General features: G+C 46.4%; 1 protein-coding gene across 1 annotated transcript; it reads left to right on the top strand.

The window, feature by feature from the left end:
* The first annotated feature begins 27528 nt into the window (after window positions 1-27528).
* LOC8025636 (SEC14-like protein 2) lies at window positions 27529-108165 on the top strand. Its single transcript, XM_040207657.2, has 12 exons — window positions 27529-27914; window positions 43004-43073; window positions 62730-62773; window positions 67658-67720; window positions 68999-69092; window positions 69168-69262; window positions 71748-71826; window positions 71885-71965; window positions 72402-72488; window positions 99849-99955; window positions 106833-107133; window positions 107375-108165. Exons 1-12 carry the CDS (start codon window positions 27855-27857, stop codon window positions 107491-107493), a joined length of 1200 nt encoding a protein of 399 aa, XP_040063591.1. The 5' UTR covers window positions 27529-27854; the 3' UTR covers window positions 107494-108165.
* Window positions 108166-118671: the final 10506 nt, after the last annotated feature.

Below are 118671 nucleotides of genomic sequence, written 5' to 3'. Positions count from 1 at the left end.
CGTATCATGGTAGTCCTTGTAAAAATAAAATATTGTATTTAAGAGAAAGAGTGTAGGTGCACTCCGTTCAACTGTAAGCTGACAAGACACCGAAATGTGCAACCACACCCGCCATCCCGCTAGCTTACGGCCTCCGGAAATGATCCCTGGAATTGTGCAGACAAAGCTAGCGGTGCGCATGCTCAGTAGCATTGTCTACCTCCGCTGCGAGATTCGGCGCTATAGAAGCGATCTACGAGAGCCCCCTTTTGACTCGGGTGTTTGACCTGTTATTCACGAGAAAAGAAAAACTTGGTTCTAACGTTACGATGCTCTTAGCCAGTGCAGAATGCAGGCGTCCCAGCTTACCTTGATGTGTTTTCGTAGATTAGAGTTTGTTGTTCTTGCAGAGGACAATGTGTGTGTTTCTTGGCAAGCAAAGTATGCACTGAAGCTCTAGGTTTCCGTTCTCATGATTGCTTTGAATTTCGAACACCTCATTAAGAGATGGCCATGGAGACGACGGACACTTCATGACCTAAAACTCGACCAGTCAGAGAAAAAGTGGCCATTATAGTTTATTGATAGTTCATCGGTTCTCACATTCATACCAATATTTGTGGAGGCCAGGGGAGCGGAGGGCATACAGGACAAGAGAAGCGGTGGCCATCGCTTTCACAAAACAATACAGGATCACACAACTTTTATGCGTTTTCTCTCTTTTTGTCAGCACTCCTTAGATGGCCTAACCCCCCCCCCCCCCCCCCCCCCTTTTATGTTGACAATGGACTGTAAAGTAAGGAGTCGACTCTACCACCATGCTCAGACAATTAAACCAAAAGAAGTATCGTCCGTACCCTCGAAGACGATGCTCTTAGCCTCACGCCGGGCGCTTTTCAGCCGTGCCTCAAGAGCGTGCTAGAATAAAGTAGCGCACATCAAAGACAAAGAGAATTCGACCCCCTCGCGCGAATTTACATCGTCTGTTACGCAAGTTGTGAACACGCGTGTCGACGGGCTACGGACCAGCGTTTGGTGTCTGTGCAGGTGGCAGGAGACGTCGAAAAGGGCGAAACGGAGTTGAAAAGGGTGAAACGGTGTAAAAGACAAAAAAAAAAAAAATAAACACGAAGAGTTTTTTTTAGCCTGAGAGAAGAAAAAAAACACGATGGATGGTGACGGAGAGCCTACTCAGCGTTTTTTTCTTTATCTTTGTCTTTTCGTATATTTGTACATGCATTGCCCGTTTTTTCAGTGGTTCTGGTAACCGGTCATACAAAAAAAAAAAAAAAAAAAAAGGATCCTTGTTTTTTTTTCGGCTATTCTCCTCTTGTTTATGTTTTCTATTTGTTGAACTTGCTCTCTTTATGCTGCTGAGTGTTCTGCTCGTTTTGCTTTAGCTACTGTATTATGCTCATATTTCTAAAACGTAACAAGTAATAAAGTAATTAGTTACCAATATTTTGCAACGAAGTTACATTACAAATTACTTTCGAAAAAAGTAACGTCGCAATCACAAAAGTACTTGCAAAAGTAACGGATTACAAGTACTAATCCGTTTCTTGTAACGGATTACTTCCGAAGTCTGGCTGCAACCGAGCACCAGCCGATTTCCGGAGCGCTCTTTGATGTGCTCCACGGTGCTCGCGCTGCCGCATATCTGCGAGCTTAAGATGGCCAACTTGATCCTAATCCGCGAGGTGAAGATGCGCGCCCCAAAAGGAGCGGGTTCTTAGTGCGCCAGGTCTACCAGCTGAATTCACCATCAGTTAAAGCTGCGTTTAGAGCACGAGCCGCAGCATTTGATCACATTCTCTGGCCGGTGTTTCGCACGAGGGTGCCTTTTCGATAAGCGTAAAAAATTTAATCGGTGTCTTCAATGCTCTGCAAGAAGTTACAAGATGCAAGAAAGCACTTTGGGCTCTGGGCCGCGCCATTTTGGAAGAAAGGCAACGTGACTGCACACGCCCTGGCGAGCAAGATTGTTTCCAACTGGTTTCAAGATACCATTACCACTCCGACCACAGCCGCACCACAAGGCTTAGAGGTGCCAGTGCGAGCAGGAGCAGCACTGATGTAGGAACTGCTCCTTCTGCGATACCAGCACACGAAGCTTCCAACGCCGTTCCTGCTTACAACGGAGCCCCATAGGGACTGTCTCCGATGCGCCAGTCGCTATTTGCAAGGCCACGTCGGTGGCCACCCTGACCGAGCAGCTCGGCTATATTCAGATCATTTACGATGGCAAGAAAAGCTCCCGTTTTTTCTCGCGAAGAAATTGCGGAAGGACGCCTGGGACCGTGCCCGTTGTCTGGCGCCGGCAACGAGATTGGCCGCCGCCTTGTTCTGAGCTGTTCATCCACTTCTGCAGCAAGCTCTATCTCATAATCCTCCCTTTTTCAACATGCGACGCGAGCTTCGTTTACATGGGCTGTATGAACGCGCATTCGCCAAAATCACTCAACCTCCGTCTAGGATTTGAATGCGACGCATTTCCTTAGAGCATTATGCCATTAACGAGACCGCATTGGATGCAACAACTGGAGTCCGATACGGCCGAGTCAAATTTATGTAAATGTGGCCATTGTTTTGCTCGGCATGTCCGAACGTGCACACATTTTGCTTCTCTAAAACCCTCTTTGTGTAGCCAGCTGCGTCGGCGTCCTCTCACAGTCTTCCCCATCTGCCCTCGCAGCCCGAGACTGCCCGAAGATGGTAAACCAGCGTGCATTTACTCAGTACGTGAGCACGCGGATTATTCCAATTCATGTATCCCGCTTTCGGACCATGTAGGTCATAATTCAGAAGCCTTGATTATGCGGCTATGGTCGGAATGGTAATTATGACCATCGGGCTGAATCCCGATGGTCATAATTCAGAACCCTTGACCATGTTGTCCGTACAGCATGGGTGTTCCTTTGAGATGTAAAATACCACATGTCCATTAATTAGACTGTGCTGTAGTCCTCTTCTCTTGTGCATCCTGTTTATGGAAAAATCCACTTTAATAATTTGGCATCGCGAAAATTCACGTTTAAATCCTTTTTTTTTTATCTTGTGAGCAGATTGCCTCGTACATAATAGAATAAAACGGTGCAAAAAATTCAAAAAGGAAGAGACGTACCTGATAGGACAGAGCGCTGACTCGCAACGAAACTTCTTTATTAAAAGAAAATGGGAAAGAGAAACACACGTTGTTTCACGAAATCTCACGAGCACCTTTCACCCAAGTAGCCCAAGGTAGCTGACTACGGCACGCGCTGAACCCTCATTGTCAACTGCAGGAATTCCAGCTCCTTGCCAGACAACGCCACTGATGCCCTGCTGATACATTTTTCTTCTCTACTCTGGATGTGGAAGGCCTCCAGCACCGCGCGTGTCACTTTTTCGCTGTGTCGCTCCAAGATGGTGGTGGCACCAAAAAAGGGCTCGCACAGGCACCCTTTGCAGTGAACTGATAGGTTTCCTCCCACTGTCGCTCCGAGGGAGTTCTTATGTTCGCGGAGCCTTTCATTCAGGCAACGTACCGTTTATCCCACGTAGGTGCGACCGCACGAGAGGGGGATACTGCAAACTACTCCCGTAACACATGAAACGAACGACCTGACGTGCTTCTTACTACACTTATTCCTCGACACTTCAAGAGTGTGGGGGACAGCTTTAAGCTGCAGACTAACAGACTTCTGTTGTGTTCTCTTTCTGCCCCAGTCTCAGGTTTACAATCATGTTCAACTTACACCAGCTCGCCTGCACTCTGACTATTTTTTGCTTTCAGACGTGGCCAGCTCGCCGCTGAAGAAAGTAAATGGTAGCCAGTCCACACAACGGGTTGTGGAACGCACTCGACCTGTGGTTATCCCGTACTTACACAGGGCTTCTCACAATTAGAAAAAAATGTTGGAAACCGGTATGGAATCCCAGTGTTTTTTTGGCACCACAAAAAAATAAGCCAGATCTGCCCCAGAGTCAATCCGAAGACAGAGGGAATCGCAAGGACCAAGTGTAGTAAGAAGCACGTCAAGCCGTTCACTCCATGTGTTAAAGGGGTTCTGAAACCCCAAAGGTCGTATTTTCTTTTATTGTCTAAAACGATGCACGGTTGTCGTCATAAACAGGCAAAACAAAACAAAACAAAAACGCATCGCGAAAAAAACATTTTCCCAAGCGCGCGCGCCTTTTTATTTTTGGCGTTCTCCTCTCCCGTTCCTGAAGTTGACAATGAGGGTCCAACGCCTGCCATAGTCAGCTACCATGGGTGAAAGTTGCGCGTGCGATTGCTTGGAGCAACGAGTGTTTTTCTTTCTCCTTTTCTTTGAGCAAAAAAGCTTTAGTTGCGAGTCTGCACTCTTTCCTATTCGGCTTGTCTCTTCCTTTTTGTATCTTTTGCGCTGTTTTATTCCATTATGTACAACGATTACCAACTAGCCCAGCTCTGAACCTTATTATAGATTGTCTCGATTTCAAGCATTGTTTGTTGAAGAGCCAAAACTTCATTTATGGACAACTATATGTACAGGGACATAATGGATACTCCCATTATCGCATTCAGTGCCTTCAAGTAAACAGCGTACAGCAATAAGGCAATGCATCGCATTCGAGTCTCTAGACCAAAAGTGTCAAACACACGACCCGCGGGCCGCATGAGGCCCGGGACTCTGGGATGCGGCGCACCAGCCTCCCGCAGCTGCGAGCCCTCGTTCCTTTGCCTCGAGCGGCACATTCCATAAATAATAACTCTATATTGTCGATTTAATTCCGCTCGAAAAAGAACTCTGATCGGTTCGCACATTTTGCACTATTCTGTATTGTTTTGTGTAAATATTTGCTTCTCAGCCCTTTCTCATGCAAAGCAATCGGAATGGCAATACCATAAGTGGGGCATACAAGTGCGAGCTCTTTTATCAAGGAAGCACCTCGGCTGCATTAACTCCTGCACAGCAAGAGCAAGGGCCAAAGATAAAGCTACGAGCTGGGGCTTCTGGCTGTCAGACCATACCTTTAAAATGAAAGTATTTTCTTATAATGCTTCTATGAAAGCTGTCATAAAAACAAAAATGGCTACATGAATATATTTCTTTTTTACCTGTTGAGCCTAGTGAATTGTGCGACAGCGCAAGGATAGTGTGCTTGCTTTCGTTCTATGGAAAACGCCCATTACTCTGGTATGGTGGTATTTGTAATTTTTTTATACTATAGGTCGTGGGCGTCAAAGTAGTCATAAATGCAAACAAAATCAAAGTGGGCGAAATGATGAGCTTGTCAAAAGTACTAAGCACAAGCTTTCTTGTCTATAAAATCCCTAGGGTATCGCTAAGACAGTCAGCTGCTTTGCAGCGTAGAACACGAATGCTGTTTGTTTCTTTTTCTTTTGTCCCAAGATAGCAAACTATGCCCCCCCCCCTCCTTCCCACCCCCGCCTCCGCTTCCGTTGGGCCTCATTCTTTCGGGGGTGGGCTATCTGACAAAGCGGTGGATGAAGACGGCGAATGCGCACTCATACAGATAATTATGGGAAGGTAACATTGAGAGAGCGGGTCAACTGCTTTGATCCCGAGTTATCAGGCTGTAACCCAGACCGAGGTACCCGCAATTAGACTGAGGCTTACTGTGCTGCAAGGTCCGTCTACCTTCACAATACCTGGGTGGTGCAGATGAACCTTCAAAGGTGTGCTATAATTATTGTATGATTTTATTATGTATAGAGCGCAGCTCTTAGGCGCCCGTTTCCGCGTTTCGCGGTGTCGCCGTCGTCGTCGGCGTAATCGCCCTGCTAAATTTGGCGGGAAGTTGAATATGCGTTAAGGTCACGTGACGTTACTTTTGCCGCTAAAGCTTGTGGAAAAACTGAATTTGTTCATGGGTGATGCGACACGAAGTCATGTGACGTCATTTTCCCCGCTAAATTTAGCGGGGAAAATATTGGTGTTAAGGTCACGTAACGTTGATTTTCCCGCTAAATTTAGAGGGGGAAGTCGATTTCACGTGACGTCGACACCAATTCTGTTTCCCCGCTAAATTTAATAGGGAAAATGACGTCTCATGACTTCGTGTCACGTCACCCATGAACAAACTCAGGAGAGGAGGAGAGGAGGAGGAAAGCAGAAGGAGGGGGGAAGAAGAGGGGAGGGGGAGGAGGAGGGCATGATACGGAGGAGGAGAAGGGGAATATTCTCCCCTCCCCCTCCTCAGGAGCTGCGCTCTGGTTTCGCTTAACAGAGATTTTTAATCGTTTTGCATTTTGTATTAGCTGTGTTGCTAAGTGGTGGTCTCTTTCATGCTTTGTATTTTCAGAAATTGGCTTTCATCTACTTCAGCTGGTGATGCAAGAGTGCTAGCATAACTTGTGTCCCAAGTACCAGAATGAAAAGCTGAAAACAAGGTTTCGAGGGAGAAAATTCGCGGCCCTCGCGGAGCTAAAGAACTGGACCAGGCAGCCATTATAGCTATTGTTGCTCCACTTCTAGAGTACACGTTGCTGTTAGAAACTGCCAATACTTAAGTAAGCTGTTGATAGCATCCTGTTCGTATGTTTAATTTTGATCTTTAGGGGAATTACGACTCTAAGAAGTGAAATTATTTCTATGAGTAAGGCAATTCCTTGTTGCAGTATCTGCCGGATATAATGGTTAGATATACATCCTGATATTGATTATGCTTGAAGGCCTGTTCACACGTACACTACAGCTCCGATGTGGGGCCCTGAATCTAGATGGAGTTTTTAAAGTGAACGCCTAAATCGGTTTGGTTATTGACACGTGACGATTTACCACAGGTGCCTGAATCTGGTGGAATCATTATATAAAAATTAAAAAAAAAAACTTACTTGAGTAAAAAGTCAAAACAAACAAACGAAAGAAATACACAAGAGGACAAAACAGACGACACAGCTTCCGTGTCGTCTGTTTTGTCCTCTAGTGTGTTTCTTTCGTTTTAAGTCAATGTAGATTACCAACACGCTCAAGTCTTTAAAAACAAACGATAACTGCGTTTTTTTTCTAGCTACAGTGCCCGTCTGCTAACTGTGCACCCTCTGACTGGTGCAAAAATCGACAGATGACGACATCGGCCTCGGCGGCTTACAGCAGATGACCGACCACCCGGTTGCGCCATAAGGAAACAACCTTTCCGAATCATAAATGGCGCACACTTTTTCGGTGCTATGATGGTCAGTTTAATATTTTATTTTCGCTCACAATAAAACTTATGAAATGAATAAAACCAGTAAAACCGATGGTTCATCGAGTACTTTTATCTACATGTCTGCCTTTGGCGCGACGGGTGGCTATTGAGATGCCGTAAGCCGCTGCTGCCAACTGTCAGTCGTTGTGCCAGTCAGAGGTTGCGTATTTAGCACTCAGGCACCATATGCAGACAAAAACAAGTTATTGTTTGTTTGTTTTTTCTGTTTTTTTATGTGGGTAAGTTTCCTGTTTGAAATTTTGTATTCGATGCTTCCACCACCTTCGGGCACTTTTGTGGTAAATCCAAGCCCAATACATTATGAAGCCGATTTATGCGGTGATCCTGAAATCTTAACCCAGATCCGGGAGCCCGCAGTACATCACTACTATTAGTAAGTCCTGGGAACAGTGCTGTATTTCCGCTTCGTTAATGATATGACACTGACACCTTGCTTTCTCTCTAAGTTAAGTTCACGTCAGTGCTGTTTTAGTGCTGATTTAGCCCTGTGCCGTAAATGTGAACAACCTTTTATGAACATTTCTCAAAAAGATGTAAACTCCCATATACGTATCCAGCTTCATTTTGATCTTAGCATATTTGCAGTGCACACGATTATGATGAAAATAAAATTGTGTTTTCTTCTTCCACTTTGTGATTGTCCGAGGGTGAAGAACATGATAGTTTGTAGAATAGATTGCTAGAGATGGTACATAAATTTTAATTTCTTAAGTAAACATGCAGCTATTCGTATATATTATAGTTTTTTTTTTTTCACGGGTCTGTTTATGTGGTCTGAATTTTCAAAAGCTTGTAAGAAGCTGTGTATTTTTTTAGCCATTAAAGGTTCAGGCATGCTTGGTCACATACATTTTTGCGGGACTGGCTCTCACCTATAGAGTTACTAGTATCGCAAAACGTTATTGTTTGATGTTTCCAGCTACATGTCATTCAGCAAACGGAAAGGAAACTAGCACAGAAGTATAGGGAGTTATAAACATGTTTGTGCTCTGTTCTTTCTTATCTCTTTTAAAGGAGCACTGCAACGACATCCAAGCATCTATTTTATTGTATAAATGTCAATGGCCACATCTCGGAGACACCAGTTTTTTTTTTTGTTTTTTTTTTTGCTCGAGAATCCACCAAAACATAATCTGAACCTAATAAACCAAATATCGGTATATCACACTCTACATAAAAGCAGCACAGCTCCACGGAAACATGGCGGTAACCTGCGTGCACACGAGCGCTGCCTGACTTTACCGGACCATAATTTCCTTCCCTTACGCGCCCACTAAACTCTTATGGAGTGTGCGGAGGGGAAACTCCAACGGCCAGGTTGTAACACATTGATGCCACCAAGTGGCAAAGCTCGCAACTACGCCCACCCCATGTAGCCTTGGCCCCGAACGAGTGTCAGGCGTCACGAACGCAAAGCGTCCCAGGAAATCTAAAAAAGCATTCGTTAAAAGAAATGTTTTCGTATCTTTTCGAGCAAGAAATTTGCGTCTCCGTGGTGTGGACAGAACGTGGTTGAAATTTAGACAATATTATAGACCTTAGTACTTCGTTGCAGTATTTATTTAAGAAGCATTCTGCCCTTTTACCATATTCAATATATCAATATTGGTATTGCAGTCTAAGAATTGCCTGCACGTCTACTTAAGTCTAATGAAGTCTGCACTGTGGCACTACGCAATGCAAGCATAACGCTTTGCATTGCGCAACGCCACAACTCAAACTTCATTTTTAGGTCTAAACAGATCTTCCGCCTGATCATTCGATGAGCTGATTTCGTAAATAGCAGACATCGTCTCTTTGAGTGTTTTTTAGGTAAGTAGACTCGCAAGCATTTCATAGAGTGAACTGACATTTCAGTCCGTTACAGCCGTCTCTTGTTGCTAATTATAAAATTTGGATACTTTGGTAGCACTGAACAATGTTGTCATTTTATAAACGGTGACCGACATAGTTCCATGTTTTTTTTAAATCAAGCCGTTGATAAATCGGTTTCCTAGAAACAAATTTAAAAAATAGAAAAGTTGTATAATAGTTACCAGATGTGGCCTAATTGTCGTAGCTACCCGTAGGAGGCATTCCAAAATCAATATGCTTCAGACTTGGGCAGACAAAAATAATCCATGATAATTTGTTTTCATGAAATTACAGCATGATGTTTTCCAACAATACATTTAAAAATAATTACCACAGATAAGAATTGACTCCGTAAGTGTGACGTCATGGGTCCAAACAAACCGTTGCTAGGGTCGTTGTTATGAACAAATGCATGTGGCTTGGTTTCTCTACGAAAACCCGACCGTTCAAAAACCAGGAGTAGGATTTAAACTTCTAAAAATCACAGATATAGAAAGCTTGAATGTCATATGTTTTGCGACAGAAGTGTGCCGGTAATCGCTTGTTTCTGAAATATTTACGACTGCAACTTCCGGTCCTCAAGATGCCTGCAGCAGACGACGAATGCAAGAAGAATGCCGTCTGCCACACGCCGGCAGGCCAAGCCGGCGCCGTCGTTTGAATCGTGTGAATAAGGACGATATTCTGATATTGCATTTGTTATAAATATAATGATTTCCAGTAACTTAAAATAATTCATAGTGGGGTTCGATGCAAAATATGGTGTATCGAAAGTCCGGGCGTCGATCGAGATTATCATCTGCTAAAAGATCGCATTGGATCCGTGAGGAAAGCGCTTCAGGCGATCGGTCGAGATCCCAAATTTTGTTTGTGGACTCGCGCTATGTGAGGGTGAGTCGTACCTGGTTGTAACCATCGCTGCATTGGTTACTGAAAAATCCCGATAGACATGGAATTCTTTAATAACCTGACAACCTCAATAAAAATTATAATAATAATATTAATAATAATAAACAAATTACCTTGACGGCGTATGATTTGTTTCTGATACTGTCCTGCACTACGCCGGTAATGCACTTCAGGTCCTCGTCGTAAATGATCTGCACGACGTGGTTTAATTTTACGGCATGTTCACCTGGGTTCTTCACAGAAAAAAACGCGCATTGCAGAGGCCTCTACGGCGACGGCAATGCACTTGTTTTTGTCGCTTGTTTACCGGCCCGCTGCAACAGAGGCCAGCAAATCTATCATGTCGTCTGCTACCAAAGCAAAGCGAAGTGTAATACTTCAGAAATGGCTTTCATTGTTGCAATACGACACTGAGACGACAAGAACATCTTTATAATTAGATATAAAGAAGTTAGGTTGCTTACAAAAAATTATTTACTTACTTGTAAGCAAAAATCTAGCCTCATGTGGAGTCTCCATGCATTAGTTCATAGCAACGTCCCTAGCAACGGTTTGTTCGGACCCAGACGCCAGGTTGTGACGTCATCACTTACGGGGTCAATTATTAAAGTCATAAATCAGTTACACCAATGTTTAACTTTTTAGAATAATTATCTCGTTATTGTGTAAACTGCAGGTGCGTGGTTACTGCCGTTTGATTTCGCGCTATGCTAGTTAAAGGGGCACTGAAGTCGATTCAGAGATCGTCCGTTTGTGGTGAGAACTCTATCTAGACGCTATAAGCATCCCAACCAAACCGAAACCACAACCGCGCGTAGCTTATTTCTTCGTTAAAAGCGTGTTCAAAGATTGCGACACGTCCTTTTTGGGAAAAATTTTCTTCCGAGTGAAGTGGTCGACAAAGTGCGCTTGTCGGCGAGTTGCAAGCGATGGCTTCGACCGCGGTGAAAACGAAGAGTTTTATCTGAATGTGTCTCTATCAGACTCTCTTCGAAACGAGTTATAACAAAATCATTCGGAATCTTGCGCGTGTTGTAGGGCTTTCATTGGTCCACAATGCAGTCCGCGAGAAAAAAGAGTTTACATGTTTTTCTATTGATAGGCAGTTTTGAAATGTAGGACTTGGCATATGTGGGAACAAACACATATTAAACAATATAAGATCAAAAAAGACGTTTTTCAAAAATGACTTCAGTGCCCCTTTAATTCTAACAAAGACTATACTTTCTACACGCCAGAAGATAATATACTACTCCCTGCGTGCCAGCAGACCCAAGTTAGGGCGTACAAGAATCGGGAGGTGTGTCGTCCAGCGGCCGTGAGTGTGTCGCGATGTGGAAGCACGCCGGCGAGGGCGTTGTGGGGCAGAGCGTGGCCACCCGACGGCTGACAGAGGCCTGGCGGTCGCAGCAGAGATGCTTTATTCGACGTGGAAATGGTCGAACTTTTCGTTTATGTTTTTGTCTGCTCGGTTGTGAACAAGATTAAGTTCCACCCTATCTCGCATTCTTGTGAAAAAACGTGCCTTGGGCGAGTGGCAGAAGCTAATAGTCAAAGCGTATAAGCCGTTTAAAAGCGTTCAGTTACTTACATATTGTCACTTCTTTAAATAATGTATCGCCATTTTGTTGTTGTAGAGTAATAATTGTATATCTAACCTTTCATACCAGCATTAAGAAAGCAAAGTTCGAACATGATATGATATGCGATGCTTTCCTCTTCATTTTAGTTTCAAAGCTCTTCTAGTTATTTTTTCGGCAGCTGTGCATTTTGCAGAACTTTAATATGTTCACGACTTTACAGAGGCGCACTGGTCCTTGTCTGGCCCAAGTAAGCTGGCACGGACCGCCACTAATTCAGAAACTTCTCGATCACGACGAAATTTAGAGGACAAAAGTGAACTATATCTTTCAATCTTGCCTTTGCAAAGATTGATCATGTAATTCTGGGATCGAAACCACCCGCCTGACGCCAGTCGAGCGCGGCTCATGGATTGGGCACGAGAACTGCGTGAGCAGTCGACCTCGGCTCGAACAATCAATAACTCGGCGGACACTCCGGTAAACGCTCGTGTCCAACCACTGCGGTGATGAGAATAGCCGAACTCTAATAATACCTGAAGCCCAGCACGCGTTGTCGACTCTGCCAACCCTAGCGTGTGGCTATGATTAACGTTGCCGGCAGGGGATACGCACCAGGGCGCGTGGCCACTTGTTCTGGCTCCGCGTTGAGGGTTACAAACAATGCTCATATTGCTCGATATTATTTTTCGACTGCTATTTCTCATAAAGAAAAACTAAGGCAAGTTTATTCGGTTAGAAACGTTAGGGAGTGATTCTGTGTAGTATTTACCGAAAGTAGAAAAATACTTTTACGGCCCCATTATGTACCTAATTTTGTTTTCTGGTGTGAATACATCTTTTTCTGTAGCAAGGATTATAAAGCCGAGCTTTTCTTGACTTCTGCATTTTCAGAAAAAGCTTATAATCTATAGGGTTCCGTGTTTTCCAATAATCCAAAAAACTTTGAAAAACACCCGTGGGTAAAGGTTTGGTCATTTCGGATTTATCTGATAAACTCCTAATTTCGATGTGCCATCCCCCCCCCCCCCCACACACACACACATAAACACACTCAAAAGTATTTTACACTTAATTGTTTGATCAGCGCATAGAGTCAATGGTACTGGGAAAATGTCATACATAACATTTTTGCATCAAATTTTGGTCAGGACAACAGGGTCTTGTACTTCGGGCCACGACAAAAGTGTTTATGTTTCCAGTTTGGATCATACTCTTTGTACTTTAGAGGAAAGATAGGTCGTGTCTTTTGTAATGGTGAAAGCCATTGAACCTAGAGATTGTATAAGGTGGGGAAGAGGGACAGTTGAAACTTCTCTTTTACATCTTTTACCAGTCTACTTCGCGCAGCGGCGGGGTAGATTGATGGAATAGTATGAAATGAATACAAGCTTTCAAACGCCTACCTTTAGAAGTTTGTTGATTTTAAGGCATCGACATTTATGGAAGCAACACTTGTGTGCAACTTTTGTCGTAACACAAGTTGGTATTGCCAGTAGTAATGGCACTAACACCAAATACAACCGAAGATAATATTAATTGATGCAATCGCGTTTGTTTTTTTGTTTTTTTCAGCATACGTTTACTACAGGATATTATTTATTTACTTTTAATAAGAAACAATGCGAAAGTAAACTCCGAATTTCGGATAACTAAGAATGAAACAAAAATATACTCTAACAAAATCCAAATATTTGGCGAAAAATAGACTACGAAAATCACCCTACGAATATGACGTAAAGTAAACTCCGAAAACACGGAACCCTACTTATAGACCAGGATATGTCTGAAACGACAAAATGTTGTGCCCTTGTATTTAGAACCCTGGGAGTAAGTGTTGCGCCCTTGCATTTAGACTCATGGGACTAAAAGATAGTCCTTTACATTTGGTCCCGAGCCTCAAAATATTGAACCCTTGCTGTTAGTCCTTTTGACTCAAAGTTGCTCTCCACAAATTGCGCAGAATTGAAGAAACAAGCCTGACGCAAATTTTATTAGTTGCCTAGTGTACTACGATCTCGAAAACAACATTGTGCAGTTCAAGTTAAACGTAGCTTTAATGCCTCGTATATACACATCCCATCGGAGGTGTCTGAGGTCGAAGTTTCTAAGCAGTAGAATCCACGCTAAGGCCAAATTCCAAAGAGTGCACTTCCGTCGATGATGACTTGGACACTGGGACGTCTGTCCCGACCGGTCTTGCTTCATGCACCGTTTATTGGGGCACCGGCAGTTTCTTGCCTGTTCGCGAGGGTTTTGAATTATTAGTAGCAGTGGCAGCATAATATACCATTGGCTCGACAAATCTACAAAACAGCACACTCATAATAAAATAACAAGCATAGGCTGCGTAATTGCCGCAACGGTTTACATAGAACATGGGATATATTTACAGTAGACCAGCGCATAACTAGATTTTTTGTAGACCGTTCGCTGTGAATTACAAACCCAGCGTGCACATGTTCAGCCTATGATTCAAAGTGACGGCACGAGCTCCCACTAGCAATGCGAAAGTAGCGAAAATCTAGTGTACGGCCGAATAAAAGTCTCGATTATGGTCAAGCAGCCCCTGCCAGAGACTGCCAAACACACACACACACACACACACAAAAAAAAAAAAAGAGCCATCGGTAGTATTGACGCTTCGCTCTTTTTTATAAGGTAACCACATACGATTGAATATCAGGTTTCTGCGCTAAATAACGAAAACAGCACCCCTGGTGCCAAGACGCGCTCTTTGGAAGCTCGAGAACGCGATCAAACAAAAAAACACTTTCTGAAGCCGCTGCTTATGAATACACCATAAACAGAAGTACTCCAACTTACCTTTATATGGTTTTTTTGACTTGTGACTTCAGTACAAATCAAGTGCAGTGATAGATCACCATGAACCCAAACCGAATCCTGCAATAATCGGAGGCGACGCGGGGTGACAAGACAGGGCGACCAGCTTCTGCTGAAGGATAAATTTAAACTTACTAAAACAGGCAGTGTTGCCAGATGGTACAACCAAAAAAACCGCCGAACGGATAGATGGATAGCCCAATAATATCCGAAGCCGCAAAAAACAATATAGCCAAAATAGCATAAAAATAATAATTTTTAAGTCTTTTATTGACAATTTTCGACGCACACACAAAACACGTTACATACGCCCTTTCAACCCTCAGCGGGGCCGCATTTTGTGTACATTACGTTACTCGTGAATTTTTCGAAAAATTCTTCGGAAGGATGAGTATCCGTAAAACACTAACCCTTCCTTTGTAGGTTTTCAAAAGTAAGTAAAAAAAAAAGCCAGAGAGATATGATCATAAAGTAAAAGAACACAAGAGAGACGCAGAACAGTTAGAGCATGGGAATTCAAACGAGAGCCCATAATATCAGGTGCGTTTTCTTTGTGTGAAGTATGGGAGTTCCCCATCCGGTTCACGCTCTTTCTGGTTGTGTTGTTCTTTCTTGGGTTGGTGATGCCGCGGACTTCTCATTTTTACGAACCTGGGTGCCTTAGGATTTTCAGAATGTGCACCCGAGCAGCGTTTAGAGAGTTCGGTCCACGTCCGGGTAGAAGACTCGCTGCCGGATTTGTGGTAACAGTGCAGTCTGTTTGGTTTCTTCCACTGAGCGGTGGGGGAAGGGGGGGGGGGGCGCTTGAACTCCTCAAGCATTGCTTCTCTGCGCATTGTGAAAAACCCGAAGTTTGAGGAAGCAAAAACTTTACTAGTAAAGTATTTGGTAAACGTGTGAAGCCTTTCCCATTTTTCCCTTCTTCCCCTCAGCTAGCCAAAATAACTTTTTTTAACTGATTAGAAGGTTCAATATTAGTTTGTCAAATTTCTAAGTTCGACGTCGAACCTGAGGTTTGAGAAAAGTTCGCTGCATTCTTAGAAATAGCCCAGAAATAGTCACATAGCAACCACCAAAGTTCGACGCAGACTAAAGAAGAAGTAGCCCAATTAGTCTATTTATAGCCCAATCTGGAAACACATAAAGCAAGTTCTCTTCAGACAAAAAAAGACCCTTCCCCCCTTCCATTTTCCCGACGCACCCTAACAGCCCTAAGTGCTACATGAGCGAGGAGCATAACAAAGACAGTGCGGGGGATGGGACTGGGAGAGGGGAGGGCGCTCACGAGGAAAGCCGTTGTGGAAAGGTTGTCCCTCTTGTCCACTGCAGCTTTCTTTCTGCCCTTTTCCTCCTCACACTACACATAACACACGGACACAGAAATCGGGCCGAAGGCACCCCGAAGACGGGAGAGGGTTTCTATTACCAACACGACGGTCGAGCAACGTAAACGCTTCCACATGATTGTTTTTCTTAGTTTTTGTTACTTCTTGTGTTTTTTTTTTTTTGCAAAGTCCTAAATTTGTTTGTTACGGGCACGGTGTTGTAATGCTGACGTTGCGGGCGCGGTTCGTCTTTCGTTGTTCATCTGGAATGTTATGTGAAACAGCGACAACGATAGCATGAAGGCGTCTGAATACTGCCCCTGAATATGTTTTTTGTGTGTAACGTGCCGTACATCGAGTGTGCCGTTGCGGATTTTGAGTTCGACACAGGACTACCAAGAAAGGCTTTTCACGGGAGGACACGGAGAAGAGTCACGACTTGTTCTCACTAACTCAGTTTTAGCGGTTGAGGTGACCATTTACTGGGACTGCGATACTCCGGTGTTGAAAGCGCGTCTCTTACAAACTCTGTTGTTTCATTTGAAAAAAAAAAATGAAAAAAAAGAATGTGTTAGTATGTGTAGGTGTTACGTTTGGATAGATGCTCATGGTTTGCACGAGGGAAAATTACGATAAGGGGACTTGTCAAATGTCAACACACCATTGTTCACGATATAGTGGGTGAATGAGAGTGAAACATTCGTTAACTCGCATTCACAGCATGCACGAAGCTCTACCATGTCACGCCTGAGCGATCGCTGCACATAAAAAAAAAAGCATCGGCAGTTTAGTTCGAGTTTATTTAACACTTTCACACATGCTGGGCTGAGGCACGCCGATCCCCTGACTAGCGAATTATCAGCTGTTTTTTTTTTGTTTTTTTTTTACGCGCATTCCGCTTGCCTTTGGCGACTAACACATACAGATGCACCCTGTCTGAGGAGGACTAACGGCTGCTTTTGCTCGCGCACGCCTGGGTTTGTCCCAGTCAAGCACACTTAGTCCCCAGTTTTTGCGTACGGTACCCAGCTTAAACCAGATGGTCGCATCGGGGAGCAACTGAGAGTTCAGAGGATCAAATGTTGCCATTAGTCCTTAGATACAATTTCTTTTTTCTTAAAGCGTATGTAGGGATTTCAAGCTTTTCCCCCCACCCCTGCCCGTTTCAATGTGAATGAGCATCGTACCGGCTTGCGGTCGTTTATCACTACTGCGTGGGGCATGTTAAAGACTCCAGGCTGGCGGTTGTACTGCACGGGCCAAATTGCTCATCTACAGCTGAGAGACAAGTCTCCCGTTAAGGCAGACAAACTTCAGGCTTACACCCATAGACCCACCAATTCGTTTTTCAAGCTTTTCATTTATAACTTTTCACCCAGGCAAGTTTGTCTTGTGAAAGCTTTATGTCCTTTCTGTATGTTTCTTCGGCCTATTATTTGACAGATATTAGCTCGATACGTTCAGGAATGGATTTATCTCATCCATACCAACAGCCATCGGTCTCTTCACTCACCCTGTAGTTTTAGTAAAGAGTATTGAAGACATTTCAACCGACTCTTTGCATTTTTTGTGTCGAACCTATACAAACCGGTCTTGAGAAGCGCCGATCTGTGAGTTTATATTTTAAAAACCGAAAGCCATTAAACGCCCCTCAAACCCGATCTTATATTATGATGATTATGTAACCGTTACCCAGGGCTCTTGATACTGAGAAAGTTTGGCCAATGGGCGGAGCCTGTCACCCGCTAGAAAGAGCGGACTTCGTGATGTTACAATGAGGATGTTTTTTGCTTTCGATCACACTACTCGCACTTGCCAAAGACTATGCTCTACTTATAAGTAGTTTATTATTGAGATTTAAATCCTATATAATCGTATCGTCTTCAGCGAAGTATTTATCTAGTAGTCATTTCTTACATCGTGAGTCTTTTGTCTACAGCTTGTTCGCGGATGTTCTTACACAAAACCTAGAAAATAACAAGTCTCGAGGGCCAAGAAGAACGTTCGGAAACAACTAATACATTGGTTAATGAAGGGTGCTTCTAGCATACTTCTTTAGGTTGCTTTTAAAAAGTGATTAGTTACAGTTACAGATAGTTCGTCAAAAGTGATTTTAAGTTAAAGTTGCAGTTACCTAAAAAAAAGTAACTTGTTACAGTTTGTCACTTCGTCAGTTACTTAGTTACTTTCAAGATACTTTAGTTTTTTTAGTTTTTTATTTAACTATGCTGACATTGACGACACCTCGCACTGAATACGATTTATATTTGGAACTCTCAAGAAGCTCTTATTTCACTTTTTGAGCTATGCATTAATACCGTCGCACGATCTTATTGTATCAAAGGGTTTGCTGCTTCAATACAAGGTGGGCTACGTAATAAATTAATTAGTTAATTTTGTAACACAGCAGCAACTTCTTTTGAAAGGTCAGTCTTCTTTCTTTTTTGATGCTGAACACATCTTTGCTAAACAAGCGGTCAACGGCTGTGCAAAACGGCGATGCAATATTCAAACGTAAAAAAAAAAAATAATAGTTTTAAAGTTGTTGAGGTTGGAGAGCGCTGTCGAGGTTTCAGCCTTCCATCGGTCTGTCTCCATGCGTAGTGGTAGTGTCCAGAAATTGAAGTCGCGACTCACACGGAGGTGCTTTTGAAGGTTGGAGCCAAAGGACCTCCATGCTACGTATACTTTTGGCAGTGTTTGCATTAAGCAGTGAAGATATCGCCACTATATTCGACAAGGTCAAATTGCAGTTCATAGCCGGACCACGGTAGCACCTGCTGTTCGTCACTCATGAGAGTCTCTTGTTAGAGCAATAACGGCTAACTATCATCCAACTATTTTCCTTCTTTGTTTTGACGTTCTCTTTCCGTTTATCTTTCTCTAGGAGCTCTTTTACTCTATTCCCCTTTGTTAGCGGACAGGAGAGGGAGATGAAAAGACTGGTTCATTACAATAATAGGGAGGGGAACAGAAGGCTAAACCATTTGGAACTGAATAAAGTGGACAAGACAGTTAGCGTCAGACAAGGTAAAGAAAGGAGGGAGCGAAAACAACACAAAGTCGTCTCAAAGTGCCTTACCCTTTTTTTCTTTTCTAGGATGCAACGCAGAACAAAAGACTGGACCGTGGATAACGTGCTCACGAACCCTGGGAAAGGGCAAGTCGATCAGTAAAGAGACATCGTCTGTTGCCTCGGTCAGACCAGTGTCTGCTGGCACCGACTCGCTTTTGCAAAGAAATCTATCGCCGCGACTGCTGCGGCACTGACGGCAGAGGCACTCGTACAGCGCTTAATGTTCATCGTTAAGGCCCGTTCACACTCTTGCGACCGACTTCGACCGAGAGAGACCAGACCGGTTTTTAACCCTTTTGCGACTTCTTAGGACCGGATGCGATGCCGCGGAGCTGGTCCTAAGAAGTCGCAAGAGGCTTAAAACCCGGTCTGGTCTTTCTCGGTCTAACTCGGTCGCAAGGGTGTGAACGGCGCTTTAGGGATTAAAAGCAGCGCGAAAGACGGAGGACCATACCAAAAAGTAACACGGTTAGGCCGCGTTCAGACTTGAGGAAAACATTGTTGTCAGAGGCCGAATTTACTGGGCGGAAAAAGACGGCACCGTTCACATTTGTTGTTATCCGCCGCGTTCGCGGTGCTCCGGTCTCTCGGGGATATCAGAGCATACTGCACCCGGCTCCAGTGGTGTTCGCAAAAAATGCTCTCGCATATATTTTTTTCTTGCAGTTAGCGCTAACCCATAATGACAAGAAAATGTCCAACAGTGTCGCGGCGATACTGGAAGGCAATAATAAAAGAAGGGGCAAATGGAGACAACGTGTGTACGTACCACTCACCACAAGTTTATTCCACGGATCTTCTTCGAGGGTACTGTCTACGTTGCTAAGATGCCTCTTGTCGAACAGGGTTTAATAATTTCGTCTCGATCAGCATTTCAGCCTGTATAACGATGCCAGCGAGACGACGCCACTTGCAAAACTTGGGAACTCCGACAACTCCGACGGAAAACCCAACAACTCGAGCGACTCGGCCAGGACGGGCCGCAGTCGAATATTCCGTTGCTGGCGAAGGGTTTCCCCCTCCCGGCGCCGATTTTCTTGCAGATTTGTCTGCGAATCGGCAAGTGTGAACGAGCCATTAAGCAAGAAACACATGAGCGACAAAAACGGGAACCGAATGACAGTGTCCATAGCAACCTGCGCGGACGCTGTGACCTGGCGGCTTGGCATGGGTCTATGTCACAGCCAGGCACGTAGCCAGGATTTTGTTTCGGGGGGGAGGGGGGGGGGGTGGCCGCCCATTACAAAATGCTCTATGAGGGGGAGGGGGGAGAGGAGGTCCCAGCAAAATGGACGATTTCGGGGGGGGGGGGGGCCGGGCCCCATGAGCCCCCCCCCCCCCCCCCCCCCCGCCTTCCCCTGGCTACGTGCCTGGTCACAGCGTGGAGTCACCGCGCGGCGCCCGCTTTTGGCGCTCATGTTTTCCCTGCTTTGAGTTTCTACGCGTCGTGTGTTTCCGCGAGGTGGCTCATTTGCTTGGTTGAAAAGCGGGGGTGTTCGATGAAACTAGAAAGGGGGAAGGCGGCACGTGAGAGCCACAAACAAAGAGGTTGAAATAACGCAACGTCTAGATGCGCTTTTCCGCGCGATGAAAAATGAGAAACACTAGTAGAGAAACGTCTTTCTTTTGCACCGGCACGAAACTAAGGGGGGGCCCAACCTCCGTGCATGGACGAACCCTCTGTAGTGTTCACAAAATAGGGTCATTTGTTTCGCGAACAGTATCTGTATTTTTTTCAGATAATTTTTAGTTACTTTCTCGGAAATGTAATTAACTTAAGTAACCTTACGGTTACTTAAGAAAAATGTATCGAGTTACAGCTGAGAGTTACAAAAAAAACAAAAAAAAAACAGTAACCAGTTACATTATCGCGATACTGCCCAAAACTGATTTCTAGGGTCTACCCTACCCGATACGTTTCTTGCTCTCTGTTTTGTGGAAATAATCTTTCAAAGGCTAAGGATGTTAAAGTTTGATTATCCACACGCGTTGCATATTCGAGCATTGTTCCTCGGCTGCGAGGCCGAAACTTGAGATTCACCGGACGAACAGCCGCGAGTTGCTCCTTTCGTTGTTCATTTATGCGCATCTGACAAGATGCGACAACGATTTACCGTTCTTTTTCCCTCTTCGATTCGAGCTAGCATCTGCGGAGCAAGAGAACGGTATCACTGTACAGTTACACTGCATGGCTTTCCTCGAAGGTCGTTGAACGAGAGAAGCCTATCACTCTCTACTCATGCTTCGACCGCGGAATGCTTGTAGTAACACGTACGCCCCTCTTGGCTGAAGCCCCTCGATCTGTGTGCGTTTGCTTGTAGGCGTAAATTTTATACAGGGATTTTACTCCCGGCAACTCTCGGCTCGCCGCTGTTTGTATGAATGCTTAAGTGGGGGTGGGATTCCCGCTGGGGGGGGGGGGGGGGGGGGGGTTCCGTTGATCACTTACGTCATGTTTATCCTTCCCCGAAAGGCATCCCTTGTGTAAATACCCCCCTATGGACAGAAACAGGTCAGCAGCGCAGCCCCGGCAAACTGCAAACAAACACTATGAAAACATTCAGAACAGGACTTAAACTAGCGTTAGCTACTTAAAGGGCAACTCCACTCCATTTTTACTATTTTTGGGTTATGATCTGTTTACTCGAAGCCGGCGACCCTGAATCACGAGATATAATTTGTTTTTCGGTAGTGTGTATAGTTTTGTAGATATCGCGAATGCAACAATCGGTCCGGTGGCACGGCGAAACCGAAACTACCGGTTGAAGCAGCTTGGCAACACTGATACTAGTGGCGCGTCGTCGGCATGACCTAGTTCTAGTCCCGCGCTTCTGAGCCGACGCGCCGACAAGGTCGGTTCAGTCGCACGTGGAGTTTCAAAACAGAAGGTTAGATGCACATTTTCTTTTTTCACCGCTTCACTTTGTTGATATGCATCAAATGTAGTAAGTTTTAGTGTGTATTTATAAATTTGCCGGCCGAAAAGCGAATCCGACTGCTATAAATATGACGCGGTCGGTGCCGACGCAGCGTGACTGTATTTGTTTCTTGCGCGCGGACCGAGAAAACGAAATAATGGGAGATAGATGGACAGATCTATCCACAAGTGGTCTAAGTTGTTAAAGCCAAGGTGCCTTTATGTGCACGCTAGTTAGATCAGCCGCGACCTGCTGCGTCCGGCCGATCGTGCTGGAGCAGCCGGCGGACGGTATGCGAACAGCGACGGCACCGCATCGTTCTTCAAAGACGCCTGTTTCGCGGTGAAACCCGCAACCGTCAGCAGCCGCAGATCCCGTGTGTAGGTGTCTGACGTAAAGTGCTGGGAGCAGAGCTTCGCGTTGGAGCTCGGAGTCAACGGTCTTCCGAAGTCTATCCGGCGAACGGCACCGACCCACACCTTGTGCCTCTTCCGGTCTCTTGGGAACTGGTGGAACCGCAGCTCCGGGTTGCGCACCCGGTTGTTGGTGCAACCCACAGCACTACAAATCCTGCTCGACATTGCCCAACGCGAGACCGGCGAATCTCTCCGGCTCCACGACGCGCGCGTGAGCGAGCAGCACCGCTTTGCTCTCTTCCGCGCTGTCGCGGAAGCAATGCTGGAATTAAAGCAACTGCCTGGACGCTAATAAAAATAGGAGAACACAGGATAATGTGGTAAACACCTCGTGCCGTCAGCAGAATCGCAGAATGCCACGGGAAACGAAGCGTTCGCGGCGTCCGTACGAGAGCGTAGGACTAGACCTACGTCATTGCCCAGTGTTGCTTCACTAGCTCACCCGGTGCCAGCGTTGCTCACCCGCTTTCGGGCCGCTAACCGAGCCGGGAGAACATTTCTAATATTGGTATTAATCGGTAACGCGGCGTCGGTTTGACGTGATATTTTGGGTATGACCGTATTTTGACCTCCTAAAGCGATATCAGTCATTTCGATAGGGTCGACTTTTTGAGTGGAGTTGCCCTTTAACTGCTTTTTGAACCACGGCGTGGCTGCCCTCCGGCAATGGCGACAGCGCACTGGCAGCGAGAAGAGGCCCATGCGCAGGCGGCTGCTGGAAAAAGGTGCAGTACCGCAAACAAGTGTTGCGGGAATGCGCCAGGTGCATGTCAAGAGCCAGTAGTCCGCCGCCTTTCGTTTCCTAGTGCCGCTCATTTTAGTGCATTGCAGCTATCTGCTTCCACGAGGCGCGGCACGAAACCAGTGGATCATTTGCCGCTACTACTTGCGAACAAAAACACAATAAGGAGCCTTAAAAAAAAGGCTAGTACTTTGGACATACATTACCGGTGAAAGAACTTACAATCTAGATTTCATCGCATGTTTTTTTTTCCGCCGATAAATACGATTATCAGCGTCCTGCATATGGTCGCGGGAAGGAGCGCATACAACGTGCCCTTGGCTCGTTTCTCCTTGTTTCAAAATCAGTCGTAGGAACGCCGTCATTATCTAGTAAATGGTTGTTCACCCAAGTTCTGGAGATACCCCCGAAAAACTCCCTTCCAGAGCATTGCTCGCAATGGGGCAGGTTTGCCTCTCAGCCATTTACAACGGCGATTTATGTCAAAACTCCTTTGAACCGCCGGATTCCTACTCGCAAGATTCTTGGGCGAACACCGCACTATAGTCCGCTCACTGCTAAGCTGAGAGTGTAGTGGGAGCTGCGCGCTCGCCGGATCAGCCGACCGCCTCCCGTTCGTCACCCGATCCTCTGCCGTGCGTGTGGGTGGGAGCCCGATCACGCGGCGAAAGATGAACGTATGAGAAGGGGTGCAGCGACCACGTGGCTTTCGCCGCACTGTCAGCTTAGGGTTGAACGGCGCGTTAGCCAAGCGACTGACCTTCGACGAAAGGTAGGCATCACGGAAAATAAAAAGGCGGGCGTCCTTGAGCTCTCTGTGTGCGTAAACAATAAAATGTAAAGACACGATACGACGAGAAGACGTGTTGTTATGCGGCTTTATCGAGGGAGAGTGTCGCTTCACCGGGAATACCAAGATTTCTGACAGCGGTAGACTCCAGGTGTCGAAGTCCTCTCTTTCCTCGCTGCCGTACGTGCTCCTGAGACCGCAACTCTATACCACCGTTGATCCATCCGCTGAGAGATACAAGTTAAACAGTCACTTAGAGAAAACCACGAGGCGTGACGAGTCTCGATCCTGTTGTTACAACTTCGAAGCCAACGAGATTGCACCATCAGCCTACAAAAAACGCCTTAACACGACATACGAAGCAAGAAGTGTGAATACAATAAACCATGCCCTGCGTTTTTCAAAGGGACCACGAAATTAATTTTCCACTTTATCCTCCTTATATTTGATCCTCGACTAAAGCGAAATGAGAAATTGCATGTTTACGACATAGTATTTTACCGGACGCGGCGTTTCCGAGCTTCCAAAGTGTTTTTTTTTTTAAGCCAACCGCGGAAAATATCATTGGTAAGTGATGAGAAGTGCCGCCATGGTACTCGTTAGCCACGAACGCGAATCCAAAGATTCGTCGGCGGATTGATTGTTGACGAGCGCATACGCCAGAGTGACGCATTTGCTAGTGTCCAGTGTGTGAGCTGGGTTTAGGCTGACGGGCTTGGGCATCGCGGATTTATCTCATTGAAAAAGGTGGACAGCTTTGGAAGGAAAGGAGGTAAGAAGCAGTCCGCAATATTTTCAAATGTTCGTACCGAAAAGCAGGTTATTTGGCTTTCTACTCTCGTACACTAGTTTTCATTTGGACCGCTAAACGATATGCGATTAGTAAAATCCCAATCTAAAATCACTTATCTCCACCCAAATCTCATGAAAAAAAAAACAACAATTGGACCGGGTGTATGTTTATACAGCTTAAATTGGTCTGCCTCAACGAGCGACTTGTCTCCCAGCTGTAGATGAGAAATTGAACCAGTGCGGTACAACTGCTAGCCTGGGGGCTTTAACGTGCGCTACGCAGAGTGATACACGACCGCACGCCGCTACGATGCTCATCCAGATCGAAACGAGCAGGGGTGGGGACTGAACCCAGGATCCCTGGTTTCTGCAGCGCGAGCTTTCGCTCCACATGCTCCGAGATGGTGTGCGCTAGCCTACTCGGGCGCCGATTCCCCCAAAGTTCATTTCATGGTCCCTTTAAGCTGTCAAGGCCTATTCGCGTCTCCAGCTCATTGCTCGCCCTCCCGCGGAGGAAACGGGAAGCACTCTAGTGAGCTAGGGTCCCCCGCTTCTCCTCCTCAGCGGGCACGGAGGAACTGCTCGCGATCATGGCACGCGAAATGTCCTTTTTGAATGGAAACAACGCTCTTCACTGTCCCAATGTAGTGCTGCAGCCGGTATGAGATTGTAGCTTAATAGAGAGTTCTAATATTGCGTATAGAAGCAAAAGCCAGCGCTGCGTGTTTGCTTTAGAGTTGCGTGCTCTACGCTGCGCGTGCGCGTCGTCACCATGCGGCAATCCAAGACCTCAATTTTTGGCTCTGCGCAGGCGCAGTGTGGTTCACACGACGCTAACGGAAACACACAGTGCTTGTGTTCTCAAGTATTCGCAATACGAAAGCTCACTGCCGTTTCATCGGTTTCCAACTTCAACGAAACGTGCTGCAGTGAGCAGACGTGCAAGCGGGTAGGCGTGCCTTTAAACTGAAAAGCATGAAATCGGCAAAACGACGGCGCGTAAAAAAAACAAAAAATAAACGTTCTGGAAAGATTGGTATTTGAAAACTTCGCTTTTTTGATTTTTTGTTTCGTTTTGGGGGCATTTGTTCCGGACGTTTTGCCGATTGTGAGAAGTCCACTTTGGAAATTTCGCCGATTGTCAAAAGTCACGACTTTGATATCACCTTATGCTTTACCCATAATTATTATAATTTTACATGAATTTCTCAATTTAGCTAGAAGGTTTTCATTGATTTTGCACTATTTTTATTTTATAACTTGTTTATTAAAGTGCTGGGATTGGCCCAAGTGATGATAATTTGCACACTTTGATTGCCATATTTGGTCGAGTGTTTGAAATTAGATCGTAAGCAACAAAGTATATTAGAGCTTAAAAGAGCTACTTATTCTTAATTGCAGCGTTAATATTAATATAAATTGCGGCAATGTAGGCAATCAATAAACAGTACGATCACAAAAATACGCCATTTAACCATATTAGTCTTTCCATTTTGTTTTATTTTTCGTATATGAAAAACCCTGACATCGTTGTCAAGATAGACAAACATCAAACATTAAATGTAGCATAGAGTCCTATGCGTCACGCATTGCTTTAAAAAAACACACACACTTCTGCTGTCTGACTCGCGTTCCGTCTTTGATTTTTGTAGTGAAAACAGCGTTTCTTAATCTACATAGGTTTTGTTAAGATATTCTACACCCATCAGCCGTGTGGTTTGAGTTAGTTATTCTTGTGCTTAACAATAATGTTAAAGCAATTATCATCGAAATACCGCAAACCCATAAAAAGGCCCGCAGTTCATTATTTCACTTGACAATTTTCTGGGTCAAAAAAGGCAGCAATAACACACAAACGTCAGGGCTGCTTTTTCAAGAAACACAAAATTCTGTTACCTCTAATGTGTATGAGCGACCCGGCCTTCAAAGGGGCACTGAACTTTCCAAAATATTTTGAAGTGCCTGGATCGAACACGTATGTCACCAAATAAAGTTTCGGCGAGCAACTTCTTCAGCTCAATAATGAGGCTATGAGAAACATCTTGACTTGTGAAAGAATCCGAAATGAACACCGATACCAAGAAATTACATCCAAAATAAAGGTTAGTTTCGGTTTCGTTCCAGAATTAAAACGTGCCTCCTGGCGTAAATATTACGTTCATCACCGCTTTTGTTTTCTGAATAAAAAGGTATTCTGCGCTCATTACACCCTAACTTCCTGGTATAAATAGAAATGATTTGTGTCGCTCAGTGAACCCAGCATAGTAGGCAGGATCAGCAAGTGGTTCACGAGCACGCATCTCCGACCATCACTATAACCGCCATTTTGGAAGACGAGTAGCGCCACCTATAGTTAGAGTCGGAAATAGCACTCATTTCTGGTCGTTTAGGGGTGTTAACAACGATAGTGTTTTCTTTATTGTGGCACCAGGACTTGGCATCGTGACGTCGCGTGACCTAACGGTGACAAATCAGGGCGTCACTTGATGTCGTGGTAACATGTGATGTCGATTCTGCGCTAAATTTATCGGGAAAAGTGACATTACGCAACATTAGGTCTCATGACGTCACGTCGTCATGTTACCTGACGTTAGTTCACGTGATATTGGTTCCTCCGCTAAATCAAGTTGGAACATTTACATCACGGTGTGGAATTGTAGTGTCACGTGACCAGGTGCCGTGTCGTCACAATATCGCGTGACATGTCGTCACATAAGCTCAGGTCACTTCACATAAATTCTCCCGGAAATTTAGCAGGTATTGACGTCACGTTGTGCTGTCACGTGCTGTCAATTTTCTCGCAAAATGTAGCGGGAAACTTTGACGAACGGGCGGATTCTGGAATGAGAGGGTTCCGCTAAAAAGTATTCGATGATTTAATGAAACCCCAAGAAACGAAAACATTCAGGTAAAACGCGCCCCATACCATACGCGGCATCTATGGCAACCACTATGCTCACAGCCGGCGGGCTGCATCTAACCGAATCTGTTACTGGCCCGTAGACAAGATCTCGGAAGAAGCGGGGTTCCGCGCGAAGGGCAGGACCCGATAAGGTCGACGACGCGCTTCGCTGACCTTCCATTGATACGCGGGCACTCGCCGGCGCTCTCGCCCCGTAAACATGCCTGGAACGCACCTGATTGCGGTGGAGGCATCTAGATTCAAAAATAAATAGATTTCCACCATGGATAATAAGTATACGGTTCTTCGATTAGCTCTCGCCCGTTTATGAATCGGGGTGTAGCGACCTATCGCTGCGAGGGACGGCGATACCAGTGACGGTCGCTAGGGGAGGGAGCTCCGACGTGCCGGCCTTCGACGAGCGTCCTTGTTGACTGTCGCCGACCGGTTTGGTGCCGTGCAGTGCGGCTAAGTGCTACTTCGGTGCGCGGGACGGCAGCAGTCACGCGGAGTGGGCAGCAGAAGCCATGGACAGCAGTGGATATCCTGGACACTTGAACGAGAAACAGCAGTTGGCGCTCGATGAGGTGGGTGATGTGCGACTAGAGCCACCGAGAGTTTCAGAAACTAAGGATGTGACTATTATGTTTACGCTCTTATTACGTTCACGCGATATGTGGTAAGAAAATGAAAACGCCGGGCAAGTAAAGGGAGAGTGTGTGGCAAAAACAGCGCGCAAAGAGAAACGAATGTGTAAGAGAAGGCCGCTTGGCCCTGTCTCTTCTTTTTTTTTTTTTTTGCCTTCGCTTTTGTTTTTGCAGTGCTTACTGCAGTAGTTATTGCATATTATATTTCCTACCGCAAAACATAGTTTACAGCGCCTGGGTATATGTGGAAAACAAATTAACGTTTTATCAAGTAAGGACGATGTTGATAGGTTAAAGTGAGGGCGCTGAAACTCCGCTGTCAGCATGCCTTTCATCACAACGTGAAAAGCTGTAGCGACTCATAAATAACCCGTTTTGTTTGGGAGGTCTGTCTGCTTGTTTGAGTGGTCACATTGTTTACTGAGGTCCAAGCTTGGAAAAACGCAGTTTCAATGTCGAGACGTTTACTTTTTCATGACCATAGCTGTTAGTAAGGGACAGAGGAGATATAGAAATCTTCATTTTTTCTTCTTTTGGACACAAGGGTCGTTATATTCGAAATAAATAAATAAGTATAAAAAAAGTCCCACTTACGGTTTCAGCGGCAAATATTTTCATAAACTAGTGAGAACAACAAAGACAACGAAGGCGGCTGTGGTGAACGCCGTGACATGGGTATATTAGAAACATGTCAGCACCAAACACAACATCCTTCAATTTAAAAAGAAATTAATGACAAAAGAATCATTTAATTTGGTGATATTTAATGGTGCTAACATAACCTAAATAATTTGATTCCGATCAAGCTGAGATGTGCAACAAGAAACGACACTGAGATTTCTAGTGTCCCAACAGCGCTTAGGCAGTATACCGGATGACTGCGGCGCTACGCTAAGGGTCCTTGAAGCGTGGCTGCAAGGGCTGTTTATTGGGCAACCTCGGTACCCAGGGATCTTGAGTAGGTAGCCTTGTGTCCTTTTCTTGATTCGAAATGTATCTCAGCAAGCGGACGTACTGCCACACGAACTGCTTTTTACACCGCGCGAACTGCGAAATCGGCTCGATTGGCAAACGCTTTCAACCCACTTTGTAATGTAAGGCAATAGACGTTTACGTCTTTCCGGCTTCATCGCGACAACTTTTATACGCATGCACCCAATCGTAAGCTTTATTTAATGATCTGTAGGAGCAGTTCTAAATAATATATATATATATATATATATATATATATATATATATATATATATATTCGTCGCGTATATCGTTGTAGCGAACATTTTATGAATGACGCACTGGGAATTCCATTGAATTAATGCATTTTTATAAAAAAATACAACATTGGCCAATACTTCAGCCTAAAAAACGTCCGTGTTTTCGCTTTTCTGGAGAACACGGAGGCAGCCATTTGTGATCAACAATGGAAGGATGTCAGCAAACAACGAAGCTCAGAACACGATTACATTAAAACAAAATAAGACGAGTGCAAAGGAAATGAACATCACGTTTCCAATTCAATAATTTTCCCCACACACGTAGCATTTTGTTTTATAATCGTGTTCTAGGTTTGCTACTTGCCGAAATTCTATTGTTTCTGGCTATTGGCAGTTTACTTTTTTTTTCTGGGAAAGTGAACTATGTGCTATCAATGTAAGTTTGAAACTAAATGCACCGCCTTGTCTCGAGTAGAAAGCCTCGTATACTGAACGCTTGCAGACTTGGGACGCGCTGGAACACGAAGGAGACGTCTCGTTGAGGAAGACCCACACTGCAAAGTTCTACGAACCAAGCGCGACGCTTTCGCAACAAACATATTTCAAATCGTAACAGGAGTAGTTATTTGTCTTTAATAATTAACAGTTCGATCAGAAGTACGTGATTTGTTAGCCAAATATTATAACATCCTTGGACGTGGATAAAAATCCCGGAAAGATATATCTGATGTTAATTTGCCCCGATCCGTCTCGATCTGTTTCGTATGCGGGTGAAGTGACCTCCGACTCGCGCCGCTATCGGCGGAGATTAAGATAGTGAAGATCTAGCTCAGGACTCAGCAGTCTCCAGTGTCGTCGCGTTTCCCATTTCTGACTTGCTTATCAAGGTTGACCACGTGCAAGGAGAGAAGGGGGGAGGGAAGGAAGGGAGCCAGACGTTGCTGTGTTGATGTTTTAGTTTGCAACGCTCTTTTAAGACGGTCTGTGCAAAGAGAGGCGGCAGTACAAAACTCTAGTTCAAATAAACTGTAGGTAACCATGTCGCAAAGTAGAAGCTAGAGCCACTAAATGAGCTGCGCTTAGAGTATCGGCACTCCGTTCCCATACATTGTTGTGGTCGCCGCCATTTTGGCTCGTATGCAGAGCAGACGTAACTGCCAATCGTCATGATTCAAAACTGCGACTTCCTCAGCATCAGATTCGGTGTTAGGAAGCTCATGTAATATTGCCTTGCTCGGTCGCGAACTGTTTAAACATTTTTGGAGGGCGGAAAATCGTATCCTTTGATTTCAGATAAAGCTTCAGATAACTGGCAATCATGATTTTAAGACACAATACGGCCAAGTGTCGTTACTCTGAAGCGTAGCTTATTTAGTGGCACTAGTAGAAGCCAGTCTGCTACACGTTTCTGCCGTAACCCCGTCCAACAGTCTCTTGTTTATAAAATCCAATCCACCACCTAAAAAAGTGCACGCTACCAACGATGTTGTTGTTCCTTTACACTTTGTGACAAATGCATGCCGAATAGATAGAAAAAGAAAGAGAGAGAGAGAGGAAAACATATTGGAATGAGTTTCCAGTTTTAAAAACGACCCCGGCTTTTCAATAACTTCAAAATGTGAAGATATAAGGCAAAGAGTTTTTAAATAAAAGGTGCGAATAGAAAGAAATGAAAGGGATTCAAACTTAGAGCGACATGGCAGATATTACAGTCACAACAGCACAGGCACCGCAGTGTTGGCGGTAATATGTTGCAAGTAATGGCGTTACCATTACTTGTATTACGTTACGTTAATGTCGTAACGCATTCGTTACATTTTCAAAACTGCAACGGGTAACGTAGCTACGCTACTTATTTGAAGTAACAGGTACCGTATTTACATAGTCTCGCCAAACCTAAAAAAAAAGTATCTATAAATTTGTTCTGTGTTTCTATGCTTAGTTTTACCTTAAGTCCAGGCGCAACCAATGCTACGAGCTGATGGAGTTAATCAGACAGCGTTGAAACGCCTGCATTATCTAGTTCGTCAAATTTCTGTTCGTGTTTTATTATCTCTGAACCAACCTTAAACAAAAAAGGCCCAGTGATTTGCGCTTTTGTCGCTGTTTAATTGGTCCGGTTATCTCGTAGCGTTGGCTGCGTTTGAAGATAAGCTGAAACGGAGTATAGGCGACAAGTCATTAATTATTGCACTCGTTCCAGATACCTTCAAAACTTCGCATGCCTTTTCCCGACGCAAAAAGTTCCACTTTAGAAAAGACACAACGCACCCGCCCTTTGTCCCAATGTCTAAAAACGTTGTCGCAAAAAAAAAAAAGAAAAAAGAAAAACGCTGTTATTTTTAATTTAAAAACCAAAAGTAACGTCCGGTACTTTTAGTCGGTAACGGGATCGGTAACGCGTTCCTTTATTTTGCGAGTAACGAGTAACGTATTTGGGTATTTCTTTTTCGGTATAACGCCTACAACACTGCTGGCACGCAATAGAATGATATGCAGTATCGAAAATCCCTTCACAAGGAGTTCATCGGAGTGCAAGTAATTGACTGTAATAATTCTTTCACATAATCTCAATCTCATGCTTTCACGATGTCAAAGCACAATGGCAGGTGTCACGTGCCTTTGTGGTATCACGTTCCGTGACATCACGATGTCATACCCTGCTGTCTCGTGACGTCACATTGTCATTGTGTCACGGGGTGCCTCATGATGTCGCTTGAAGCCCTGGTTTCACGTGACGTGAAACTGTCAATTGACGTCATGGTAGCAGTTGACGGCCATCACGCTAATAACGCCACGCGAATACCTTTGCGCTAAATTTAACTGGGTATGAGCCTACTAAATTGGGACCTATATGTACAGTGCTAATCACACTTGTCTATAACGCGCGAGCGTGCGGCTTTTTCTGGGGAGCGCTAGACTGGAGGCATTCACGGAAAGTAAGCTAGTCACGTGGTGCAACATGGAACGGCCCGCTCGAGGGGTGTCCTGCCCACTCTATCAGCTTGATAAGCGATAAAAGTGAAGTGCTTTGTGATATAATTTTGTTTTTGTTTTTTGATGACGACATCGTTGATACGCCTTCATGCTTCAGTTTGTTTATTGTTCGAACAATGACGTTTGTAAAAAGCGTGCAAGCCGCCTTCCGCGTTCGCCGCCAGCTGATAGAGTGGGCAGGACACCCCTCGAGCGGGCCGTTCCATGTTGCGCCACGTGACTAGCTTAGTTTCCGCGAATGCCACCAGTCATGCGCTCCCCGGAGAAAGCCGCTCGCTCGCGCGTTATAGACAAGTGTGATTAGCACTGCACGTGCTTTGGCTACATGATCACATAGCCAGTATTCTTTTTTTCGCTAAACTTAACGAGGAAAGTGCAATTCACTTGTTGCATTCCCGTTATACTTGCGCGTTATGTTTCCGTTACTAGACGTCCGTTGCAAATTTTTGTTTTAGATTTCAATACGAAACCCGAACCTAAACTTGTCCTCATTATAATCGTTTTGAAAATGTAGACCCGCCGGCAATACGAAGGTGAACATCTTATCTGGTTTCTTGCCTGTTTTACGGCTTCCTAAAGCTATATTGCTATATTAACTCTCAACGTCTCAAACCGTACGTGGCTTGGGTTCTGAACTTTGCGTTCTGGCCCTCTTCTGGAACAGAGCTTGTTCCAAAACTTGCAGGAGCGTCAAAAACAAGAAGAGGGCTATTCACCTTCTTATCGCTCATGGGTGTACAGTACCGTAACATGCTGCGCGCGGACTAGATATGAATCAAACCCTTTCCAGAATTAAGTGTGATTTACAGTCTCATATAGAAGTTTGATGTTCGCCATGCCAATGGCGTTAATGAAATTATATTTTTGTCGGGCGCTCTGACATTCCTAAGTCAACGGAAGGTGACGAATGTTCAGTGTGCAGCTGTTTTACGATGACTTACAGTTTCGGTGCTGACAAAGATACGACCGGTCAGAATGAAGCTCCAGCCATATAGCTGCCCTTCCCTGGTTTTTTACCGAGATGCTGAGCCACTGAAATGGTCGTTGACGATCCTCCAGAAAGGCCAATGCTGGAGAGGACACAGTAGAATCTTAAGTGGCAATAACCTGGCGTGATATGGTAATGATGAACTGAAGTAAACGAAATAAGAGGTAAACAAACTGAAGGTCGGTAGTGGTGACGCCCATGCACAGCTCCTACAAAATTTCTATGCACCAAAAGGATTTACAACGTATTATCTGCCGCTCACAGATGGGCTGAATCTGAGTGAGGAATAGACGCTTACAAAGCTCTTGTTTTCGATTCTTAGGTCGTATAGTACTAACCCCTCGTATGTATCGGCATCGCGTCATCCACTCAAGAGCAGCTTCAATGTCTTTCTTCATCAGTCACTAGAAGACCGCCATTAGCAGGGCACATATGCCATTTCTCAAATGATGATAGTGATCAAAATGCACAGATTGAATTTAGAAGAGGCTGTATTGCAGCACGTTTGCGTGCGTCGTCCTGAAAGGAACATTCAAGGTCCCGCAAAATTTTTGCAAGGCCGGAGCACGACTGGCTTTGAGTTCGAAGGCCCTCGGCAGTCCGCCGGCAGTGGCATCTTGATCATTTTGATATGAAGTTTTAATAGCACTGCTCCTTTCTCAAAGCTTGTGGGAGAAATCAGCGATTAGTAGATTTATATGGCTGTATTTTCAATATACAGTGCTGATCCAAAAGGTTATGTAAATTTAACTATTGAGTCTCTTCCTTGGGCGAAAAGTTTTCTACAGTATGTATGTCTGTCTCTTAATCTCCCGGTTGCTTTTTTCCTTCTTTGTTATGACTGGTCAGCAAATTTTGTTTTTTTGGCGATTGGAACTCTTTTATAATTTATTCGGGTGTTAAGAAAAATTTCGCGTGACACATTTTTGGGTTATATATATCATCCATGAGATCATTTGCGTGTTGGCCGGCACCGCACCAAGCATGGCGGAATGTTTTACAATTCATTCGCCGTACTTTTGAAGCGCTTTTCTGCCGCCGTCAACTGTTTCATTATATCTGAACCAATCATAAGAAGAAAAGACCCAGTGACTTTGACTTTTGACGCTTTTGACGCTGCTTGATTGGTATCATTTCCTCGTAGCGCTGGTTGCGTCTGAAATAAAGCTGAAATGAAGGACAAAGACAGGTTTGTTTTATACACTTATTATGTGCGCAACGTCCATTTTGTTGTACATACAGTTTGACTAAATATGAATGATGGAATGAAGTGTTCATGTATAAGTGTTCAAAAATCTCAAAGCGAATACGCGCTAAAAAATATTCAGATTTAACGTACATTAGCAATTTTCGTATTCCAGTAGTGATTGAAGTTCTACGAAACCTACACTATCAGCTGAGTAAGAGCGGTCAAAGTTTAATAGGCGGCAGCAGCTCTGTGCGAAGCAATGTGACTCAGTATTGATCGTCCACAAAATTGAATCACTGAGTGCTCCCGTGATGGACACCAGAAATGAGGACAACACAAACACACGCGTCTCGAATGGTTTCCTGCCAGAGTTCACGAACCGTTGCAGCGAAAATCGGCGGTGGCTGTGACCAGCGAAAATCACGGACGCTTAACGTCAAACACCTACTTATGTCAAAGCCCCTGTTGAAATTCATACGACGACTGGGCAAGTCTGAAGTTTTGAAACTCGTGCGTAACTACGATGCTCAATATGCAACCGATATTTGGATATTCAACTTTTATCCAGCAAGGAAGAACGTTTTCACTCGCTTAGATGGATTCTATGACCACACTGTCAGCAACGCAGAAGGTTCACGTGTAAGAATGAGTAAGAAAGAGAATGAGTGTGAGTGGTAAAGTTCATTTAAAGCAGATGGTAGTGTTTTAGAGCTTGACTAAAAATTACATCAACATCTAAGATGATCAGGATGTGTCTTTCATATTTTTGTGCCGCAGATATGAATCAGTCTTTCCCTGTGTATGTTAATACATAGTAGAAGATTGAACTGACCAAATAGATTACCTTTAGTGAAACAGGTACCTTTTAAAAAGTATTGTTATTGGAAGGCCGTTGTTAGTGGTTGCAATTCTTTGGAACATCATAGCCATTTTTTGTTTTATTATTTCCCTGAATGTGAGAATGTGAAGTTCATTAAATAAATAAAGCATCATTTTAAGGCTGGAGCATACTCGAATAATTCTAAACTAGAGCCAAAACAGGCTTGATTATATTATTGAGGTAATACTTAAGTACCTTTCTTTATTCTCGGAATTTCTTATTTGAAATTAGTCAAGATGTCCGACTCCCAGACCATGATTTCTTCAGCTCTCGAAAAGAGACACTTCTAAGCTTGACACTGCTTGGCTTTGAATAAAAAAAACTCACAAATGTCCTGTGGTTTGGGTCGTCAAATCAAAAATAGCAATTTACATACGCACCAGGAAAGAAGAAAAAGTTTTAAAGATATCGTGTATTTTTTTATAGCCTTAAAATGAAGTGACAAAGACAGTGCCTAGAAAGCATTCACCGCATACTTCGATGCCCCATGTTCTGACGGGCGACTCAAACGATCATACCCATCAGGGGGAAGTAAAATCATGAATTCTGGAGAAATAAACTGTCTGCTATTGTGTCGTGGAACGTCCTGACAATACCCAATAATGGAGGGTTAACATAATATCTATAATATTCGATTAGTAGCGCACTAAGCATTTGGCTGGCTACTTCAAGCCTCGCAAAATACAACAGTACATTAGGGTGATATGGAAACTATGTAGTGCGTATGTTAAGTCCGTGACAATCATGCAACGTATACTGCTAAAAGACTGCAACCATTACAGTTCTTTAAAATAGCAGGTTAGTCTTTAGAGATGAATAGAATATGGATGGAATGCGGAAAAAGTGTCAAAAAACAGGTACAAGACAAGTTGAGCCGTGTTACGGCAGAAGGTATCGTGTTTATTTAGGAACATCTACAAGATCTGACTCGAATATACTTAAGAACGTCATGAATATGCATCAGTCGATGAGGAGTACCAGTGGCCTAATTCTATTGTACGGAGAGGGGAAAAAAACTGAATACGTTTAAGATATGAGGAGTGATCGGTGAGCTAAAGAGACAAAAACATCCAGCTACATCTACATAAAGCTTAGAGGAAGCGCTGGAGGAAAACGAACGAAGATATCGATCCCGACACACCAATCACTGAAGCCTGACACGTCGAACCAAGTCTGCACGAAGGACGATAATAAGCACATTCCTTCCGCGCAATCACTCTTACTATAAACCTTCCCGAATCTACATTTGCCAACGCATTTTATTTAAGATAACCCGTGCACCTTTCAGTACAAATTTCGCTGTTTATTTCCTTATTTTTCATGCGTCTCAAAAAGTATGCGATGATATAAAGTTTTGTTTTTTAAACTTCCCGATTGAATTTACGATATATCAAGTTTGCGTCAACCCCGGATCATTGCAGATACCACAATGCTCTTAGCGACATTAATTGCCTCATGGGAATCTGCCGGAGACGTTTTTCTGCGTTTCCTTGACGTCTCGTGCGAAACAGACGCCAGAGCAATAAAAAAAAAAAAGAAACGTAGTATGTTTTTTTTGTTATATTGTCGAATGAGCCAAGTTACTTTATGGTGTTGCTTTCGTACCAACGGCTCTATTGGCAAATTAATAATGAAGCTGACACTGCTTTTGCGCGCAAAGTATACATTAAATAAATAGGAATCTGGAGCGACTACGTTACCGCAAACTATTCCTTGGGGAAGCCAACGGCTGGCTATCTACGGGGCGAGATCTGCGAATGACGAGGTTGGAAACATGTTTGTGCAGCTTAAAAAAAATACTGTCTGCAACGTGACACTCGGCATGACGCCTCTTCATGATCAATACCACAGCGCAGACTGTTTTTTTTTAGTTCTCAATAAATGGTGTTCAGTAGTCTAATAATTATTCGGTAAAGAGCTCTAATTAACATAATAATTAAAGTAACAACAAATGAAGAAAAAATATTGTAAATGCCATAATTGAGACACGTAATTTATTTAATAAATTTGCCACAAAAATAACAAACAAATATCGCGCTATATTTACACCGTTAGACGCAATTAAAGTGGAGGACAAGGCACTCTTTAAGCCCCGCCCACATATTAATGACCCCCCCCCTCTTTATTACTACTGGATTGGCTTGGCTGCTCGGTTGAACAGGCTAAGAAGCCCAGTATCTTCCTTTCGCGAAACCTGGTGTGTCTAGTATGGTGTATGACACCGCCTGCTAGTTGTGCGAGCAGACGCGCATCAGCAACTAAAATGGTCTGCTATTTCACCACCGCCTATCGTCTTCTGCAGTGCCCGTGAGACGCAGAGACAAAAACTGCATGTCGGCGTCCGTTTTCGCCTCCGTCCGTCAGCTATTCCGCCCCCCGTCTAAAAACTTCTTCAACGCTCAGAATACGAGACCATAAAGCTGCGTTCTAGCGTTCTATCATGCTCGAGCCACGGTTCAATACAAGCATTGGTCAGCCTCTATCGATGTGCGGTAATAAACGGCCGAGAGGACTAAAAAATATATATATATATATATGCAGTCCTTCCAGCTTTACTGCTCTTGTTAATTTTTAACGCGAGAGCGTTAAGAAGCTTCGGACGCGCCGGCCTCGGTGGCGTGCCAGAAAAGCCGGCGTGACGCGAATAACCCGATAGCGTTAAGGAGCTCGTGTTGCGCCAACCTCGGTGCCGTGAAAGGAAAGCTGGCGTGTAGTGAAAAACCTGATTGGTCGATAGGGTCACGACATCACAGCCACAAGACCTAGGCTCGACTGTCTGGAGGAGCGTGCTGTTTCCATCCGTCGCCGATTCCGCCCAGTGGCGCTGCGATCCTGCCGTCATCGTTCGTCCGTGGAGGATGCGTACCCCGCAGCTAGGCCGCCGCTAGGCTGCCAGGAGAGGACACGTGTGCGATGGATGCGGCGCCATGTACCAATGCGGGGCGCTTTTCTCAGCTGTCATCTGCCACGAGTGCGGATGTCACATCTACGTCCGCTCCTGCTCGGCGACGGAGTCGGTCACGTGAGACTAAAGCAGAGAAGGCGGAGACAAAGGCTAGGCTTGAAGAGGTGGTGCGCCATAAGCGGGCCGAGGATTCGATAACGCTCTCACGTTCTACTTTTAAAGGGATGCTGAACCGAAATTCGGATTTCACGAAATAAGCTTGCAGACTTGTTCAACACGGCACCATAAGCCACAAAACACCACTCATATAGCCATATCTCGAGCGGATGGCCGTATTTCTGGAAAATAAAGGAGCGAGCAATGGACAATGTTGACGTCATCTTATCGCAGCAGAGTTGAGAAGGAGGACAAATTGCCTCGCTCCCTTTCCTCTCCGCGCCCTCGCGGTGTCAAACCGAAAAGAGGAGGAAATGAGCATCGCATGAGCAACTGATCGTCTTTCGGCCCTCGTGCGAGCGCGCTGTTCTTTTAAAAAATACGACGATCAGTTGGAGATACCACTTTACGAGTGACGTTTTAGGATTTGTAGCATCCCGCCTATCGATCCTGCGTTGTTTTCTGAAATTCGATTTTTGGTTCAGCATCCCTTTAAAGGAGAAGCTTAAGCGTCCACCGACCTTTTTACACATGACATCCGCGAGGAAGGTAGGTGAGCGTCATGGAGACACAATTAAACTGCGACGAGAAAATATTACTTTTGTTAGGCTAGGTGCACTGCAAAACTTAAGAGCGACTTGCTTTCTGAACGGAAATGACGGCAACATAAACAAAGAAACGCCCGATTGCCTCCAGTCAAATAGCTCGTAAATTCTTACCGGAGTAGGTAGATATATATTCTCGGTATTAAACCGTGGTTGTAATCACAACGGTTGCGCATTTCACAGAGCAGCAGGGCCGCTTTTACGCGAACAAACATCTTTATTTAGCACAAACTCGCGCGAAGGAACACATCAAGCGAGATCAAGCAGCGTAGTCACGTGGCACCCTAGGATTGGGCCAGTCCCGCTACTAATCCAATCACCCACCGGCACAGCGCTTCTGAAGGCGTGTGACGATAAGCTTAGGCCAGTACCACCACGAACCCAAGCACCCTCACGGCGCTTCCAAAGGCACGTAATTGCGACAGTTGTTTGCTACAAACAAGATCGGTTGAAGAAATGTTCCTATATAACCTCGGTGAAGTCTGAACGACTCGCAGTCATAAAAAGCAACTATCTCAACTATATATGCTCCTTGAGCACGCCGTATATGCGCCGGCAGCCATGGTCGTTATCGGTTGGAGACGAACCGGAAAGGCAATCTCGGATTTTTTTTTAAAACAATAATGACTCTATCTATATCGTCTTGATTCTCAAACATAAAAAAATAACGTCGATAAAAGTACTATTACGCCACGGAGAGACAGGTTTACAGCATATATTTCACACGTCTATCATTTCTCCAACCAATGAGAACAGAAACAAGGTGTTTAGTTTTGTAAGCACCGGGCGGTGCCTAGAGCAGGGCTACCCCCGCCTAAATGGCGCCTGAGCGCAAAAAACAAATCTCCAAAGAAACACTTTCAAAAAAAAAGACAAACTCCTTTAAATTTGCTCTGTTCACATTAGTGCATTTTTAAGAGACCGATAATTATGGATACATGGTTATATAAGTGGTGAACCGCAATAATTGAGCTCATATTGTTTAGGCGATAAAAGAAGAGCAATTTTGAATTTATTGTTTAATTTAATTCATTCGTTTGTTTCGCGTATACCTAGAAATAAAGTGTTAAAGTGAAGAGACGACAAGAAAAAATGTTTGCACCTTTTCACTGACGCCAAGTTGACAGTTTTTAAGTATTGTTGAAGTAATAGCGAACAATGCTATGCGGGATTTTCCTAGAAACGCTTGTATTATTTAAAAACATAATAGAGTGGATTTTCACACAAAAAATGCTACAGCTTTACTGATCCTTTGCCTCCCTTTACCATGGGCAGCAGCAACGTGTGAAACGAAACGCAACGAAGGAAAATTCTCTAACACGATGCTGTGGCTTAAAGGAGCTGTGCAACGATATTCAATTGGAATGTATCTCTCTATACACGAGCTTACTGGCACACCTGGGACTCAAGGATACTCACACGCAACGCCATTGGCCAAGAAACTCCTTTGTTGCGGTGTAATTTCAAGGACAAAAGCGATCCTTTTCATTCAATCTCTCCTTTGCAAAATTTGATGACGTAACTCGGGGGTCCCAGTACACCCAAGTGACGATATTTGAATGCGGTTCATAGATTGGACCCGAGCATTGCGTGGGCACTCGACTTGGGCTCGTGACAATTGCTAGCTCGAGAAGCATTCGGGTTTTGACCCGTGTCCAATCGCTGCAACGACGACAACAGCCGAGCCATAACAATGCCTGGAACTCAGCGCGTGTCCTGCGCTTTGCCAACCCCAGCGCGTGGCTATGATCAACACTGGCGGCATATAATCGGCTCCAGATCACGTGGCCGCTTGTTCTGGCTGCGAGTTGAGGGGGTGAACGCTGCTCGTTTTTCTTAAATTTTTTTCTGGAACTTCTATTGCGTGGGGTTAAAAACGAACGCGTGTTTCATAGGTCATTAACGTTAAGGATCCGTTTTAAGCGGTATTTGCGCAAAGTACAAATATTGTTGCATTGGTCCTTTAAGAATATGATAAAACTTTTACAAAAAAAAATATTTTTAGTGCATGTTTTCAAGTTTTACATGTGTCCGGTTAATCGGGAAAAGTATAAATCGACGATAAATACATAACTTGAATAATCACTGGATTGCCAAAGCAATTTACATGTAATATTGTTAATTGTACCAAAACATAATATTAAAAGATCAACTTCTGGTGAAGTACGAGCTTATACATAAATTCTCAATTACCGCGAAATGCAAAGTATTACATTCAAACCATATATAGAAAGGCGCGACGTACTTTAAATGCCATTTGGCATATCTGTCGTTGAACTCTTCAAAGTTCGAAGTTTTTCAATGAACCTGTCGCCAGCCGACCACCTGCTGCTAGGAGAGCAATCCGTGAATAAAATCGCACGGCGGTTAAGTTTTATCGCGATCCTATGTAAAGAAATGAAGCACTTGGACATACCGGAGATGGTTCAGAAATGCCTAATATATTGCACTGGGGAGGCTGTTGGCCAACAACACAGTGTGGATAACCGCACTGATATCGGAACGTGTTACCTATTGATTTACACCTTGCCCTACTTCTACGATGGGTGCAGCTAGTAACGACTTATATGTCATTTGCAGCTTAAAAAATGCCGTACGAGGCCAGTTCGGAGCATCTTATTATCGCTGGATGGACGGATGGATGGATGGATGCTAGCGGCTTTACCCTCCACAATGGGCTGTAGCTTGCGCCATCTAGCCACCGCTCTGCAGCCAAGGAGCCGTGTTGCGAATTCAGCGGTTTTCCCTCTAAATTTAGCAGTATTCTGAGTTGTCTAGAAGAATAATTTGTCGTTTTTTTGGAAGGCGGGATTTTTCGTGGTGTTGAATTTATGTTAACATGTGTATCTTTTCTGATGGTCTAAATAGCTTAATTTATTTTATAAGACACAGTCAGGGTCATCATCTTTGCTTACTCTCACAAAAAAAAAAAACAACAATTGTGGTTAGTGAGAGTAGCTTTCGTGACGCCATCCAGATATTACTGTGTGAAGCCTTGAAATATCCTCTTACCTTATTTATGCGCGAATGTAGGAACTCGTTTTCCAAGCCTGCCAGATGAAATGAGCCCAGTGAACTTTGCACAATAGTTCAGGAAACATGGGGGCTGTAGGAATCGAAACTTCGAGACTGGTTACTGGAAATTCCGTGCGACGTTAGACGATTTGAACTGCCACCAGATACTGCGCTAAAGATTGGAATGATGGTGGTGTACATCGGCAGGTATGGCAAATATAGCACACTTGGTAATACCTGGTAGCAATAAGTTCATGCAGTAGACATCATTCTGTGCAAGGAAGCAAGATGAGTCAAAACCCATAACTCCCTTATAAGGGTTCTTTATTTATCATGCTGTTTCTAAACAAACTACAGCGGTAAATTCTGTTCAAAAGTCATTCTTGCCTTGCCCCTAAAACTCAGCGGTTTTTAGTTGTTTTTCTTCGGATTCCAATTGCGGGTTTTCAAAGTTTGAGTTGGCAACAATAGATTACTGCATTAGCCGATAAGACCGACAAAAAACGATTCAAGAAGCAAGACTCTTTAACATATTAATTCACACCCCGTCTTTCTTAAACTGTTAATGGCTATAGTTACCATTGGAGCGAGTAACAAGTGGCAGTGCTGCACTCTAAGAAAAGCCTGCGAGTTTACTATCCCGCATAGCTCAGACACATCCGATCACCTCGCTCAATAGAAGAATTCAAGGGAATTAATACGCGATCTATTCGTGCTAAGAGTAGCACGATTATATTTGAGACCATTAGATGCATGTACGCAGGGACACTGGGCAAGTTAAACGTATGATCATTGTTCCTGCTCACTTTGCTTTTTTTGTTGTTGTCTACGTGTATTTTAAGTTTTTTCGCTCCTTGTGATCATTCTCTCGTGCGCTGCGATTGACTGTCTCCATGCTTTCCAGGAAAGTGAACATACAGATTTATTTTTAATTAAAGCGTCAGTTACGTTCTTATGTAACCTGTGTACATAATGTGCTGAATTTCCTGGTATTGAAGCATGCGTCTTCAACCACTAGTCGAAATGTCCCGGTCTCCCATAATATTCGAAAAGTCAGAGACACTCAGTTCCTTCTCAATGCAGCTCAAGAGCCGCCTGGTGGACATAAGATCTGACGAGCACACAGACTCATTCCTGCTTCGCTGGCTCCGAGGTGAGACAAGGCCCTGGCTTTGTTAAAATTTTTGCCTTACGCTGCCATTGCGTCTGCTATCTGCAACAACACTCCCCCCCCCCCCCCCTAAAAAAAAAAAAAAGAAGTTGGGGGGGGGGTCTTATTGTGCTATGTTTGGCACGGAGGATACACAGTCCTTTGCAGTGAGCCTGGTTAACACCATGCCAGTGCACTAGAATTTTGACGTCATCACACTGCGATCGAGCGCACGCCTGTAAATTTGAGAAGTGTGCTGCCTCTACCTTCAGCTGGTTCTCGTGTCAAGGCATTGCGTTGAAGGATACTCGACCTCGAGCTCGAACCCCATTGCTGAGTAGCCGTTATCCGACTGTGCCAAATAACTCATTCATTCAATCATCTCATAAAATTCTGTGCTCACGAAGAGCTGATGCCTTAGTCATGATGCACAAATAATGAGATTCATCGGAAACAAAATAAAATGATGAAACAATTGCATTTCATATTTATAGGGATAGAGGAAACTGCTCAGAGGCCTTAGGTATTACACGTGGTGTTGACCTGGCCAGTGTAAAGCCACACGTGCTCTGCTGCTGAGGTGTTTCGTTGCATTGCTTTGATGGGCGCTCCTGCTAAGGCAACCTGCGAGGGCAACTCATGTTATAAATGACATGTAGGAAGATCGCAATCTGTTTCTTTTAGGTGTAATTTCGCGGTGGATTTCTTAGACTCCCATTAAAGTAATCAGCTATATACATTTTCTGCGTTCAGAGGTAATAATCATTAAATAATATAATAATCATTACTAGCGAAGTCACCTAGTTCGTACGCCATGGTTACATGAACTAGAATGATTATGTAACGTTACACTAATTACTTGAGCTAATACCGAAGAAAATAGAGGACGACTTGGCATAAGAAGCAGTTATCCAGCGTCCACACCTCTCAGTTGTTCCATTATAAAACAGACAGATATAAAAACATTACCACGAGCAGGAAGGATCACGTGACCTACTGAAGTAAACAAAAGTATTCGAAAAAAAGACAATTAATTTGGTAATTCTTCTATTACTTTTCAGACCGTGTAAAATAGTGAATCTAAAATTTTCTCATATGTAGCTCTAGCCGTACCCTAATTGATGTTACTATATTGGGTCAGGTGTCAGTATTATCCAGCTTTAATGAATATGGCTTTCGGTACATTACCCAAGTACCAAGGAGCATACTGCGAGCTTAGGTACACGCATTGCACCTGCAGCTTTCTGGAGCAGTAAAACGCCTAAAAAAAACGGCATTTTCATGTGCGATTTTCAAAACCTTATATTCATCGTTTACTTCATATTACTTATAATCATAAGACGAAAGCGTCCAGCGCCTGTATACGTACGGGCTCAGTATTCGCCTTGGTGCTTGGCCAATTTGGCAAAAGGTATTCGCGGTGTCATATGTTTGCTTCGCCGACAGCTGTGAAGGGTCCATAAAGTTTTCCTGGTATAGCATACCGCTGCAGTGTCTGGGCAGCGTATTTGAAAACAACTGTGTGCAATCGGAGCACGGGTCGACTTTTATTTACCGACTCTGAGCACGTAAAGCTCGACCATTTCACGACTGTCGCATAGCAGTGAGAAGACCTACAAACGCAACGAAAACGCTCTCGCTGGTCACGGTCTGTTTTTAAACGGTTTTGACTCGATGGCTATCGCCCCTGTGTTCGGGAAAAATCAGTAAACAGGATAGTCAGGGCGTTTTAGTATAAAAAAATGTGTTATTGATCCGCGTTTTTCTCAGAATTAAAGGAAGGACGCGTTCAAAAATGTTTTCAGGGTCAATTAATGTCTTTATTTCAGACGAAAAGAAGTCTAGGGGGCTGGCATAAAAGAAGACAAAGTTGTGTCCTAAATAAGTAGAATGATAGTGTTTATATATTTATAAACATTTTTACATACCTATGAACTATAACTATTTAGTACGATATTGTTTATATATATATATATATATATAGAGAGAGAGAGAGAGAGAAAAATACTGTTGCATAGGACGACGAAAAGTGCATAGGAAAGTAAACGTACCTCGAAGCTTTTCGTGGAGTTTTATTACATATAGGTCGATGTTTCGGCCTGAGTCAGACCTTTTTCGAAAAAGGTCTGGCTCAGGCCGAAACGTCGACCTATATGTAATAAAACTCCATGAAAAGCTTCGAGGTACGTTTACTTTCCTCTCTCTCTCTCTCTCTCTCTCTATATATATATATATATGTGTTTACTTTCCTCTCTCTCTCTATATATATATATATATATATAACGGGCATGGTGGCGGGAGGCCGAAGGCGTGGGTATAAAACTGAGAAGAAAAAAACCCTTAGTGAAAAACAGCAACAACGGACGATTTAATCTTCGACGTTTCGGCCGGAGTCCGGCCTTCGTCAGGAAGAACTTTTACAGATGAACGCGGGTGGTATTTATACAATGCTACGGTCGAGACCAAATTTCGGAGGGGTGACGGTTGAAGCTTTCGAGAGAGGGAAGCGCAGGGCAGTTCTTATCCGGGTGAAGAAGCTTGACGGTCGGTGCTAAGTTTCAAGGACGGCGGGATGACGGTTGTAGCTTCTTGAGAGGGGGTGCAGGGTGACTTTGTGTTCGGGCCGGCAGCGGTGACCTATATTCGCAACTCCAGCGACCTATACACGTTTGCAAGTCCGGCTTCAGGGCGCTGCCATCTTGCCTGTCTGGGGTGCGCTTGGACCAGTCATAATCCGATTACGAAGCCTTGCTAAGGCGTCGTAATCGGATTATGGCCGCTCCCTCCCGAGAGCGCACCCCACTGAGGAAGATGGCGGCGCCCTGAGACCGGACTTGCAAACGTGTATAGGGGGCGCCACCACCAAACAAACATGGCGGCTGAGTCCAGGTCGCGTCGGCTCGGCCGGGCCGCCTGAACAGGTGGCGCGTTCAATTTAACAGATTTTCTTTTGTTTAATGCCCAATTTTAATGGTATTTGAACTGAGACGGTTAAGTGCAGCCGGTGCACATAAACTTTCAAAGCATGGTTTTGTTTTCCCGGTGTTTTTTGTTATTTTCGTGTCAAACTTTCTTTTCGGAGATTTCGTCCAAAACCGAAGCTATGGGCTCCGGAGAGACGGTAATACACTAATCAGTTTTGATCATATAAGGAAAGCGGCAATGACTACAGAATTCTTCCACCGAGAGTAATATTCAGCTAACTCGCATGCCTCGACCATGTGACTTCTCTGTCCGCGAAATCGAGCTTTTGTGCGTATCCGCGTTTAAGAAACAGCTCCAGTCGTCTGCTCGGTCAAGAACACAGGCTGCAGGAAAATTACGAAAATTAAGCAAGCGCTTCTTGAGCCAAGGAGCATGTTAACCCGCCGGCACCCCACTAAGCAGCTGATACTCGTATTTCAATTCAGGTTTTAGTAGCAATCGAGAAGTCATTTTGACGAGCGGGTTATGTATTATATTACGTACTATGGTCCCACTAAAGCAATATTAGTATATTCTTCGGGTTGAAATATGAGCTTAGTTGACTAGATATTAGGTGAACTGCCGAATAAAAGTCTATTTGACAGACGGAGAGATACTACTTAAACTTAGCCAAATGGTTCTAGCCGGCAGCACGGAGACAAACTGAAGAGAGTCTTCATTGGAGTTCACGCAGAACCTCTCTGCACTGAACTTTGCTTCGAATCCCGAACGGAGAAAATAAGTATTTTTTTGTGGCCGGTCAACCTGAGCAATGCAGATATATATTGCTGCTGGCTTCGACGGGAGTATAATATAAATATTGAAGGCGCGATAGATCAAAATGCCGTGACAGCATCTAACGTTTCGAGACGCGTCCCTCACCTTTTGAAAACGGATAATTTCCCTCATTCATCATTTGCAGCGAGCAGGTTTTCCTGAATCAAGTAATTGCGAAATCAGCCCAACTCCTTCAGAGTGGTCCAGAGGCTTTTTCGGCGAAAAGCAGCCAAGATGAATAGCCAACGCACCGACCGGCGTGGGTGGCTCAAACTTGAAGCTAATCGAACACAACCAAACTCAAGAAAAGCAGCTATCGAACCTTCCCATGCACTTGACTGCAACAATGGTGTTCCCTCCAGTGAAATGCCTCGTCTGTCGTCCTCAGTCCACTGTTCTACATCCTTATAAAGAAACCCCTTATCAGTTACCAAGGGGTCGTCACTTTGAATGTGATTCGAGACAGACAAGAAATCAACGTTTTTCCGTGATTTCTCCCCATCCAAAAAATCGAAAGCACGAGACCGTGTGGTGTGGAGTAAACGGGCTTTCAAACACGTGATGGAAGGAAACAATCTACTGAGGCTTCACCACACTAATGAACACTCAGGTTGAACTTAAGAAATTTTCGGACCTTCGTGAAATTACACTGTTCGCCGTCGCGCCGGCAATACGTGTCTGCGAAAGCCACCAGAGACGCGGAGGGGCGCGGAGCGACCTGGACCGGCTGGTTCCCGGTTTTCCCGCTTGGCGGCGTCCGTTTTGCTGCAGTCGCGAATAGACGATAGCGTACAATAAACGAGAGTTACACGCGCAAACTAAAGTGCTGTCTCAAAAAAAAAAAAGAAAAGGGCGGCACGGTTACTTGTGTGCATGCAGGCATGCATGAGTCAAACCTGGAAGGGAACAATGTTAAACCTAGAAGTAAAAAGAAATACAATGGATATCAGAACCTAGAAATAAAAGAAAAGTTGATGGTCCAGTTCCGGCCCCAAACACAGTACCACTGTTAACAACAAAATCTAAAAAAAAAAAAAAAGTGCTTTTTGATTGCTGTTGCTATTCGTCTGTTAGCATTTTAATCGATGCCAGAGTACCGGGGCTTTCATTTATTCCTTGTTTAATAGTGTTAAATCGGTAAATTAGGTAGGATTCACACTGTTCACGTTCGCGATTTGATTTAAATCCAGATTCTAGGAGCGTCACTGACAATTTATCAAACGAATGTTTTGGGAGAGCGAGATGTTTGGATAAAGGCAGTGCCGGAAGATTTATGGCGTGAGATTTGTGATTATTAAAGCGCAGTCTAAATGCCGTTCTAGTCTACCCTATGTATTGCATTTTGCATACCGTACACTCGAATAAGTAAATGACATTCGACGAGGCACATGTTAAGTTCCCTTTAATTTTGATCGAGAACTGCGAGTGCGTGCTGCTGGCCGTGGTAACCGGACAAAAGCTCACCGGGCAAAAGCTCACCGGACAGAAGCTCACCGGACAAAAGCTCACTCGTTTTTTCACAGACCCGGACAAAAGCTCACCTCATTTTTTTTCGCTACCCGGGCGAAACACGGGCTGAAATCAAATGCGGACGCGATGTACATTGCACCATTTTTAGCTGAAATTGTAACCCATCCCACGCAAGGGTTTACTACGGTTGATCGAATGCTATTTCGTCGAAACATGTTTTAGAGAACGGGCACGTTTTATTGAAGCACGTATAGAGAAAGCAGAGCCTCAGTTTAGAGATATGCCGTTTATCGAAAATGGAACGCTATTCAAAAAAGGCGTTTGTACTTCGCGCGTGTATCACTGGTGCGCGTGTTAACCCAAGCCCCTTCTGCGTTCCCGCTGCTTTGTGGCGGCAGTCTGCGGCGGCTCACTACAAAAATTTAACTCACCCGACTTATCCGTACACGCCGCTTCGCGGTGGCCGAATTCGCCAAAAGGAGACTCATCGCCTTTTTCTCTAAACTTTGTTTCTCTATAAGACCAACATGAAATTTTCTCCTGGCGAGCATTTGTCCGGGTCTGTTAAAAAATGGGTGAGCTTTTGTCCGGTGAGCTTCTGTCCGGTGAGCTTCTGTCCGGTGAGCTTTTGTCCGGGATTCACTGGCCGTGCTTGTGTGCTGCAACTGTTTACAGATTAGACATCCTGGGTGCCTGCAAGGCCTACATTCGTTAGGTGGTGGCGATGAATTTATCCGAGAGTTTACTAGCGCGTCTTTGAGGTTACGCGATCGTCTGTGGACTACCCCCGGGGCGGATGGAAACACGCGTTTAAGGCGCTCGCTTTGTTCGAGAATGTTATAATGTCGTCTCAAGACATTATTTACATCAGGATGGTTTATGCTATAAGTTAGACATAGATTTGTGCGTTGTGTGTCGCTTTGCGTGGGGCGCGGGCTGATGAGGTCTGCGCGGTTCAATTGTTTGGCTTTTCTGATTGCATCGTCGATTATACGGGGTGGATACTTTTATTTCCCTAGCACTGACTTTAAATTTTGACTGCTCGCATCAAAATCTGTCTCTTTTGAACAAATTCGTTCGAAACGATGAGCTTGGCTATAGGGAATGCTGTTCTTGCAATGGTGTGGGTGGTCGCTTTGATAATGAAGGTATTGCTGCCGATCTGTTGGCTTACGGTACAGGCTCGTGGCGAGTTTACTTTCGTCTATCTTAACGTTGACGTCTAGGAAGTTTATATATATATAAACAATATCGTTCTAGATAGTCATAGTTTATAGGTATGTAAAAATGCACAAATGCATAATAACGAAAGTTGAGGAGTTCCAAGAGAGGCCTTTACTCCACCAACGTTTCAAACAACAGGACCGCTTTTCTTCAGGGTGGGATGGTGTGTCAAATCCTTTACTCCACCAACGTTTCAAGCGGGGACCGCTTTTCTTCAGGGTGAGATGGTGTGTCTAAAAGAGAGGATATTTTGACACACCATCACACCCTGAAGAAAAGCGGTCCCCACTTGAAACGTTGGTGGAGTAAAGGCCTTTCCTGGAACTCCTCAACTTTCGTTTCACGTCCAACCGGCCCATTGCACCTTCTCACCGTGTGTGTGAATATATATATATATATATATATATATATATATATATATATATATAGATATAACTGGAAAAAAAATCTTGGTGAAAACAGCAACAACGGACGATTTATTCTTCGACATTTCGGCCGGAGACCGGTCTTCGTCAGGAAGAACTTTTACGGATGAACGCGCGTCCAAGTTTCAAAAGCGGCGGGATGACGGTTAGAGTTTCCAAAGAAGCGTAGGAAGAGTTCCAGATGGGCAAACGTTTACACTAGGGTGCCTACATGTTTCCGCCGCTCCGCTGTTTAGGGTGGCGACAACGTTTGTGATACCTGTTGCCGACAAACCAGTGTTGCCTACCTCGTTACCATGGCAGCCTCCGCTGTTTCGTCGACCATTTTGTCACACTCGCCAGTCGTGCGCTGGCGCTACCCCGCTAATCCTCGTTAGGGCTAGGGAGCGCCCACCGCTCTCGTTCCGACGGCGAGGTTTCGGCGTGCGATGCCGGTCTGTTGCGTTCCATTTTGTCGAGGGGACTCACGTTTCGATAAACGCAACGCATACTTCCTGCTCGCAACTTCAAAGTACGAAACACCCGAATAAAGAGAGCGACAGCCACGACGACCGCCATCCCGCTGAGCCTCCGACTCGTCCGACTCCTCTTATGAACGGAAACGGAAGTTGACTCACAGTGTTGCCGGTGTGTCGAAACTACGAAAACTCAACGTTGTGTACGTTTAGCCAAATAAGAAGTGGGTCAAAATGGCGGTGGGAGAGGATCTGGGAAAGGGTAACAAGAAGTTGGCGCCACCCTAAAGCGGAGCGGAAACATGTAGGCACCCTAGTTTACACAGTGCTACGGTCGGGTCCTACTTTCGGCGGGGTGACGGTTGAAGCTTTCGCGAGAGGGAAGCGTAGGGCAGTTCGTATCCAGGTGAAGAAGGTTGACGGTCGGGGCCAAGTTTCAAGGACAGTGGTTTGACGGTTGTTATATATACAGGGTGTCACAAAAGAAAATTTACACGGTCTTTTTGACCGCAAAAATAAACTAGGCACCGCCGAACGCTCATTCTCCGCCCAAAGGTAGAGGTAGAGGTCACAACAAGATGCCAAAGTTTCAGCCCGATCCGATAACTTAATCAAAAGTTATAAGTGGTTTTCTGAAAAGTTCAATGGGAAAATGGAGCCCATTTTTGCCTGTTTTCGGTTTCTGGCGCCATAGAGCCCCATGTGTTAGAAAACTCCGTCGGCCGCCATTTTCCCATTGAAATTTTCAGAAAATTCCTTATAACTTTTGATTAAGTTATCGGATCGGGCTGAAACTTTGGCATCTGGTTGTGACCTCTAGCGCTACCTTTGGGCGGAAAATGAGCATTCGGCGATGCCTAGCATATTTTTGCGGTAAAAAAGACCGTGTAAATTTTCTTTTGTGACACCCTGTATATCTATATTTACATCTGTCACGGTTCGCCCGAGACGGGTCGCACATGGAATGAAGAGAACGTCAAGCGGCAGAGAAGTTGCTACACTATATTTACAAAATACAAACACAATTCAAAGACCAAGTCAGGAAAACAATTACAACAAAAAAATACAAAAAAGAAGTAGGTTTAACTATGTAACTCATTGACGGGCAAAGAGGCGTCCGTCCCTCAGTCCCTCAGATCGAATGTCCCTGATAGTTCGTTGCGTGGACGAACCGCGAAGAAGTGCATCTCACCGTAGTCACCTCGAATCCTGGGCTTGGGAAGTAAAGAGTTGTAGTTGGAGCTTGGGCGTAGCAAGAGTCGGGCAAGTCCTGAACCACAGCCATAGACCTCCTTCCGGAGCTCCTCCTCCGACCGAACCTCAGGTTTCGCTGGCCATCCTCTCTTCCTTAACTTCTTTCTCTTGTACCCTCCAGCTGTCTTTTGCAGTCTACTTCTCTCTTCTCATTATGGCATGGAGCCGCGAAACCTAGACATTGCCCCCCAAACACGAAAATTTAACTTGGTTAAATTTTTTCTTGGAGTTTACTTCTACGTGGAACAGCTATGTGGTCGTCGGCAACGCAGCGCAATTTCAATCTTCCACAACTACACTTCCACATCACACTTTTCTTAACAACTTCGCTACTAACATATCACTGAGTCCAAGCACAGGCGTTCGATATAGACGAGACAAATCTATCAATCGAAACAAAAATACCAAAGCACACGCAACGATAAGCATTCTACAAAACTCTGTAAATATTTCTCAATATTTTGCCCATTCCAGAACTGTCTTATTTGATTCGGTGACACCGATCCGTTTCCTTCTTTTCCCAAACTTCAAAGCCAAAAAGAAAACGAAGAAATCATACTGCTAGCAGTAGCACGACACTGTACTTCACGAATGCAGACTGTGTTCTTAACTGCCAGCTTCCCCCCCCCCCCCCCCCCCCCCCGTATTCTTTCAGGTGTCATTACATGCACAACTCACAAAACCCACGATGTTAGTCACCCTCAGAAGAAAAAAACCTTAGTCCACATAAGAAGAAACAGTTTGAACTCGGCTAAAGAACTAACTTCCTCTACAGATTTCTCAATAGACACTAATTCTACACCAAACAGAAGGCACTTCAAATAGGCACACACTGATTCGAATTTATCGAAAATCACTTCGTGAACCAGCTATCGAGAAAAGCAGATTCGATTTTCAAATGTCTTCGCGTAACACATTAGCAATTCCAAAGTTTAACAAGCAAAGATAGCACTCAGTTTTCCAATACCATAACAAAAATTCACGAACATACGAAGACGAAAACAAAGATATATTTCGAGTAATTGGCACAACCCGTTACGAGAGAACCCAGTCTTAATCTTTCGATGAGATATGCAAGTTACTGATTACTCATCTAACCTTCAAGCCTTCGCCTTCTGGCTTCCCAGCTTACTGTGACTCTCAACCAGACCTCAGGATTAAAGATACATTTCGCATGATCTCTCCCACCCCCAGATGATCCAGATTTTCACGTTAGCGTAGCACGTGCTCTGTCTTTTGGATGAACTTTACACAGCATGGGGGTCTTTGACCCGCGAGCGGTCTCGTCGCCTGAAGGCCTTTCCTTTGCGCTGCCTGAGCAACATTCTGTGCGCGTTTGACCTGCATTTCAAACAAAGCTCGCGCTTCATTTTTTCACCCGTAGATTCATGCTTCGCTCTCTTATGGCGAATTCCACTGGTCGTTTTGGAGCGCGCCGGGATCGACTTTTCTGGAGCGAACCTATTTCACTTGGCGATCGGGATTGAGACCGACATGTTTCACTGGTCGTTTTGGATTAGCTCCCGCTCCAGACCTTGATCTGGATCCGATGGCGAATTCCACTGGGCGTTTTGGAGCGCGCCGGGATCAGTTGACCAGATCCGGAATGGAGCTCACAATCCGAACGGGGTCGCGCCGGCGATGGATCCCCCGTGGAACATGACCACTGCTCCGGGATCGGCATTTGCCTTCATGTCATTCGACTGCCGGGGAATCCCCTTTCCGCGGCCGCCGCGGTCGTTTTGAAGACGTTTTCGCAATCGCGGTGCTAACACGTGTTCAGCAACAGTCGGGCAACATGTTGCTGCCGCCCGGCAACAGCGTTGCCCGATTTGTTGTCCGACAACCCTGTCACACCGTGCTGACGGCGAGGACAACACGGGGAACACTCCGCCATCTTGATTGTTTACCTTCGTTCGTGTGCGGCGCGGAATCGCTGGAAATGTGACTCTACAAAGCGCTAGTGCGCCCGAAGGGCCGGGAATTACCACGGTACGACATCAACCAGTGGCTGTAATAAGAAAACTTGACACGGAGAGTATTTTCTGCTCTTTATTTTATCAAGATGTTCTTCATTCGCTGACAAAGCAGATAGCCCTAACCGAGGAAAGTGACATCGCTGATATATGTTCGGCATTTACGCCACCGTATGAAGTGTTTCTGTCCGGTTCTTTCGTGCAATTCCTATTTCTACAGTGAAATTGCGTTAGCACCGGCAGTACCCCAAACCGTCTTTTTTAACGTGGTGTTGAGCTGAACTGACAGTGCTTCAAAACTGCGACACCGACACCATCGGCCTTCATAACAATCGGTGGAATAAATATTTTTCAACGCTCTCTACTTGTCTACCGCCTGCTATGTGATCGATTCATTCCCCCAAAACGTCCTGGGTATTTTAGAAACAAATTAGGCGTCTGGTAGCGGCTGGTTCCAAGTTCCAAGCATCAACGTTTTCGAGATCGCGGCGCTAACACATGTTCGACGCACGAGTGGCAGGAATGGCTCAGGAGTGCCTAGCAAAGATTGCCGGAATGCCCGTAGCGCGGCAAAACCCTTGTCTTCTCTTCTCCTTCCTGGAAAACGAACCGGCTGTCGAGCCAAGGGGTAAGCAAGCGGCCATTACCATTTCTTCTGAGGCAAGATCAGGCGAGATGCCCGCGAGAAAGGAAGTCACGTGTGTGCGCCGAGGGCTGACCCGGCTGGCTTCCGGTTGAATCCGCCAAAATCGGGGGAGCGACTTTTCTCGGATCCAGATCGAGATCTGGAGCGGGAGCTAATCCAAAACGACCAGTGGAATAAGTTCGTCTCGATCCCGATCGCCCCGTGAAATAGGCTCGCTCCGGAAAAATCGATCCCGGCGCGCTCCAAAACGACCCGTGGAATTCGCCACGAGAAAAGTCACTCCAACGATTTCGGAGCCCTCGGCGCACACACGTGACTTCCTTTCTCGTGGGGCATCTCGCCTGATTTCGCCTACTGTGATTTCGCCCATCTCGCCTCAGAAGAAGAAGAAGCACGTCGCGGGCTGGGCTCCTAGATTGTCTCGACATCAGAAGAATTCGTAATGGCCGCTTGCTTACCCATTGGCTCGACAGCCGGTTCGTTTTCCAGGAAGGAGAAGAGAAGGTATTTGCCGCGCTACGGGCATTCCGGCAATCGTTGCTAGAAGCGCCTGAGTCATTCCTGCCACTCGTGCGTCGAACACGTGTTAGCGCCGCGTAGCGAAAACGTCTTCGAAACGACCGCGGCGGCCGCGAAAAGGGGATTCCCGGGCAGTTGAATGACGGGAAGGCATCCGCCGATCCCGGAGCAGTGGTCATGTTCCACTGAGGATCCGTAGGCGGCGCGACCCCGTTCGGATCTTGTGCTCCAATCCGGATCTGGTCAACTGATCCCGGCGCGCTCCAAAACGCCCAGTGGAATTCGCCATTAGCACTCGTTGTGCTTTTCTTAGCATCTCTACCTACAACCACGGGGTGCACCTCAGTGTCCCCTGGGTTCGACAGGCCTGAAGCTTCAGCTTCCCTACTCGCTCTGGAATATAGTTCTGAATCTCCAGAGGACGCATCCGCGCCTCTCATGTGGCCGCCCATTTTTACCAATGGATTGAAACCGTTGACACTTGTCGGCTCTAAAGCTTCCCTCCTTTGAAAGCTTTCACTCTGTATTGAGAAATCCTCAAATTCCCTATCAGAACTTTCTTATGCATCCTCCTCAGCTTCCAGGAGTGTTATCATCTCGTCCAGGCGATTGCACTCCGCCTGAAGACAAGCCGATTCCATCGCACTTTCCTCCCTCCACTGATGTGCCGACGCAGATGTAAGAAATCACTGCTCGTTGTCCTGGCGTTCCCACTGTTGGGTTACCTGCTCCCACTTTCGCTCCTCTTTTAACTCTGCAGCTGCTGACTCAAGTAGCGTCCTCAGCCATTCCTTCAGAGCCACACCTTCGAGCCCAACCGCCTGTTCGATTTCTAACACTCGAATAAATATCATTTTGCCACAGTAAGATAGTAGTGTAGTTACTATGCCCGTGAGGAATGAGACTGGGTGCTCACAACAAACGCCGCCATCCTGAGATTTATGCATTTTCACAACACAACGTTTGTCTGTAGACCATTCTCTACATTGCCACCAGCGCGCTTCGGACTTTATAGCATCAGGATGTCAGAAGCATCCTGGCAGGCTCGCCATTGCCACGGTTCGCCCGAGGCGGGTCGCAAGTGGAATGAAGAGAACGTCAAGTGGCAGAGAAGTTGCTACACTATATATACAAAATAAAAATACAAACAAAAACCAAGCAAGAAAAACAATTACAACAAAAAAATACAAAAAGAAGTAGGTTTAACTATGTGGTTCAATAACGGGCAAAGAGGTGTCCCTCAGTCCCTCACATTGAATGCCCCTGATAGTTCGTTGCGTGGACGAACCGCGAAGAGGTGCATCTCACAGTAGTAACCTGGAATCCTGGGCTTGGAGAGTAAAGAGTTGCCGTTGGAGCTTGGGCGTAGCAAGAGATGGGCAAGTCCTGGACCATAGCCATAGACCTCTTTGCGGAGCTCCTCCTCCGACCGTACCTCAGGTTTCATTGGCCATCCTCTCTTCCTTCTCTTCTTTCTCTTCCACCCTCCAGCTGTCTTTTGCGATCTACTTCTTTCTTCTCATTTTTGCATGGAGCCGCGGAACCATGACAACATCTGTACGAAGTGCGCCGTTAGGACTTATGCAGTATGGTGTGTTAAAGTCTGAAAATATATCTCCAACCAAAAAATGAAAGGCAACCCGACGTTTCAAAACCAACACGGTTTCTTCTTCAGGGGTGACTGGAGGCACGCGGACACAGCAGCAGCTCCCAACCTCTTCGTCTTCAAAAAGGCGAAGACGAAGAGGTTGGGAGCTGCTGCTGTGTCCGCGTGCCTTCAGTCACCCCTGAAGAAGAAACCGTGTTGGTTTTGAAACGTCGGGTTGCCTTTCATTTTTTGGTTGGAGATATATTTTCAGACTTTAGCTCTCACCCAACCAGGCAGATATCTGTCGAATATGTTTACTTTCAAGTCTTTACGCCTTGACTTCGGACCGGAAACAGCACAGCTTGCGAAGCGGTTTGTCAACGTAACCCGCAGCATTTCAGCCTACAATCTCATCTCGACTTCACGAGGTCCTGCCGGGATATGAACCTTGTTCCCCGAAGCCTCCGTCTCAAGCGCCTTGTCCACACCGAGGAAGGGCACAAGATCGTGGCGCAGGCAGAGAAACGATTGGTAAGCGCCAGAATTCACGATTGCCAGGCCACGCTAAGAAGAAAAGAACTGGACCTCTTCTTCGCACGCCGGCAACTCGAGCACCGCATCCCGGACGTGTTCCCGGCTTTGCAGGCTTTTGCCACAAGTGTTGCATCTACTGCTTTGGATAAACGACAGACTTCTCAGAAAGAGAAGATTTCAAGGCTATCAAGATCGGACCGTTCAAGTCGAGGCACCAATGGCACAAACTTTGTCAAGAACCTTTCCTCTCGACAGCTCTCGCCATGCGAGATTGCAGTCTTGGCAAAAGGCCACGGATTCAACATGACCACGCAACGGCCGCCTCTTCCAAAAATGGTCGCGGCTGTGGAGGACGGAATTATGCGCTTAGACCCTAGCATCCGGGATGGAGTGCGGCTTAAAGCGGTGGGCATCCTTTCCAAGCTCCCACAACGGCAACGACTCAACCTGCCGGCCGAAGAAGTTACAGCACTTCGGAAACTTCGCGAAGATACGGAGATTGTGCTCCTGCCGGCTGACAAAGGGAAGTCGACCGTCGTCCTGGACCGAGAGGTATACGAGGAAAAGGTACGGGATCTTCTTAGAAGCCATGCTTATGCAAAGCTCAAGAAAGATCCGACGCCACAGGTTCAGAGGAACTTGAACAAAATCCTGGCAGAGATATTCAAGAAATACCCTAAGTCAAAGAGCCTTTACTTGCAACTTATTTGCAGGGATGGCTCCGCTCCAGGTTTTTACGGCCTTCCAAAGATCCACAAACCCAACGTGCCTCTACGACCTATTGTGGACTTTACAACCTCACCGCTTCGGGCGCTATCCAGTTATCTTCACCGGACTTTGGCTCCCCTCGTCGGAAACACGTCGACCCATGTAGAAAATGCTGGCCACTTCGTGGAACGCGCCTCGCAAATACATCTCAACGATGGTGACACCATGGTGTCTTTCGACGTGGTGTCCCTCTTCAAAAGTGTCCCAGTTCCCCTTGCAGTTGCTGCAGCCCGCGAAGCCCTCGAAAAAGACAGCTCCTTGACCACAAGAACCAACCTCACTGTGGAGGAGCTGTGCCGTCTGCTCGAGGTTTGTCTCGGCAGCACATACTTCACCTTCAAAGGGGAGCTTTTCAAACAGGTCAGTGGCACTGCAATGGGTGCGGCCATCTCGGTCACAACGGCGAACCTCACGATGGAGGCAATCGAGCAAAAAGCGCTGAGGTCTTTTCCCAACAACCCCAAAGTATTCATGCGCTATGTAGATGATTGCTTCTGCATTCTCAAGGAACGGGACGTTAATAATTTTTTGGCACACCTCAACTCTATCGAGCCGGCCATTAAATTTACCGTAGAATATGAGAAGGATGGCACCTTGCCGTTCCTTGATGTGCTGGTGAACCGACGAGGACAAGATCTGACGTTTGCGGTGTACCGAAAACCAACACACACCGGACGCTACCTCGATTTTGTCTCCAACCATCCAACGAGTCATAAGGTCTCAGTGGTTTCGACCCTGCTGCGTAGGGCAACGACTATCTGCTCGTCGGAAACCGATAGAAAGAAGGAGAAGACCATAATTGAAGACCTAAAGAAAAATTGTTACTCTAGTAGCTTTATTGGGCGCATCGCCCGACGGCAAGGTCTCGCCAGACAAAACCAGATGCCAGTAGAAGAACGACAGCCCCATCGAGTCGCGCGCATAAGCGTTCCCTTCGTAAAAGGAACCAGCGAAGCGCTCGCACGAGTACTGGGAAAGCAAGGTATTCTGGTGGCCCACAAGCCCACGTCCACACTGGGAAGGTTTATGCCAAGACTGAAAGACCGTCCACCAAAGGAAAAAGCACAGGGCGTGGTTTACACCATTCCTTGCGCAGAGTGCCCAGCAACCTACATCGGCGAGACGAAGAACTTTCCCGAGCGTATCCGCCAACACAAGAACGACGTGCGGAAGTTTGACAGTGAGCGCAGCGCCATCGCCGAACATTGCGATACCCTAGACCATCGCATTGACTTCGCGAACGCGCACGTGGTGGACACAGAGCCCAATTTTCGAAGAAGGCTTTTCTTGGAATCGTGGCACATCCAGCACACGCCAGGAAACCTAAACAGGTCGCTGGGCGCTCTGCCCTCTGTGTACGCACATGGCCTCCGTGACCTGACGGAAAAGCTGAAGAGATGACCATCTTCATAACTAACAAGTTATTTTACAATTTTTCCAATTTCCTAACTTCTCTTTTTGATTTTTCCTTTTTCTTTCTTTCCTTTTTTGAAGACGAAGAGGTTGGGAGCTGCTGCTGTGTCCGCGTGCCTTCAGTCACCCCTGAAGAAGAAACCGTGTTGGTTTTGAAACGTCGGGTTGCCTTTCATTTTTTGGTTGGAGATATATTTTCAGACTTTAGCTCTCACCCAACCAGGCAGATATCTGTCGAATATGTTTACTTTCAAGTATGGTGTGTGTGTGTGTGTAGGGGGGGGGGGGGTGAAAATATAAAAAAAAATAAATAAGCGCAAACATGGTTCACGATATAATTAAAGCAGCTGTGCAACAATTTCAGGGCTTTGCTTAAAATATTGTGGAAGTTGATGCCAAGCACTTCTGTAGTAAACTACAAAAAAAAAAAAAAACATATTTTGCCTGGATACCCTAGCTTTTATTTAAAAAAAAAAAGAAAAATATCCAGGTTTTTGTCGCCTCTCAGCTCGTACGTCGTCTTTCGGGTCACGAGCGCAGCGACGTTGAAGGGGTAGGCGCGGGGTTCCGGAACAGTTCTCTCTTTAGAACCATCAGTGAGCAGCGAGAACTCATCCGCTCTCGACCGGGTGACCACGTGCTGGCGGGCGCCGCGCGAACAATATGGTGAAAGGAGGAAATTCTCATCCGGGTCCGGCCATAGCCGTCCGGCCCTGTCCCCCTCCCACTTTGGCTTCTGGCGGCTGTTTGCGGTAGCAGAGAGAGCTGACGGTTTTGTGAACCTAGGATAGATGGCGCCACTAAAACTCCGTATAATAAAAGTTTTGTCGATGATACCAGATTTTTGACGCATTTATCAATATGTTGGAACGACAAGATTTATAGAAAAGGTACCTTTTATCGAGCAGGTATTCGCACAACTTGCTATCTTTCTACAAGATTTCCCATTGACGTCACGCCGCGTGTTTCTGATAACCGCCGCTTGCGGCTGCAGGTCGGGGAATATTCTAAGTTTTGCCTCGCTATTACGCGGCGGAATCGCAACATTTCGATCAAACGAGGTGTGTTTTTTGTCATTTGTGACAATTTAAACACTATTAAAAGCAGAAGATGCCAATTCTTTCAACGTTTAAATCGTTGCACAGCTCCTTTAATCTCCGCAATATATTGTAAACAACAGTCAGAATAGGCAATATACACAACTTTTTCCGGTGGCATATCACAATCAACGATAGTTTGAACCCGAATAAAAACAAAGAAACAAGAGAGGCAGTTTGTATAATACCGACATTGCCCCACGTCTTTAGAGTCATTAAAACTTAACGAAAGCTCATGTGGTGGCATGATGAATATGCCTTTTTGTAAACCTGTATGTACGTGACATACACGGTGCAAAATGTTTCGTCTTAAGCACACAGTCCTACGACATGTTTGAACCGTGTGTTTGCACTTTGCGAAGAATGTCTAAATTTCGGTATGGCGCATTTGTTGTCTTATTTTCCCACGGCAGAAAATATTTGATCTGCGGTCATTGAATGCATAAATATCACGCGTTTAGACGCAACTTTGATCTCGCGACGACGTGCATAGTTTTCAACATTTTAACGTCTCCGAATTTGTTTTGTGCGTATGACTATTTCGAAGCACAAACAGATATTTTAACAAAAGCATTGCACTGTCGTTTCCAAACAATTTAACCCGCGGGAGCACTTTTAGTAACGTGCGTAGATGACAAAGCCAAATATGTGAAGAACATGTGGGCGTTCAGGTGGCGTGCCAATACTAAATTCCGTGGTTACAAAACGAAAGACGCCTGAAATTAATGTGTAGGCGCGAGAAAATAATTTAATGAGACAGTTAAAGCCCATCTAGCTTCAGCGTTCGGCTCGAGACTCGAGCTCAACCGATGCATCTTCGTTTTTACCACCTCCATGGCGCCAAGTCTGTGTTCAGCCTCAGGAGCCCAGAGATTGAAGAGATATTGCCACGCGCGTGGGCGAGCAAGCGCGCGCGTCGCACAGTGGTTACCGCGCTTGACTTTCACGTGGAAGGTATAGGTTCGATTCTAGTCAGGCGGACTGTCCTTTTATTTATTCTTTCAACTTGGGCTTACCGTAAGTTCGAGAACATTCTCGCCTGGTCGGGTTCCGATTGCTATACGCACCGAAAGTTCTACGCCGAATAATCCAGAAACCAACGAGGGTACATAAGGGGCTCCGCAAGGACAGCGGAGTCAGTTTCGCCCCAGCGTTCGACTGTGCTGCTACGCCGACTTCGGCACCCGCGACGCTCTGTTATTATCTTTGTACTCTTTTATTTTCGGCACAAGTTCGCCACATTAAACATTTATTTCGTCCTGTTCGTTTCCTGTTTTTTTGGTCACCACCCGTGACAATATCGTCAAGACCACAGCTTTTTATTTCGTTGTCTAAATGCAAAGCCCTGTCCAGAACACCTCGATCAGACACAGCTGAATTCCCAAGTAAGCGGTGTTCACACGGAAGAGAAATTCGCTGAGGAATTTGCGGGACGTCCTCAGCGGGAGCAACTCGTTCCTTCCGCTCGATCGTTCACCCGGACAACGGCGTCGATGGCCGGGACGCGAGCGCCATACAGTCATGGACATTTCAAGAAATGGGGGGCGTGGCGAATATCCATCTTCTCAATATCGCTCTACAACCAATGAGATTCCCTTCTAAGCCGATTAGAAGGCCGAAGAACCAATCACGAAGCGAGAAGCCTGAACATAATAGTCCACTCCCTTCGTTTCAGCGACTCCATGGCGAGAAAGTACTACAAAAGTTTGTCTTTGGCGCAGCGGAGTGCAAGTGGAGCACGCCAATTGAAGGGCAACATAAAAAAAAGGAGCAGGGAACGCGCGATGCAAGGCAGCCACGTGCGTGCCGTTATAGGTTGAGGGCGTGAAGGTAGGGGGGGGGGGGGGGGGCTACAAAAGCGCGTGGGCGCGTTTAGAGGCTAAACAAACACACACGAGGTGCCCACGAAGCAGTCGACGTTTCGCGCCGTAGAGCAGTTGGATGTAGGTGTTGCCACTCCAGACACCACAGCATGTATACGAGTTTGGCGGTTCCCGCAGTAAGAAAACTGGTGCGCCGTCGAAAAGCGGATTGTTTGTCCTTGCCGAGTATCCCCCCCACCCCCTCCTCCGTACTTCAGCCGCGGAGGTGACATTGAATCACACCGCATCTAAGATGCCTGATATTTTGCTGGCAACGATTTCTCACTCGTCTGAATAGCACTCTGAGGACATATTTGATAGCGGATTTAGCAAACCTCCGTCTTTCCTCTCAGACTTATCACGCGCATACTGCGTTGGGCTAGCTCAAGAGTCCTCTTGGGGATCGGGTCCGCGGTTCGGGGGTCGCCGATGCTTGCCCTATGACAACTAATTGTCACCTAACAACTCCCTGCCATAAGTGACCGCATGAGATATATTAAAAACGGTTACGATGAAACCGCTAGTCATTATCAAAGAAGTCCATATAAACTATAACCCACGAATATTTTATGTGCTAACTTATCTAGAGCTACATCGTGAGTTTCGCGCACAGACGATCTACGACAGCACAATTTAGCTAAACGGCGGGACTCTTCTTTTGTTCATATTTATTTTATTTTTTTGCAGCTCGAGATTTCGATGTTGCCAAGGCTGAGAACTTGCTGCGAGAGGTGCGTATTTGTGGTTTGTATCCGCACTATTCTAACTCTCTCGTCACCTACAAGAAAACGCTTCATAATTGCTCACCAAAAATACTTGCCGGAGACACGTGCTTTTGGCCAAGAAGCAGTAACCTGTGAAAAGAGCAGGTTCGATTTTTTTTTAATACTACTTTTGCTGTATATGAACAGATACGAACAAACAATCTCTAGCTCAAACACTAATGGTGGTATTCGGTATCATTGTGCCGTAAACAAATCAGAATGACTAAATTGAAGAGACGGCTAGTCGGTGCCGGGTGTACGTCTTTATGAATCACGGAAAGTCGAAAAGAATGGACGGGACACGCGCTTATGCACAACAAATAAAATAAGTTTTACGTGACCAAAGCTAGCGAATTGCGCTGACAACCTCACAACGCGATGTCAATGAGCTGGTTCGGCTGGTGCAACATGACGATGATATCGTGTCGTGATTGCGTGGATATTCCGGTGATGTTGCGTCGCGCGGTAATGTAACATTTCGTTATTATTTTTTTATACGTCACACGGTGATTGTTACGCCTGTGCTACGCGCCGGAACTAACACTGCATAGGCACGTAACACGCACCTTGCAATCAGTCAGTTAATTGTACGGGTACCACGACTGAAGAACCTCGTGCCAGGCCCCCGGCAAAGGCACCAGTTGTCGCGCGGAAGCTGCATTTCAAGACGCACGTTTTGATATATTTGGCGACGTTTTGCATAACGGTGCTTCTTTATAAAAAAATAGTGAACTTTTCTCTAAAACGTGTTTTAATTTTCGTGTTTCGGATTTTCTTTCTTTTTTTTGCTTAGTAATATATAATAGTAATTTTTATATTTGGTGTGCATGTTATAAATTGTCTATCAAATAAATGAGAAAAGAAATAACTCCTTGCCTGCTTTGGTGTGACGTTGGCGGCTGTGCAAATTACCATAGTGAAATCTCGGCAACGTCGACGCCTTCTGCTTTTCAATTTTATATCTCTAGAAAAACGTCTGCTACGGTGTTCACATATAGCTTGTTGTTCCTCCCAAGAACGTGGCTTTCACAAATATTTGTTACACAAATATAAAAAAAAATATGACCCGGACAGTTATTGTACGATCTGTCGTGTAAACACACAGCTGTGAATTTCAAATATAGTTATACTAGGTTGAAAAAACCTCCCTGCCTCTATCCGAGACTGGGACTTGGATGAGCATCGTACCGGCGTGCGGTCGTGTATCACTACTTCGTGAGCACGTTAAAAGACTCCAGGTTAGCAGTCGTACTGCACTAGCCAAATTGCTCATCTACAGTGTAAACCAGCGTCGCCTCATCCTGGCAGACCGACCTTACGCTGTATGAATCACTAAAACATTCAATTTGACTTGAACCGAACAAAATTAACCTTGAGAGAAGCAATGTTTGACGGAGAAAGTAATATGTCTTTACTTTTTCTGGTAGAAAGACGTCAAACAGGTTACCAGTCCGTCTGATTTGTTTTAAAAGGATTAGACTCGTCATCTCGATTGATGGCGGGCAGCTTTGGAGGAATGTCGATACAGCTTTCTGCAAAGTTCCATTTTGATTTCAAACTACCCCGAGTCGCAACAAGGGCCTGCGGTCTTTTTGAAACAAGTTGACAGACAACGATTCCCTCGTAATCTCTCAGGCCTTTTCTGCGACTTCTTGCATCTCACAATCCTTGAGTACTTTGCAACAAATTCCTTTTTATCTGCTAGAGATGAACCTTGAAGGGCTGAAACAACCCTCTAAACGCTGCTCATGACTTCCTTGAAACTCAGACTCAGGCCTAATCGCAAACTTTCCCGCTTTGTCAGTGTGGAGAAACGAAAGATTACCAACTTCTAACTCCTTCTTACGCCCCCTTACTGCCGTAAAATTTCTTTCACAAGAGCCATACCCAGCAACCACTAACCTCGAAACTGCCAAGATCGACTGTTCAACGAACCCTTGTCTCCCGTCAATTGGGACTTTCGCAGCTATGCTATGGATGTTCGACAAAATGTCTAATTTTTACGGCTCAACGTTCAAACAGAACTTTGGTCCTTTTAGAGCGCAGCTCTTAGGCGCCCGTTTCCGGCTTGAGCGGCGTCGGCGTAACCGCGCGGTGCATTATGGGTAAATTTCCCCGCTAAATCTAGCGTAAAAAATTCTCCGTTAGACCTAGCGGAAAAATTTCCCCGATAAATCTAGCGGAAAAATTTCCCCGCAAAATCTAGCGGAAAAAATTTCCCCGCTAAACCTAGCGGAAAAATTTCCCCGCTAAATCTAGCGGAAAAAATTTCCCCGCTAAATCTAGTGGAAAAATTTCCCCGCTAAATCTAGCGTAAAAATTTCCCTGCTAACTCTAGCGGATAAAATGTCCTCGTTAAATCTAGGGGAGAAATTTTCCCGCTAAATCTAGCGGAAAAATTCCCCCGCGAAATCTAGCGGAAAAATTTGCCCGCTAAATCTGGCGGAAAAATTTCCTCGCTAAATCTGGCGGAAAAATTTCTCCGCTAAATCTAGCGGAAAAGATTCCCCGCTAAATTTGGCGAAAACATTTCGCCGCTAAATCTAGCGGAAATATTTTCCCGCTAAATCTAGTGGAAAAATTTCCCCACTAAATCTAGCGGAAAAATTTCCCCACTAAATCTAGCGAAAAAAGTTCCCCACTAAATTTAGCGGAAAAAGTTCCCCGCTAAATCTAGCGGAAAAATTTCTCTGGGGGGTCACGTGACCCCCTTAGGTCACGTGACCCCCTTAGGTCACGTGACCCCCCCCCGAGGTCACGTGCCCCCACGTGATTTTGAGGAGGGGGTCACGTGACCTTGGGGGTCACGTGACCTCAGGGGCGGTCACGTGACCTTTGTGGCCTTGGCTCCTCCTCCTGAAGAGCTGCGCTCTAATTCGGCGTTGCAGGGAGTTGTAAACGGGGCTGGATCGCTGGCAAAGGTGTGTACAGATACATAAGAGGAATGGTAGACGGAGGAAGCCAGCGAACTTTCATCCGAGAAGATGTGTCCAAAAAAAACCAACTGCGTATTCTCGGCGACATAAATATTATTTTTTTTATTTATGTCGCCGTCGTTAGAAAAATTGTTATTGTTAGAAAAATAAATAATAATTTTTCTAACAAAGACGCCGATCGCCTTGAAATGAAGAGATTCGTTGGCTTCACCCCTTCGCACCACTCTTGACACGCTTTCTCCCACCCATTCTTGCTTCCCTGGAAACCTCCATGTCAGATCTGACCCCCATTTCCATTAATCTGTATGACCAAACCTCTATATTTTTAGAACGCAGCTCTTAAGCACGCGTTCCCGGCTTGAGCGGCGTCGCCGTCGGCGTAACTGCGCGGTGCATTATGGGACGTTTACCATGATTACGTCACACGGGACGTCACCTGTGACGTCACAACTCACCAGTAAAGTCATAGATGACGTCACACCTGAGGTCATGTGGGACGTCACGAGGGTCACCAGTGGCGTCATAGATGACATCGCACGTGACGTCACGTGGGCCGTCACTAGAGTCACCAGTGACGTCACTCGTGACGTCACCGCGCGCTGCATGATGGGTAAATTTTCCCACTAAATTTCCCGGAAAATACTTCCCGGTAAATTTAGCGGAAAACTTCCACCGCTAAACTTAGCGGAAAATTTTCCCCGCTAAATTTATCGGAAAAAATGCCCCAATAAATCTAGCAGGAAAATTCCCCGCTAAATTTAGCGGAAAAACTTCCCCGCTAAATTTAGGAGAAACCTTTCCCGCTAAATTTAGCGGAAAAGTTTCTCCGCTAAATGTAGTGGAAAAAATTCCCCGCTAAGTTTAGCGGAAAAATTTTCCCGGGAAATATATTAAAAAAAATTTTCCCGCTGGAAAAAATTCCCCGCCATATTTAGCGGGAAATTTCCCCCTAAATGGGAGGCGAGCAGGAGAGGAGGAGGGGAGAGTACGGATGAGGAGGAGGGGCCATACCTTCCTCTTTGTACCCTCCCCTCCTTCTCCTCAAGAGCTGCGCTCTAATTCGATGTTGCAGGGGATTGTAAACGTCTTTCTTTTTTTTGTGTCAAACTTCTTTTCCAAATGAAAAACAAAAATCAATCTGTATTATACAGGCATCTGAACATTTCTTCGCTTTCCGCAAGCCTTACGTGAGCAGTCAAAAGCTTTCGCTGCGCACATTCCTTCACAAGAGGCACGCGGAAGGACGCTGAAACCTTTGAGTATGACGTCAAACCCAGCGGATTTTTTTCGGTTTTTCTCGCGTCTCTTGATACGTTCGTGTCAAATGCTCGCGATATTCAAATTCACAAGACAAAAATACTCTGGAATTTACCTCTAACTCGTTTTCTTTTCAAGAACCTTTTCAGCTTCCCTTTAATGTGAAACGGAGCATAAAAGCATCGGCCACACAGACACGTGAATGTGATAAAGTATGGCGCCATGAGTTGGCGAACGAACCTCTGGCAGCTTGGTCGGTCTGCCAAGAGCGAGCACCTAAGCGTTACAATCGTCGGCGATAGGTTAAGAATGTTGTATACGCTTCGCCTATAGCACGAGCTTTGTGGCTTTGACAGGTGGCAGGCAACGAGCGTTTACAGGGGACTGATCACCTACTGAAATATTGACATGTCGCTCACTATAGGCTGGAATCCGTCACCGTCATACGTGAACGCTCGATTCGCTGAATAGGCAAGAGGGAAAGCGATCGGGTGTTTCTTCTTTTCTGTATACGTTAATGTACTAAAACAAAAACTAATTAGTGTCCTGGGATTTCGTAGACATTTTTAGTTGATGGATTTCACTTTTAAGGAACAGTTGGGAAAACTAATATCATGGTTCCTTTCAAAAAGATGGATGGGTTTGCCACTTGTTTCAGGACATTAAGTGGCGGGCAGAGAAAGACATCGGCTCCATCACAAAGACGTACAAGAGCTCGGAGGTAAGCTGTCGTCCCCTGCATTTCTCTGAGGGCACCTGTAGATCCTATGGCAAGACAGGCTGTAACGTACGTTTAGATTAACGTTCTAGTGAAGGCCCGTAAACTCGGTTAGCAGATTCGCTCTGGTAACGCTTGTGTAAAAAATATAAACAAATGCGTCATATCAACAAACTACTACCTGATTCCGGTTAAACGCGATGCAAGGTAAGCGCTTGCAGTGGAGGAAAAAGCGACAAGAAAGAGCTTTAGGGAACTACCGAAACAAAACCCTCGTCTGCAGCCATTGAGAACATGAGTGTTTCGATGGTTTTAGATATTTTTCTTGAACACATGTGCGCCATGCTAACACCTCACACAGATAAACTTATAAGAGCTTTGTATTGCGACCTTATGCGGTAGACTATCAGCGGAAACTAACTTTTGCTCAGGTTATTCGTATTTTAAAACTGCTTTGCTGTGTGTTTTAGTCAAAGAAATGTAACTGTCGAATAAACGTTACACTTTTAGATGTTATAATCCAGAAGAACAGATTAACGCGATCTTTCTTGGGGTTTCCCAAGCCTATCGCATTGCACTTCGTGACACCGTCATGCTGGCATCTGCGCTTTAGTCCGTACACACCAAAGCTGCTGTGCCGTTGGAGTCAGGCGCCTGCTGAACCAATGATTGCCCCCCCCCCCTTTTTTTTATCACCTAACTTTTTTTATCTGGGTATGACTGGGAGGAAGATCACGTGGCGAAACATGGGAGCACAAATGGCCTAACTATCATTTGGCTTCCAGCGCAATGTGATCTCAGGGGTGAACCAAGTACATATTCTATTCGTCCGTTAAGCTGACAGCGCGGTGGAAGCTATGTTTAAAATAGCCGCCAGAGGAACTCTAATGTCATGTGACTGACTCTGTGGGGACAAGGAAATAAAGGCACCTAGAGTCCAAGTCAAATCTGTGCCTCAACGTCGTTCCGGCTTTGATTTCTTCTTCCCCAATTTGGCACGCAGAAAGAGGGCGAACATGCTTGAAATGTAAGTAAAATTAATTGCACTCGTGTCATCTGGTAGCAGCGTGTAAAGTTATTTGCGCGGAAGGTCGGTTTAAGGGAGAATGAAAGAAAACGACAGGCTGAACGGAATCGACATGAATGCCTGTCACGTCACCTCAAAATCCGTCTGGTAGCTTTTTTAACCGCCGGGAGAGATACCAGGATGCACCATGCAAACCGCCCCTGCGGTTTCTCAAGTGTCCAAGGGGGCTGATGTTGCGGGCTTTGTTGGCGCAGGTGGTGCGACGGTACTTTCCGGGCGGTTTGTTGAGGCACGACCGCGGCGGGCGGCCGGTCTGGATCCTTCCCTTCGGAAACGGAGACTTCAGAGGTATCGAGGCGGTATCTCTTGGGCGCAGCTGCCTGAGTCAATCCCAGCTCACGGGGCTTACATTCTCTCCTTCAGGAATGCTACAGTGCGTGCCTCCACAGCAGATTGCCGATGAAGTCGTGTACACGCTTGAAAGAATTCAAGAGGAGAAGCGGAAGCAAGTCGAAAAGGTTTGTTGGCATTAATATGTAAAATTGGGTTGTGTGTATGTTTTTACAGCCTAGAACGTGTTCTTCCTCGACGGGTGACGAGTCTCCCAGCTGTAGATGAGGAATTTAGCCAGTGCAGTACAACCCATAGCCTGGGGTCTTTAACGTGCATCACGCAGTAGTGATGATACACGACCGCAGGCCGGTTGCGTTAATATGTATTTCTCGTCGACTTTGTTTTCCCCTCCGCTAAGCTCTACGCATTTACGACACCGCTACTGTACGTGCTCGCCACTGTTCTTGTCGTCGGACTTCCTCTTGTGGAGCCAAGAGGGCTCTATGCCTTGCTATGTAAACTGCCGCAGTGTGAAAAACAAGATCACCGACATGCGTGCGACATGTTGGTGCTTCTCACTTCGTCGTGGCTCAACCCTGGCGTGAACGACGGTTAGTTTTTCGATCTCTCTTCGCACACTGTATTTCGCAAAGATACACAAAGTAGGGGCGGATGAGGTCCGATTGCTGTGCCCTCGGACCTCAAAGCGGTGGCACGATTCGATCTGGAAGGTACATATCTTGAGGCACTGTTCCTCTAACTATTGCTGCCACGCGGCCGGATCCTCTTCGATTGTGTTTATATTTCACCGCACATAACAGAGTCCTCATAGAATGACCTCGACATCGCATTAACCCGTGCAGCGGACACAACATACAAGGACATGTTGATAATGGCCAACTTTAGTGCACACACAGACTGGTAGGGTCAGGGCGAGGCACTTCTTAGCGATGGAGGCGATGACCTACTTCTCGATGCGCTTTCTTCCACTGAGCTCTTCTAAGTCTGCCGATCCCCTACCCAGACCTCAAATGGCTCGAGCCCTTGCTTCCTTGATTTGGCATTCGTCTCGAACGTTGCAAGATTTTCGACTTGCGACGTCCTCTATGAGCTTGACGGCACTGATCACGCAGCAATTAAGTTGACGTATGCTACCACAATGTCCCACAAGGGACGTTTTTCCTGGGCTTTTAGAACTATGCCAACATGAACCAAGCTCACATGATAAATTTGGCACTCCTTGTTCCCAGGTGTAGCACCACCATGAGGCAGGGCTGTGCCTCAAGCTACAATCTTTTGTGCGCCCTTGTCACGTGACCCCACCAAGGTCACGTGACTTCCGGGAGGGTCACGTGATCCCCCCCCACCCCGAGAACACGGGACCCTCAGTACCGTTCTCTCCTCCTCAAGAGCTGCGCTCTGATTCGGCGTTACAGGGAGTTGCAGACGGCTTTCACTTTTTTGTTTAGTAGGACATACTGAGTTTTTATTTACATAAAATGCTGTTGAAAGTCATTAACATGTCATAAACAAGTTAAACTTCAAAAATTGCCTAACTTTACCAAAAATAATAAAGGAACACAACGTGTTTTCTGCCACTTGTCGGGAATAGCATGTTTGAACACTCGTTATTTTGTCACGTTAAAAAATGCTCCACTAGGACTCTTTTGTGACCCTAGCAATAGGTTTATTACGCTTAATGGTTTGAGAGAAATGAATATCTCTAAAGTAATTTTAAGAAAGAAATGGTAAACTTTTTTTGGAAAAGTTCGGCAATTTTTGAGGTGTGACCCATTTAAGATAATATAATGACCTTGACATTACCGGAAAGAAAAAACTTATCTCCTTTTATTGAATAAAAAATCAATAAACTATGTCTAAAAAACACATTTTGCATAAATTTGAATATTCAAATGTTTCGAAAATGTAACTAAATCAAAACCAATTTTCTAAAAAAAAGATTTGATTGGTTTTCTGTTTTACTTCAAGCCAGTGTTACTGTAGCTGATCAGCAAATACAAACAAAAAATGCATTATTTTGTTTGCATGAGAGCCATTAGCTTTAATCCGGTCATTTCTGTTTTGTTTTGACTGCATCCTCGCATAGGTGCCATTCTGGCCAACATTATGGCGTGGTGTAAGTAGTTAACTAATATTAATACTCGAATCATTTCGTAACCTTAAAAATAAATGAAACTGGTCAAATGCTCAGTGAAAACTATTTTACTCCGCAACAAAGCATGCCGTTTTACAACGCACATCTACCAATGTTTAAGTTTTAATAGGCGCTTTTCAAAACTCCATCAAGCGACATTGGCGGTTGGACACCAAGCCTGCGGTTGGATTCGAATCCTCGATGGACGCCAACGCAGCCTTTGTGTCCCACACATGCTCAAAATGCGTCTCCTCCGTGAGCGTTTGGCATTGGCAGTGCTACGATGACATTTTGTTAGCGGCTATATTTTTCCCCCGAGAGTACGCGCTGTCGGCACTGGCTACTATAAAGAGTGGCATCACCTTTCCTATACATAGTGCACATCCATAGAATCACAGTCTTTACGGGCATGCCTGCTTTCTGATAAGCGTATGCTCACCGAAAATATCTTGTTAATAGGCCTCGTCCTCCAAAGATGCCAATCAGTCCGAGTTTTACTCTAAATTTGTTTACAGATGGGGACAATCGAAGATTCGATGACCATAGTGTTCGACTTCGATAACTTTTCTCTCCGACAAGTCTACAGCCTACAAGGTATAACTGCTAATGTTTGCGTGGTTCTAGTGAGAAATCAATCTACTCTTGTTCGCAGTGATCAACTGCGTTCGTAGTATGATGACCATTTACGAGAGCCACTACCCTGAGACTCTTCACCGGGCACTGCTCATTAACGGTGAGTTTGAAGTTTGGTCAGGAACTATTTTTGTTTCCCCGTAACTCGACAAATAGCGAACGCTGCTGCCCCCTCCAGTCAATCAGAGCGATGAAGTCGAAACACGTGCCAGCCGAAGGAACAGGGGCGAGAGCGTAACTCAGGCAGTTGGAGAGGAGGAGAAGGAGGACCTCCTCTTTTAACTGGACCTTCTTTGCATGTCCCAGACGTCGCTTTTCTTCCCCTAAATATGAATCCGCCATTGAAAACTCATACAAAAGTAGCTGCCCGTCGCTTTGCCAAGACTGCATGACACTATAATGAGATAAAATACATAGTAACGTGTCTCTCTTCGACGCATCGAGAATCTTACTGGGAACGCAGCTTTCGCAGTTTACGAAGTTACGCTGAGAGGGAGTAGACGGGCGAGTCTGACCAGCATATGTTCGATTCGTAGCACCCGGCTTCTTCCCGATATTCTGGAAGCTCATACGGCCCTTCCTGACGCAGAGAACGGTGAACAAGGTGCGCATCCATGGCAGGGGTAAGTGCGCACTTTATGCACGGCTTGCACCGTTGTCACGTCAGCAGAAATTGCGGTCGTATTGCTACTGAGCGCGTAGCCTCTGGAGAATAGAACTCGCAGTAGCAAAGTCGTTTCGTTTTCGTTGAGGACGAGCAAAGATGATCATGCGAGATGACCATGCGAGAGACTTCAGGGGCTGGTGCAATATATAACGTTCTGTGCTTCCTTTCACCATATATCCGAGCACAGTGGATTACACAAAAACAAAAACGGAACACACATCTTAAAAGCGCAAGGTACGGGGACATTCCCTCTACATTGTTGTCTCAGTGGTGATAGAAAAACATCCAGAAACATGCGAACACTAAGGTGTTTCGTTTTCGACTTTTTTAATTGGTTCCATAGGCTCGTGGCGTCGGCAGCGCCCGAACTCGAGGTGAAACTAATAGCTTGCTATGAAAATCAGTCCATTGGCGCAAACTTGCCGCTTTGGGAAGCAGAAAAAGCACGCTGTAAAAGTAGAAAGATCCGGAATAAGAAATTCTTGAATTCTTCTAATAAGGTGAAGGGGGACCTCGGTTCATTTGCCGCCTCAATTCAATCAAGTGACCCAGGATGGAAGTAGATGGCGCAGTCATTGAATCTGATCAAAGCTCACGCTAAGAACAACACGTCGTTTGCGATGTTGCCGCATGTGCTGGGATCATGTGGTACTAATAGCGGTCAGTATTACTCAGTTGCATTCTGTTGCTGGCAGTTTTCCAACCCATTGTGCTTTATCTCATTTCCTCTAACAGTCACCCTTTACGAAAAAGGACTGAGGCCTCCATGAGAACCGTACCACAAGGAGAATAAACACGAAAATTGAGCAGTTCGACGGAGGGACGCCCTGTTACATGGTGCAATCCTCAAAAATGTATAATGCCTTCACGGAGTCTTGCGGTGTCTTGGCTAGTAAGACTGATGTGCCGGCGCCCCTTGACTAAAACTACCTTCAATATAAACCCCGCACACTACTGACCTGTATTTTTTATTTTGTTGTGTGTATATAGTACATCCGGTAGTTACCAGCCCAAATGTGCGTCTGGCGTCTAAGCTATAGATGAGAAATTTAGCCAGGGCAATACAGCCACTAGCCCTTTGTCTTTGATGTGCACCACATAGTGGTGATACACGACCGCACGTCGGCACGACGATCATATGCATCAAAAGGGGCAGGGGTGCGGCTACTGACGAGCTGTCCAAGTAATGATCCGATCATTTTTATTTTCCAGGTTTGAAGACGAACTTTGTGGTTCTGTGTAGAGAAGAAAAAAAAAATGCACCCGTAAGGTTAGGTGGCCGGGCCCTCACTCCGGCGCAGAGCATTCACCCTGAATAGTATTCCCACTTTCATATGTCCTTCATCAGCAGAGGTACCCTATAATTCTTACCAACAGATGCGCCCATCGAGAGCCATCCGTAATTTTTCCTCGTCTTTGACTTTGCTATTGAATGAGAAAAAATGAAAGCCGTTTACAACTCCCTGTAACACCGAATTGGAGCGCAGCTCTTGAGGAGGAGGAGGGAAGGGTACTGAGGGTCACGTGATCTCGGGGCGGGGGGGGGGGGGGGGGTCACGTGACCCCCCAGAAAAATTTTTCCGCTAGGTTTAGCAGGGAATTTTTTCCGCTATATCTAGCGGGGAATTTTTTCCGCTAGATTTAGGGGGAAAATGTTTCCGCTACATTGCGGGAAATCTTTTCCGCTAGATTTAGCGGAGAAATTTTTCCGCTAGATTTAGCGGGGAAATTTTTCCGCTAGATTTAGCGGGAAATTTTTCTGCTAGATCTAGCGGGGAATTTTTCCGCTGAATCTAGCGGGGAAAATTTTCCGCTAGATTTAGCTGGGAAATTTTTCCACTAGATTTAGTGAGGAAATTTACCGCTAGATTTAGCGGGGAATTTTTCCCGCTAGATTTAGCAGGAAAATGTTTCCGCTAAATTTAGCGGGAAATATTTTCCGCTAGATTTAGCGGAGAAATTTTTCCGCTAGATTTAGCGGGGAAATTTTTCCGCTAGATTTAGCGGGGAAATTTTTCCGCTAGATTTAGCGGGAAAATTTTTGCGCTAGATTTAGAGGATAATTTTTTCCGCTAAATCTAGCGGGGAAAATTTCACGCTAGATTTAGCGGAGAAATTTTTCCGCTAGATTTAGCGGGGAAATTTTTCCGCTAGATTTAGCGGGGAATATTTTTCGCTATATTTAGTGGGGGTTTTTCCGCTAGATTTAGCGGGGAAATTTTTCCGCTAGATTTAGCGGAGAAATTTTTCCGCTAGATTTAGCGGGGAAATTTACCCACAATGCACCGCGCGGTTACGCCGACGCCGACGCCGACGCCGCTGAAGCCGGAAACGGGCCCCTAAGAGCTGCGCTCTAATAAGTGAAAGCAGTTTACAACTCCCTGTAACACCGAATTAGAGCACAGCTCTTGAGGAGTAGGAGGGAAGGGTACTGGGGTGTGAAGTGACCGGGGGGGGGTCACGTGACCTTGGGGGACACGTGACCTTGGCGGGTCACGCGACGATGCCGATGATGTCATCAGTGACGTCACTGATGACGTCATTTGTGATGATGACGATGACGATGCGGATGCCGGTGACGTCATCAGTGACGTCACTGATGACGTCATCATTGATGATGACGATGGCGATGCGGATGCCGGTGAGGTCATCAGTGACGTCACTGATGACGTCATCAGTGACGATGACGATGCGGACTCCGATGACGTCATCAGCAATGATGACGATGACGATGCGGATGTCGGTGACGTCATCAGTGACATCACTGACGACGTAATCCGTGATGATGACGATGACGATGCGGATGCCGGTGACGTCATCAGTGACGTAACTGATGACGTCGTCAGTGATGATGACGATGACGATGTGGATGCCGGTGAGGTCATCAGTGACGTCACTGATGATGACGATGACGATGCGGATGCAGGTGACGTCAGCAGTGACGTTGACGTCATCGGGGAGGTCACGTGACCTCGGCGGGGGGGTCACGTGACCCTGGGGGTGGTCACGTTACCTGGGGGGTCACGTGACTTCGGGGGGTCACGTGACTTTGGGTGTCACGTGACCTTGGGGGTCACGTGACCTTGGGGTGACCTTGGAGCCACGTGACCTTGGGATGACCTTGGGGGTCGCGTGACCTTGGGGTGACCTTGGTTACGCCGACGCCGACGGCGACGCCGACGCCGACGCCGCTCAAGCCGGGAACGGGCGCCTAAGAGCTGCGCTCTAAAAAAATCTAGCTTCGGGAACGTTTAAATAGTCAGAGGCCAATCTGTCTGAAATTCCGCGCTATGAATCGATGCTGCAGAGGGGTAGCCTATTCAGTACGGTCTGTGACTGTTAACTTGAAGTCTGTAACGTGCTCTACGCTGCTGTGATTACACAACCGGACGCCTGCCCGATACCTGTTCATGTCGAACCCAACAGGTCCGTGGTTCACCTAGATAATTGGCTGAGTCAGAGCCTCTTATATAAGCTTCGCTATGCCTGTCAAATGGGAGCACACGCTACGTGAAGGGGTTCAGCAAAAAGTGCTCGTGGTGTCTGTATGAAATGACACTAGTGAGGTGACTATGCTGTGAATACCATGCTCCGTTTAGCAGGAAGCGGAGTCAAGTTGGTCAGAGTATTGTATTGTAGGGCGTCAGGCACCAGCAGGAAAATGAAAATACATTATCTCCAGTGTATGCCTAATTTTACTAAGGACCTGTATATACGCTAATAAGAACAGGAACCACCGTGGTAGTACACGAGAAAAAAAATAATTGGCAGACTTCCAAGTGAATTACATTACCAGCTTGTCTCTCGTCATGGTTTAAAGTAGTTACATTGTAGGACTTTGATTGGAATAAATTAGAGGAACGTTTATTGTTTCCTTGAGCAAGCGGTCGCGCCTCGTCGTCGCCGCAGGAGAGTATTCTAGTAGTGCATGTCAAGTCAGATGAGCTTGAGATATTAGAGGACGGACTTAAATCCCCTATGCTCCGATCTTACTTTAACTTCTTCGTTCCGTCTTATTGGTGGAACGGGTCGCTGGATTATAATGAATATGCGTGTTTGCTTTTTTAAAAAAATTGAATTCGACTGATTAAAAGCGCCCCGTAGTATTAATAGCCCGGAAGGTTACGACCCTTACAGATGTCAGCCTGATCACCATCACCATTATCATGTAACGAACAATTACAGTGTTGCAACTATAGCGATAAGCAATACGTCAGAAATAATATAGACGGGTTACAAACATACCTTGACAAACATCACTCATCAGGGCCCTCACTCACCCTCACTCACGCTCATCCTTACAGCCGAGGTGAGGGTCAGTGAGTTTCTGAACACCGAAAATGTGTGAGTGTGAGGGTGATTGACGACCTTGAGGATTGTGAGGTTGTGAGGAGTATGAGTGCATGAGGGCCGTGAGGGCGATGAGCGCGTAAGCGGCGTGAGGGCCGTTGGCTTGAAAGAGGGTGAGCGAAAGGCTGACGGTGAGTGGGACTGTGAGGGTGAGTTGGGGGCTGAGGTGAGTGTGGCCGTGAGGGTGAGTGCGAGTGAGGCCGCCTTAAAATCCAGTACTCTGGTGTAAAATAGAACACGACATAAGAAACTAAAATGGCTTTCAGGCTCAAAGCCACCGCGAAAAATAAAGCCACTCTCCAGGACAGAACAGCAGTTAAAGGTCGAGCATCGGTGCTTTTGTCAAATTGCCCGGTTACTCACCTGCTCGTTTTTGCGGAGTTTTCCATATGTCTTCGGAGATGTGTTCCCCCGGTAACTGCAGAAGCGCCGAGCCACCGCTGTATCAGTCAGGACCGGATAAGCGAGAACCGAACGTTCGTGTGAGCTTGCAGGGTTTAATCGTGCGCAAACCATTTTGTGCCATGGCAGCCACGGAATGGCGCTTCCAAAAAACCTGTGTTCTCACTCTGTCTCGCTGAACCATTTCTAGATGGTTCAGAGAGAAGCTCACTCTCGAGTGTGTTAGCCTCTCGTCCATTTCAGCTACGCTCAGCATGTATAGAAGTGTTGAAAGTGAGCATCCCTGTCGGAGGTGTTTTGTCACCGTTATCTCTTCTGACTCCACCGCTGCAAGGTCTGCCCTCATCATGTTGCCCGAATAAAGAGATCGGGTAACAGAACACCCTGGTGTGGCAGCCCAAATGACTCCAAACAATGTTCACGTGTTGGATGTGGTACGCTGTCATACGATTTGGCGACGTCCAGAAAGCAACACAGAAGCCGTCGGTTTCCCTTTCCGGCAACCTCAATACACTGTGTGATGGTGAATATGTTATCCTCAAGTCGGCGTCCTCACCTAAAGCCCCCCTAAAGTTCGGTAAGCTGGCCGCTGACCTTCGCCCAAGCTACCATCAGCTCCTTTAGGATACACGCAAATGCTATGTATTTGTGAGATTCAGATGCTGATAGCTGCGTAGGCATTGCCTGTCGCTCCCTTCGGGTTCAAAACCACAAGGCCGAGTCTCCAGACTTCTGGTATGTGTTCGTTTCGCAAAGGACGTTGTTCAGGAGGGACGCTAGTTGCTCTCCGGCATTCTTTCTAACAGCCATGAGGGCTGTGGCCGGAATACCATCCCGTCCCCCGGAAGTGTTTTTCATTAAATTAACCAGCGCGCGCACCACGCTCACTTTGCCGATTTCTCACCAGTTGGGATCAAGTGAAGAATCAGCAGCCTCTCGTACGTCGGCGTTGATCGTGTGCGCCGGAGATATCTTCTTTAAGTATGCCGTTAGGTGTAAGTCCAGGTCGTTCAATTTCAGCCCCGTGCACTCATCCAGGATTTATGGAGTCTGCACACGGCCCTCCCTTGTGCCCATGTTGTTTCCAAACATTCCTCGCTGCATCTTTTCCGTCGAAGCAAATATCTTTGATTCTTCTCAAGACCGCCGTTTGCATTTTCTCATGTGCCAGAGCCCTGGCGTATCGTCCCCGTGCTTGGTACAGTTCCCATTTCGTTTTGGTTACCAGCTCATGGTCTGCGTGGAAAGACTGACGATGCTCCCTATTAGCTGTTTGTCTGGCTTGAATAGCTGCTCTGACTTCGTCCCACCTGCGCTTTTATCGTCTCCTGCCGCTAGGTCAAACTTTTGAATGTCGCTTAATGAGGCGCTTAAGCGCAGTCGCGTGAGGTGTCTAACCTACCGCGTCCTCGGTGAGATAATGCCGCGTGGAAGCTGCTAGTCTCACTCTCGTCCACCTCCAAGCCATAAAGCACCGTTTCACTCGTTCTAAAATTAAAAAAAAAAAGAAAAAACAGAAGCGTCCGAACGCCAGATGCTTTGTCGTCACCAGGCAGAGACAAGAGACGCGTAGCCTAGCGGTGGTGGCATAAATCTGTCACTTTCAATTGTCTTGCGGCGTTGAATCTCGCCGATTTCGGACGTTGAAAGCTGTTTTTCTGTCCTTGAGCACTACACAGAAAGGTGAAAGGTAAGCGAAGGTGTCATAAGTAGTGCGAGCGAGGCCCAGTCAGGTGAGCTTGTACTAACCAAAATGAGGGCGCCAAAGTTTCCTCAGAGTGCAGGAGGCCTATGGGAGACTTCGGCTGAGCAGATCTATGAGATTTAAATCAGATTCAATCCCAGCGCTCGCAGACTTCTCTCGAAGCCGTGGAGTATTGTGATATGGTTATTGTTGTATCTGCACTCTTTATTTTCATATATTATAATCACATCGTCTTCTTCTACACTGTTTTTTTTAAATGTTTTTTTCTGTATTGTCACCTATGAATAAACAGAAATAAATGTCGCTAGGCGACCTATCGCGACGATCACCGCTACACGAATTATGGATTTAGTGTCGACTGTTCTCAAAGCTATGCCATACGTATTCCTGTCCGAGGAAAAACGTGCAACCTTTTCGGCCGGCATGACCATTTCCCTCGCATGCGCAGCAGCAGGCGGAGGCCCCATCGCTAGAGTGTACTAGAAGGACCGAGTGGGCCGACCGGAGTGCTATTTAGGTACCTCCGCATGTGGAACAAACCGGCTGATCCAAGGATTAGCCGGTTTTTATGAAAAAAACGCGTTGCGTTCTAACGCCAAGATCGTTCCACAAGCGGCGGCGCCGAAAAAACGCTTCGGTCGTCTCACTCAGTCCTTTCTAGTACTCTCTACGAAGGTGGCGCTGCGTTGGAAGTGGCTTGGGTCCACCTGATCGCTTTCCACACTTTGAGGTGCAACTGAAAGCATGAGCGGAGCCTGTAGCTCGTCCCACTCAGAGCCGTATATGTACAGAGTTTGGTCAATGGAAGGCGCGGGCAGAGCCAGGGCGTACACCAGACTCAGAAAGAGGGCTTGGCATGCTCTCTTGACCAACCAGAAGCCGAAAAGAATCTCCTAGCGGTGGTAGCGAGAAACAGTTCTGAGCCGATCGATCATCGAAGGTCTTTGTTCGTATAGGGTTTTAATAAGTGCGTAAGAGTGAAGTGTAGTAACTCCTCGTGGTTGAAAATAGGGTGCACGTGTTGTTTTCATCATGATCATGCAGAAAGATGTAAGAAACGAATGCGCCGCTCAACACTGTTTTGCTCGGATGAAGTGGGACAGCATGGACGGCAGATTCCCGGCCCTTGGCGTTTGGCGTACGGATTATGTCGATCGTTCCGCTACTCGCATTCTTCCACCATCATTTTGGATGAGCGTGATTGAAACATCACGTGTACCATATTTCCAGCCATCGAGGGCTACTCCAATGCAGTTATCAGGTTTGTTTCTCGCGACCACCACCAGGGTATTATTTCCCGATTCTGGTTGTGTAGTGAAGACGCATGGGTCCAGCCAAAGAGCGTTTATTCGTAATTGGGAGGTCTTTTTATGGGCAGAGGGAGAGGGAAAAGATTGGCAAGAGAAAGAAAACAGAACAGCGCACCGGCTTGTGCGCTGCGTATTTGCCGAGTCATTCGCTTCCTTGCACTCCTCTATCCTTATAGAGAGTCGAGATGGCGGTCGCCGGGTTCGCGAAGATCTTCGTGGTGTACTGCCAGCTGCAGCGGGGGCGCGGCCTGACGCCGGCACTGGTTCCGACGGGGCGGATGTTGTGGTCACCGGGGGGGCCAGGAGTCGCTTCTGCGGGCCCAGGCGCCGTCACTGGTCCGGACGGGGCGGATGTTGTGGTCACCGGGTGGCCAGGAGTCGGTTCTGCAGGCCCAGGCGTCGTACTGGTAGTCCTGGCCGCTGAATCTCCGGAAGCACGGTAGTGGGGCCGTCCGGTTGGACTGGACCTTGGAGTCTCAGGGGGCGGCACTGAAGTCTCGGGTGCTTTGTCACCCGAATCACGGGAGCGGAGCTGGTCGGCGTGGCGCCGGTGGATGTTCGCACCATCTGGAGACTGCACTTCAACCAGGCGGGAACCACTGGTCGATTTTACAACTCCCGGACTCCACTTTTCACCCGGACTGTATTTCCGGAACCAGACTGATTGTCCCGGAAGGAAAGGATTAGTTACTGGCCGTGGAGACGGGTGATTCAGTGGAGGCAACATGGCATCCAAGCGTGAGCGTATATCGTAGCCCAGCAACCGCCGGGATGGGGAGTAACCGTCCTTCCCGGGCGTGCGGCGGTACTCGTGCAAAAACCGAGCTAGCCGGGTTGTCAAGCTACCCCTGCTCGACCTTTTAAGACCCTCCTTGACTGTGCGGACGGCCCGCTCCGCCAAATCATTGGATTGCGGAAAGTACGGCGGTGAAAAAAGGTGCATCATATTGTTTCGTTCGCAAAACAATCGGAACTCAGCACTTGTAAACTGCGGCCCGTTGTCAGATACAATGGTACGAGGGATACCAAACAGACTGAAAATGGACCTCAATGCTGACACTGTGGATTCGCCTGATGCTGACTTTAGCGGTACGACCTCAAGCCACTTGCTGTGAGAGTCTATTAGTACCAGTAACATGAACCCTTCCACCGGCCCGGCAAAGTCAACGTGTGCCCGCGCCCATTTCTCGTTCGTCTCCGGCCACGGAACCGGCTCTCTTGCAGGTGGATTCGGGGCCAATTGCGCGCACTGTTGGCACTGCTGAACCATACGCCCTAAGTCTTGGTCAATCCCAGGATACCATATCATGGTTCGTGCTAACGATTTCATCGCCGAGGCTGCGCGGTGACTTTCGTGCAGAAGGTCAAGCACCAATTTTCGCGCTCCCTGTGGTATTACCACTCGACATCCCCAATACACCAAGCCATGAGCGAATGTGAGTTCGTTTTGCCTGTTCAGGAACGGCCTTAACGTTTCCGCTGCCACCTGGTGCTTGAGAGGCCAGCAACCATCCTGGATCCAGCTACGGACCTGCTTGAAGTCGACGTCCTCCGCCGAAAGCCGTTTCAGGAGAGCAGTTGATATGAAGTTCTCGTTGAGCTGCTCCGTCAGCAGGACGTACTCCGGCAGTTCCTCAGTAGACGAGCTACCGGTGCTAGCACGGGGTAACCGGCTTAGGGCGTCGGCATTTTGATTTTCAGAGCCCCTACGATAGACCAGATTATACGTATAATCCCGCAGAAGCAGCGACCAACGCTGGATCCGGGCTGCGGCCCTAGAAGGGATTGCTCGATCCGGGCGAAAAAGACCTACCAGCGGCTTGTGGTCGGTGATCAGCGTGAAATGGCGGCCAAGTAAATACTGACGAAATTGTGATACACCAAAAAACAAGAGCTAAGGCTTCCTTCTTGAGGTGAGCGTAATTACGCTCGGCCACTGATAACGTGCGTGAACGGAACCCAATCGCGCGATAGTCGTTGCCAACCTTGATAGAAAGAACAGCCCCGATGCCGTAGGGTGACGCGTCGCATTCTAATCTCAAGGGTCTGCCAGGGGCGAAGTGAGTCAAAATATTCGCGTTTTTGAGAGCGGTCTTGCTATTTTCAAACGCCGTTTCGGTCATGCTGGACCATTTCCACGGTTGATTTTTTTTCAACAACTCGTACAATGGAGCTACCAAAGTTGACATACTTGGCAGGAACTTGCTGTAATACGTGATCAGGCCAAAATAAGACCTTAATTCTGACACGTTACGTGGCCTGGGAGCTAGCATGATTGCTTCCAAATTTTCTTTTGGGTGAAGCCCCGATGAGTCTATTTTATGGCCAAGGTAGTTTACTTCTTTTTGTCGAAACTTGCACTTCTCCTTGTTGAGCCTGACTCCATAGTCCCGCAGACGTAGCAGCACCTGCCGGAGCGTCGAATCACCCTTCTTCTCAGCCACCAAGATGTCGTCCAGGTATACTTGAACTCCGGGCAGATCCCCCAAAATGGATTCGATCTTGCGCTGAAAGATGGCCGGTGCAGATGCAATTCCGAACGGTAGTCTATTGTAGCAGAACAGTCCCTTGTGCGTATTTATAACTGCTAGTTGTTTTGAAGCCTCATCAAGACAGAGCTGGTAGTAGGCGTTACTCAAGTCAAGAGTGCTGAAGAACTCCCCACCGCGAAGAGATGCGAAGATGTCGTCTATCACGGGTAGCGGGTACTGTTCGGTATGGCATGCCGCATTCATGGTTAGTTTAAAATCACCGCATAATCGGAGAGCACCATTCCTTTTAACTACCGGCACAATCGGTGCAGCCCAGTTGGAATGAGGCACGGCAGACAACACCCCCTCCGCCACCAGTCTGTTTAGCTCGTCGGATACTTTATCGCGTAGCGCGTACGGCACCGGCCGCGCCCTTGCGAACTTCGGTTGAGCATCGGAGCGGACATGCAGACTCACCGGTGGTCCTTTCACCGTTCCCCCTCTATCCTTAAAGACGAGTCGAGATGGCGGTCGCCGGGTTCGCGAAGATCTTCGTGGTGTACTGCCAGCTGCAGCGGGGGCGCCGCCTGACGCCGGCACTGGTTCAGCCAAAGAGCGTTTATTCGTAATTGGGAGGTCTTTTTATGGGCAGAGGGAGAGGGAAAAGATTGGCAAGAGAAAGAAAACAGAACAGCGCACCGGCTTGTGCGCTGCGTATTTGCCGAGTCATTCGCTTCCTTGCAGGTTGGTCATATTCGAATTTCTGAAGACGCCCTGGAACACGCCCAGCCCGCTTTCGGCCAATGGCGCCTCCTCATTTGTCTCCTATACTTCCCAACGAATGGCCAAACTCTCTACATATACGGCTCTGGTCCCACTCGGTCCTTCTAGGGTGCCTTCATGTGCGCTTTGCTTAGGGTGGAGACATCTGGCCATTTTGTCCCACACTTTTATTTTTATTTTTTGTTCAGAAGCGCGTGAAAGAGCGTGTCCCTGCACGCGTTTGTGGCGCCGACTGTGCTATGGCGACATTTTGTTTTCGTCGATTTCTTTGTATATTACCCGAAAGCGCGTGCTGTCGGCATCGGGTACTACAAAGGGTGGCATCACCCTTAACAGAAGGACATTGAAGCACCCTAGGTCCTTCTAGTACACTCTACCTTCGCCGCCAGAGTCACGTGCGCATCTAGGCAAGCTTTTTTCTTTTTTTTTTTCCGACAAAGTGCATAACGAGGAGGAAGTCTGCCATTTATCTACGCCTTGCCACATTGGAATATACAGGGAGTTTCTGAGGAAAGATTACCGTGTTTTTAGCCTTGGTAAATAAAATATGGATCACATAAAGCTCCAACTCCGTGAGATTGTGACGCTAGCAGTTGGGATAAAACGCGAACGTTTGAGAACCTTGATCAAAAGATAATTGAGAAAAACTAAATCTTTTATGATCCCACGTCTATCTAAGTTTAATATTGTTAAAATTACATACTACACTGTGGAAATATGTAGCAGTTGTTTCAGAAAAAAAAAAATCTAAGCAAGAAAGAGAATTTTGTAGTCTTTCTTGTTGACAAGTTTTTTCTTCAAAAACCAATATCACGGTACCTCACCGTGCAATTTTTGTTTGGACGATTATAGATTCACATGAACTTCGGCTCACAGATTATTTTCTTTTTCTCAGTTAAATTTTAATTCAGGTGACGTCATGCTTTCAAACTTTCGCGTTCTACCCCAACCGCTAGCGTCACATTCTCACAAAGTTTGAGCTTTCTGCGATGCTTAGTTTTTTTAACCGAGCCGAAAAACACGGCTCTCGTTTCTGGGAAACTCCTTGTACATCAGCGTTAGTATCCACGGTAGACCTCTTCAGTTCCATTTGAATACAAGATTCTCGCCGTCTATCGTCGAAAAAGAAGTTTTTCAAAGATATTTTGGCAATAATGCTAAGACCATCCCCTCGCCGGTGACCCTGTTTAACTATTCCCGTAAACGTATTGAGGTGCTTGGAGCCTTCTACGCATCGGTGCAATTTCAGAACTGATGAGTCAATATTTTGTTCTATGTTGCAAATACCGAAATATTGTTGTTGGGAATGAATGCCATTACAACTCTGAATTTACAGGCACAAGGGCGAAACATGAGCTGTTGTTACACTAGGTTGACGAAGAGAAAATGTGCATCGTTTTTTTGAAATGACCGTGCATCTCGGCATGTCAGTTTCGAGTCGAAACTCTACAAGTGCTTTTTGTCGTCACTTGCCGCCGACGACATTGCCTTTGACGGTGCGTGCACATGTTACACAACAGGTCGGATACCATTGAGGCTGCATGGACATCCTCCATGGCACATTAGGAGTCTTCAACCATATGCTAGAACCTTGATACAAATGACTGCATCATGTTTTGACATAAAGAGGCCAGCTCTATCGAGCCTCCCTACGTTCCCAAGTCATTTTAGTCACCACTTCACCTTGAACTGGGTCACGTCAAAGGCATCCCCAAATTGCAATTACAAGAAGCTAGACTAACGGCATGGTCTTGACTGACATCGTTCATCAAATCAATATGGCCACCGAGACGCACTTTATCCTCTGACGTCCTACTTTTCTACGGCGTGAGGGATGACCTTGCCGGGGATTACGGCATTCTCCTGTGCAGTGAGTGGTTCGTGATACCCCATGCACTGCAAGTTCCTCTTGTCTTCAAGACGCATGAGGCACATTTTGGGATAGTTAGCACACTTACAAGACTCGGGGAGCTGTACTTGTGGCCAAAAATTAGCAACAGTGTGAAACAGATTATTCATTCCTCTGACATCTGCCAAGCGACCAAAAAAGTGTCAAAACCTTCTCAATGCCACTCCAACCAGCGCCCTTCCCAGATCGGCCATGGTCGAAGGTTAGAATTAACATCGTGGGTCCGTTCGACCGTGGAGGCCCCTCCGCCTAACTCTAGTCTCGGACAACGGCCCACAGTTCATTTTAAGGTAATTTGTACACTTCGTGGAATCTCGTGGAATCAAAAATAATCAAATTTTCGTACACTAGCCGCGAGCCAACGGGCAAGTTGAAATATTCAACAGAATGATCATGATGCACGATACGCATTGGGAGAAAAGCAGAAAAAATAGCAACAGTGTGAAACAGATTATTCATTCCTCTGACATCTGCCAAGCGACCAAAAAAGTGTCAAAACCTTCTCAATGCCACTCCAACCAGCGCCCTTCCCAGATCGGTCATGGTCGAAGGCTGGGCACCACGCTGGGCACCACAGACGTCGACGGGTTAGAAAAAGTTAGAAAAAGTTAGAAAAAACGGAGAGGAAAAACGGGGAAGAAAAACGGGAAGTTAGAAAACAACGGGGAGGAAACGAGAAAGGATGAGCCCCCACAGGAAAAACGGGAGAGGGGAAGGTAGGAAGAAAAATGTTGTGGCAAAAAAGACAGAGGTAGAGTGCGAGAAATGCGAAAAATGGGTCGACCTGGAAGAGACACAGTTCAAATGTGAAGAGTGCAATAAGACGGAACAGGAAACGGGACGACCCACGGAGGAAGAAATGAGACGTGAGTGGGAAATGCTGAGAAGCATGATCGAAGAGCTGCGGGTACAAATCACGGAAGAAAGGTTAGAGAGAACAGCAGCAGAGAACAGAATGACGGCAAAACTCGAGGATGAAAGGACACAAAGAGTGGCGGCTGAGACCAGGCTGATGGAGGTACTAAATACAGAGATGAAAGAGAGGAGAAACACACGGGGCGACACTGACTCAATCGGGAGTGTGCAGGCGGCGGTTGATAGAAGAGACGACGGAAACGGGCCCCTACAACGGGATGGTGAGGAGGTCAAGGCGAGGAGAGAAAGTGGCACGGAAAACGGCGCACGCAAGAAGAAAAGCAACAACAAGTCACGAGAGTCAGTCAACAGGGACCAACTAATGCCAAGGGAGAGGCAGGAGAACACCAACACTCCTGAGATGGGGAGAATCGAAACAGAACAGCCCAAGAGAAGTGGCAGTGAGGCCAACGCCGCAGATAAGAGGGAAACGTGGGAAGCGAGCCATACAAGTGACAGGAGAGTATTAGTGGTGGGTGACACAGGAGCATACAAAATGAAGAGAAAGGTACTCAAGGCAGTCGACTATGACAAGCGGGTCTACTTTGCAACTAAACCCGGGGCCCAGCTGAAAGAAACGATGGCTCGGGCGGAAAGGGATCACAGAATATGGCAAGCAGGAACAGGAATGGTTGTCATTGTCACGGGTGTGGAGCTGGGAAGAAAAGAAGAAAAAGAAGAGAAGAGAAGTAGAAGATGGTCGCGAGAAACGACGGGCAGGTGCGGGAGTTCTGACCCGTTGCTTGTTGAAGCCGGCAGCGCTCCGGCTACTGAAGCTTCACAGAAACCGGCCCCGCTCCGGTTCCTGAGACCCCGGCCACGCTCCGGCTTCTGAAGCCTCACCGAAACCGGCCCCGCTCCGGTTCCCGAGAACCCGGCCACGCTCCGGCTTCTTAAGCCTCACCGTAACCGGCCCCGCTCCGGTTCCTGAGAGCCCAGCAACGCACCGGTTCCCGAGAGCCCAGAACGCTACGGTTCCTCAAGCCACGAAGAACCCGGCAACGCTCCGATTCCTGAGACCACGACGAGCCCCGCTACGCTCCTGAAGCCCCGCCACGTCAGGCGTGAGTCGAGCTTTTGTGGGGACTTGACCACGGGGACTCCGGTCTGCTTTGAACTTTTCCTTTTCTTTCTTTATTGTTGATAACTACCTCCTGATTTCCTTTCATTATAATATTACGTATGTACATGCCTCTGTCTCACCTGGTCTTGTCTCAATCATTTCGCGTGTTGGACCGGGCGAACGTGACAATTGTGGCGAGCCTGCCAGGATCCCATTTACCATCAGTTTAATTGAATCACTTCGTCCGGGACACACACGAATTGCTGGAGTCAAGACGACTAGTATGGAGAACGAGAAATTAATGGCGGTGGGAAAGGAGTTGGGTTATCAGGGAGATGAGTTGAAGAAATGGATGGAGGACGAAAAAGCTAGACTACGAGAAGAAAGAGCGTGGGTGCGACAGGAACGCGAGGAGGAATGTGTCCGGTTGGACAAAGAACGCGAAGTTCTGCAACTTCGGTTGGCAGTACAAAGCGCAGGGGCGCCACGTCAGGACGCAATCCAAGGCGTAGGTGAAGGAGAGGCTGCTAACTTGGCCGCGACAACCGGCGAGGCGCGACACTTTAGCCCTCATAAGTTAATTCCTCAGTTCGAAGAAGGAAGGGATGACTTAGATGCATATTTGCTACGCTTTGAACGTACTGCAACGGGAATGGGTTGGCCTCAGCAGAAATGGGCGACGACTCTGAGTTTGTGCCTCACTGGTGAAGCATTGACGGTAGTGGGTCGGTTGTCGCCAGAAGACGCACTGGATTATGCGAGAGTGAAGCTGGCACTGCTTCAAAGGTTTCGCTACACTAAAGAAGGGTATAGAGAACGGTTTAGGGATGCAAAGCCCGAAGAGGGAGAGACGAGGAGACAGTTTGCCGCCCGTCTCGCTGGGTATTTTGACAGGTGGGTTGAGATGGCCAATATTCAACACACGTTTGAAGCCCTCCGTGACAAGGTCTTGGTCGAGCAGTTTCTGCTCACTTGCTCCACCAAGTTGACTATTTTTCTCCGAGAGAGAGAATGCCAAAGCTTGCAAGAGGTTGCGTCAAAGGCGGACCTTTTCCTAGAGGCTCAGGCCCAGCCTACTACGAGTAAGTCGAAAATCGACGAGACGAATAAGCAGTCTAGTGTGGCGTTAGCAGATAAGTCTAAAACAGGAGGGGGCAGGAAAGCTTTGCGTTGCTTTTTATGCAACAAAATTGGGCACAAGGCGGAAAACTGTCATGGACGTCCGCCGGCCTCCAAAGGAATTACTTGCTGGCAATGCGGGAAAATTGGACACCGTGCAGATAGCTGCAGGTCAAAGCCTAACGACAATCATCAGGCGTCATGTCTTTGGACGAAGTCAAGAAACGGAGAGGTGACCGAGCCCGAAGATGGCTTTGTTACCCTCAAGAATGGTGACAAGATTCCGGTTGTCAACTCGGCAGTAGGACATCCTCCCAAGTTTCTAGTGGAGAATCTTCCAGTTGTAGAGGGAGATATGGGTGGCCACAAAATAACTGTCCTCAGGGACACGGGCTGCAACACCGTCGTTGTTCGCCAAAGCTTGGTTCCGAAGGAAGCGTACACGGGAATATTGAGCCCTGTGTTTCTACTGGACAGAACAGTAAGGCACCTTCCCGAGGCCGAGATTATGGTTAGGACACCCTACTACACGGGAAAGTTAATAGCGAAGTGTGTAAACGACCCTCTGTACGATCTGGTGTTGGGAAATGTGCCGCCTGTACGAGATGCCAATGACCCCGATCCAAACTGGAGTTTGAATGTGAAAACGAGGGAAGCTCATATGTTGGCGACAGAGCCAGCCGATGAACAGAAGACCGGGACGGAAGGCGTCCTGGCGAAAGAGACACATGTGGAGTCTCTACAACGCTCTGCTGACGAATCTTTACTCGAACGGGGCGATAAAGAGTTCATGGGCACCGCGGGGGCTGTGCTGACCAAGAAACCTACATGTCGACCCCCGCCATCGCCTCCCGAACTGCGAGTACCTGAGGTGCCACTGCTTCAAACAACTAAAGAGGAGCTCATCCAGGAGCAAAAGAATGACGAAACCCTGAAGAAATGCTTCCACGACGTTGGGAAAGTAACCAAGAAGCACAGGGGCAGAACGAAGTACGAGTTTTTCATTAGGAATGAGCTGTTGTACAGGAGCTGTACATACAGTTCCGGAAGAAAAACCGATCAGTTGGTTCTCCCGAAAAAGTTTCGGCGAACTGTCACCGGGATGGCACATGACGGAATAATGTCAGGCCACCAGGGCGTGAGCAACACAATAGCATTAGTGTCTGAAGAGTTCTTTTGGCCGGGTGTCCAAAGCGACATTAAGAGGTACGTGCGGTCGTGTGACATTTGCCAACGGACGGTCCCCAAAGGGAGAGTAGGCAAGGCCCCCTTAGGTACCATGCCGACGATTGTAACTCCCTTTCAGAGGGTGGCCGTTGACATCATTGGTCCGATTGCTCCCAAATCAGACTCGGGGAACCGATACATCTTAACCATGGTGGATGTGGCTACTCGATACCCCGACGCGGTAGCCTTGAAAACCATCGGAACTCCGGTAGTAGCGGAAGCTTTAGTTGACATGTTTACGCGATACGGCGTACCGAGAGAGGTCCTTAGTGACCGTGGTAGCGCGTTTACTTCAGACCTGATGAAGGAGGTGGGTCGCCTGCTGTCAGTGAGACGCCTTTTGACTACTCCCTATCATCCCATGAGCAACGGGTTGGTAGAGAAATTCAATGGAACTTTAAAGTTGATGCTACGTAGAATGTGTCAGGAGAGGCCCAAGGATTGGGACCGGTACCTGCCAGCGCTGTTGTTCGCTTACCGGGAGGTACCCCAGTCCAGTTTGAGATTCTCTCCATTTGAGTTGTTATATGGGAGAACGGTACGGGGGCCATTAACTATACTGAGAGAAGTGTGGTCCAACGAGGCGTTGAACGAGGAAACAAAAACGTCGTACAGCTACGTCATGGAACTGAGAGACAAACTGGAGGAGACCTGCAAACTGGCACACCAATGCTTGGATGAAGCCAAGGTAAAATACAAGGCGTATTATGATCGGAAGAAAGTCAACCGAGAAATGAAGGTAGGGGATAAAGCACTAATCCTCCTTCCAAGCGACAATAACAAGTTGCTCATGCAATGGAAGGGTCCCTTCATCGTCACGGCACGAAGAAATGAAGTTGATTATGAGCTGGAGATTGCCGGAACGAGAAAAGCCTTCCATGTAAATATGCTCAAAAAATATGAAGAGAGGACCGAAATGGACCCGGCGGCACCGAGGTGCAGCGCGGCAACAGCAACTGACGATGACAACAAAAACGACGAGGAAGACGCCATAGACGATGTCCCGACTCTGTCCCTGACAAGACAACAAAACGGACAAGACGTACTGGTGAATACGGCCCTGAGTACGGGGGAGAAGAAACAAGTTGCGACTTTGATTGGAGAATTCGAAGAAATCTTCTCTGATCTACCCGGAAAAACAAACTTGATTGAGTGCGATCTGAAGCTGACAACTCAGGCACCAGTGCATGTTAAACAGTACCCTCTGCCGATAAAGGTACACGAAACAGTGGAAAAGGAAATAACAGAGATGTTGCGGCTGGGAGTGATCGAGAGATCAACATCACCATTCAACGCGCCTATAGTATTAGTGAAGAAGTCGGATGGGTCCAGCAGATTCTGCATTGACTTTAGGCGGCTAAATGACGTGTTGGTAGCCGATGCCGAGCCCATTCCCAGGGTAGATGTCACGTTTGCTAAAGTGGGATGTAAACGTTTCTTCACAAAGTTAGACTTAGCCAAAGGATATTGGCAGATCCCCATGACAGAATCATCGAAGCATAAAACAGCGTTCTCAGCTTTGAGCGGTCTGTATCATTTCAGATTCATGCCGTTCGGCTTAAAGACAGCTTCCGCGACTTTCACGAAGCTGATGCGGATCCTACTAAGAGACATACCGAATGCACACCACTATATCGATGATGTTCTGGTGGCAACGGACTCGTGGGAGGAGCACATAGATGCACTAAAGGCTATATTCGGAAGGCTGCGCGATGCGGGGATCACAGTCAAGCCAAAAAAGTGTGAAATTGGATTTCACGAAATCAGCTTTCTCGGCCACAGATTAGGATCAGGCCAAGTAGCCCCAAGACAGGAGATCCTGACGAAGATCCAAGAGGCGCAAAGGCCGACAACCAAACGACAGGTCAGGTCCTTCCTGGGTTTGACTGGATTCTACAGGGAATTCATTCCTAACTACGCAGAGGTGGCGGCTCCTCTGACAGTGTTGACCTAAAAGGGAACTCGCAACGAGCTGCAGTGGGACGACGAGTGGGAAAGGGCATTCAAGCGCCTGAAGGAGGAATTGTGTAAACCTCCCATCCTCATGGCTCTCGACCTAGAAAAGGAATTTGTGCTACGTACAGACGCCTCAAGCGTCAGTTTGGGAGCAGTCCTTCTACAGGAAAAAGATAGCGTACTGCACCCTGTCGCGTACGCAAGCAGACGGTTAAGCAAGGCGGATAAGAACTATGCCACGATTGAAAGGGAATGCCTGGCACTAGTTTGGGCCGTTGAAAAGTTTGCACTATATTTATATGGCAAGCATTTCCGAGTGCAAACTGACCACCAGCCGTTGGAATACTTAAATAAGGCTAAACACACCAATAGTCGAGTCATGCGATGGAGCATGAAGATGCAAGACTATAGCTTTCACGTCGAATACATTAAGGGGAAGGATAATGTAGGTGCAGACTACTTAAGTCGGATGTAAATAAGGAATTTAGACATAGAATGCCCTCGTGCCTATTTTTTTTTTCTTGCTCGATAGCGCATGGGGTAATACGGGGATCGAGTTACTGCATGGTTTCGAAGTGCAAACATGGTTCTTTTTTTTTGAGGGGGGAAAAGGGACGCAATTTAATGTGAATTGAGTTTTATTTCGAAGTTCTTCACGCATGATTTTTTTTTGGTACTTTGCGCGCGAGCGTGAAATGAAGGAGCTGTGTTACATCGGGAACGGTCAAGAGTGTAGACTGGTGCTGCGCGTGCGAGTGCTACGAGAACGAATACGGTCTTTGCCAAGGCTCGAGATCGCCCAGGCCAAGAGTGAGTGCTGCGCAAGTGCCGGCAGGAATTACCGTCAGTCCGAGACTTTACCAATGGACTTCAAGATTGACGGTGTAGAAGAAGTTCAACGATGAACTTCTCAAAGTTGGGGGGCATTGTCACGGGTGTGGAGCTGGGAAGAAAAGAAGAAAAAGAAGAGAAGAGAGGAAGAAGATGATCGCGAGAAACGACGGGCAGGTGCGGGAGTTCTGACCCGTTGCTTGTTGAAGCCGGCAGCGCTCCGGCTACTGAAGCTTCACAGAAACCGGCCCCGCTCCGGTTCCTGAGACCCCGGCCACGCTCCGGCTTCTGAAGCCTCACCGAAACCGGCCCCGCTCCGGTTCCCGAGAACCCGGCCACGCTCCGGCTTCTTAAGCCTCACCGTAACCGGCCCCGCTCCGGTTCCTGAGAGCCCAGCAACGCACCGGTTCCCGAGAGCCCAGAACGCTACGGTTCCTCAAGCCACGAAGAACCCGGCAACGCTCCGATTCCTGAGACCACGACGAGCCCCGCTACGCTCCTGAAGCCCCGCCACGTCAGGCGTGAGTCGAGCTTTTGTGGGGACTTGACCACGGGGACTCCGGTCTGCTTTGAACTTTTCCTTTTCTTTCTTTATTGTTGATAACTACCTCCTGATTTCCTTTCATTATAATATTACGTATGTACATGCCTCTGTCTCACCTGGTCTTGTCTCAATCATTTCGCGTGTTGGACCGGGCGAACGTGACAGTCATCCATGCAGGGAGTATGGATATGCGGGGAGAAGTGACGGCACAGAGTGCCATAAATGAACTGGAAGAACAACTGAAGAGGTGGGTTCAGATGGCACCGGAACATCAGTATGTGGTATGTGCAGCTCCAGTAGAAAGTAGTGTAGGCCCAACAAAAGAAAAAAGCATACAAATGAACACGCTCACGAAAGAAATGACACAGCGGTTGGGCCCTAGAGTGGAGTTTGTGGATGTCAATATACCTGCTGGTGAGGACCAGGGAGACACTCACAATGGTGAGGGAGCAGAAGAGATGGGACGAAGCCTAGGCATCAAGATTGAGGCTTTTTTAGGCTCAATGCCAGTCAACAAGGGTATGGCATCACAAACAAGGACGCAGGGAAGAAATATCAGGAAACAAGGATGGCACCACCGGTTGCAGAAGATCGAGGAACAGCTCCAACGGATGCACCAGCAACAGGGGAGACAATATTGAGAGGGCACAGGGGAAAGGCGAAGGGCATGGCAGTGAGAGGAGAAAAGCTACAAGAGGCACACGGACAAAACCCAAGACGAACCATGCGGGAAAAAAGAAAACACAACGACTCGGAGAATACGTCCCCCATATTACAAGAGGAAAAAAAGTTAGCTAGTGAGGAGTTGACAGATGCGGACAGCTGGATGGACGGGGCGGGGGTGGAAAATCCACAACCAAAGGAAACGGTAGAGATAAGGATGCAGCCAAAAAAGGCAAGAAAGAGAACACGCAGGGGACAGAGGAGAACGCAACAAACTCTGGCTTTCCTGAACATGCAAGGAGGGAGAAAAGCAGCGAAATGGGAGGAGCTGTACGCTTCAATGGAAGAGGATAGTCTTGTAGGGGTGGGACTGGTGGAAACCCACCTGAGGAATTCGGAAGTACCACCAGCACATGAGAAATTCACTTGGCAGGGCCAGAACAGAAGAGGTGGGGAGCGAAAAGGGGGAGGTGTGGGCTTTCTGGGGACGGCTACAGGCGAATGGGAAAGGCAAAGGGAAAGCTGTGTGGAGCACCTGTGGATGACAGGGAAGATAGGGAAGAAGAAGGTGGCAATCGGAATAGTGTACCTCTGGACTGGAAACAAATCCGAGGAAGCAAACAAGGCACAACTGGCCTGTCTACAGAAGGACGTGGAAGAACTGAACTTACCCATCATCATACTTGGAGACTTCAACGCGCATATAGAGGAACTGGATGAGAGGACAGATAAGATGGGCCGGGAACTCCTATGCTGGATGGAAAAAATGGGACGTGATGGTGAACGGGACAGAAAAAAGTAAAGGGAAGATCACATGGGCAGTTCGAGAACGTTCCTCATGCATAGACTACTGTCTCATGTCTCCAACTTTATATGAAAACCTAACAGAGATGACAATAGACGAGACTGGCGGAGCGAGTCTTGGAAGTGATCACCGCCGACTGACATTGGAGTTTGGGGCAACCAAATTAAGACAGTCACCGATGCCAAGGACACCCAAGGGGCTAACCAGTAGGGAAATGGAGAGAGTGGTGGAGGAGCTGGAAAAGGAGGCGGAGGATGAACCCATACGACAGTACACAGACGTGGTGAGTTGGATGTGCAAGTGGATTACAAAGGTCAAGGGAATAAGGAGTGGACACCGAAAACGGAGACAAAGGAGAAAGAGATGGTGGGACACAGAAGTGGAAGAGGCAAGAAACCGGAGGAGAGCAGCATCCAGGAAGCACAGTGAAGCAGTCAAAATGAAGGCACAGAGAGAGGATATTCTCAAACCATGGGAAGAATACCAGGAAAAAAAGATTGAGTTCTCGACTATGGTGCAAAGAAAGCTGAAGAAGGTGGACAGACAACTGCTTGAGGAATTGCGAAGCAGTGGCAGAGATGCCCCAAGAAAGTTCTGGCAACATGTCAGGGCCGAAGAGAGATGGGCAGAGCCTAACCCGACAACAATAAGGGATGCCACAAGCGGAGTAGTCCTGACTGGACAGGAATGTATCCGGCACATCGCTCTGGCAATGACGGAGAGCTTCGAACAACCAGATGCAGTAAGACAGAGTGACCCCCGGAGGGACAGCACGAGAAGTACCCAACAGCGCCGAGCTATATCCCAGGGCGAGTTGAACAGGGCCATGTAACGCATGGATGGTCATACGGCAACGGGTCTAGATGACATTCCAGCAGGCCTTCTGAAGAAAATGGGAGGAAAGTCCAGGGAACGGCTCCGAGAGGGTCTCTCCTGTGTGATGGAAACAGGTGACATACCGGAGGACTGGAAAAGATCCCGGATCAGGATGCTATACAAGGGGAAAGGAGACAAGCTCATCCTGAAAAACCACCGTCCGATAACAGTGACCTCGGTGCTCTACCGGATTTTCATGCATGTACTGAAGGAGCGCCTACAGAGCTGGGCTGAGCATGAGGGCATACTCGGGGAACTCCAAAACGGATTTCGCAAGGGAAGGAGGTTGGAGGACAACCTGTTCATAATCACTCAGGCTATGGAGATCGCCAACCACGAGCAGAGGTCCCTATACCTCGGTTTCTTGGACATCTCCAAGGCTTATGACTCTGTGAACCATTCGCTGCTCTGGAGGGTATTGGAGGAGTTGGGAATACCGGTGGAATGGAGGGACCTGCTCCAACAGATATACAGAGACAACAACGTAGTGGTTCAGTGGGGGGCAGAGTTCACCGAGCCCATAAAGGCCACAAAAGGACTAAGACAGGGGTGCCCGCTTTCACCACTTCTGTTTATGTTGTACATTGCAGGACTGGAGAGAGCACTGGAGGACAGTCGCTTGGGTTTCAGGATGTGCTACGGTGAAGAGGGGAGGCAAGTGGATCAGAGGATCCCTGCCTTGATTTATGCAGATGACGTGGTACTTATGGCGGGGTCCTTGGAGGAACTTCAGGAATTACTGGACATCTGTGGAAAAGAGGGAACCACCCTGGGGCTAACGTTCAACCCCAGCAAGTCTGGAGTCCTTGGGGCGGGGGTGGAGCAACAGGAAACAGAGGATGCCTCTACGCAGCTGTCGCAGAGAGTGAACACCCAGGGCCAAGAGATAGAGTGGAGGACCGAATATAAGTACCTGGGAGTGACGCTGCAGTCGGGACAAAAGTACCTCGAACAACATGAGGCCGAGCTGCGGACCACGGCGAACAAACGCAAGGGCTACCTGGGATGCAGGGGAATGTGGAGTTTCAGCCGATACGAGACGGTGCGGGCACTCTGGAAAATGGTGGCGGTGCCGGGTTTGACCTTTGCCAATGCCGTACTGTGCCTGTCGGCACGTACACGAGAACATCTGGAAGTGAGGCAGCGAGAGGTGGGTCGCCTGGCGCTGGGAACACATCGAAACACCACCAGTGAGTACGTCCAGGGCGACATGGGTTGGTCCTGCTTTGAGGCCCGTGAGGCCAGCAGCAAACTGATTTTCGAGCGGCGGCTTTGCACTTTGCCGGAACAACGATGGGCTCGCCAGGTGTTCAAGTACATCCACCTTCGAAGCATCAACACCCGGTGGGTAAGGAGAGTGAACAAGCTCACGGAGCGATATGACGTGCCACGGGTGCTGCTGTGCGAGGTCGAATCTCCGGGGACGGCGAAACAGGTGCGGGAACGCGTGAAGGAGACAGAAACGACCAGATGGGTCGCCGCGGTAGGCGCGCGGCCGTCCCTCGCCGTCTACGGTGCGGAAAAGAAGAGCATTGTGGGCGTGGATTTCGTCGACAACTCGAGGGGCAGTGGGCTGCTGTGTGAGGCACGAAGTGGAGTGTTGAGGACACGCCACCTGAGGTCCAAGTACACGCCGGGGATGGACGGTACATGCCAGCTATGTGGCCAGCAGGAGGAGACAGCTGAACATATCATACTGGAGTGCCGAGAGCTGAGACCGCTGATGCCACCAGATCTGGTGGATTATGCGGTTGCACTGGGTCTGAAAAGGTTGGACTTGGGACCGACACCATCGACAGGGCAGGGGCAGACGACGCAGACGACGTGCATCAATGAAGTGGGAAGTCGAGACCATGGTGGCCAGCGCAGTCAGCGGGGGGATGTCGGCGGCGTCGGCGGCCTCGGGGTGGTTGAAATCGCAAAGCGAAGACTGGAGGACTGGTGGGGGAAAACTGTGAGGAGGGTGGGGGGCAATGGCAATCAAATTTAGTTTTTTTTTTTTTTCTTTTTGGCTAGATCCAGTTTTGTTAAAACTGTGATCGCCCGATACAAAGGGTTAAGCCACCATATCCATATCCATATCCATATCCATATCCATATCCATATCTGGCATGGCCAACACAAGGTTACCAAATTCCGCTACGTTACCTCTATTAACGAACACCCGGCAGAGCCACATCCGTGGCGCACATCTCCAGCTCGTGATGGGCCTTCAACATTTCCAATTCAACAGGATTTGTGCCCGTATCCTAGCAGGACGCTCATGCTGACTGACCAGAGCGACCACGACGAAAACATAGACGTCCAGTGCTATTCGCTGACTATGTCACAAGATATGCCACTTTGTTGAATGACTTATAACGTGAACAATTTTATTCTTGTCACTTTTTGTTGTTGCTTTTTTTGTTTAATTACTTTCGTTGTCCTTTCTTTCTTCCCTATTTTCTTCTTTCATTTGGTATAATGCATCGGATATGTAAAAAATGGGGGGATGGTAGCGACGGGTAAGATGGGCGGAATGGTGGGGATGTGGGGATGGCAGAGGGGGGCGGAGAATATTGTGTCTTCAATGTAATATTTTCATATATTGTCACGAATGACAATTGATGAGGCGACGAAAACTGAAGCAAACTACACGTTCAATGGGGCGAACAGGTGCTCAAAACAAAATAGAAAAAGTCTCGCGTCGCACGCGTCGGTGGCAGCGAAACAGCAGGATTGAACGCTGGGGCCAGTCTGACACTTGCTCGCCATGCGAAGCCCCTTATATCCACGCGTGGGCTTCTGGAAGAATCGGCGTAGAAAGTTCGGCGAGTAGAACATTCTAACCTCGAACGAGCAGCAGGGTTCCCGAATTTAGGAGAACTCAAAATTTACAGAAACAATAATAAAAAAAAACTGCGTCATCTCCCAGGCATCGAACCTCGACCCCTTTGCGAAGGAGCCAAGGAAAAAAACCATTCGCTTGTTCGGCGACGAGTGTGGAAACAAACGAATCACTTTTTCGTCTTCTAAACTCTGTTTCCTTTATGCTTGCTTTGTTATCTTCAGATTTGAACGTACCGCCGTGCGGTAGTGCATCACTACTGCCTGGTGCACGTTAAAGACCCCAGGCTAGCGGTGGTACTGCACTGGCTAAATTGCTCATCTACAGCTGAGAGACGAGACGCCCACTGAGGCAAACTAACTTCCGGCTGTATAAACATGCACACAACAATTTGCTTTCTTTTCACCTTTAAATAAAGAGTCGTTGCCGGTGTGCGTTGTGTTTACAATAGCGAACCCAACACTCACCGACAGCGTTCTGGTTATAGAAATGCGACTAACGTCGTTTTTGTTTTTCGACAGATCCGCACGCTACGTTCGCCATTTACTACTTTCCACGGTTTTGGTATCTAAAAACTAGACACGTAACTTCCAAAAAAAGGTATATAAGAGGGAGGTTGTTTTGGGGGTGTATCTTTTCGAAAATTCAGGGGTGTTTACAGCGGTTTACGTTTACCAACAATTTTGCTCTTTTTGGTATTTCTCTTCGATGTTAGACAAAAATTCCAAGTTTACCGAGGTTTATATTGAGCAAAACAAGACACTGATGCGGGCTTCCCCAACCACCAGGAAAGATTCCCGGCCCCGAATACTTGAAAAACATACCGCTACCAATAAAAAAAATGAAACAAGTATATCCAGATTAAGAATAATAGAACGTACACTGCACGAAACTGTTAACGCTAACTATACATCACTGATGTCGTTATTTTTTTTACTCTTAGTATTAAAAGGCTGTCGTGAAGACTTCTAATGTAACCAAAGCGGAATAAGTATGAGGTTCGCCATTACCGTGTTCAAGTAATATTTGAAGGGAAATGCCGACGTTTTGTTCGCGCTAACGGTCTCGCACAATCACATGTGACGGTCGTCAACGGGAACTCCGGTGACTTCTATGAGCCGACATACGGCGACGATGGTACGGGTCTATATAGTACTTGAGTTAAAAAGATACCCTAAGCTATCCCAATGGCTCGTGCACAAGCCACATTCGATTTCTTTCTGATTGGGCCTCATAGAGAATTCCTAGACCTTGCTCATGTAGTAAGAACTCATTGTGCGACCACGACGTGGTACGCAAAGTGCTCGTGCTGCAGGCTACTGTCCTTACAGTAGCCTGCAGCGACACAGCAGGCTACTGTAAGGAAAAGCATTGTTATCGCAAGCTCGCGTTGGCCCTTAGAAGCATGCTTTCAAGCGCTCCAGTGGCCGTATCGTGCCACCACGCCGACGGCCTAACTTAGCGCCGTAAAAACTGCCGGGGACTAGAGATAAAGCGTGTCCGATCGCGGCACAGTTAAAGAAAACCCTGGGTGTTCTGTTTTTTCTGTCTCTCTTGCAGAAGACTGGCAACCGGTGATTTTGGAATACATTGACCCCAACCAGCTGCCCGTGCACTGGGGAGGACAACTCCGTGGTGCGGACGGCGACCCAAAATGTTCCGACATTGTACGTCCTGCTGCTTGCTACCGCAATATGCACTCAAGCAAACACCTTTAAAAAAAAGCAGTCACGCCAAGTTTTATTGCCAAAGTCTTCAATACACCTTTTTCAAAAGTCTGTGCCATCCAGTAGCGGCTACTCCAATTATTCGAGTCCGACATTGTTTGGTCCCATGTATACTCTGTGCATGCATTGGGCACGAGGACTATGTCGGCGTTCAGCGTCAACTCCATTCAGCTCGGATCGAGAACGAGCTGCGTCAGCGTTCAGACAGAACTCGAGTCCAATGACACAAGCTTCATGCTTGATGGGGTTTTAAAAAGGGTCTATTAATGCTCGAGATAAAAGAGAACATAGTTAGTAATTTGCCATGGTTGTTGCCCTTTGCGTGTGTCTGCACCAACTTGGCCTCCCACACGCAATTTGACAACTTTCCAGACTAAAACATTAAGCGTCATTCTTTCGCATTCGCGAGACAAACCCCCAAAAAGCAAACTAAAAGAATTTTTGTTTTGCCGGCAATTTTTATTGTTAATATAAGGGATTTCTTGCGCCCAGCCACCGATAACCTCAAAGTGTAGCGTAACTTTAAATATTTTTTACAGCTAGTTACCGCAAACAAATCGTTAGGTCGTGACTGACCGTCAAGCTTGAAACTCCGAGCTTGTTGAACAGATGTCATAAAACACGTTGTAGCTGAGAAAATACGGGCGCCGGTTGCACAGGCGGCTTCGTGTTTTTAATGAGATGATACTCCTACGAGGGATAAACTATTTAACGAGGGCCGGAATTCAGAGCAAAAGTTAAAGAGGGGAGTAAATCTTCTAAGCTAGGTGGCGCAAGCTGCCGCCCGGCACGAAAGGTATATATAGCCACGACTATCCGTACATCCATTAATCCAGGTCGTCTCAATCGGTTGACTTGAGGTCCGTTTTTACGCACAGATTACGAGCACGTTTGCTTATCCTGCTGTCTACGCGAAAACATATCGGATGGAAAGCAAGCTGCGCATACCGAAACATGCAAAAACCTTTTGATTGCAAAATGTGATCCCAGTTTAGTTACTGAACCAGTGACATATCATAATCGCTTTCACAGTGCAAAATTACGCCTATGTAGTGGAAAAGTGTTTTCTGAACTTTGTCATTCTCAATGACATATCAGTTAGTTTAGGGAAATCGTCCGCACTCCAACCGTGTTCTTCGTTAATACTTTTTGAGAACCCTACACTACAAATATTGCCATACTTAGTTTCACCCTAAGTGAGAGCGGAGCCAGGGCTAAGAGACAAAAGGAAAAATTAAGGAGCACGAAAGGTGCAGCGTCATGACCTTTGACGTTTTTTTTCGTACGTTACGTCTGGCTCATTCAATCAAATACGAAAAGGGCCGGGTGACCCCGATGCTTTGGTGTCTGTGTTGGCGTTTGTGTTTCCTCTAGGCTATGGCAACGCTCTGACTTAGGGTAAAGGGAAATATAGTTGGAAGCTCTGTATATTGTGATCATCCGATAAGAAAGCAATCAATAAATGTGTGCGGCATTCGGGACATAGGACAGAGTTCTATGTTCTACGGGAAGTCCCTATACTTTGTTGGACCCTAAGTCCGAACGTAGCCACCACTACGAGCTGATGGGACAAATCACACAGCGTAAAAAAAACAGCAACATTGTGACCATTGAGTGCCCGTATGGGTTTTATCTAGGGCTGGGCGTCGATTAAAAGTTTTAACCCGATTAATCGCCACCCTTTAATCGATTAATTAATCGATTAATCGGTCTCGTTTATTTCATTGCAAAATATTAAAAAGGTCTTTTTTTTTTTGCTGAATCTGTGATAAACGGTGCAATGTACAACTTAGATTATGAATTAATCTCGATATGTAGTTAAGAAGAGTATCAGAGACCTTTCGCTAAATATTACTTTTGCCGCGTGAGGCAAAGATGTTCGTTGATATTCTCTAGAAAGAGCGGCTTCCTTTCATTGTTCACAATAATCTCTACTGCGCTAAACAGACACTCGAACTACGTTGAAATGGCCGGGGACATGCGTAACCTCTGTACTTAATCGGATGCTATAAAAATATCGTCCCTGTACAGTTTACTTTGTTCTAAAATTTGACCTAAAGGTCACCCTTCGTACAGGCGTATTCGTCCACGTCTGTGTTATGGAAGTGTTTAATTTTGAGTTTTTTTTGGTTCGTCTAAATTTTACCGATTAACCAGTTAAAAAATTTAATCGCGATTAAAGCATTAATCGATTAATCGGTAGGTTAATCGATCATTTGCCCAGCCCTAGTTTTATCATCGATGAACAAGTCAAGAACGGGGAATGTTATGTGACGGGCTTTCGACACTGGTAGGATTAATCGGCTCGTAGCGTCGGAATCGTCCGGACGTAAGGTAGAACGAAGTATCGAAAAATGTTTTCTTGGGTGCTAGATAATTCGAGATAGAAGAGACGTTTAGCAAACCGTTACCGTACTACCGTTATCGTACTACCGTTACCGTGGGCCCAACTGCGCATGCGTGGCTCGTACCAGCGTCACGCGCCTGAAACGAGTTGTCGTGGTCACCTTACCGTTGGCCTTACTAGAGTGTACTAGACGGGACAAGTAAGGCCACCGGGGTGCTATTTAGGTACCTCCGCATGTAGAAAAAACCGGCTAATCCAAGCCACTTAGGTCGTAGCGCCCGAGAGGGCGCTACAAGCGAAGTGGTTTGGATTAGCCGTTTTTTTTTTTTTTTTTTTAATGAAAAACCCGTTTTGTTCCAAGCCCAAGCTCGAGCGGCACACTGGTCAGGGGCATAAAAACAATAGAACGGCGGACTATATCTTTATACAACCTAGACGTCAGTCGTCACGTACATAAAGTCACCGCGACCTGACTTGTTGTCACAACGCCATGCGACATCAGGACGACGCCTTGACGTCAACGGCGTCATCGACGGTGGCAACGCGCGTTACACGACATCAAGACTGCATTCTGACGTCATATTGCGTTGACAACGACGACGATGTCAACGTTGACGTTGACGATGACGACGACAACGTCACGGAACGTCAAGATGACGGCGTCCTTGTCAGTGCGACGTCATAAGGACGCCTGGTGTCAGTTCGTCGACGTCGGTGTCGACATGACGCAACTCGACTTCACGAAGACGTCCCGACAATTTTAGGAGGTCGACGTTGACATTACACGCCGTCAAGGCTTGGTCGTGATGTTGACGTTCACGATGACGTCAGGACGACGTTAACGTGACGTCATAGCGATGTTTGACTTTGCGTGGGGCGTCGACGTCAACGTCGGAATCGACGACCATGTTCACGTCGTCCTCGATGTGGCGCGCGAAGTCATGACCACGTTACAACGGCGACTTGATAACACGTAACGGCGTCGTCCTCAGCGCAACGTGATGTCACGACCGCGTCACAACGGCGACTTGATGTCGCGTAACGGTGTCGTCCTCAACGCGACGTCACGACCGCGTTACAACGCCGACTTGATGTCGCCAAACGGCGTCGTCCTCGATGCGACGCGATGTCACGACGGCCTTACGACAGCATCTTGGCATCCCGCAACGTCGTCGACGATGACGTCGCGGCGTCGTCGTGTCGTGGTGCTTTGACCTTACCTCTGACCTCAAAATAATAAAAAATACAATATAGACGCTTTGCAGCAGCTGTGCATGGACGCCGCCATACCTGACCCATAGAGTTATTACAATAAACGCTAGAGGCTCAGCTGGCGCTAGTGTCTATGGGACTTCCGGTTGCAAATTGAAGCAGACAGCATGCAGTCTACTTTTCCAGTCTTCCTGTGTATTCCTATGGGAAAACGCGCGTGAATTTTGTCTCGTCGCCGGAAAACAACATTAATAACTTTTGTTATTTCGGTTGTACCGGGTAGTATGTACCTTTATTAATATTGCGTAAGTGTAATTGCTTTAGTTACAGCATTTTTCCTTTACCACTGAACGATGTTAAACTTCGCTATATTTCAGGCCCAAACCTCTGTTCCATGGCAGGTATGTAGAAACGAGCGACGATTCTAAGTAAAATAACGATCGAAAGGAATGTAGAGTGTGTTCAAAGTTCGCCAGCATTCCGCTGGTGCTTATTTATTGCTAATATGCCTGTCCTCTCACTATATGAAAATGACCCCGTCGTGCATCTCTACGAGCGGTTAAAAAAAAAACGTTCGAAACGTAAAAAATAAAGTACGTGGGCTACGAAAGGTGTGTTTTCTTGTTATTTCCTATGTTGGGCAGTTTTTATCGCGCACCTGTGCTCTGGCTTCCCCCTATTTGCAAAGATTTGGAGCGTGCGGGTGATGACTTGAACACAGAACAAGCATCTTCGCACATATTCATGAGCAGAAAGAATAAAGCGGTACTTATTTATTGCAAATCGGACTATATTACGTGACTTTCAACTTATTTTGATCGTCTGCAAGCACAAGGAGTTACTTACCCAATGTTACTGCGTAGTTCTTGCCGTCTCTCTTGGTTTTCCACATGTCGTTCGTTCGTTTGGCACGTATATTCCCCATGCTGGAAAGCGTCGACGCCGTGTTCGCGCTAACAGTGTCCGACAGTGCACATAAATACACGTACGAAGCGGTTTTAACACCGTTTTTAATGCCGCAAATTTCAAATAAAAGTGCTGTAACTGACCAATTATTTCGTCTGCGTGACTGAGAAATGTTCCAATGTGCCTAGTACGTACAAATTATTCGTGATATTTGCTCTTATAATCGAGCGCAGAGAGAAAATGCACTCGCTTTTTCCCATAGAAATGCATTACCGGAAGTCAATTTCTGACTGCATGCTGTCTGCTTCAATTTGCAACAGCACACTAGCGCCAGCTGAGCCTAGCGTTTATTGTAATAACTCTATGACCTGACCTTCAGTTTTTGTTTCCTTTTATTCTGTTTATTTCACTTCATCATTACCATAGCAGGCCAGGTTATTGACATATTATATTCAACTGTGTCCTTTTCTAAAGCATCGGCCTTTGTAGAGGATCGTCAACTACCGTTTTAGTTGCTCGGCATCTTGGTAAGACAAGAGAAGGTCAGCAATGGCGGCTGTAATTTGGCGCGTGTGTAAAGCGTCTATTAGCGCCGAGATTAAAGCCCCTCGATGTGTTTGCGTTTGTCTTGCAAGTAGCGTCAAATGCGCGAGTGCACGAGGCCCATGTCTCGAGCGGCCCTTGGAAGCAAATGGCGGCGCAGCACTGAAATGAGCGGGCCTTGGAAGCGAAGGGCCGCGGAGCACCCGCTCATGGCACGTGTCTCGCGCGCTTTCACAACAATTGTTGGCGGTACTTGTAAAAAACGCTTTTATCAAGGGGCTTTAGCCGAGATGTTTCGGTTGCGACCTCTTATGGTTTCCATCCGTGACTTCACGACTGGGATTTGCCTCGCCGTGACGTCACCAGTTGTTATCCTGGCTACTTACCATCAGGTGCGACGACGAGTTCGGTGGTGTGTTTGAAAAGCACAGTGGAAGCTATAAAAGCCATCGCAATCCGAAACTAACACCGTCAAAGTTGACAATCTGACAATGCTCATATGCCCATGGTTTGGCCAATCGTGTAAAGCTGACCGCAGCGACGCTTTTGGTCGCGCACATCGCTAATAGCCCTTAAGGGGCTATATTCCCCATATGATCTTGACCTGTGTCGTTGCTTTATCGCAGCGAAGGTGGCGCTGCGATCAAAGTGGCTTGGTTCCACCCCGTGGTTCCACCTGGTCGCTTTCCACATTTTGAGGTGCAACTGCTCGTACCTTCTAGTACACTCTACCCTGGGTTCTGCAGAGCGAGCTTTCGATCCACGTGCTCCAAGCTGGTGTGCGCCCAGTGACTTTAGCGTGCGCTAGCCCACTCGGCCACCGATCCCCCTTGCTGACGGCGAGCTTCAACAGTTCTTTTGCAACGTGCATTCCGCACCATCAAGATTGTTCGTCGTAGAAGGCTATTAATATGAGCTGGTTCGCAGCATGCGTTTTTAAAAGCGTCTTCCAATATGAAATACCCGTTATAGTGTTGTTTTTGTGCGCCATAAAGTGGGAGCAAGGCGCGTTATTATAATAGTCATTAAACGCATATATTCAAGACGAAATTACTTTTAAAAGTAATCTGCCTCAGAACAAAACACTTCTCTTAATTTTGACAACATGGATTGAGGGACTCCTGTTGGGTAAAGTTGTGTCTACCCGCTGCTAGTGGCCACAAAATACGGTGAGCTCGCGTAACTAGGGCATTTCACTCGTGCAGGAAGCCTAGCTGACTTCATTTTTCATTTCATTTTAGCGGCAAGCACGGTACCGGTGCACTCCACTCTGGGGCAGCTTTTCATGACATATCAGAAGAAATAAAGAGGGCACACGAGTAAATTTGTTCGGTGCCCAGGGTTTGCGAGCTCAAGTACGCCCACAGCTTTGACTGCATTGTCAAGAAACGCTATCCCTGAGTATCAGGAGCCAGGTTATGCCGATCCTTAGTTGTATCATTATCCCACGTTATTGGTCCACCATTTGTATAAATTTATTGACTGCCGCCAAACTTTGTGAACAGTCGAGCTCCGGTACAGCGGTAGGAATCACCGGCATGCTGAAATCAAATTTTTCAGGATTTGAACGCTACGTGGTGACGCATGCGCAGTCTGGCCCACGGTAACAGTAGTACGTGAATGGTCTGCTAAAAGTTCCTATTGCGAATAAAACCCGACGTTCAGTTAAATGCTCTTAACACAACTATGAAAAAAATAGCTTAAAGGTAATATAGCTACCTCTGGGAAACAACATCGGTGATGCTTGATAGCACCCCTGATGGGCGTACAAGGGACACGGAGGAGAGAGCTCAGGGGCATTGCCCGCAGGTCCGCCCCGGGGGAGAGGTGCCATGCGATCTTTACGCGGTGCACAGTCCGGGCCTGTGGACCGAGCCCGGCGCCAAGCAGTGTAGCCTTACCCGGGGAGCCGTCCTTGAGGTACCCGTGACCGTGGAGCGAGCAGGCGCAGTCCTGGACTGGTGTTTCCAGAGCAAGTCGAACGACCTGTGCTTCGGACTGTCTTTCCGGAGCGGCGGTCAGTCGAGCAGCGAAGTGCTGCCTTTGAGGAAGGTCAACTGCACCATGTTTCCCGAGAGCGGCCAGCTCGAGTGCCAGGAGCCAGGAACATGTAAGCTACCTTCTGTTTCCCCGCTGCAGTGTGGATCTGCATCACAACGCTGCGGGGCTTTCGTGCTTCAGCCCGGACTTCCGTTCTTTTAAGCGTCTGAAAGTGCACACGAAATCACTGTTTCTTTCGAATTCTTGTCGCCGTTGTCGCAGATGACTGCCGTGCTCTAAACAAAAAACAGAAAAAAAAACAGCTCTCATAATTTACTGACCCACCTAACAACTCTTTTTTTTTTTTTCAGACATACTCAAGTTCGACAACAGTTCTAGCTGGTTCGCCAATAAGGAGTTCTGCTACACTGTCAGTGTCAAGGACCAGAAAGACAAACTCAATAGCGGGTCTGCGGAGATCCAGTGTTGATTGGTTGCGGATGTCCACTGTGCGGGAATGCGGCCCAACGCCCCCTAAACTCTGTTTCCTCTTACGATGAAGTCTAGCGGACGCTGCGAGCTATCCCAGCCAATCCAGCTCTGTGAAGCCCTCACTAAAGTCACGTGACATTAAGACAGTACTGGATTGGCTCCGATGGCTTGTAGTCTCCGCTGCGGTTCATCGTAAGGTGAAAAGGAATTCAAGTACAAGGCCTTTGCACTGTGTACCCTACAGATAATCAACAAATCATCATCTGCCCGGACACAGCTAGGTATTGGACCTCACAGTCAAGGTGTGAGATATTGGCCGCGCCCGCCGTTATCGAACGTCATGGGGAGTGGAAGTAGGCCTTGTGAGTACCTAGGTAGTGTTGAGCGGAACCGGATGGGAACTGCCCGATTTTGCGGGACCGGGTCAGGGGAGAGACAAGGCTCAAATCAACCAGAGATGACCACTGCGCCTTGCGGTTATGTGCAACGCAATTGCCCTGGGTCTGCGAGCGGGGTGAAGTCAATGGTCGTAACGAGGACTGCTACAGTAAGATATGTATGCGAAGCTAGTTTTACAGGGATTCGCTTCCGACTAGAAACATAAGTAATTCCAGATTATGCTTCTACCCAGTGATTGGTGCGTATTAAAAATTATAATATCAAGAACGTTTTTGATGTCTTTTCTTTAGTCAAATTTACTGGTGTATTTCTTATTCAAGAGTTTTAGCATATCGCGATTTCGTAGAACTATACTTGAAACTGGAACTTGCCGGTGCCACTCTGAGGCGTGCTTTGGAAAGAGCTTACAAATTTACTTTTCATTTTAAAAAAAATCGTGTAAATTTACTTGTACTCCAAACGATAGACGGGGCGTCAAATGTAATTTCCTGTTTGCAGTTTTTGATGCCCCTTTCGTTGATGGTATCAACCAAGATTGCTAATGAAATCAACAACATGCAAGCTAACGCTTTTAAGGCACTTTAGACGGCCCTGAAAGAATGGTTTTTCAACGTATCACACTGCAATTTACTTCAGGGGTGCAACCAAGTGGTGGAAGTTTAGAGTGGAAAAAAATATGCAAGAACGAACTTACCTAAAAAAAAAAAAAAAAAAAAAAAAAAAAAAAAACTCTTTTGGTTAATTCACGGCGCCGCTTCGCAGACGATACACGTGTAGAAAGAAGTGCTGCCTACAGATGGCGTGCTCCGCGAACGCCGGCCGATTCGGGTTCTCTTGCCACATCGTCTGCTTTGAACAGGTATCGCTCGATAATGAAAAGGATGACCCTGCGACTGTTCCTTTCGTAACCAGCTAGCTTGGATATTTGTTCCCTAATCACCATTAAAAGATAAAGAAATCTTTACCCATTGCTGTCACTTATCTTGCGCCACAACGACCCAAGTCTTGCCTTCGTCCTCGGCACACACTTCATACACGGGTCAGTGCCCTGCCAAGCTGTTGCTGACGCGGCTGAGCTGCGATATTGGAGTTTCTTTCACATATTCCGCTTGCTCCGCTTGCGAGCCCATTCCCCGTGTCTGACGTAAACGGGACCCATACAAAAATATCCTAGGGTAGGCTGTAGAAAATATTTTGCCTGGTCGGCTATAGAAAATTGGCTTAATCAGCTGTATATTTTTCTACGGCAGCCTTGAGATTTTTTTACGGTCTCGCTTATGGGCGTCTTTATCTTTCACTATGAGTTTATCGCTGGTTAACTATAAAAGTATTTAACTTTTATATGGCTCTCTTTAGCCGCCGCGCTATAGACATCTATTGCACTTATTTTGATTTCTTTAGCCAGCAGGCTATAGCTCTTAATGAGTATTCCCTTGGTTTCTTTAGAATTCTATTGTTTTCTGTGTGGCCTTCTAATGAATCTTTTATGGCCTTCTAAAGAATATTTTATGGCTTACTCTATGACTCCCTTTAGTCGACAATCTATAGCTGTCTGTAGATTTTTCTTCGGTTTCTTTAACCGTCTATAATTTTTTTTATGGTATTGTATGGCTCATCGTAAGGTTCTTTTAGCTGGCTGCACATTTTTCTTAGGTTTCTTTTCTGACCAATAGTTTCTTGTAAGGTATGATTCTATACCTGTTTTGAAAACCTGTACTGGTTATAATATATGCTATATTACAAACGTCCAGGTATCAAAAACAAGCACAAAAGTAATATTTTTGTCGCCTTTATTTGAAGGACTGATTGAAGGAGAAAAATAAGACCTAATCACAAAGTTTCTTTTTGTTTGACTCCTTGTTCAGCAATGAGGACAATGACGTCCTCACTGGGCCTTTTTTCAGAACCTTGAACTTCTGGCAGATGAACTCTAGAAATAGAGAAATGAAGAGGTCATAAATACCTCTACCTCAGAAACATATTTATTTGTGAGCATGAATTTAAAAAAGAGGAAAATGCTGTATTTAACAGTCATCAATTTAGTTATGGGCACGGTCAGTGACGTATGGAGCTGCTTTTCAGTCTCATAACAACAATCTCACAAGCGGTTTAACCATGGCGGTTCTATAGAAGGAAATTTTGGCAGTGTTATTAGAGTGTTGTCTAAAAACTAATGTTAGTAGTCACTAAAAATAGAATAGAAAAAATCATTTGAAACTACCAAGCATGCGCCGAACGCTTGGTAAGGTCGGTCTATTATTTTCTGTCTGTACATATACAGAGAGACATGGTGTCACAGTCATTAGAAAAACATGTATGGCAAATTTATACGCGATTCGGGCAATTACGTGAAACGTAATTGCCCCACAACTTTACGTCACGTGTCCTTATAGACTCATCCCGAAATTACCCCCTATTCAAGCAGTGTTGAAAATACTGCACTGCTGCGTGTGCAAAAGACACCATCAAAACTGAAACTCAATCGCTTATATATAGTTCACTTCTTGTTCTTCAAAATTATACGAAAGAAAGCAGCTCAGCGATACAGTGGTCCTGCGACACCTATGTGGTACCTGCCCATCCCTGTAGGGCTTGTACTACCCCACATGAGGGCGTAGACAGCTAGCCTTGCCACCTTGATGGTGACTTTAGTTGAAGTTACTGTGCAGAGTTTCCAGATCTGCCTGAAGATTCCGTAATTTTGGGATGGGTCTATTCTAAGCAGCAGTGTTGAAAGCTTGGCTGGTTGGTACTGGTTCACGATAAAGTAAAAAGCGCAGAAAAAACCACTGAAAAAAAAAACACGCAAGGGGCGGCATTTTTCCTAGCAATTTCGGTGTTGCTGGCGAGTTGTTTCCTAGCCTCTCGTAGTGCAACACGAATTGCACGGATCGCACCCGGTTTGAAAATGACGAGCAACTCGGACAACTCGGAGATGTTTGAAGCGGCAGCAGTCAATCAGGGACGCAATATTTTCAATTGACACTCTGTGCCAATTATGATGACAACTAAAGACTTGCTCCTGCTTTGAAATTGATCGTTTTGGGGAATAAACTGTGTCAAAAATATGAGTCAGTATTCTCAACGCCATTTAAAGACACAAAAACATGCTTATAGGGCGTCAGTGTGTGTCTAAATAGTGCATAAAAAGAAAGCGTAATGATGATGATGGAAATTGTAGCAATTAGTTGCTGCGTGTCAACGCGGGCGGCCCGTGTTGCTGGTGTTGCGACGTCAAGTTGCCGGGAGAAATTGCCCAGTCTGAAACGGGACTAAGTTTTAGTCGTTGTAATTTCCTTCAGTCGTGCTCTTACTGCCCTCGGCCATACCATGCTGAATACGCTGGTTCTCGTCTGACCACCGAAGCTAAGGTGCACAGTCAGTACTTGAGAGGGAGACCACTTTTTGGCCTCTCTCTTTATTTAGTGAAGTGTCTATTTTGATGTGTTTCCATGGCTACAACTACATGACTTCTCTCGACCAAGGAGGTTCCAAATTAGAGGCCTCGAGGCTTCGGCGCGACTTCACTGAAAATTAAATTGAGATCTAAAGAATATTTCACGTTAAAAAAATTGGGTCCGTAGCGTTTTTTTTATAGAGAAACGTTTAATTGAAACTTCGACAACTTTTTTCTAACACATATATAATTGTTTCCTGACCACGGGAAGGATTGTCTTTTTCAAAGAATTAGTGCCAATGCTTTATTTTCCGGACTGGCTTGCGTATGGAGAAATATTACACATCAAAGTTTGGCCAATGACATGTTCTCTCAGCAGACACAGGTCAATATAACGTTAAAAAAAAAAAGATTTTCAAAATTGTGTTTTTTTAAATACTATGTACATGCGTAAGGCTTACAAAACAGAAACTTTTACAGCTATGTCAAATTAAACCACAAATGAGAAAACTTCTTAATATAGAGAATGTGCCCCACAACCACGAATACTACTTCTGAAGGTTAGCGTAATCTAAGTGACGTCCTCTATTTTTGGCTCGTCGGAGCGTTAGCCTCCGTAGCAAGTCTGCTTTTCAACGAAGGAATGCTTATATTGGTAAAAGGTGTACAGTACACATCTAATCACCAGCACAATACTTTCCTTGTGTTCTAACTCGGTTTTCTCATCGCCTTGATTAAATTTCCCTCGCATTTAGATCATTTTGAGCCTTGTTGGGAACATAAAACGGGCACGCTGGCTCAAGACAGCCTTAGAAATTTTAGCGATGCTTACTGACGACCATCTGTTAAGCAATGGCTATAACATAACTTGAAGTGTCCCCAGAGCTCTTGTGGTCTAAACAAAATGCAACAATACTGTTGAATCATGTAAATAATGCCACGTTTGCTACAAAGACTAATGCAAGCAGTTAGCCACGTTAGACAAGTGCAACGACCAGTCCCAAGTCTATTTTTGACACCCCACCAGCTGTGATAAAGCTTAAACCTACGTTGAAAACGAAACTAGACTTTTTGTGCTATCCACTAGATTGTGAAATATAATTCTCCCCACTAAACTTAACTCGATCACCAGGGGTGGATGACCTAAGGGCACGGTCAGAAAAGTGTTAATCGGCCCACCATTCGTCGACACTTGTTTTGTCACCCTAACTGTCGGCAAGTATACCTGCTTCGCCCCGGGAAGTATATCTGCGAGCTGGCAGATGTACCTGGGAAAATCTGCACACTATTTCCAGACACGCGAAGTGCCAAAGCGCCGCTGAGCACACTTTGTGGTGACTCCCTGAAGCTCAAAAGAAACGAAGTTGGTATTGTACTTTCGGGGAAGTGTCATGCCGTAGGGAGCAGAAAGCGACAAGGTGCTCGAGGGGCGGTGCTACAGCCCGCTAAACCACCAGTGCACGCTCTCTGAGCTTCTTTGGGCGCATTGGTGAAGCCCTTGATCGCACATCTTCTGCAGGTGCGTGCCTCACCAGTTAATGTTTTGCTCGTTAGAAACGTTTGCGGCCTTGATAATAAATGATTCTCGCTCGGCCTTTGTGCGCAGGTCTCTGCGGCATGGCAGACAGCTGTTACGCGCCCTTGTAAGGCTATGTGATCACACAAGGCTATAGAACAAGCACTTCTCCGAGCTTGTGTAGCCTGCACCACACAACTGTACCGGCATGACCCCAGGTTTTTCTATTGCCGCGCGCCAAGTGATGAATTTTGGTGAAGGGAGAAAAAAAAAGAAAAGGTGGCCAGAGGACCTAAGTGCGGGCATAGCATCTTCTTTATTCACAAAAGCTGGCAGTTCGACGACGGAACCATAGAGCGCCCGGTCGCAGATTTAGAGCGTGAGGATATGGTAGCACAGAGCATTTCTCGGGGAGCCTGTAGTCAGCGCACAGCTTTTCCATTGGCGAGGACCCGAAACGCGTTTTTCAATCCCGACGAGAAAAGAAGCGGTAGCGCGAATAACTCGACTAGCCCGAGCGGACATTCCATCGCTCGGGACAAGTGTGTTGCGGCGTCTCGCCGCAGCGGGGCGCCCGTTGCATGCTCTCCTCCCATCTGTTCTCTGCCGCTCTACCTTTTCACTTTCGGCGGCCGCGTCTCGGGGTGATCTGCCAGGCTTCGTCAGTATAGAGCAAGTTATGGTGCGGGTTACAAATCAGCATCTCACAAAACCATTCGGTCTATATGTCATTTTTAGAAAGTGAAAGCCAACCATCATGGCTGTCATCACTTGACAACACTCAGAAGCAGTGAAATGGATCCAGATTACCATCTGGTTCAGATGACAGTTTCACATTAATTGAACTTAATGTTTGCTGCTAACTTACCCCCTTTTCCCTCTTTCCCTCTACCCACAGAGCATTTCATTGTTACATCTACTCTCGGAGACGAGATAGTTGCCTTGCAGGTTTGTTCTAGCTTCGATTACTTTTGGGTATATATTTTCTTATTGCTTCGTATTCCATTCTATTTCTTCATTTATTTAACTCTCAGGACCAAAGGCATTAGAGAGGAGAGTGGTGAGGGGACAAACGAAATAACAGTGGAAAATACAAAATAATTAAACAACAGCGAATACATGGTTCGGAACATAGGAACAAAAAGAAAATTACACGTTTACAATTTTCTCTTATGCCGAATTCAAACGCAGCTCTTGAGGACGAGGGAGGGTACCGAGGGCAGGGTACCGAGGGGAGGGTATGTCCCTCCTCCACGTCCACTTCTCCTCCATCCGCTCCCCTCCTAATTAGCGAGAAATTTTCGCTAAATTTAACGGTAAACATGGCGGGGCAATGTTTCCGCCAAATTTTGCGGGGAAATTTTGTCTACTAGAGGATAATTTTTCCGCTAAGTTTAGCAGGAACATTTTTTCCGCTAAATTTATTCGGGAATTGTTTCTGCTAGATTTAGTGGGAAAATATTTCCGATAGATTTAGCGGGACTTTTTTCGCTACTTAGCGGGGAATTGGTTCCGCTAGATTTAGCGGGCTATTCTTCCGCTAGGAAATTTTTCTGCTAGATTTAGCGGGTAATTTTTCCCGCTAAATTTAGCTGGGCGAAAGTGCACAAATTTTTGTGTTAAAGTTAGCGGGGATATTTTCCCATAATGCCACGGGCGGCTATGCCCGCTTGCACTAGTCCCATAATGCATCGCGTGAAGTTACGCCGACGCCGACGGCGACGCCGCTCAAGCCGGAAACGGGCGCTTAAGGGCTGCGCTCTAAAAGAACACTATCAGCAATTGATGTCATAGATGCTCGTTATGATTCCATTCATTCGAAACCCGAGGGATAAATCAAGCAAAATATTAGTTATAACGGCAATATGAAACGTCTACTTTGTGATGGTGATCCGAGGTGCAGAAACTAACGATGGGGGCTATCAATTGATTTCTGAGTACAGTGTTGTGATGAAACACTCCGTGAAAGACACAAATACTAGATACTTTTTGATGATATGCGAGACTGTTTGGTGATAAAGCACTTTTCACTGATGTTACGCTATCGGTACGATTATAATTAGCCAAAATAAAACGTGGGGATCTGTTCTGAATTGACTAGAGAGAGTCAGTAAGGTAAGTGGTACCGGTATTCCAGATGGAGGCTACATACTCAAGCGTTGACCTCACTAGTGTTCTATAAATAAATAGTTTTAATAATGACAGTACCATAGAAAAAGTACACTTAAGACAACTAAAGACACGGTGAGCGTTTTTAGTCACATAAATAATATAGAGAAGTTCCAGCGTAGTTCGGAGCTTATGACCGTTCCTAGATACTTCTGAGAGTTTACAAGCACTACACTGTAAAAAAAAAATCCCGTCAAATTACTAAAATTGCCAGTTAATTTTTGATGTCGGTACAATTTTTGTTGTCTTGCATAACGGTCACAGCCTTAACTAGGTATTACGTGCATGACAGTAATGAGGCCCTACGGATTTTGCCCGTAACTCGATCCGTAGAAGCATGGCAGAAAACCGTAACTCTCATGCACGTGATCCACAGATACGGGAATTTTTTGGCATCAAAAATTAGCTGGCGTGTTGTCCGTGACTTGCGACGGCAAAAAACCGTAAATCTCAATCAGTGAGCTGCACGTGATGCGTGATGACAGGAATCGTTCCTACATAAAAAATGAGCTGGTGTGTTGTCTACACCTTGCAGCGATGGCCAGAGCCTGTTGCACTGCTAGCTGCAATGATTTAACGAAACGGACATCTCAGTGAACAATAATATAGCATTTTACTGCTATATTTATTGTTCACTGAGATGTCCGTTTTGTTATATCACTGCAGCTAGCAGTGCAACAGGCTCTGGCTGTTGAGGCAAGGTACGGACAACACGCCAGCTAATTTTTAATGTCGGAACGATTCCCGTCGTCAGGCATGACGTGCAGCTCAGTGATTGAGAGTTACAGCTTTCTGCCGCTGCAAGTTACAGAGAACACGTAAACTAATTTTTGATGCGGGAACAATTCAAATTAAATATCTAGTGCCCAGGGAATGTGACTTGGCTGCGGGTTCAAGTTACTTTCAGGAGTTAATGCCAGCTGCGCATCCCAGAGATTAACAGCTGCTTAAACACTGTTAGAAATTTCGAGGAAGTGCACACAAAATACAGTATCAGCAAAACATGTTCATACCTTTATTCTTAAGAAATAATTAGTGGGCCATGTCCAGCTTTCATGTGGAAGGTAATCTCTAATTTCCTGAGCAATCAAGTCCATATGAAGAATTACAGAACCTGGAAAACAAAATAAAAAATGTGGAATGTGGTTAGGCTATGAACAGAAAACGGTGACAGAATAAACCTCCCCATTTCCGCAAACTATGAGTTACACGTAAGTGCATTGAAGGAGCCTCCAGCTGAACTCTTCGGGCAATAAACAGTGAAACGAACTTGTGACTTATGATATGAAACCATTTTAACAAAGTAAGTTAGAAAATACCTGTGAAGACAGAGTTACTTCAAGCCTGTTGTCACGAGTTAATTTCAGAAGTTACTGCCAGCTGTCCCTCCCAGACATAATTAAACACCGTGTTAGTGGGGTTGTGCGAATATTCGGAATTTCGAACAGTAGTTTCAAACAATACACTATTCTATATTCGCTTTGAGAAGGACTGCGCTATTTGTGTTTTTCGAAGTGTTCGTTGCGACGGGCTAGTTCCGCTGAGTGCGCTTCTTACCGAGCACCATTGCAGTGCGGAGAAGCAATACCTGCGGAAGCGAGCTCCGCGAGTGTCGCTTCTCCGCAGTGCAACGGTGCTCGGTAAGAAGCGCACTAAACAGGATAACCCGCCACGATAAACACTTGGGAAAGCAGAAATATCGCAATTGCCTGCTTGGAAGAAAAGCATACATTGAACGCGGGGTGGTACACGCGTGCCGGCTGTATTTGAAAATAAATGGAAACTTTGTAAATGTGTATATCTACTTTGTTGTAAAAGTTTCAAAATTAAAATGACTGTTATGCTAGAGTATACTATGTTAGGCAGAGATGCCCTTACAACCTGCGTTCCTCATGCGCGATGCATTCTTTTAGAGCGCAGCTCTTAGGCGCCCGTTTCCGGCTTGCGCGGCGTCGGCGTCGCCGTAATCGCGCGTTGCATTATGGGAAGTTTCCCATAATGACGTCACGAAGGTTACCCTCGTGAGGGTTACGAGGGTCACGAGCGTTACCCTCACAAGGGTTGCGAGAGTTAGTTACCCTCGAAAGGGTTACCCTCACGAGGGTCACGAGGGTTACTCTCACGAGGATCACTCTCACAAGGGTCATGACGGCTATGAGAGTTACCCTCACGGGGGTCACCCCCATGAGGTCATGTGACCCCCCCCCCCCCACCCCCACGAGCTCACATGACCCCCCCTGAGGTCACGTGACCTCAGGGAGTCACCTATCCTTCAGTACCCTTCCATCCTCCTCCTCAAGAGCTGTGCTGTAATCCGGCGTTACAGGGAATTGTGAACGGCTTTCATTTTTTAACTCAAATTAACGAAAGAGTATTTTATATAGCAAGATTTGTAAATTCACTCAATTGGGCATCTCTATAGAATTCATTTTATGTCAAATCCATCGTTTACTTGCCATTCCAAGATATCAGAACTTCTGAGGTCACAGTTCATATAGATAGATTATACTTGGCTTATAAACGAACAAGTGGAACAACCTTCACAAGTTTAGCTGGGTATTCGTCTAAGGATTTCGCAATGATAGTAAAAAGCCTGGAAAAACTATTCGATATTCAAATCGAACATATTCGGCCAATACCTCTATTCGCTTCTAACTCAAAATCATCTATTCACACAAGACTACGTGTTAGTAAGAAATTTCAAGCAAGTGCACGTAAGATGCAGTGCGGAGTGAAACATGTTCATACCTTTATTCTTGAGAAATAATTAGTGGGCCACGTCCAGCTTTCATTTGGAAGGCAATCTAACTTCCAGAGCAATCAAGTCCACATGAAGAACTACAGAACCTAAAAAACAAAACAAAACAAATGTGGAATGTGATTAGGTTATGAACAGAATGCGATGACACAATAAACCTCCCAATTTCAGCAAACTACGAGTTACATGTAAGCGCATTGCAGGAGCCTCATCTTAACTCTGGCGGGCACTACAGTTGAACCAACTTGCTACTTATGATACGAAACCATTTTAACAAGGGAAGTTTGAAAAATGCTTTTGAAGACGGAATTGATGCGTCCAATGAGTTTCTTTGAGCCTGTTGTTACGAGTTAATTTCAGAAGTTTCTGCCAACTGTGCCTTCCAGAGATAATTAAACACCGTGTTAGTAAAAAAAAAATTCAAGCTATTGCACATAAGATGCAGTACGGAATAAATCATGTTCATATCTTTATTCTTGAAATAATTAGTGGGTCACGTCTAGCTTTCATGTGGAAAGCAATCTCTAACTTCCTGAGCAATTAAGTTCATATGGAGAACTACAGAGCCTGGAAAACAAAACGAATAAATGTGGTATGTGATTAGGTTCTGAACAGAATGTTAAGACAGAACAAACCTCCCGATTGCTGCAAACTGTGAGTTACAGATAAGCAGCGCTTGAAGTCTCCCGTAAGGTGAGGGGGGTCCCTACAACAAGGGAGGAGGGCGGGAGGGGGGAGGGGTTCTGACGAAATGTATTAGATGCACATAAAACAAAACCGACTGCTGACTATGTCCCCGCCGTACCTGCAACCCTCAAATTGCTAATCCCCAAATGTCACATCCCTGAAAACAAGCTATTTTATCGCAAGATATGATTTTGATTTCACTAATGCTGGGGCTGTGGAGGAGGGTCCCGGACCGTCCGTTAAAATCAGT

Source organism: Ixodes scapularis, unplaced genomic scaffold (genome assembly GCF_016920785.2).
Source record: "Ixodes scapularis isolate PalLabHiFi unplaced genomic scaffold, ASM1692078v2 ptg002725l_1__unscaffolded, whole genome shotgun sequence".
Taxonomy (NCBI): Eukaryota; Metazoa; Arthropoda; class Arachnida; order Ixodida; family Ixodidae; genus Ixodes; species Ixodes scapularis.
Note: the sequence above shows the minus strand (reverse complement) of the source record. Positions and strands in the feature narration are given on the sequence as shown.

Excerpts from the sequence above, each read along its gene's own strand:
- LOC8025636 (XM_040207657.2), top strand. The coding sequence starts at position 27,855 with ATGGACAGCAGTGGATATCCTGGACACTTGAACGAGAAACAGCAGTTG. Across the intron at positions 69,263-71,747 it reads AGCGGAAGCAAGTCGAAAAG|ATGGGGACAATCGAAGATTC; the intron begins GTTTGTTGGCAT and ends ATTTGTTTACAG. Across the intron at positions 99,956-106,832 it reads ACCCAAAATGTTCCGACATT|GTCCGCCCCGGGGGAGAGGT; the intron begins GTACGTCCTGCT and ends CATTGCCCGCAG.